General features: G+C 37.6%; 3 protein-coding genes, 3 long non-coding RNA genes and 1 pseudogene across 6 annotated transcripts; 4 read left to right on the top strand and 3 right to left on the bottom strand.

The window, feature by feature from the left end:
• The first annotated feature begins 37,920 nt into the window (after positions 1–37,920).
• LOC133868030 (uncharacterized) lies at positions 37,921–44,111 on the top strand. The gene is made up of 4 exons (XR_009900275.1): positions 37,921–38,122; positions 38,292–38,392; positions 42,632–42,691; positions 44,055–44,111. It is a non-coding gene; the product is annotated as an uncharacterized LOC133868030 (long non-coding RNA).
• A 27,403-nt stretch (positions 44,112–71,514) lies between these two features.
• LOC133869853 (cysteine-rich repeat secretory protein 38-like) lies at positions 71,515–72,410 on the bottom strand. The gene has a single exon (XM_062306951.1). The coding sequence runs from the start codon at positions 72,388–72,390 to the stop codon at positions 71,668–71,670; it is 723 nt and encodes a 240-aa protein (XP_062162935.1). The 5' UTR covers positions 72,391–72,410; the 3' UTR covers positions 71,515–71,667.
• A 2,165-nt stretch (positions 72,411–74,575) lies between these two features.
• On the top strand, positions 74,576–76,938 carry LOC133868992 (uncharacterized). Its single transcript, XM_062305980.1, has 3 exons — positions 74,576–75,928; positions 76,025–76,825; positions 76,933–76,938. The coding sequence occupies exons 1-3, from the start codon at positions 74,576–74,578 to the stop codon at positions 76,936–76,938; spliced, it is 2,160 nt and encodes a 719-aa protein (XP_062161964.1).
• Positions 76,939–77,011: 73 nt separating this feature from the next.
• LOC133867696 (uncharacterized) lies at positions 77,012–79,407 on the bottom strand. Its single transcript, XR_009900145.1, has 2 exons — positions 78,063–79,407; positions 77,012–77,204 (listed from the first exon to the last, which is right to left on the bottom strand). It is a non-coding gene; the product is annotated as an uncharacterized LOC133867696 (long non-coding RNA).
• Positions 79,408–88,584: 9,177 nt separating this feature from the next.
• LOC133868821 (cysteine-rich repeat secretory protein 38-like) lies at positions 88,585–89,485 on the bottom strand. The gene has a single exon (XM_062305837.1). The coding sequence runs from the start codon at positions 89,455–89,457 to the stop codon at positions 88,741–88,743; it is 717 nt and encodes a 238-aa protein (XP_062161821.1). The 5' UTR covers positions 89,458–89,485; the 3' UTR covers positions 88,585–88,740.
• A 15,302-nt stretch (positions 89,486–104,787) lies between these two features.
• LOC133867787 (cysteine-rich repeat secretory protein 38-like) lies at positions 104,788–105,504 on the top strand (annotated as a pseudogene).
• An 11,861-nt stretch (positions 105,505–117,365) lies between these two features.
• Positions 117,366–119,460, top strand: LOC133869481 (uncharacterized). Its single transcript, XR_009900455.1, has 3 exons — positions 117,366–117,576; positions 117,654–117,716; positions 119,170–119,460. It is a non-coding gene; the product is annotated as an uncharacterized LOC133869481 (long non-coding RNA).
• Positions 119,461–144,179: the final 24,719 nt, after the last annotated feature.

The following is a 144,179-nucleotide window of genomic DNA, read 5'->3' as shown; positions in this document are numbered from 1 at the left end:
CTAGTTGAAAGCTAAGTCTAGTTAGATTAAATGTTGGACTTTTAAGTGTGAATGCAACTTAATGTCAAAAAAGGAAGCTCCCTTTGTTGCTGATTTTCCAGCACCATATGTGGCTTTCCTTCTTCACCAAACCCCACCCTTTGGTCTTCTATAAATAGACAGCATTCTGGCCCTCTATGGATTATTTCAGAAACTTAAAAATCCATGCAAAAGAGAGATGTTTCCTAGGAGAGTCACACGGCTAACTTGAGAAAAAAGAGTGGAACTTTTCTGTTTTTTTTTTAAGCTGCTGTCCCCTTGGTTCAAGCAACTGTCCAGCACCTTTATAAGGCTTAAGATCATCCCTTTCCCTCCTATTTCACAGCCTAAGGTATAGAGAAAAATCAGAAACTCAATCGGCCCTAAAACTCCACTACTCGGCCAAGGTGAGGATTGAGTGAAACTTTTCTATTTCTCTCTTTTGTATTTCTGTCCAGCAGCCTTAGGGGAGCTAGATATACCTCTTACCTTGGTCTTTCATGGCCTAGGTTTATAGAACCAAGATCAGAAACTAAACAACACTAGCAACCCCAAAACCGGACACTTTGGGCTTAAAAGAGAACTTTTGTTTCAAAAATTGTTTGGTAAGTTTTCTATGTGTTCAAGTGTTTCATAAGTGATTTCTGAAATATATTTAATTTTAATATGTTGTCTAAAATATAGAACACAAAAGAAATAAGGTTGAAAAGAAAAGAATTCACGAAAAGGACCTAAAAGAACACATATACCTCTCTTTGATCTTATTTGATCTTATTGTGAATTCTATGAAATTGTGGATATATATGTATATTATTCTTATTTTAATTTAGCCTTGTGATGGTCTTGGATCATCATAGGTTATTTTTATTACATGTGTATTAATTATAGAGTATTCCATATTAATTGTTAAGATTCATGTTTGAGCATTATGTCACCACGTTTCGGTGCTTAACCATGAATCAAAGTAGTGATTTTAATTGATTTAATGACTTTTGTAAAATAGTGAATATATTCTTGTGTGTGTGTGTGTGTATATGTATATATTTATTTATTTATCCATTTTATCATTATTGCATTCTTGCAAGGCGGCTCTGACGTCTGATTTCCCTATCCCTTTGCATATTTATCTTAGCATTTAGCATTCCTGCAAGGTGGCTCTGCCGTCTGATTACCCTACCCCTTGCATCATAATATCATTATATATATATATAATATATATACATATACCCTGCTAGGATTCATGTTTAAGTGTTATGTCACCAAGAGCACTATGCTGTGTTTCGGTGCTTAAACATGAATCGTTGTAGTATTTATATTCTCATGTTATTGTCTTGTTTTAGTACTTACAATTCTTGTGGATAATCATAATTACTCTGAAAATACTTATGAAAGTGCTTTGACTTAAAGACTTATGTTTAAACATTATGTCACCATGTTTCGGTGTTTGAACATAAAGCTTAAACGTCAAAAGACTTATAAGTAATCATCTTTTAATTGATGACTAAAAACGATGAGTTAAGTGATGTAAAAATATACACATTTAATGTTGAAAAAAGCATTGATGAATATATTATCTTCTTTGCATATATTTGCTACAGAAAATGAGTTAAGAAACTACACCAAAGAGAGTAAGTATGGATGTAATTACTGAGGGTGATTATACATTTCATTAGGATTGTATGGTGTGTGTTCATTGCATGGGTGTTTGTTCATGCATTTCATGTTGTGTCCAATTAATAAAATGGTTGAGGAGATAGCCATCAACAAGCTGATGTAGTAGTAAGTGGAAGGAAGGCTAAATAGTGGACCCGGGGGGTTCAAAGTGACCTAGAGGTGTCCGAAGGCCTAATATATAACTAATGCTGGGACTTGTAGGATTCCAGTAAAAATAGGTAAGACTTTAAGTGTGAGGCAACGGACATGAACAGGTACAAATAGCCTAGAATGAGAGGTTTGAAGAAAGATGATCGTAAAACATAGACTAAATGGTTACTACGATGCATCTTCATACAACCTTTGCATTTGTATTCTTTATGAACTATTATTAATTTGATGGTAACTTAGTTATGAAAATGGATGACTCACTTGTTTATCTATGTAAATATGATGACGTCATATTTCCATAGTTATTGATGCATATCTGGAGAATGAAGGCATGGACCCATATGCTAGTTTTAATTTTTTTGAAACTGTTAGTTTGTAATTGGCTTCATTCTGTTAGACAAAATCACTTCTCTGTAAAGATGCTTTTTGTTAGTATTTTTACTAGCTACATTCTGGTTAAAACAAAAACACTTTTTGTAATGGTTGCATTTTAACAGGATAGTCGGTTTTCAAATTGGAATCTTCATATGTTCAGACATCTACTATTCACAAGCTTCTAGAAGTTATCCATGAAGAGTCTTGTGCAAAAATCAAGTCAATTGAACCGGTTCCTGTGCAACTGTCCGGACGGGCCTTTGAAGGCGTCCGGACGCCTTGCAGTGTCCTACAGATAAACATTGACAACATTCAGACGTCAGAGCCACACCGTCCGGACACTCGGTCAATTAGTATTCTACAAGAAGTATGTTCTCAGAAATCGACACTATTTGGGAAGTTTCAGTATTCCGTCCGGACGACTTGGCATCACGTCTGGACGATGTTCATTATTTGCGAGCCGTCCGGACGACTCGAAAACATGTCCGAACGATATACAATAATTCATATAACTCCAGAATTTCGTTCGAACGCGGAAAGGATTTCAATGAAGATTGTCTGGACGCTCGGTCAAGCCGTTTGGACGCATTCCTGATAAGGATAAGATATGCGCGGTTTCTAAAGGAACACATCCGGACGGGGTAAACTTCCGTTCGGACGGTCGACAGACAGAGTCCGTTTTTCATCAGATTTCAAGGTCTCTTGAAGCCTATAAATAGGAGGCTCTAGGTCTGTGTTTTGTACAGAAATCGACAGTGAATTCCATAGTGCTTTGAGAGGGTGTTTAGGGAGAATCGAAGATCCGCTAGCTCTCAAGCCGTTGCCGGTGTGTGCTCATTGTTTGTGTGAAGTCTATCTTAGGGGTCAACCCTAAGGTAAATGAATCCATCAAAAACCCTTTCAGGTGGAAGTTTGGAAGTGTTCTTGTTAAGCTACACGTCAAAGTTAAAGGTATGACTACTGCATAGGGTTATGTGAGTACGAGTGTCTTGTAACTAGCTTTGTTTTTGGAGAGTGGATTTCCTGGGTTTAGCTGCCCCGGAGTGGTTTTTTCTCTTCAAAGAGTTTTCACTTCGTAACAAATATTTGTCTCATTTAAATTCTGCATTTAAGATATTTGTTTGCAGACAAACACACACTTGGTTAGTTTTAGAAGTCATTAAATTATTTTCAATTGGTATCGGAGCTTGGTACACTCTGGTTAAGATTCATTTCTTGAGTGTAATTCTGTATTGACTTCTTTGTGATATGAGTAATAATACTACATCTTCGTCACATGTTATGTTTGCTCATAGAACTATGTTTACTAAGCCTGACAGGGTTACTCATGATTCATCTAGGAGAAATGGTGTTAAAAGGTACGAATCTATCCCTACTTGTTAGCATTGTAGTATTATTGGTCATACTCGTCCTAACTACTTTCAAATTCGCTCTCAAAAGCCATGGGTTAAAATGCATGTAATTAGGAATAATGAGCCTGTTATTAAAAATCAGATCAATAATCTTTGTGATTAAGTAAAACTCATCAGTGAAAAGTTTAAGAATCCTATCCTTTTTAAGAAAAACTCTGTCATGTCTAATAAAGAAAAGGATGTCGCACATAAACATGTTTGCGTTAAGAAAAATGACAATCTATGTCTAGTCACTGATATTGCTTTAAAAGTTCTAGATACTTGCTTATGGTATTTCGATAGTGCTTGCTCCAAACATATGACAGGTGACAGGGCTCTCCTCAAAGATATTCAAATGGCCAGAGGAGGAAGAATCACTTTTAGAGATGGGAGCCAGGCCAAAGTAATTGGAAATGGGCAGATTGACATTCCAGGAATCGAAGTATCGCAAAAAGCCCTATACGTAGAGGGTCTCAAAGCAAATCTTCTCAGTATCAGCCAATTGTGTGATGATGACCTGGTTGTCCAATTCTCTAAAAAGGAATGCAACATCTTTGACAGCACTGGAAAATGGCTAATGGGAGGAGAGAGGACTAGTGACAATTATATGGTATTCCAAATCTCTCTTCAGACTCTCAAACCATCTGCAATAAAGCTACCATTGGTGAAAGTGAACTATGGCATCAACAGTTGGGTCATTTAAACTTTACCAACATGTTCAAAATTGCAAGCAAGGAAGTTGTCAAAGATCTTCCTAAAATGAAAGATACTAGGAAAGGAATTTGTGGTCCATGCTAGCTGGGGAAACAGACTCGTACTGCTAACAAGAAAACATCAGCTATTCTTACTTCCAGTAATTTAGAATTGCTTCATATGGATCTCATGGGTCCCACCCGAACCTCTAGTCTCGGTGGAAAGAAATATATTCTGGTTATTGTAGATGACTATTCCCGGTACACTTGGGTCCTTCTTCTTCGGGAAAAATATGATGCTTTTGAAGTTGCTCAGCAGTTGTTCAAAAAAATTCAGATAGAACAAAATAGTCATATCATGAGGATTCGCAGTGATCATGGCAAAGAATTTGAGAATGCTTGGTTTGAAGAATATTGTCACTCATGTGGCATTCAACAGGAGTTTTCTTCTCCTATTACTCCTCAAGAAAATGGAGTTGTAGAGCGGAAAAACAGTGTTACAGGAAATGGCTCGAGTAATGATTCACTCTCAAAATCTTTTTCAACATTTTTGGGGAGAAGCGATCAATACTGCATGTCATATCATCAACAGAGTCTACCTGAGACCAGAAACTAACAAGACTCCATATGAAATTTGGCGAGGTAAGAAACCCACTGTTAAATATTTCCCAACTTTTGGTAGTATATGCTATATTCTACGAGATAGGAAAAATCTGGGAAAGTTTGATCCCAAAAATGATGAAGGCATATTCTTGGGATACTCCACCGACAATCGTGCCTACAGAGTCTATAACACCAGGACAGAAATAGTGATGGAGTCTATAAATGTGGTCATTGATGATGAAATTAGGGCACATAGTAAGGGGGAGATTTCTCAGTCCATCCTAGAGACACTTCCTTCTCTCACAGGTAATGTAAGTGAGACTTCCTCTGCAACAATAGAACCTATTTCTATTCTTCCTATTCCGTCTACAGCAACAGATGTTCTCCCTGACTAACCGGGTACTGTACCATCCGAGGACACAGATCCTATATCAGATCAAGATTCAGAGCAAATAAACCCTCCGATTGAACCCGCCTCTTAGGTCAAACTCAATCATCCTTCCAGGAGGCTTCTTGGAAATCTTAATGAAGGTAGACGATTGAGAAACAGGATAATCAACCCATCTAATGAGATTGCTAACCAGGTAACTTACAATTGTTATCTTGCTTAATCTGAACCGAAGAAAGTGGAGGAAGCCTTACAAAATGACAGCTGGGTCACTGCTATGCATGATGAGTTGCATCAGTTTTCTCGTAATGATGTCTGGACTCTGGTATCCAGACCATCTGATCAAAATATCATCGGAACAAAGTGAATTTTCAAGAACAAGTCAGACGAACATGGTACGGTGATTCGAAATAAAGCAAGGCTTGTTGCTCAAGGGTATACTCAAAATGAAGGGGTAGATTTTGACGAAACTTTTGCTCCAGCTGCCCGCCTTGAATCTATCAGAATTCTGCTCTCTATATCTTGTCATCTAGGATGTCAAGAGTGCTTTTCTGAATGGCATTCTTCAGGAAGAAGTTTATGTAGAGCAACCAAAAGGATTTCTGGATCCTCACTATCCTCAACATGTCTACAAACTGAAGAAAGCACTATATGGTCTCAAACAAGCTCCACAAGCATGGTATGAAAGATTAACCACTTATCTTCTGGATAAAGGGTTCACAAGAGGACAGGCAGATCAGACTCTCTTCATCAAAAATCAAGGAAATCACAAACTCATTGCTCAAGTCTATGTAAATGATATCATCTTCGGGGCAACATTAGATTCTCAAGCTCATGAGTTTGCTGAAGAAATGAAACAAGAATTTGAAATGAGTATGATAGGTGAGTTGACCTATTTCTGGGGTTGCAAGTCAAACAAACTTCTAAAGGGATATTTATCTCTCAAGCAAAATATGCAAAAGATCTGGTGAAACGATTCGGTCCGGATGGGAAAAGCCATGCTCGTACTCCCATGAGCACAAATGTCAAAATGAGTGTTGATCTAACAAGCAAACAAGTAGATCCTACTCTGTACAGAACTATGATTGGCAGTCTTCTCTATCTCATGGCAAGCCAACCAGATATTGCCTTCAGTGTCAGAGTTTGTACTCGATTCCAAGCTAATCCTAAGGAATCTCATCTTACTGCTGTCAAGCGCATCATCAGGTATGTAAATGCCACCGTTAACTATGGTATCTATTTTTCTAGGGAAACATATCTTGTGCTTGCAAGATACTCTGATGCAGATTTGCCTGGAAATGCTGATGATAGGAAAAGCACCTCCGGTGGATGTTTTTATGTCGGTACAAATCTAGTAGCTTGGATGAGTTGAAAACAAGCCTCAATTTCTCCGGTGGAAGTTGTTGTACCTAGCTATTATGGATGAAGAAATTACTTTGTGATTATGGCTTCACTCAAGACACTATGATCATTCACTGTGACAATACCAGTGCCATCAACATTTCAAAGAATACAGTTCAACATTCTCGGACCAAGCATATCGACATTCGGCATCATTTTATTCATGACCTTGTCGAATCCAGGGAAGTAGCCCTTATGTTTATTCCCACAGAAAATCAATTGGCTGATATCCTCACCAAACCTCTTGATGGAAGCAGGTTTGAATCTCTTCGAAAAGCCATTGGTATTTGTGACATGTCCTAGACATGTTTCATGCTCGGATAAGACTCTTCTCTTCATCTTAGTCTCGTCCATGGGTTGCATGATTTTATAAAAAAATAATAAAAAATAAAAAAATGGGGGATTTAGGTGCAAGGTTTCTGTTACAACATCTTTCAGCTATCTCATGTATATTTATCTGTTTTAACGGTTCTCTATGCTTTGATAAAATATACATTCATATGGCTCAGTTTCTAAATCTGATATGTGCTGAATTTTCCTGCTGCATCCTTACTAGATAGTTGCTTTTCTCATACGATAAAACATGTGCACTATCTAATGCTCCCCTAAGATATTTTTTTTCTCTCCTTTGACTTGTAGCTACTGAATTTTTTATGAGAGAGATTTTTTTTTTTTGCCAAGATGGTCAAATTGACCAACTCGCTAGTTGAACCTAGAACCCATAAACTCTGACATTCTTTCTAGGTTGTAGAACCAAGTGATAAAAGGTATTCAAAAATGAATAAACATGGATAAATAAAAAGATCCACTGCTTATGCTAAATCTGTTTTTGAACTTGTGCCTATAGAAATAGTCAGTGATCATTTCATTGTGGAAATAGACGATCACTAAAGGACGAAGTCAAAGAAAAAGTGTTGCAGCTTAGGGGGAGTGTATCCCATGAGGGTTACTAGGCCCTAGGATTATAAGGTTTGACTTTTGACTGATCTAACATTGATTTTCTCTTGTGTTTAGAAAATCCAAGTAGTTTCCGTCATATCAGTGCACTTCATATCTTATCGAGAAAGCCTTCGCATTGAGTCCAGTTTACTGTTTAAAAAGTTCTGTCTGCAGAAATTTTTTGCTCATAGATTATTTAACTCTTTTCTATATGCTTGCATATTTTTGACCAGCTCTCTGACTGTTTTCACAGGCTTAGCTCCATGTGTGTGCTGATTTCTCGTTGACAACCTAACCTTGCTCTTTTCTCTTTTTCCTGTTCTTGGTTATGGTTTTCATTTCATACTCTGTTTACCCTTTGTCATTGTGTGACAAAAAGGAGGAGTATTTATTGGTTTTATTTGGTGTTTAGACCGGAAATGTATTTCCAAACCGGTCAAGTGTTTTCGTCCCAGAATGGCCAAAGGGGGAGTTTGTTAGTATTTTTATTGGCTACATTCTGGTTAAAACAAAAACACTTTTTGTAATGATTGCATTTTAACAGGATAGTCGATTTTCAAATTGGAATCTTCATATATTCAAACATCTACTGTTCACAAGCTTTTAGAAGTTATCCATGAAGAGTCCTGTGCAAAAATCAAGTCAATTGAACCGGTTCCTGTGCAACCTTCCAAATGGGCCTTTGAAGGCGTCCGGACACCCCGCAGTGTCCTATAGATAAACATTGACGACGTTCGGACGTCAGAGCCACACCGTCCAGACGCTCGGTCAATCAGCATTCTACAAGAAGTCTGTTCTCAGAAATTGACACTGTTTGGGAAGTTTCAGTATTCCGTCCAGACGACTCGGCATCACGTCTGAATGATGTTCATTATCTGCAAGCCGTCCGGATGACTCGAAAACACGTCCGAACGATATACAGTAATTCAAATAACTCCAGAATTTCGTTCGAACACGGAAAGGATTTCAGTGAAGACCGTCCGGATGCTCGGTCAAGTCGTCCGGACCCACTTTTGATAAGGATAAGATATGTGTGGTTTCTGAAGGATATCACAGAAACCCGTCCGGATGGGGCAAACTTCCGTCCTGACGGTCGACAGACAGAGTCTATTTTTAAGCAGATTTCAAGGTCTCTTGAAGCCTATAAATAGAGGGCTCTAGTTCTGTGTTTTGTACAGAATTCGACAATGAATTCCATAGTGCTTTGAAAGGGTGTCTAGGGAGAATCGAAGATCTGCTAGCTCTCAAGCCGTTGCCGGTGTGTGCTCATTGTTTGTGTGAAGTCTATCTTAGGGGTCGGCCCTAAGGTAAAGGAATCTATAAAAAAACCCTTCTGGTGGAAGATCTGGTTGGGAAGTGTTCGTGTTGGGCTACACGTCAGAGTTAAAGGTATGACTATTGCATAGGGTTATGTGAGTACAAGTGTCTTGTTACTAGCTTTGTTTTTGGATAGTGGATTTCCTGGGTTTGGCTGCCTCGTAATGGTTTTTTCTCTTCATAGAGTTTCCACTTCGTAACAAATATTAGTCTCATTTAAATTCCGCATTTAAGATATTTGTTTGCATACAAACACACACTTGGTTTGTTTTAGAAGTCAATTAAATTATTTTCACTTTTTAATAGGGATTCCTCCATTCAGAGTGGTTCCAGAAGATTCTGCATTATCTACAAGTCAAAAAAACTCAGATTCCTTGCAGCCATCCGGACTAGCACAAATGGATCAGCTATCAATACTGAATGCACTAGCAGCATTGATGGAACGGCCTACAGTGAGAGCATTGACCTTTCTAGTGAGAGCATCTATTTTCATCTTTAAATCACTATCCTTCTTAACCTCATTGATGTCTTCTCTTTTGGGGATTCAGACAGATTTACCCCGACAACTCAAAAAATCCCACTGCAGTGAGTTGTCGGATAACTTATCCAAAGTCTTGTAAGCTTCATCCCCTGTCAGACTCAAGAATGCTCCCCCATTCATTGACTCGATCATACTACGGTTGGATTAGGTCAATCCTTGGTAGAAGAACTGAATGAGTCGCCACTTCTCATATCCATGTGCAGGGCATCTTATCAACAGTTCCTGAAATCTCTCCCAACTCTCTGAAAACTTCTTATCCTCCTCCTAAGTAAAAGAATTGATCTCCTTTCTATACTAATTCACTTTAGACACTGGGAAAAACTTATTATAGAACTTATTCAACAGGTTTTCCCAAGATGTAATAGACCCGGGCATGTTTGAGTCCAACCATGCCTTGGCTCTATCGTGAAGCGAGAAAGGAAATAGTCTAAGGTGAATCGACTCCTTAAAGAAGTTCTAAAACTTTGATGTGGCACAGATATCCTTGAACTTCTTCACATGGCTATAAGGATTTTCATTTTCCAAGCCATGGAATGAGGGTAGGAATTGGATGCCATGAGGTTTTAATTCAAAGTAGGTAGCATTGGTAGGTGGCAATACTATACAAGAAGCAGACTTTGTCGCAATGGGTGCGAAAAAATCCCTAAGTGATCTAGCATAATCCACGTTTTCAACTCTCGGCTGTTCATTCTCTCCCCTTAGCTGCTCCATATTCACGTTATCTCCCAACTTAACAGACTTTCTCTCAACAGGCTCTCTATGCTTTCTCCTAAAAACCCTTTGTAAGTCGGGATCTAAGGGTAACAATTCTAAATTTAATGATCTCCGACCAAGCACACACAAAATACCACAACAAAATAAACAAAATTTAGAATTGTTACCCTTAATAAACTAAATTTTAACTAAAAGAAAGTGCAAATGGGACAAATAGAATTCTCCAAGGACCCAGTTCTTTCCCAGGAAAGGGAGGGGGGCTCACAAGGACCTCTTAAGTCCCAAGACCTATCTAGTCAGAACTTGCCTACACACTTGGATAGCGGCGTAAGACTAGACTAGCAATTTTTTATTTTTTATTGTTTTTTATTTTTTTTTTTTAAGATTACACAAACAAAAATAAATAAAACAAAAATGAAAACTAACACAAAAGTATAAGACGAAACAAAGATACCAGAAAGGTAAAAAATAAAAAATAAATTAAAACTTACTGATGAGTGCAAAATATTGTATATTGGACCCTCTAATTTGCATATGCTAAACCTTTAGCTTTATTATTTTCTAATGTTTTTGGTTAGTTTTAGTATTCTAGTGTTTTACAGGACATTGAGAGAAAACGGCAACTTTAAGGTGAAAAAAATATAAAGTTTGGAAGAAAGCACACTTTGAGAAGACCTAAATGATATGATTATGTTTAACCAAATCAATGAAATGATTAAATCGGAATTTCTCTAATTGGAGTCAAAATCGGATTGGATTAAATTTCAGATTCTGCATATGCCATAGTATTTTGGCCATAACTTTCCGCTCAAATATCAGATTAAGGTGAAACCAGCAGCGTTGGAAAGTTAACTTAAAATACAATAAATTATTATTAGTAGGATTTTCCTAATTCGGATGTCTGCTATGCCAAAAATGTCGTGAAATATAAGAACGCAAATCTGGACGAATCCTATTCCAATTTGTACTAGAATTGCTTCCAAATTTGACTAGGAGATTGAAGTACGATTTTTATGAGATTTCTAGGACTTCTAGGGTTTGTTTACTTCCTATAAATAGATTGTTAAGCCTCCGGGAAAAAAAAGAAAAAAAAAAAGAGGGGAGCTAGAGACCTAATATATTTTCTTCTTTTTAGTTTAGTTTTTCTTTAGGTTAGGTTTCATTTTCAATAATCATGTGTAGCTAGATTTTCAACTAAGGTTGAGGATGAAGCATCACCATTGAAGAGCAACAATATTTTCATGTAAGTTTATACTATCCAATTTTATGAGTTTTTGATTTCTAATTATTCTATTTCAATTCAATTATTGAGATGATTCTTGAATATCTATTGTGATTTACGGATACATGTGATGATTTGAGATAGTTTCATTTAATTGATTGCTTGGGTTTTTATTTATCAAAACACTGGATATTCATTCTGTTTCGTTCTACGGATACATTTGATGATTTGCTTTAAACCAGATATCTTTTGTGATTTGTACAAAGAACGGATTCATTGAATGATTTAATGATTTTTTGAAGTATAGTAGAATATACATAAGATTTGTATGGTGAGAACTTCGGATGTGTGTGACGACCCACTATTTTCTAAAAAAAAAAAAAAAAAAAAAAATTCATAAATGGATCTTCACATTGGCACGACTACTTGTCGTTCAGCCAACATAACGTACACATTCCATAACATGTACCTGATATTCAGAGTCACATCTAATACAGCAGAATATAAATATCAATGTGCAGCGGAACACATATCAAAAGTGGAAATACATCTACTACATAATTGTTATCAACAACAAAAGCCATTACATGTCTAACTGATTAAAGTTTATAAAACATATTACCAATTACATACTAAAATACAAGCTCAACAAATACATATGCCATGTAGGACACGAGCCATAAAATAAATTACTCAAAATGCGGACTACCCATGAGTCCATGACTTATGACTGTCGCGATGTGCTCCAATCATAGCATCCCATACGCTAGGTGGACGAGTCAATATCTATATCTGCAGACCCTGCAACCAAAGCATCAATGTCTAGACGGTTGCGAGGGTTGTCGAATCCGTACAAGTGGAATTATGAGCCCACCGTGTCAGCATAAATAATTACACTAAGACCTTAGAGGTCTACTATTCACTGAGTTTTCGCAAAGAACCAAGTTCTCCTTTTTAGTCATGCGTACGCTATAACAGCCAACAATTTTATAAATTTTTGTTTGAAAGCCCCCATAGCTGATATAACAAACACCAACTAATAGAAAACATTTAAACATACTAGGTAGCTAAGATTATATATAGAAGTTCCATTATAGAAACAACTACGTACAACCTCACCTACAATAATACTTTGTGGTTTGTTTGCTTAGGTTTACATACACGCAGGATATTTGCATGCACATAACCCATAAGCTTAAAAATGGCATTAGTTCCATTATAGAAACAACTACGTACAACCTCACCTACAATAATACTTTGTGGTTTGTTTGCTTAGGTTTACATACACGCAGGATATTTGCATGCACATAACCCATAAGCTTAAAAATGGCATTTGGTTATCGGTACTAAGACATCCACATTACTAGAAATAGGCAACACTAAGCCTAAACCTCAAAGCCAATTGCCTTTGAACGTCAATGTGATCATGCGAGTATTAGAGTTAAACTCTAATATGCTAGCATGTCATAACTGAAGAACAATGACAACTCACGAGGCCTTACATAGACGTTAGCATCCCATAATACCAGGCTTAAACCTTCTATCAAATTGCCTTTGAACGTCAATGTGTTGAAGAACAATGACAACTCATGAGGTCTTACATAGACACAGGTATCTCAATGCATTTAAATCATGCAACTATAAACATATATATCATAAAAACAGCACACGCAAACACACCATGATATATGTATGCATATGCCAAGCGAACGGGGACCATATCCCAAGGAATAGGGACCGTATCCCAAAGGACAGGGACCGTATCCCAAGTTAACATAGTGTTTGTAACTCAAAGGAAATAGGGACAGTATCCCATATTAACGTCGAGTCCGTAACTCCAAAGAACAGGAACCGTATCCCAAAGTTTGTGCCATTAAGCACGCAATGCATCATGTCCCAATTTTATAACTCACACTAAAAATCCCAATCATTCACAATACAACCATAGTCTACAAAATTCCCAACCAAACATACGGTCACACAAATCATTCCAAACTCCACATATTATATTTTCTACTTCAAAGCATCATCATAATTTCAATATACTCAAAAGTACCCAAATCAACCAAAATAGATCTTAATCAATATATAGTTGGTTTAGGTTTGTAACACAATTTATATTTTGCAATTCATCATATATGAAAATAATATTTCTCAGTGAGTAGAATACTCACCATGGTTGCGCGGATATTAAGCATTAGGTCTCCTAGACACCACCATGCAAAGCATCACTGTAAAAACAATACATTGCACATTATTGACAACTTCTAATATTGGTCTCACATTTAGCTCTTAAATTGCTCAAGAGCTAACCCATGAAAAACCCATAATATTTTAAGGGTTTCAAACGCCTACCCATAAATCATAGACACTAACTAAAACTCAAACAATACCAACTCAAAGTATTTAATAAGGGTTAGATATTAAAATCACCATTTAATTATTTGCTCATAATATTAATTACTAACCCGTAATTAATTTCACAAACCCATAAATTATTTTCACTAACACTTAGAATAATATTAGCCTTAAAATTATATTCACTAATCTTTATATTATTTCACACTAACATTTTCTCAATATCATTAACCCTAAAATTATTTTCATTAACCTAGTCACATAAAACACTACCGTATTAAAATAACATTAACCCTAAAATTACGTTTACTAATCTTTTTACAATAATTACCAACTTATTAACATAATTTAACGATCTAGATTTTAATCACTTAAAAACTCTCAAATTAATTTAACCCATGAAATTAAGGTTTCTAAACTTTAAGTCATAATTTATAAAACACTACCCCAAACACAATATTATTAACCCAATAGCATTTACTAAGGGTTAATCACATAAAAACTCAATTAAAATTAAATACCAAAAAGTTAGGTTTAGGAAACTCACCAAAAATTCCACCAAATGTAAATCCAACACTTGGAGAGTGTTTAGCAAGCTCCTTACAACAAATCCTAAGGACACATAAAATCAAACTCATATATCTTTAGATTTAATCTAAAATCTCAAAGACCAAGAGTTTGTGAAAATACCTCAAACCAATCGGTAGAAACGTAGATTGGGCTTCATAGATCACGTTACCGAAGTCGGATTTGAGTTTTGGCCGTTGGATCTTCGTAGATCGAGGGTTTTCTATAAAAACCCCCTAAGAGAAAAATGAAAAGATGAGGCACTGCCTCTTCGGAAAAAGAAAAGAAAAGAAAAGGCCAAATGGCCCTCGATAAAATATAGGTCTTCCACATGTTGAGTTGGGTGATAACACATGTAGTAATCATGACTATGGGCAGATGACATGTGATAAGTGGGTTGGGTTTGTGGATAGCAACTGGAATGGGTTTGGTTAAGTTCAAAGATGGGCCTATTAATGATTAATGTGAATTTCCGTCCAGAACAAAGGTAGTATTATTCACGGGTGTTTTCTTTTTGTATTGAAGGGCCACTTGGCCCTTCATTTTTTTTTACTTTTCTTTTCCTTTTGTTTTCTTTTATTTATTTATTTTTTTTTCTATTTTAAATTCTTGAATTCTTGAATTCTTTTCTTTATTTTATTTTATTCATTAATTTCTTTTATATTTATTTTTTTCATTTCTAAATTCTTTTCTATTATTTCTATTTTTTATTTTCTTTGGACTTTAAAAATATTCATTTACATTTAATGACACTAAATTAACCTTAGTCAATTATTTACTCAATTTTTCGTATTTTAATTACTACAAAATGTCTTGGACATTACATTGTGTATTGATGAACATGAGAATATGTTGCTATGATTTGGTGGGTGTGGATTCTAAAACCTTAGTATATTTTCTTTTGTTTTATTTTACTTTATTTAGTTTATGTTTCCTTTTTTTTTTTTTATTTCAATCCTTATCATCATGTTAGTGATTGTCTAACATTTAGACAATTTTCTAATTCATCTTGTGAACAAATGAACACAAATTTCTCCAACTTGGGGTTTGATTCAAATTCTAATTTTTACAACCTGGATTGGAGCAACCATTCTGATTTTTCATGGCAAGCTCAAGCCATAGGAAATTATGCTCCCCAATACCATGAACTGCACCATCTTGAATATCCACAGTTCGATCACAAATCTTCCAATCCTTCATCCTACAATTATCCGGAACCAGAATCATCATTGGAAGACACTCTCAAAGCATTCATACAGGAAAGCAGCCAGGCTATACAAGAGCTTAAGAACGCCACTATGTACAATAGCTAGAATCTACAAGAGCTTAAGTAGTTCTCACATCAAGCTTTTGTCAAGATGGAAGGACATATCGATTATCTGGTTGCTGAACTCAACAGAATAAAGGAAGAAGAGCTTCAAAGACAGCTGATGGCTCAAGGGCACTACACGATTGATGAGGATAATGCTAGCCATTCTTGTCATGAGCATGTCCCTGACACCACCATACTCAAGAGTAAAGAAATTGTGGATAACAATGAGGAAGAAAGAGAGGAGCAAATTGAGAACAGAGAACAAGTTGAGCATAAAGAGAAATTGAGCCCCCAGCAGATACAAGTTTGTCTAATGACAAAGAATTGAGTACTAAAGCTCATTCCTTTATCATTGTCCCTCTTGAGACACATCATGAATCCAAAGCTTCAATTCTTCAATGTCGCAAAGAGCCATCGTATGCCAAGATTCTCAAGGATTTATGCAGACAAGCGCACAAATATAGGAATCATCGTCCCAATAAAATATTTCTAAGCAAGCAAGTTGGCTACCTAAGACGGCGAAACATCCTCCCGGAGTGCTATCAAATTTTAAAGAAGAAATGGTGGAAGGGATTGGTTGGACATCTAAAAATAAATATTGATTTCTAAAAGAACCAAGTGTGCGTTTGTGCGCAACAAAATATCTTAAATGCGGAATTTAAAGAATACAAGATATTTGTTGAAGAAGTGGAAATTCTGTGAAGAGAAAAACCACTCTTGGGCAGCCAAACCCAAGAAATCCACTATCCAAAGACAAAGCAAGTTACAAAGCACTCGTACTCACAAACCTATTGCAGTAGTCATACCTTTTACTATAACACAAAGCCCATTGTGAACGCTTCCCAACCAAGTCTCCTACTTTAAGGGGTCTTTGATGGAATCCTTTACCTTAGGGCTGATCCCTAAGATAGACTTCACACAAACAAGAAGCACACACCGGCAATGGCTTGAGAGCTAGCGGATCTTCAATTCTCCCTAAACACCCTCTCAAAGCTAAGATAATTCAATACCGAATTCTATACAAAATACATGCCTAAAGCCTCTATTTATAAGCTTCAGAAAACCTAATTCTACTCAAAATTGGAGTCCTCTGGGCGGCGTCTGGATGGAAAGCAAAGGGCGACCGGACGGTCAGCTGTTTTTGTGTCTGAAAGGGAATTCCAAAATTTCTCGAATTTCTGGCGGCCATCCGGAAGCTTCTCTCTTTACGTCCAAACGGTGGGCGGTCCAGACGTTTCTATTTACCTTCTGGACATTCAAGATGTAGGATTTTTTTCTTAGCTTTCCAACGACACCAATTTCATCTCAATCCAATACTCGAGCAGAGAGTTATGAAAAAAACACTGAGACATGTGCAGAAATCTTCCTAGAAACCTGAAAAGCGTCCGGACGGTGTTGCCCTTTGGTCCAGACGGTTGCTGTTTCCCAATCCGTTTCTGAACATGATATCCAATTTCTACTCAAACTCTAAATAGCTTTACCTAGTGTCCGGACGATGTAGCTCAGTCATCCAGACAGCTGCAACGGTAGAAGCTTCTAGACATTGCAGGGCATCCAGACACCTTCAAAGGCCCGTCCGGACGGTTGCACAGGAACCGGCTGTTCCGGCTTGGAAACTGCATGGAATCTTCATGGATATCTTCTAGAAACTTGTGACTAGTTACATGGCTTGAAATAAACATTGTCCATATAACATGAAGACTCTGAAAAGAACCGATCATCCTGTTAAAATGAAACCGTTACATAAAGTGTTTTTGTCAACCAGAATGTTGCCAATATAAAATACTAACAACATCCAAATGATCGGGTTAGGTATAGTAATTTTTTAGTTTTATTTTCCGCATTTAATTTTTGAGTTCTTTTTCCTTTTTCATTTTATTTCATGTCATTTTATTTTTGTTTTGACAACAATTAACCTTTTGATGTTTGTTTCTATGAGAAAATATTGCTGTTAGTTTTGTTGACAAATGTTTTAGTGTTTAAGTTTGGGGGACACCTTGGCCTTTTTCACACCTTGATGTTTCCTTACTTCTAGTAATGTATTTCTATACTACACATTGAGGGCAATGTGTAATTCAAGTTTGGGAGTATGGAAAAACACTCTGTCTATTTGTTTGTTTATTTATTTGTCTTTTTGTTCTATAATTTTTTACTTGAGTAATTAAGCCTTTATGGATGTTTCTACATCTAGTGCCCTAAAACCATTTGGTTTGGGAGTCACTGGCCCAACTCTCGTTACATAGATCAATTAGAAAACTTAAGGGAGTTAGACATTGCATAGCCGATAAAAAAAATAAAAAAAATTAAAAAAATTAAAAAAAAATTAAAAAATTAAAAAAAAAAAATCACATTTTGATTTAAGCCTTGGTTATTTTCATCTGATGAGATTTCTATGAATTTTGGGGTACACAAACTTTGAGAAAAATTGAAACCTCATGAGTTTATGTTAATCTCACTTTGCTCACATTTGAGCATGAGTTGTCTCAGTTTTCCAGCTATGAGTTAAATGATTTTTGATTTCCTAATGATGTAAATGTGATGTTCACCTTGTTAAGCTTGCTCAATGATATATGAACCATGTGTTTGTGTGGAAGTCATTGTTTGAAAATAACATAGTGCTTTAAGATGTTTGTGGGTATCATTCCTGACAAACCCTCATGAGACTTCACTAGTCCACTAGGGAGTCCCAGGGGTTTAAAAGGCTTGTTGCATACGTGAAATGCAATCGTCTCTCCCACGACAGTGGACTTATGTTTCATGCTTTGATTTTGTTTTTTATTTTGTTTTACTAAGGGACTAACAAAATGTAAGTTTGGAGGTATTTGATAAGTGCAAAATATTGTATATTTCGACCCCCTAATTTGCATATGTTAAACCTTTAGCCTTGTTATTTTTTAATGTTTTAGTTAGTTTTTGTATTCTAGTGTTTTGCAGGACATCGAGAGAAAGCAGCAGCTTTAAAGTGAAAAAAATATAAAATTTGGAAGAAAGCACACTGTGAGAAGACCTAGATGATATGGTTATATTTAACCAAATCAATGAAAGGATTAAATCGGAATTTCTCTAATTTAAGTCAAAATCGGATTGGATTAAATTTCAGATTCTGCACATTCCATAGTATTTTTGTCATAACTTTCCTCTCAAATATCGGATTAAGGTGAAACTAGGGGCGTTGGAAAGTTAACTCAAAATAATACAAGTCATTGTGGAATAGGACTTTCCTGATTCGGATGTCTGCTATGCCAAAAATGTCCTGAAATATAAGAACGCAAATATGGACGAATCCTATTCCGATTTGTACTAGGATTGCTTCCAAATTTGAGTAGGAGATTGAAGCACAATTTTTCTGGGATTTCTAGGGCTTCTAGTATTTGTTTACTCCATATAAATAGACTGCTAAACCTCAAGAAAAAAAAGAGAGGGGAGCTAGAGACCTAATATATTTTCTTCCTTTTAGTTTAGTTTTTCTTTAGGTTAGATTTTATTTTCAATAATCATGTGTAGCTAGATTTTCAACTAAGGTTGAGGAAAAAGCCTCACCATTGAAGAGTTTTTGATTTCTATTTGTTCTACTTCAATTCAATTATTGAGATGATTCTTGGATATCTACTGTGATTTACGGATACATGTGATGATTTGAGATAGTTTCATTTAATTGATTGCTTGGGTTTTTATTTATCAAAACGTTGGATAGTCATTGTGTTTCATTCTACGAATACATTTGATGATTTTATTTAAACTGGATATCTTTTGTGATTTGTGCAAAGAACGGATTCATTGAATGATTTAATGATTTTTTGAAGCATAGTAGAATATACATAAGATTTGTATGGTGAAAACTTCGGATGTATATTGATGACCATGAGAATATGTTGCTATGATTTGGTGGGTGTAGATTCTAAAACCTTAGTATCTTTTCTTTTGTTTTGTTTTACTCTATTTAGTTTATGTTTCCTTTTTTTTTTTTTTTTTTTTATCAAAAAACAATTTCTCAATCTTTTGGAACTAGGTTAAGATTTGATTAGTTTAGAAACAAAATTGTCTTTCAAAAACACAATTCCCTATGGGATCGACCTCGCACTTGCAAAACCCTTTATTGCAAATGATTTGTGCACTTGCGAGTATAATTAAAATTCACATCACTTACAAGACAAGACTAAAAATAAATTTTTGGCACAAAATTTCAGCTACTGAACTTCCACAGGTGATACCCCGTGTGTTGGTGCGCTTGAGCTTCAATGTTCTTGAATTTCTTGGCACTGGCTCGTGTCGCTTGAGCGACTGAGATTGCTGATCGATTGACTTCGGCGATTCAATACAACCTGGAACAGAAATTTAAATAAAAAACCCAAAATCCAAAAAAAAAAAAAAAAAAAAAAAAAAAAAAAAAAACTTTTTATTTATTTTTTTAAGCTTTTTTTTTAAAAAAAAAATAAAAAGAAATAAAAAGAGTAGGAAAATAATAATAATAAAAAATCTAGTAGAAAAATAAAATTAATGTAAAAAAACTTGATTTTTTTTTATTTTTTTTATTTATTTATTTATTTATTTTTTAAATCAACACTTCCCCGGCAACGGCGCCAAAAACTTCTTGTGCAAATTTTACCTGCAAGCGCACGAGTCTTATGTAGCAAAGTGCATGCAAGTGCAAGATCGTAAACAAACACAAAGAAGAAAAACACTAAGGTATCGGAATTCACCAAATCAAATCTAACACCATAGTCTTGCATTCTAATCCTAAATTCTTTTTAAAGGAGCTTGATATTCAAGTTCTCAAACAAAGCGTGAAACCATTTGATGAATCCAACTCAAAAACAAATTTCAACAATTATCCCTTAGAGTAGAAATCATCCATTGTATCCGTTTGTCATACAAATCACAATGGATATCTCAATCTCAAAGAAATCAATCGATGTATCCATTAAAGGAAATAACTTTAAATAAATTAAAGGAAATACAAAAGAAATTTAAACTTACAAAAGGAAGAACAAGACGAGAGCTAAAACAATGCTCTGAAGAAAGTTGATTATCCAAGTGGTGCGTAGCATGGGGTATTTATAGCAAAAAATTAGGTTAAAACCCAGATTTTACTAAATGGCGCCTCTACCCCTCAAAACCCTAATAGGAGAAAAGAATGCTAAGGCTTAGGACCTTTTGCCTAGAAATGTGCGTGATATTCTCTCAATCTCTCAATTTTGCCGCAGGTCACGTGTTTGGCCTGCATGGATATCGTGTCTTGGTGCCAGTTACAGAAGGAAATCTATGCATGTACGTGTCTCTTGTTCTATTGTTGTCTAGGTATCCGTGGAGAGAATAACATGTAGATTAATTAGGTGTTGCATGCCTATCATGGAAAGTGATGGGAATCACGTGTTCGGATGCCTCATTCTTTTGGAAAGAATCAAGTGTGTCGGTTCTGCTTATTGGAGAGAAGATGTGTTGCCTTGTGTGTTCGGTGCATGCTACTTTTTGGAAAGAACAAGTCGGCACTTTAGTGGATGCCCATGCATGGAAAGGAAGACGTGTGTTGTGCCAATCTTTGGAAAGAGCCAGCCTTAGGAAGTTGTTGCTCAGATAATCAACCCTAGAGGGGGGGTGAATAAGGTTGATGGTAAACTTTTCTGTTAATAAAAATTATACTGAATTTAGAAAAATATAAAATGCAGTATAATGCAGAGAATTTAAATATTGGAATAATAAAGAGATAGAGAGAGAGATTCAAACTCAGCGATTTATCATGGTTTGGTCCACCTGACCTACGTCCACTCCCCAAGCACACCACTTGAGATTTCAATCCACTAAACCAAACTCCTTGCAGGTGGAGTTAAAACCTTTACACTTCAAGAGTACACTACTCTTCTTCACAAGGTGGAAAATCTCCTTCACACCTCACAAGGGTCACACCAACCCTCTTGATACAATTGATTGTGGATCGGGTTTGAGATTTCTCTCACAATAACAATTCTCCTTTTTGAGAATGATATACAAATAAAGCTTTTACAACAATATCTCTCTCACTAGAACTCTTGTATGAATTGAACTTGAATAGCTCAAATGAACTTGAATGTTTGAAATGAAAGAATGCTTTGAGCTCTAAGCTTGTTTGTTTCTCACTTGATTGATTAATTTCAAAATGAGAACCAAGGTCACGTATTTATAGGTCTAGCAAGAATATGACCGTTGGAGAGAATTTGAATTTTGCTAGCTAATTTTCCAAGTTGCAATCACATTTTCAAAGTTAGAAATTGTTGATAGCTAACTTTTCAAATTTGTAACCAGATTTTCAAAGTCATAAATTGTTGCTAGCTAACTTTTCAAATTTGCAACCAAATTTTCAATGTCATAAATTGTTGCTAGCTAACTTTTCATATTTGCAACCAAATTTTCAAAGTCAGAAATTGTTGCTAGCTAACTTTTCAAATTTGCAACCAGATTTTCAAAGTCAGAAATTGTTCCTAGCTAACTTTTCAAATTTGCAACCAGATTTTCAAAGTCAGAAATTGTTAGCTAATTTTCCAAAGATGAAATCTGATTTTCAAAGACAAGAATTATTGTTAACTAATTTTCCAAAGATGAAATATGATTTTCAAAGACAAGGATTATTATTAGCTAATTTTCCAAAAATGAAATTAGATTTTCAAAAACTCATGTATGCAATGTATGAAGGGTCCTAAGGTCATTCTAGAGTAAAGAGCCTCAGAAGTTCAATCATATAGGAGCTTTACAAGAATACCCTAATAAAATACGGATTCTTCAATCTTGAGTTCTTCAGTGCTTAAGGGCTTCTTGCTTTGAATTCCAAATGCCTTTGATTCTTTTTGGTCCTTTGAGAATGTGTGCTCGAATGTTTCTTGCAACTATCATACTTGAAGTAAATACATTAGAGCAACAAGATATAATTTGTTATCATCAAAATATTTGCAATATAATCGGATTGACGCCATAGGGCTAACAGAAGTGCTGGATGTTTGTGCATGCATCCTCAAGACCAAAGTGTGTCTAGGTTCTCAAACACTAAAAGGTGTTGTCACTCTTACACGAGAAGAGAACAAATTATGTCACCAGGTTTTTGGCCCCGTTAGGTAAGGACAAGAAATATGCTTCCCCAAACTACCCCCGAACTTAGGTCAAGAAAAGAACATGTTGCTGCAATCCCGGAACTCTCACGTGTATCTTTCAGTCTAAAGTGCACAGGTTCTAAGGCTTCAGAATGCAATCCTAAGGATGTCCATGTAAAGAGTCGCTGCATGCCAAGCCTTGGAGAATAAGATGTATCATCTATCATGTCCTTTTCTATTCGTCCTCCACGTACAACTTAGGTCCACGCATATATTTCCTAATTTTACAAGACTGTGAAAGATAATTCCACATCTATGCAATTTCACAAAAATTCCACAATTTTTCCTCAATGACCTGCAAAACACAAAAACACTAAAATTAACAAAAAATATCAAAAATTAACGAAGCTAAAGGTTTAGCAAATGCAAATTAAGAAGCCCAAATATACAATATTTGACACTCATCAAAAACATTGTTGCTGATGCTTTGTAATGGAGGAAAGCCGAATTGGTGAAGTCAATTCATGAGTGGGTACAACTTCAAATTGCGCAGAAGAATGAAAAGTTTGCTTCCCAAGCGAATAAACGGCGAAGGCGTGTGATCTTTGAACTAGGAGACTGGGTTTGGGTTCACATGCGCAAAGAAAGATTCCCTGCCCATAGAAGGACTAAATTGCATCCTCGAGGAGATGGAACTTTCCAAATCCTTGTGAAAATTAATGATAATGCTTATAAAGTGGATCTTTCAGGTGAGTTTAATGTCTCTGCTACTTTCAATGTTTCTGATCTTTCTCTCTATGATGCAGGTGACGATTCGAGGTAAAATCCTTTTGAGGAGAGGTGGAATGATGAGCACCATGGTGGACCGAGTCTTAAAGATTCCTTCCAAGTTCTAGATGGGCCAATCACAAGGTCAAAAGCTAAGAAGATCAAGGAACCAATGCAAGGATTGGTGCAATCCACTTGGGCAAAGTTTGCAAATTTATCGAGCAAGACCCCAACATTCAAGATGAGCTTGAAAGAAGAATCAGCTTTAATCCATTTGATACAAGCTACAGAGGGGGTCAACATAGCCTGGTGGTTTAGTGTAGATTCTTTATTTCATTAAGTATAAAGGTGTGGGCCTATTTTATGTTTCTATGGTAGTAGGCATTTTGGGCCTATTTATTTCATTAAGTGGACTTCTTTTATTAGCTATAGGCATGTAGTTTAGGATGTTTTGGGCTTGAAGATGTTCAGCCCATGTCTTTTAATTGATGTAGACCTTACTAGGCCATAGGGTTTCATGGAGGGGTTTAAAAAGACTTGTAGCCGCATTTTCAAAAAAAGAATTGAATGTGTATGAAGTTTTTTCTTCATAGAAAACTTTTCAGTTTTCTCTACTTGTTCATGATTGAACTAAGAAATTATCAAAGGCAAACCCTTTGTGGCATTCCTACCGAATCTAAGTTCTTGAAACAAGATTTCAACGGGTCTAGATCTTCTTAACTTGATTCTACGTTCTTGAAAAAGATTTCAACGGGTCTAGATCTTCTTTACTTGATTCTTGGCTTTCTTGGGTAGGTTTCAATTTCATTGGGGTTCAAGGAAGTTCGATCCCTTGGGTTCACATCATGATTTGATTTTATAGTCTGTTTGGGGTTTACGTAGATTGAGTGTTTGCTCTGTGTGTGGGTGTGATTGGGAAGTTGAATAAAATCTTGCCCATCTTCGTGTTTTATGATTAGCCCACATTGGTCGGTAAATGCTCACAACAGGGTATCTCAAATATGCTCATTCTGTTTTGTTGTGCTTATGGATGGTCTTGTGTTGATTAGATGATGCTCCATTAGCACACAACAAAATCATGAGCTACATGTACTAGCCAATAACCACCTTCTTATTCTGTTTTCCCTATAAAGTTTAATATATAGTTTGATAAGTGGTAAGTGATAACACATGATAAGGGGCCGATTGTTACAGGATTCATTTTACAGGCCTTTCTTTAACTAATTGTCTTCCTTTCATGTCTTCACAATATATTTCCTCATACGAGGACTGAGGAGTAGAGCAAATGTCTTACTACAAATTAAGCGAGTTGCAATCTAAATAACTACACTATCCTAATAGACAATGCTCGAGCTCAAAAAAATAATTCAGAAAAATAATGCTTGGCCTATGTGATTTTGATTTATGTGCTGTCATTTCCTTTAATAATTATATTGTTTTGCTGGTAATACACCAAGTTGTTAACTTTATGGAAAGCTTTATCATGTGTTATAGCATAGTCATTGCTTGTCAAGCCTTTTTCTGAGTCCTCTATTGTATATATATTTAGATTTGGCCTTTGTGGAGACATTACTTCCCAAACACTTAGTAGTTCTAGTCAGTCTTTCTTTATATAGTTTGCTATCAATTACCCCAATCTCATCCTGCTAACAAAGTAGTTCTAATCAGTCTTTCTTTATATATTTTTAGGCACAAAGATCTATCCGTATTGTAAGTCATCGTAGTCATGAAAAATACCTCTAATATTGGGTTTGGTAACACAATGCCATTTTCCTATGCAATTGTTAACCGAATATATGAAATCAGTCATCCCTTTGTTCTACTTTAACAATCTATATTTAATCATTATTGAAAATTTATACCTTTTTTTTTTAATTTCTAATGAAGTTAAGCGAATAAAAAGAGTTAGATCACAATTCCTAGGTTCGATCCCAAGTATAGGAATGATGTTTAGGCTTTATTGAGTTTTCACTTGAAAACACAAAAACACCTAGGAAATTAATTTGCCCATGTAATAAGTGTTATTTTCAGAAGACACTACCTTCTAGTGATGTATACAACCATCTGATATTGGGAAAAGGGGAATTTATGCAGAGTTACACAACATGGTTCATGCATGGAGAATAACTGTCAACCGTTATTGATCAGGCGACTAACGCTCCCGTCAATATGGACCCAATTCATGAAGGCAACTATAACGCCCAGATTTTAAGCCATAAAATATAATGTCTTAAATTAGAATTTAAGATCTAATAATAAGGCAAAAGAATAAATAGGGATAAATGTGAATATCTATGAAAATAGATATTCATTAGTTCTATGAACTCCGATTTAATAAAACGAGAGTTATTATTAGACTCTAAAAATATTTCTGTGCTAATAAATAGATGGGCTTAAATAAACAGTAAATTAATTGGTATAATATTATTGATACAAAAATATTATTCAATTGGTATTATAATATTTTATTGTACAAAATATATTATTTGGTATAATATTATTTAGAAAACTTATTATTAGTGTAATAAGATTATGGAATAAATAATATTAATTATAAAACAATCTAGACCTCAACTGGATCTAAATAATAACTTTAGTGAGACATATTAAATAAAAAGGGACCCAAAGTAAAAATACTTACAAATTAAATATCTAACTCAATCTATAAGTTTAGAAAATATAGAGACTCTTAATTAACATGTGTGTGTGTGATCAATTTGTGTAAAAAAATCTAAATGCGGAATTAAGAGAAGATAGATATTTTATTAACGAAGTGGAAACTCAATTAAGAGAAAAATCATTCTGGGGAAGCCAAACCCAGGATATCCAGTATTCAAAATATAAAGCTAGTTACAAGAGAGTCGTACTCACATACCCCTGATGCAGTAGTCGTTACCTTGAACTTTGACACGTACCTATATGTGAACGCCTCCCAACCAGTTCTCCTACCTGAAGGGGTCTTCAATGGAATCTTTTAGCTTAGGGCTCTTCTCTAAGCTAGACTTTATGGGTTGATCAAATCACAAAATAAACACCCTAAGAGGACTAGCACATATCCCAATCTTTGCCTAAACACCATCTCTTAGTACAAAGGAATTCAATACCGAATTCTGTTAATAATATAAGCCTAGAGACCTCTATTTATAGGCTTTAGAATACCTATTACAACACTGATTTAGAATTCTCTAGGCGACGTCCGGACTTAGACAGAGGGCGTCTGGATGACAAGCAGCAATCGACTTCCATAACACGCTTCACGCTTTTCTTTATTAAACTTTAGTCTCCTCGTCCAGATGGTGTTGCCCTAACGTCAGATGTTTGCATGCGATCTTCAATCGTGTCTACTGAGCTGTTCAGAATCTTCTCAAACATTGAAGGGCATCCAGATGTTTCTCTAGGCCATCTGGACAGCAACTAGGGAACCGACTTTTGTTGTGTTGTAATCTACGTAGAATCTTCTTGGAATCAGAAAATTGCCTTCTTGATGCTTGTGACACTTGAAAATAAATAATGACTTCTAAATTACCAAGTATGTGTTCGTGTGCAACAAAATATCTTAAATGCGAAAAATAAAAGAGACAAGATATTTGTTGACGAAGTGGAAACTCTGTGAAGAGAAAAACAACTTCGGGGCAGTCAAACCATAGAAATCCACTATCCAAAGACAAAGTAAGTTACAAAGCACTTGTACTCACAAAACCTATTGCAGTAGTCATACCTTTAACTATAACCTGAAGCCCATCATGAACGCTTCCCAACCAAGTCTCTAACTTGAAGGGGTCTTTGATGGAATCCTTTACAGTAAGGCCGACCCCTAAGATATACTTCACACGAACTGTTAAGCACACACCAGCAACGGCTAGAGAGCTAGTAGATCTTCAAATCTCTCTAAACACCCTCTTTAAGCACTATGGAATTCTATACTGAATTCTTACAAATAACAAGCCTAGAGCCATATATTTTTAGGCTTCAGAAAACCTAATTCTAGACAAATTCAGACTCTGGCTATGGAGCATCCGAACAGCCTTCTGCGACCACCTTTCCAGAATAGTGTGATTCTTCCCATAATAGGACCACGTCCGGATGGCTTAGCCGAGCGTCTAGACGATCTTCACTGTCACTCCTTTCCTTGTCCGTAAAGGAAACCAGGAATATTCTAGAATGCTGGGTAGCATCCGAACATGTTGCCATGTCATCTAGACGTCTTGCAGAAACTTCCCAAATAGTGTCGGCTGAAATCTAACTCCGTGTAGAAATTGGAGAAGCTTGACCAAGTGTCCAGACGGTGTTACTCTGACGTCCGGATGTCTTCAACGCTAAAGCTTCTAGACACTGAGGGGCATCCGGACGCCTTTAAAGGCCGGACAGGATGGTTGCACAGGAACCGGTTGATTTGATTTGAAAATTGTATGGAATCTTCATGGACATTTTCTAGAAACTTGTGACTAGTCACATGTCTTGAAATGAACACTGTCCATATAACTTGAAGATTTTGAATGGAACTGATAAACGTGTTTAAAATGCAACCGTTACATAAAGTTTTTTTATCAACCAGAATGTTGCCAACATAAAATACTAACAAACTCTCCCTTTGGCTATTCTGGGACAAAAAACACTTGACCGTTTTGGAAATACATTCCTGGTCCAAAACAAAAAATACTCCCCCTTTTTGTCATGAAAGGACAAAGGGTAAACAGAGTAATAGAGAAAAGGCATTGGTATTTAAAAAATACACAAAGTCTCAAAAAAGAAAATTGTTCTAAAAAAACAACCAAGAACGAATTAGAGAGTAATAAAAACTCAATGCTCATCATCATCAGGCTTAGGGTGATGATACTTCAGGCACTCTCGAATGTTGATCTGACTCTGCTTGACACGCTCTCCTATAAGATTGACTTCGCACTGGAGAGCTCCCATGGAAGGCATAAGTTGTGCAAAAGCAGCTTCATTGTTGAAGGAATGAGGCACTGAGTGAGATGATGATGCAGCAGCTGAGGTGTCTACTAGAATAGGTGGAGGCTGAGGAACTTCATCTTGACCCTCATGTCGCAACTGAACATTAGACTTCGTGAGAGTCTGTTTGCCAAGAGGATCTGATATCCTTGATTTGGGCTCAGAATCAGAAATGTCTGTCACAAACACCCAAAGGGCAGACTGGTGTTCGTCTCATCACGAACCTCGAGCATAGTGTGCAAAATGTGCTTGCACAAATTGAAAGGTGTCCTCATTAGAATTGCATAAGGGTGGCCTTCTTGGGAGTAAGCGTACTCCGACGAGCTTGAGGCCAGAAATTGGTCACAACTATCTTTTCCAAAAATTAGTGCATAGGGGCAAAGGCACCAATATTGGCCTGAGAGTGGGACTTCTCCTCCCCCTGTGATCGAGTGCCAAAGAAATCCAGGAGATAGTCCACGCTGGGTGTTTCAACACCATCTGGGAAAGGAACCACTAGAATAGGAAGCACTGGAACCTCGATCACAGCATTGATGAGTTGTGGGTCAATCTGAATGGTGTGTCCTCTGACAATAGTCTGCATAATTAAGCCTCTGGCGTCATCTTGAGTGATAATCATATGACCATAGAATTCCCGCACTAGTCTAGGAAAAGCCGGGCAGGCACAGTTGTAGAGGTACTCCCACTGATTCTCCTGAATCATCTTACCAATAGGGAGTAGAACTCGATCCCTCAGATTGGCACAGAGAAGGTTCTGCTTAGATAGGACTTGCCGCTTTTCCATGCAGAGATGCCTGTCAGGTACAAATTCTTCAATTCTTTGCCTAACTCTTGGTGGAGAGTTGTCTAAAGACATTTTTCCTGAACTAAAACACAGAAGATATTCCAAAAACAAATCATTAAATTCTTTTAGATCAAAAAAAATTTGGGCACTATGACGGCTGTAAAATGGACTATTCCAAAAATTACAGACACATAAATATCCAAAATATGACATCACAATTCAGAAAATAGCAATATCTCAACCCAACAATAGAGAATATGAGCAATAAAATGCATTTTAACTCAAACAAACCCAAAAATAATTTATCCAAAAAAAAAAAACAATATTTTAAGCATAAAAACTTAAAAGAAATCAGTAAAAGGGTAGAGAAACATACCTGGGGTGGAGAAAAATCACAAAAGACAAGTGTACGTGAGAAAAACACGTGAAAAGTTCAAGGAAAACACACAACACGAAGAAAAAAAATCAAGAGAGAAAGTGAAATGTCGTGCGGCGCAGGGGGAATGTGATTTAACCCTCAAGGGTTCCCTGTCTGGACGTATGACTAATTTCGTCTGAACGTAGTGCCATGTAAGAGACCGCACTAATGCGCATGTCCGGACCTGAATCAAAAACATCCGGACAAACCTGCCTCACCGTCAAGACATACAGAACCACCGTCCAAACATTTCACACAAAAAAGTTGAAAACAGAGGAAAAAATAGCAGAAAAAATATTTCCCAATGAAAATTTTCAGAACACGCATGTATAGAAAGATGATAAAACAGTTCAATAGCATTTTAACATTGATGCTAAAATATAACAAAGAGTTAAGTAATTATCTAGCAAAAATTTCCCTGCATAATTTTTTTTTAAATAGTCTACTTAACTCATGCAATGCGTGTGTATGTGAAGACTTTCTCAATAAGGTATGATTCTTCGCTGATATGATCTAAAGCAACTAAATTTTCTAAAGAGAGAATTTTCACAGTTAGATCAGTCAAAAGTCAAACCTTATCATACTACGGCCTAGTCACCCTCATCTGATACTCTCCCCCTAAGAAGCAACACAATTTTGATTTTTACTTACACCTTGAAGGACAAGAAATATGGTTGTATCAGCACAGAAGCAGTGAAATTTATTCATGTAACAATAAGCGTAGAAGAATAATTGCTTGTTTCTTTTTTGTGCTGCAACTTAGAGAGGAAGCCATAATTTTTAGGGCTAGGTTCAACTAGTGAATTGGTCAATTTAACAATCCTAGCACATAAATAATCTCTCAAAAGAATTTTCAGAAGCAGAAAATCAGAGATAAAAAATAAAAAATAATAAAAATTGTACCTTAGAAGAGCCTTGAATAGTGCACATTTTCATTGCATGTGGAAAGCAACTATCTATCAAATAGATGCAGTAGGGAAACTTTGTAGATATCAAGCATAGACTCTCAGTTATATAAAAGTATATATAATTAATGCTCAAAGAACTGAGACATCAGGTAAAAAAACATAAGATATCTGAAAAGCTAAATAAGGGGAAAAAAAATTTACATCGTTCTCCCCCCCCTTTTTTTTTTTAGAAAATAAAAGCAGAAAAACAACAAAAACATGCTACACAGGAAAAGAAAAAAAAAATCTAGTCCAAGCTTGTAAGGTAAGGGCAAACCTGACCTCGGGGAGAGAGGTTTGACGATACCAAGATAGAAAAGCAGCCGCTTGACGGGCTTTTTCTATCATCCCTATTTAATACCTACAGAAATATCTCAAGACAAACAAGAGAGACTATAGGGATAGAAAAGATGGTTCCACAACAACATGCAAACCATTCATGAGATAAGATAATATAAAGGTACAATTGCAAGTGTACCTATCATGCTCTAGGACTTAGACACCAAAATCCTAGGCATGTGTGACCTTACCTACTAGGTAGGTCAGCTCCCCCTCGGGGAGTTGATGTCCTCTTCCTTGTCTTGTCCTCCTTTCTTTAGCTGCAACTCCAGATATCTGACCAAATCTCTCATGAAAGAACTGACAAAAGGTGTTCCTTCATAGAAGATTTCCCTTTCAGCAGTCTTCTTTTTCTCCACATAAGGCTTCTTGGGGACCCAAGTCTTATTTGCTGGAATAGGCTTTTACTGCGGCTGATACCTTGGAATTGGATTTCTAGGAGGAGGTCCATGATGCATGGATGGCTTCTTTTGAGGTGGAGGACCCCTAGGCCGGACATGATTGCTAACTCCACATTGGTGACACATGGGAGTTTTAGGAGCCTACCAATTTGTTTTCCTTTGAGCTTGCCGATGTGGGCACTTAGGTCTGATGTGCCCGAGCTCACCACAGTGATGTCATGTGGGAGGCCTTTTTCTAATAGGAGGCTTGACCTGAGACTGAGGGATAACTGGAACTTCACCTTCCATAACAGTTTTTCACTTATCCACAAATGAGGGTGGAGATTTTAGAATATATGGCTTCACAAAAATAGTTTGGGAAGTAGAAGGAGTATCAGAAGTAGAATGAGGAACATACCCAAGTTCGGTCTTGTCGGTTGGACACTTTTGAATGGAGTGCATATGAGTCAGCTTCTTGTTAGAGACTCTCTCTAGTTGCATCTGTGTCTCCAGAAGCCTCTCTTCTAGATCATTGATCTTTATCAGCATAGTGGTCTTCTCAGTCCTTAGGCTATTTAGCTCTAGCACTTGCTGTTTGTACTTCTCCCTCAGTTTTAAGAACTCAACGTATTGAAGCTGATAGGCTGCCTGCATATCTTCTTCATCACTATTCTTGGAGTAGTAGGACTGAGAATCCTCCTTTTCTTCATATAGGGCCACGAAGGCAAGAAACTTTTCTTCCTCAGGAGTTTCTTCTTCCTCAGGGTCCCCATTAAAGGCTTTCCCCTTTAGTTTCTTCAGATTTTCACATTCAGTCTTGATGTGCCTGAAGCCTGAGCATTCAAAGCACTGGGGACCCCTTGGATCCTTCTTTTCAGTTTCTTCTAGCTCATCTGTGACGGGAGCCTTCTTTAGTCTGTCAGAGAACTTCTTCTTGAACTTATTATTCTTCATGAAACACTGGAAGTTCTTGGCTAACATTGCACTGCATCTTTATAAATATCGGAGTCTTCGTCAGATGAGACTCTAGTTTTCTTTTTAGATGCCTTGGATGCCTTGAAGGCAATGGTCTTTGCCTTTCTGACCGAAGGTAAGGAACATTCAAATGTTTGAAGAGATCCTACTAGCTCTTCAATCTTCATCTCCTCCAGATCTTTACTTTCTTTTATGGTGGTCATCTTAATCCTGAAACGCTCAGGCAAAGATCTTACTATCGTTCGAATGAGTTTTACATCCGAGATTGACTTCCCAAGACTCACCATCGAGTTTCTTAGGTCGCTAATCTTGGTGTAAAACTCTCCGAAGGTCTCTTCTTCGAGCATCTTAATTTCTTCAAATTTAGAAATCAACATTTAAAGTTTGGCAGATTTAACCAGTTTCGTGACTTTATATGTTGTTTCTAGAATTTGCCATGCATCTTTAGCAATTTTACAATTTGAAATTCTTGCGAATTCAGATGGTGACAGTGCTTGACATAGAGCATGGAGGGGTTTCTCATTGGAAAGTCGTTTGAGTGATAGTAATTTCGTCTGTTTCTTCTAGTTTAACCCAACTAGTTTCAACAATTTTCTAGACATCTATTGATTTTAAGAAGAAGCGCATGCAGGCTTTCCAATAGCCATAGTCCGTCCCATCAAAGGGCGGAACTGAATTAAGATTTTGAGACATGATAACAATAAAAGAAGAGAAATAGAAATCAAGAGATCACACTCAAGAATTAAATCTTAACCAGAGTGTACCAAGCTCTGATACCTGATGAGTGCCAAAAAGTGTATATTGGACCCCTTAATTTACATTAGTTAAACCTTTAGCTTTGTTACTTTCTGATGTTTTGGTTAGTTTTAGTGTTTTTGCGTTTTTGCAGGGTAATAAAAGAAAAATGACAATTTTCAAGTCAAAATACATAGAAGCTGGATTTTCGAAAGTGCTGAAAAGCTTGATCGATCGAATTTTAAGTAGATCGATCGAATATTAAGTAGAATGATCGAAAAGTAGATCGATCAAATTTTTGCGGGACAGAAACCCTAGCTAACTCTATAAATACGTCTTTTTCTCATTTTCTCAATATGAGGAGCCGCGGCTGAGACCGTCTGGGCACCCCAAAGGGCCGATTTTGACCTAGCATAGGGTTCTTGGGTGATTTTCACCTAGAACCACCTTCCTTTGTAAGTTTATTTATGTTTTTATTGATTCTTCTTGTTCATTTACGTTTTCTTTAGTGATGTATAACTAAACTTTCGTCTTGGGTTGAGGATGAAACCTCACCATTGAATAGAAACTGAGTTTCATTGCTTGTTTATGCTATTTGAGTTTATGGGCTTTGATTTCTCATTGTTCTACTCCGATTTTTTAGATTATTATTGGATATCTCTTGTGATTTCCGGATACAAGTGATGATTTGATATGCTTTCATTAAATTGATGGCTTGGGTTTTCATGTATGTTGGATATTCATTGTGTTTCATTCTATGGATACATTTGATGATTTAGTTGAAACTAGATATCTTTTGTGATTTGTGGAAGAATGGATTCATTGAATGATTTAAACTATTTTTGAAGCAAAAGTAGAACATACCTAAGATTGGTTCGAAAGAATTCGAAATATGTGTGATGAGCATGAGATTAGGTTGTTGTGATTTGGTGAGTGTGGATTCCAAAACCCTAGACCCCTTTATTTTCATTATTTTTGTTTATGTTTTCTTTTGTTAAAAATCACTAAATTTGGAACTAGGTTAAAATAGGATTAGTTTGAATAGAAATTAATTTTCGCAACTCAATTCCCTGTGGGATCGACCTCGCACTTGCAAAACGCGAGTATATTATAATTTGCACAACAATACCAATTGAAAATAAATAATGACTTCTAAATTACCAAGTGTCTGTTTGTGTGCAACAAAATATCTTAAATGCGGAAAATAAAAGAGACAAGATATTTGTTGACGAAGTGGAAACTCTGTGAAGAGAAAAACCACTCCAGGGCAGCCAAACCCAAGTAATCCACTATCCAAAACAAAGCAAGTTACAAAGCCCTTGTACTCACAAAACCTATTGCACTAGTCATACCTTTAACTATAACACGAAGCCCATCGTGAACGCTTCCCAACCAAGTCTCCTACTTAAAGGGGTCTTTGATGGAATCCTTTATGAAAAATAAAGAGACTTCTAATTTATACAAGTGTGTGTGAACAGTGTGCAACAAAATATTAAATGCAGAAATTAAAAGAGACAAATATTTTGTTGACGAAGTGGAAACTCAATTAAGAGAAAAACCACTCTGGGGCAGCCAAACCCAGGATATCAACTATTCAGAAGACAAAGCTAGCTACAAAGTAGTAGCACTCACATACCCCTGATGCAGTGGTCATACCTTGAACTCTAACATGTAACCCAACACGAACGCCTCCCTACCAGGTCTCCTACTTGAAAGGGTCTTCAATGGAATCCGTTACCTTAGGGCCAATCCCTAAGATAGACTTCACAGCTGATCAAATCACACACTGGCAAAGCTAGAGTGCTAGCAAATCTTCAATATCTCCCTAAACATCCTCTCTAAGTTGTATGGAATTCACTATTGAATTCTGTTTTGAATGCATGCCTAGAACCTCTTATTTATAGGCTTAGGAAGCTCTAAATTAGGTCAAAAATGGAGTCTCTGGCACGCGCGACCGGAGGGGAGCCTTGGCCGTCCGGACGGGCAACTTTTTCCTTGTCCGAAAAGCAATTCTAGAATTTTCATAGGGCCGTCCGGACGCAAGATATTTCCACTCGGACGGGGGCAGTCCCCATGAGTATAATGGCCGTCCAGATGTTCAATTTACATACATTTTCGTTGGCTTTCCAACAACGCCAATTTCGTCCCAATGCGATATTTTAGTAAAAAGTTATGATCAAAATATCCGAGGGTGTCCAGACGGCTTGATTGACCGCCAGGATGGTCAACTGCAACCGCCTTTCCAAAATAGCACTGAAAGCTTCCATAACAAGGCCGCATCCAGATGATGTTACCCTAGCGTCCAGACGGTTGCACTTCAGCTGTACGTAATTACCATAATAAGGCTTTGAGCGTCCGGACCCTGAAGGCTGATGTCCGGACGGTTGAACTGGTGCACGCAATTTCCATATATGATGCTTGATCATCCGGACCATGAAGGCTGACGTCCGAACGGTTGAACTTTGTATGCACGACTTGCCTTATAGAGGACATCGTCTGGACGGGATCACACATCGTCCGGACGGTAGCAGCCGTCTTCCCATAATTGTGTCTTGAGGCAAAAACCCTAATACTTGTCAAACACTGAATGGCGTCCGGACGGTATAGCCACATCGTCCGGACGGATGCACTGGAACACTGGGATCTTCTTGAACTCTGAAGAGCGTCCGGATGATTTGCCATTACGTCAGGACGGATGCAAACTTGAACTGTTCGAAGCTTCTAGACATTGATGGACGTCTGGATGGAAAGTTCTCGTCATCCGGACGGATGTTGCTAACTGATGAGCGTCTGGACGGAATACCACGTCGTCCGGACGGCTTACAGGGAACCGAATAAACTTCCTTGAAAACTTCACAGAATCTTCTTGAAGAACATAGCTAAAGAGTAGACTCTGGATAAAGCAGCATCCCTGTGAAAGCAACAACATTACATAGAAGTAATTTTGTCCAACAGAATGCAGCCAACACAAAAACTAAAACTTTACTGAAAAATAAATGGACTTCTAATTTTAACAAGTGTGTGTGAACAGTGTGCAACAAAATATTAAATGCGGAATTTAAAGGAGACAAATATTTTGTTGACAAAGTGGAAACTCAATTAAGAGAAAAACCACTCCGGGGCAGCCAAACCCAGGATATCCACTATTCAGAAGACAAGACTAGATACAAAGTAGTAACACTCACACACCCCTGATGCAGTGGTCTTACCTTGCTCTCAAATGTGTAACCCAACACGAACGCCTCCCAACCAGGTCTCCTACCTGAAGGGGTCTTCAATGGAATCATTTACCTTATGGCCAACCCTTAAGATAGACTTCACAGCTGATCAAATCGCACACTGGCAAAGCTAGAGAGCTAACAGATCTTCAATATCTCCCAAAACACCATCCCTAAGCTATAGAGAATTCACCACCAAATTTTTATGTTGAAAGCATGCCTAGAGCCTCTTATTTATAGGCTTAGGAAACCCTATTTTGAGTCAAAAATGGAGTCTGAGGCACGCGCGTCCGGACGGGAGCTAGGACCGTCCGGACGGGCCAAGTTTTTCTTGTCCGGAAAGTAATTCTGGAATTTTCTTCAGGGCCGTCCGGACGAAGGCTGTCCAAACGCTTCTAGGGGCCGTCTGGACGCTTCTAGGGGCCGTCCGGACGCTTCTAGGATGATGTCTGGACAAATGCAACCTTGAACTGTTCAGAAGCTTCTTAACATTGATGGGCATCCGAACGGCAACGAAGGATTCTACTTCTCTGAGTTGGATCTACATAGAATCTTCCTTGAAGACTGAAATTGCCTTTCTCTAAATGCTTTAAAGATTCTGAAATACGGCATCCTTGTTTATGGCAGCAACATTACATGGTAGTGATTTTGTCAACAGAATGCAACCAACAAAACAAACAGCTATCTTTGCATTTCTTTCTTGTCATCCCCATAAAATACCTGCAAAAATTTTCTCAAGATAACAAGAAAAAAAATATAGGGATAGAAAATATGATTCCTCAAACGGAATGCAAGGCATGAATAAGATATGACATGATAAATAATGCAATGAAAACATTCCTAACATGCGCTAGGATTTAGGAACCAAAACCTAGGCATGGTGTGACAAGCCCCTCAAGGGGTGAATGGTCTCATCTTTCCTTGCACATACATTATTTACCTAAGAGGTAGGGTTGTAAGCCATATCCAATTTGTCCAAACTGATTATGACATTCTTCATCACGTAGACAAGCCCTTCATAGATCTAAATTTTCTTGGGCTTTTGAGGTTTCAATCTGAAGCATTGGCCTTTGTGTGACCATTCTTGCCACTGTGACGGCATGAGGGAGAACCCCTTTTAGGGTATTGCCGCTTTTGCCGAGAAGCATGATGAGGCTTAGAAGGTTTAGAGCTACACTTACTTGTCTTCGGCTCTTGTTTCTAGGTCTGAGGCTTTTAGAAGCGGATCTTAGGATAGTGTTTCCTGATGTGCCCAGAGACACCACAACTGTAAAAACCAAGAAAATAAATATGGAGTTTAGCATTTAATAAATTATATTTATTAAATAGATGAGACTAATAATTATATTCTAGGTGATAATATTTATATTATGTAAGTAAAATGAGTTTAAGACAAAATAATGGAAGTTGTAATAATAAAATATTATTAATGGGTTTCTAAGATTAAATAAAAATAAGTCTAATTAGTGTGGTAAAATAAACAAAGTGTTTATTTTTATCGTATGGGCTTGTAAATGATAGCCCAAGAAAAGAGAAAAAGGATTATGTCTTTTAGGCCTAAACCAGCAATTTCCATTAAAGCCATCAAAAATCACTTAAGTGGAAGGGCATTTCCAAAATTTTACATTTAAAAACACCTTATCCCTCATGTGTGGCTCACGACACACTCCCTCCCCATTTAGATTTTTCCTCTCCTCTCCACACACACACATACTCAGTCTCTTCCACCGAAACAGCAGCCCCCAACCTCCATTTCTCTTCTTTTCTCCTTCTTTGCTCTCTCTTCTCTTCCCATCTTCATGGTGAAAGCTTGGTTTGGTATAGGTATGGACTAGAATTTCGTGGAGAAGGCATAGAATATGGGTTTGAAGGGCTGAAATTTTAGGTAAGGATCTCAAACTCTCTTTGCTCTCATTCTCTTTCACTTGGGTTGGAATTTGAGAATGGATTGCACACCTTAAATTCACCATGGCAGCACCTATTAGTGAGCTTTAGGGCTTTAATTTTTGGATTTCCAGCCGTCATTCTTACACCCATTCATGTGTAAATCATAGGTGTGGCTTGGGCTTTACTTCAAATCAAGTCCTCCATCATTTGTGAGCTTTGGGTAGCAATTTTTGGGTGTTAGGACCTCCAATCTACCGATTATTCAAAGGTAATTTCGAAACCCTAACATTTCTTAAAGTTAGGTTAATTTTGGGAAAGTAATGAAATTCTTGGAATTGGCCTGGGGACTTTATTTGCAATAAATTCCTAAATGATATTCAAGCTTTCGGTTTATTTATTGTTGGACTAAACTTCAAGTTTAGGGTTGTTGAAGTGTAGATAAGAAACCCTGTAACGACCCGCTTTTTACAAAAAAAATTAAGTAATTATATCTGGATAATTACGTGTCATTAAACATTCAGAGACAATAAATCTGGCAGCGGAAAATACGAATATCTTTTTTTTTTTTCTTTACAACCATCAAGGACAACTCCCTTACTATACATTTAGAGCTTTAACTGACATCCACTAGAAATACATTAAAAGTCTTTCACACTAATTACAAAGAAACAGGTGTCACAAATGACACCACAACATACATGGAAAGTTTACTAAATACAAATAAATCCTTAAACATGTTACATACAAGAGTACAAACATTGATAAGTATAAAGCACTAGATCCTAACTACAATAGCTTTAAATCTCTTAAAATAGCAGTTAATCCAATCCATAATCTTCATAACCTGTGCAAACATCTATGAGAAGGTGGTTACAGTCACAATCCCATAGTTCCATAAGTGAGTTAACTATCTTTCAACAACATCATGATTTATGCGTTATTTAAGGAACATAGATATGACAAATGATGTAGTGATAGTTTTGTATGCAAAGTTTAACAGTTGAATATAGTCATTGTACTCCTCTCTTGTAAGGGCCGTCTCCCCGGTCAGCGTCTTTCTCGAGGCCATCCCCTCTACATTACATTTTGATTAACTTATTTTCGCACTATCAGAGACCTCCCTCCTCTAGTACTTGAAAGGCATTCCAATCAATATGATTATTATTGTTTCCAGTTCCAGGCACATTTCCCATCCTGAACCTTTGGGAGACGTCGCACCCAATATTAATAAGTTGATTATTAACAGTATGCAATAATCAGTCACACGCATCCAATTAAAATAAAACATAAACACAACGCTATTGAAATCCAGTACTACCCTCAGTAAGTAATTCATACTTACAGCCCTTTTGTGCAGTCATAGTTCATCATCTGCATCAAATACATATATATATGCATAGAAGGTTAACATCATTTCTTTTAGAAATTCATGCCTAAACATGAACCCTAAAGTCACATATATGCATACATAGAAGCAATCATCTTTTCAATTGCAAAGTCATTTACATATATTAACACTTAACATCACATGGTTCATTCTCAATATTATTTTTCAACAATAGCACCTAAACCTATTTTCTGTAAAAATAATAACACTTCTAACAAGACCTTGTCATTTCTAGGGAACATCAATCATATTACCAAACCAATTAACAAAACATCTATTTTAAAACATATTAACTCTAACAATTATTTCAACTAACATATATTAAAGAAATCACAGTAAAACAGCATGCTCAATTTTCCATAACACTCAATCTCTAAAACAATGCATTACATGATTAAACTCATAAAATCATTCTTTAATTCTAGAGTTTTACAACTAATCAAGCACTTAGTTTAGTCAACATCACTCATTAATTATCAATAATCAAACATAATCAATATCCTAAAATATTATACAATTCTAGGTTTCAATAATACATACCAATCATCAATAATAAGACACAAGCCCATTTAATTACAATAGGGAATTCTTAATAAAAATTAGTTTAAACCAAACATGACAAGGCACAACAATTCATGCTTTACATAGATCAGGTCAACACATGATATATGACTTAACCTCAAATGGCCAAATTATAATAATAATACATATAACCAAGCACACACCTCATATCATAATTGATCAACAACAAAAGTCACCTAGGGTCTTAAATTCAGTTACCAATCCATTAGGACTACATTTAACCCATTCCAATTTAACTAAAATACATCACACATAAAATATCTAGCCAATACCTCCAAATAACATTCCAATACCTATCCAATTTAAACAACCTAAAATATATATCCAAAACACCATATGGCCAACATAGGAAACCTATCTTTTCAAATCGATTTCTGACTTAGTTACTAATATACCAATATACTCAAATATTCATTCAACAATAATTCTAGCTTCTAAAATTATCACAAGCCATCTAACCAAAACACTGCCAACTGGGAACAACAGAGAATAATCCCCCAAAATCAATAGACCCCAAACTGGCCAGCAAGACCTAATCCCAAATAATTCCAACAACTAAAATCAACATAAAATACCACAAGGCCAAACCTAGCACAGCTTACACCAAATCAGAACATCAATTATCATGAATAATAACCAAAACTCAAATCCACAACACCCAATTCAATACCCTAAGCCACTGCCGACACATAACCGGCCAGAACAGGAACACAAAACAGGGAATTCAACATCCAAAAATGCCCCATCATTAATCCATAAAAATCCCTTAACCAATCAATAGAAAACCCCCAAAATCATAAAACCCTAATTTCACAATAATCTAATCAATCCACAAAATAAAACATCATAGGTTGTAAGAATTTACCCCAAAATAAATCCACCGGAAAAGCCACTGATTCCTCCGGAAAACGCACAGGAAGAACCGGGTCTTCCTCTCGGGTCTTCGGGTCACAGGTTCGGGTTCTGGGTCACGGGGCTTTGGGGTTCGGCTGGGTTGCACACACAGGTCACGAGCTCACCGGAAACCGCTACTGAGACCGCCGGACATGGAGGGTCGGACCTCCGGAAGGATCGGGTCACACGGGTTCTCCCGGATTCGTCGAGTTTGGCTCGCGGGTCGCGGGTCCAAGCTCCTGGGTTCGTTGGTTTCCGCATCCTAGGCACCACCGGAGTCGACCCACCGGTAGCATCGGCCGGAAATCGAGTCACCGTCGTTCCTTAGGTTCCAGGTTCGGCTCCCTCTCTCCCGAGCTCTGACTCTCCCTCTCCCGATCTCTCGGTCTCTCTGTCTCTCTTGACATCTCTCTCTCTCTATCCCTCAAGTCTCTCCCTCAATCTCCGGCTCTCACTCTCTCTGTCTCACTGTGTTCGTGCGAGAAGAAAGAAAGAAGAAGAAAGAAGATAAGAAAGAAAAGGAATAAGATAAGAAGGAAAAGGAATAGGAACCGAGTGTGAGAATTTCTGAAAGAGAGGTGTCGATTTTATAATATAATTAGGATATTATTTTTCTTGTAATCATTAAGTTTATAAAATATCCCTTTCATAATAATATCTCTTATAAAAATATCTCTAGATATTTTATCGGTTGATATTTTTACACTGGTCTTTACCATTATGTATAATTCATTAAAATTATAATCTATATCCATTTTGAGTCAAATTTGTTTCATTGATAATATTGTTATCTCAATAATATTTTAACATCATAAAATATGTACTAAATATATATTGCACAATAATATTACACACAGTGAATATTACACATTAAATATTGTTTATCAATATTATTATGCCAATTAGTCCACTGAATAATTCAGTCATTTTATTAAATAGCCTTGTAATATTATTAAACTTTATCTGAGTTTAATAATATTATTCTTTATTTATAAAATCATGGTTTATAAATAATAAGATCAATGAATATTTATTTTCATAAATATCCATGTATTCCTCATTATTTATCGAGGATTAAAATACTGTGTTTAAAGCCACGTATTTTATTAACTGATGGATGTGAATATTGTTTCCAACAATATTAAGTCGTTCGAGCGTCGAGTCTTGAGAATCGAACGTCAATTCTTGACTTGTCTATTTTATTCAGTTTTAGATTTTAATTTAAGACATTATTTTATTTCTTAAAATCTGGGGTGCTACAAACCCTAAATTTGATGGGTTGAATTAAATTTGAGATTTTTAGATGCTTAAACCCTAGATTGTTAATTTGTGGAATAATTGCATTTAGAGTGTTGATTAATCTCAAATTATCTATGGCTTTCATAAAAAAGAAATAGGAATTTATGGGGTTAGGTCCTAATGTTAATAATTTGTATAAATTGGAAACCTAAAAATATTTCTATGTATAGGTTTTGTTGATTAATGAGTGATAAAGTAAACCCTATAATTTTATGGGTTAGTAATTGTAGATAATAAAATGTTGAATGGAACCTTAAAACTTTAAGTGCTCAACTTTTAAACATGTATAAAGGGAAGCATGAGTTTAGGAGTATGAGTGCTAATGTAAGGTGCAATCTAATGCAGCTATTCATTGCGCAACCTTGGGTGAGAATAATCCCACAAAGCCACGGATCTTGCAAGAAGGTGAGTATTCTACTCATTGAGGAACCCTAGGAACTTAGATTTACATTTTGATAGTATTTGGTTGTGTTTATAATTATGGAATTGTTGATAAAAAATATATGTGACTGGGTTGTGATATATTTGGATTGAGAAATGTGATGATAAATGGATGTTGATGATATTGGATTGTATTTATGGTTATAAAATTGTTGGTAAAAATATGTGAATGAGTTGTGGTATATTTGGATTGAGAATTGTGATGATAAATGGATGTTGATGGTATTAGATTGTATTTATGAGTATGAAAATTGTTGATAAAAATATATGTGATTGTGATGTGAGATATTGGTTGGAGAATTTGCGATGATAAGATGATGTTGATGATATTTGGTTGTATATATTTGATTATGGAAATTGTATAAAGTATATGTGATTGAGATGAGAAATATTGAATTGAGAAGTGTGATGATATAATTATATTGATATGCTTGAAATTGCTTGGGATCAAATAATATGATGTTGGATGGATGATTTGAGTAGCATGAGATTATATTATAAATGTGATTGTGTTGTGGAATGTGGTATTGTTGAAAGAAAGATGTTTGTGAATACATGTGTAATAATATGTATATAGTGTGGATACTTTGGTATTGTGAGAGCCCAGTAGTTGATAGATAGTAAGTCCAGTGTTGTAGCATCTGGCATAGTGGTAGACTATAGGGTTGTAGCTTTTGGTTGAATGGTGTGCCCTGCGGGTTGTAGCCTTATGGGTGTAGCAAGGTAAGTCTAGAGTTGTAGCTCCTAGCACTTGTGAATTGGTAGGCCAAAGGGTAGTAGCTCTTGGTTGAGATGTGTGCCCTGCGAGTCGTAGCTTTACGGGAGGTATTGAGGTAAGTCTAGAGTCATAGCTCTAGCACTCGTGAGATGTGTGTCCTGCGGGTCGTAGCTTTACAAGCAGTATTGAGGTAAGTCTAGAGTCGTAGCTTTAGCACTCGTGAGATGTGTGCCCTGCGGGTTGTAGCTTCACAGGCGGTGTTCTGGTAAGCCTGGAGTCGTAGCTCAAGCACATGTGAGTTGATATTCTTGAGTTCTATGTGTAAGTCTAGGGTTGTAGCTCCTAGCTACGGAGTTGGTAAGTCTGAGGTATTGCTTATGGCACGTGTGGTATATTGTTTTGGAAACTATGAAAAGATATAACAGTGTGATGAATGGTGTGACTTGTACTTGATGATGTGTTGTTGTGTGGACTTAATGATTTGAGTGTAACATTATGGAATCTTGCATGTGTATATGTTTGTGTGCATTGTTTATTTAGTGAGTCTTATACCACTGTGGCCTCAGTACTTCTTATCCAAGCGGTGAACTCACACTTTCACCTATACAGATGTGGCTAACAGGTACAGGTGATGCGGAGGATGACTTTGTTGCAAACTACTTGGAGTACTACGACTAAAGCTTGTCGCTTGAGTCGTAGGGGTGTCGGACTTCGATAATCCCTTTTGATGTATATTTTGTATATGGCTAGTGTGACTTGTAATACTTTGATGATAGCCATTCTTTTGTTATGTATAACTTATGCTTAAGCCTTAAACAGATAAACGTTAACTGGCTCTTTTGTGTAACGAACAATTTATATTTATGATGTTGACTTCCGTAGTTAGATTTTGTATTCCGCTGCTTGAATTCTATTACTCTGATATATCAGGTACATGTTAAGGAATGTGTACTATGAGTTGGCTTAATGACACGTAGTCATACCACTGTGATGACTCATTTGTATGTTTTCAAAAAAAAAAAAAAATGGGTTGTCACAGAAAATGGTATCAGAGCGGTTAGCTCTAGGGACATAGGGAAAGTGGAAGTTTAGATTGGTACTCAAGTCTAAGTGAAACAAAAGAGCCTTAGGATTATAAAAACTTATAACCAAGACTTGACCTTTCAACAAGATTTATTTGTGTGTATTGCATGTTTATTTTGATGCATTTGTTATGACCTGCATTTGTTTGTGTGGTAATATTTATATACTCACATGGTAGGTTAACTTTAATGTTGTTGCACAGAACCATGCGACCTATACAATGACCTCTTCCTTGTTCAGAAGTGTCGCATGCGTCTCAACAAATTCGAGTGCAACACATTCATTTGTCTCATCCACATATGTGGAGTTGTGCAGGTAGAGTACAAACCCTTAGGTGAAAACATATGCGTGGCCACACTTGTTGGTGACACTTTAATGGGTAGGTCTAAGTGTTGAGCCTCTTAGTCTTTTAAAAAAGTCTAGCAAGGATGAGTTAAGCTGTGAGCGATGTAAAAGAGTTTCTCGTGTGGGTAGACTAATGATCACTCCTTTGAAAGGTGACGACGTATTCTTAGGACGCATTGAAGGAAGCTCGAATCTTGAAGAGCGCGATCAACTAGCAGAATAGGGATCAGAAACTTCATGGGTGTTGTACCTACCTCAGAGGAGATGACGAAATAGCTAGAAGATCATATGTTCGATAGTTACACAAGTCCCTTCGGAACGAGAAGTAAACATCATCGTCTATGCGCCAACGGGAGAAGTACGGGACCAAATCAAAGAAGCGGCCTAACTGCAACTACGAGAGTGACACCATAGCGAGGAGACAACCATCAACCAAGACAACTACTCAACGACGAGAGACGTTTCCTCTAAGAATTTGACTAATAGGTACGAGTTAAGTAACTAAAAATGGTAAATTTCAAGATATCTTATTTTGATAAACCATGATTTAAAGAATGATTTAAAAATAGGTAGTTAAGTTAAATATGACTATTTAATAAAATTTATGGGCTAAGCCAAAATACTTTTAAAACATGATTTCCCATAAGAATTAACTTAAAAGTTAGTAGTTCAGACATGCTTTATGTGTAAAGTATAGAGTTTAACACAAATGATCATTAAAGTAAAAGTGATAGTTCAAATATGAACTTTCAATATATAGTTGTACGTGTTAGAGAATGCTGTTTGAATTAGGTTCAAGTGTTAAAAAAGAGTTAATTGCTAGTTGGCTATTAATGAAATAATAATATCATAGCATATTTTCGGTTGTAGAACCAATATTTAAGGAAAAATTTATGTTTTGAAGATATTGATGACGGTAGAATAGCAAGAAATTAGCCATCAATCATGAGTAAGGAGCAAGTTAAGGTATAGTGATGTTAGGCTAAGTGTGAAAATCTTGTTAGAATTTTATGCTGGCTACATTCTGGATGACAAAAAATACTTTATGTAATGGTTGCAAATTAACAGGATCATCGGTTCTTATTCAGAGTCTTCATGTATTCAGCCAGTGTTCATTTCAAAGCATGTGACTGATCAAAAGCTTCTAGAAGATGTCCATGAAGATTCCTTACAAATTCCAAGCCAAATCTACCGGTTCCTATGCAACCGTCCGGACTCCCCGTAGTGTCCAGTAGATTGAGTTAAAGACGTCTGGATGAAAGAGCAACACCGTTCGGACGCTAGGTCAATCATAATTCTACACTTAGTTGGATTTCAGAAGTCGACACTATTAAGGAAGTCTCTGCAGGTCGTCCGGACGACGTGGCAACACGTTCGGACGCTATCCAGCATTTCAGAATATTCCAGTGTTCCCTTTCAAATGCGGAAAGGAGTTATAGCGAAGACTGTCCAGACGTTCGGCCAAGCCATCCGGATATGGACCTGATAAGGATAGAAATGCACTGTTTCTGAATGGCGATCGCAGAAGACCGTCCAGACGTGGCTAGCTTCCTTCCAGACGCTCGACTGCCAGAGTCCGAATCTCAGTAGATTTAGGTTTTCTATAAGCCTATAAATAAAGGGCCTTAGGCTTGTCAATTGTATGAATTCTGTATCGAATTCCATAGTGCTTAGAGAGGGTGTTTAGGGAGAATCAAAGATCCGCTAGCTCTCAAGCCATTGCCGGTGTGTGCTTAACAATTCGTGTGAAGTCTATCTTAGGGATTATCCCTAAGGTAAAGGAATCCATTGAAGACCCTTTCAAGTACGAGACTTGGTTGGAAAGCGTTCATGATGGGCTTCGTGTCAGAGTTAAAGTTATGACTACTGTATAAAGGTATGTGAGTACGAGTGTCTAATAACTAGCTTTGTTTTCAGTATAGTGGATATCTTGGGTTTGGCAGTCCCGGAGTGGTTTTTCTCTTCACTGAGTTTCCATTTTGAAAATTGACTTCTAAAATAAACAACAAGTGTGTGTGCACAAAGTGTCAACAAAAATAAGCACAGCGGAAAGTAAATGACACAGAGATTTTTGTTGACGAAGTGGAAACTCAATCAAGAGAAAAACCACTCCGGGGCAGCCAAACCCAGAAATTCCACTATTTAGAAGACAAAGCTAGATACAAGACAGTAACACTCACATATACCCGATGCAGTGTTCGTATCTTGATCTCTGACGTGTAACCCAACACGAACACTTCCCAACCAGGTTCTCCTACTTGATGGGGTCTTCAATGGAACTCCTTACCTTAGAGACGACCTCTGAGATAGACTTCAGTTGTAGCACAGCAACATCACACTTGTAAAACGGCTTCAAAGGAAATATCACGTCTCTGAGCAGTTGTGGAATTCAATACCGAATTCTTGCAGTTCTCAGTGCCTAGAGGCCTCTATTTATAGGCTGGGGGCTGAAATGAGCGTCGGGCAAAAATATACCTGGGCGCCGTCCGGACGGACAACTGTACGACAAGATTTTCAGAAAATTTTGCGAAGGAATCTTTCCTGTTTAAGAGCCTCGTCCGGACGGGATGGCACATCGTCCGGACGGTCGCACGTCCGCTGCAAATAATTTCCTTATAAGGCTTTAGAGCGTCCAGACCATGGGGGATGAGCGTCCGGACGGCTATTCTTCAACACGCAATTTCCATATCTGTAATGCGCGTGTTCGGACCATAATAGGCAGTCGTCCGGACGGTTGAAGTCAAATCGGCAATTTCCTTCTTTAATGCACGCGCGTCCGAACCATAGCTGTCAGACGTCCGGATGGTCATATTTGAATTGTGATTCTTACCTTAAGGAGACGCGCGTCCGGACGGGATACCACGTCATCCGGACGGTTGATTGATCTTCCCTTTCTTGGAACTTGGAAAGAAATCAGAATCTGATCGAGTACTAGGTGGCGTCAGGACGTGCTGCTGAAATGTCCGGACGGATGCAAACTGGCACAGAAACTTCTCGATACAGTATGGGGTCCGGACGGAATGAACACTTCGTCCGGATGGATGATACTGGTCTGTCTAGGAGGTCCAGACGGTAGACACGTCGTCCGGACGGATGGAACAGTGGACAGATGGGAGTCCGGACGGGATGGTTCGATCGTCCGGACGGCTGATAGGGAACTTGAATTCTTCTGACTTGAAGACTCTGAATAATGGAATCCCTGTTTACAACATCTTTACACTTAAGTAATTTTGTCCAAACACAGAATGAGGCCAAAATACTAACACACTTCGTTAAGAAATATCTTGTCTTCTTTATATTCCGCATTTAAGATATTTTGTTGCACACAAACACACACACTTGGTTGTTAGAAGTCAATATTTATTTTCAATTGGTATTAGAGCTTGGTACACTCTGTTTTAGATTTATTTCTTGAGTGTAATCTCTTGACTTCTATTTGGTTTATTTTTATAATGTCTCAAAATCTTAATTCAATTTCGCCCTTTGATGAGATGAACTATGGCTATTGGAAAGCCCGCATACGCTTCTTTTTAAAATCAATTGACGTCTGGAAAATTGTTGAAACTGGTTGGATTAAACTTGAAGAAACAGACGAAATTACTATTACTAAAACAAGCACGCAACTCTCTAATGATAAAGCCCTCTATACACTATGTCAAGCACTTTCACCATCTGAATTCGTAAGAATTTCAAATTGTGAAATTGCTAAAGATGCATGGCAAATTCTAGAAACAACATATGAATGCACAAAATTGGTAAAATCTGCCAAGCTTCAAATGTTGATTTCTAAATTTGAAGAAATTAAGAAGCTAGAAGAAGAGACTTTCGGAGAGATTTACACCAAGAAACTTGATGGTGAGTCTTGGGAAGCAAATCTCGGATGTAAAACTCATCCGAAAAATACTAAGATCTTTGCTTGAGCGTTTCAGGATTAAGGTGACAACTATAGAAGAAAGCAAATATCTGAAGGAGATGAAGATTAAAGAGCTGGTAGGATCTCTCCAGACATATGAATACTTCTTACCTCAAGTCAGAAAGGTAAAGATAATTGCCCTCAAGGCATCTAAGGCATCCAAGAAGAAATCCAGAGTCTCATCTGGCGAAGACTCTGAATTGATGAAGATGCAGTGGCAATGTTAGCCAAGAACTTTGAGCGGTTCATGAAAAATAATAAATTCAAGAAGAAGTTCTCTGACAAACTAAGAAAGGCTCCCCACACAGTTGAGTCAGAAGAAGCAGAGAAGAAAGATCCAAGGGGTCCCCAATGCTTTGAATGTTCAACCTTCGGGCACATCAGAACAGAATGTGCAAATCTGAAGAAACTAAAAGGGAAAGCTTTTAATGCTACTCTCAGCGATGAGTCTGAGAAGGAAGAAGAAACTCCTGAGGAAGAAATATTTATGGCCTTCATGGCCCCACATGAAGAAAATGAGGATTCTCAATCCTACTACTCTGAGAATAGTGAAGAAGAAGATATGCACTCAGCTTATCAATTTCAATATGTAGAGTTCTTAAAGCTGAGGGAGAAATACAAGTAGCAGGTACTAGAGCTAAACAGGCTCAGGACTGAGAAGGCCACTATGCTAATAAAGATCAATGATTTATAAGAGAGGCTTCTGGAGACACAGTTGCAACTTGAGAGAGTCTCAGACGAGAAGCTAATTCACATGCTCTCCATTCAGAAGTGCCCAACCGACAAGACCGGACTCGGGTATGTTCCTCCTTCTACTTCTGATATTCCTTCTACCTCCCAGACTATTTTTGTGAAGCCGGTTATTCCCGAGCCTCTACCCTTAAGCGTGGATAAGGGAAAAATTGTTATGAATGGGGAGGTACCAGTCATCCCTCAGCCTCTGGCTAAGCTTCCTATCAGAAGAAAGCCTCCTACATGCCATCACTGTGGCGAGCCAGGGCATATCAGACCTAAATGCCAACATCGGCAAGTTCAGAAGAAGAAAAAGTGGCAGGCTCTTAAAACTCCCATGTGTCACCAATGTGGAGTTAGCAATCATATCAGACCTAGGTGTCCTCCACCTAAGCCACCCAGGCATCATAGATCTCAACCCATAAATCATGTTTCAAGACATCAGCCGCTGCAGAAGCCTACTCAAGCAAAAAAGACTTGGATCCCCAAGAAGCTGTATATAGAGGAACAGAAGACTGCAGAAAGGGAAATATTCTATGAAGAAACATCTTCCATCAGTTCGTTCATGCAAGATCTGGTCAGATATCTGACACTACAGCTAAAGAAGGAAGGACAGGACAAGAAAGAGGACACCCTCCCCCCAAGGGGGAGCGGACCTACCCAGTAGGTGAGGTCACACATGCCTAGGATTTTGGTTCCTAAATCCTAGAGCATGATAGGTACACTTGCATAGCATTTTTATATCATCTTATGAAATCTTTGCATGTTGTTATGGAACCATCTTTTCTATCCCTATATTCCCTCTTGTTTGTCTTGAGGAAATTCTGCAGGCATTAAATAGGGATGATAGAAAAAGCATGTCGAGTAGCTATTTTTCTATCTTGGTACTGTCAAACCTTTCTCCCTGAGGTCAGGTTTGCTTTTACCTTATATGCTTGGACTATGCTCTTCTATTTACTGAGAAGCATGTCTTTATTTTTTTTTTGCTTCTATTTATTCAAAAATAAAATAAAAAGGGTGGGGGAGGGGGGGGGGGGGGGGAACGATGCAGACATTTATTTCAATTTTTAGCTTTTTAGATATCTTATCTATTTTTACCTAATGTCTCAGTTTTTGATGCATTAATTATTTTTTCCTTTATATAAATGAGAGTTTTTCTTGATATCTGCAAAGTTTCCCAGTTGCATCCATACTAGATAGTTGCTTTTCTCATGCGATGAAATTATGCACTATCCAAGGCTCCCCTAAGGTACATTTTTTCTTTCTGACTTTTAGCCTCTGGAAATTCTATTGAGAGAGATTTTTTTTGCTAAGATGGTCAAAATGACCAACTCATTAATTGAACCTAGAACCCATAAATTGTAACATTCTTTCTAAGTTGCAGCACTAAGTGATAAAAATCATTCAAAACTGAATAGATATATAAAAAGATCCATTGCTTTTATGCTAAATTTGTTCTTGAACTTGTCCCTATAAAAACAGTTAGTGACTAAATCATTGTAGAAATAGACGGTCACTAAAGGACGATGTAAAAGAAAAAAGTGATGCAACTTAGGGGGAATGTATCATATGAGGGTGGCTAGGCCCTAGTAAAATAATGTTTGACTTTTGTCTGATCTAACATTAATTTTCTCTCTTATTTAGAAAATCTGGGTGATTTAGGTCATATCAATGAACTTCATACCTTATTGAGAAAACCTTCACACACACACACACGCATTGCTTAAGTTAAGTTTACTATTGAAAAATGTCTTTCTGCGGGGAAATTTTTGTGCTTATTGACTCTTAACTCTCAATTATATCTTGGTTTTTTTTTTTTTTAATGAAATTGAACTGGATATCAGCTTTTCATACATGCGTGTTCTGGAAATTATTTGGGAAATATTTTTCTGCTATTTTTCCTCTCTTTTTCAGATTTCTTTGTGAGAAGCGTCCAGACGGTAAGGTTGCTTCGTCCAGACGTCCCTTCTCCTTGTTCGGACGAGCGTGTTTGTGCGATCTCTTGCATGGCACTACATCCTGACGTCACTTAAGTTCCATCCGGATGGTGAACCTGTAGGGTTAAATTGCTTTCCCACTGGCGCCGCACATCACTCTTCTCCTTCTCTTTGTTCTTTTTGTCATCTTGTGCGTTTTCCCTGTGATTTTTATGCGTATTTCTCATGTGCACGTGTCCTTTTTACGATTTCTCTCCCCCCCAGGTATGATTTTTTCCCTTTTTACTGTTTTATTATCAGTTTTATGCTTGTAATAGTTATTTCTAAGGGATTAATTATTTTTGGGTCGATGTGGTTTAAACATGTGAATTTTATGCACATATTCTCTGTTATTGGGTTAAGATATTTTCGTTATCTGAGTTTGGGAGTACCTGTACAACTGTGCCTGCCTGGCCTTTCCCAGACTGGTACGGGAATTCTATGGGAACATGATCATCATCCAAGATGATGACAGAGGACTGGTTATGCAGACCATGGTTAGAGGACAGCCGATTCAAATTGATCCACAGCTCATCAGTGCTGTGATCGGAGTACCTGTTTTACCAGTCTCAGGAGTTCCTTTCCCTCCTGGTGATAATACTCCCAGCATTTACTTTCTGCATGATTTCTTTGGCACGAGACCATAGAGAGAGGAAAAGTCACATTCACAGATTAATATTGGTGCTTTTGCTCCTATGCACCGATTCTTAGCAAAGGTTGTTGTCACAAACCTTTGGCCTCAAGCTCGTCGGAGTGAGCTTACTCTCAAGAAGGCCACCCTTCTCTATGCCATTGTGATGCAGACTCCTTTTTGCTTGTGCAAGCATATCTTACACACTATGCTCGAGGTTCACGATGAGAAGAACAGGAGTCTGTCTTTTGGGTGTTTAATCACTCAAATCTGTCTTCAGGTCGTGACAGATATTCCAGACTCTGAGCCTAGATCACGGATTCCAGATCCTCTTGGCATACAGACACTCATAAAGTCTAATGTACAGTTGCGGCATGAGGCTCAAGGCGGTGTTCCTTAGCCTCCACCGATTCCCCCACCAGTAGTTGCATCATCACCACAGGCTATGCCTCCTTCCTTTGACATAGAAACTGCGTTTACTTAGCTTATGTCATCTATGGGAGCTCTCCAGAGGGAAGTTAATCTTATCGTAAAGCGTGTTGAACAGTGTCAGATTGATATAAAGGACAGTCTGCAATATCATCACCCCAAGCCTGATGATGAGGATTGATTATTTTTCTTTTTATTGTTTTTTTCTTAGAATAATTTTAATTTGTGATGACACATTGTGTATTTCTTAATCACTTATGGTTTTTCTGAATACTCTATTTACCCTTTGTCCTTGTGTGACAAAAAGGGGGAGTATTTTTTGTTTATTGGACCAGGAATGTACTTCCAAATCGGTCAAGTGTTTTTGTCCCAGAATGGCAAAATGGGGAGTTTGTTAGTATTTTATGTTGGATACATTTTGGATGACAAAAAACACTTTATGTAATGGTTGCAAATTAACAGGATGATCGGTTCTTATTCAGAGTCTTCATGTATTCAGACAGTGTTCATTTCAAAGCATGTGACTGATCACAAGCTTCTAGAAGATGACCATGAAGATTCCTTACAAATTCAAAGCCAAATCAATCAGTTCCTGTGCAGCCGTCTGGACGAGTCTTTGAAGGCGTCCGGACGCCCCGCAGTGTCCAGCAGATTGAGTTGAAAACGTCAGGACGACAGAGCAACACTGTCCGGATGCTAGGTCAATCATAATTCTCCACTGAGTTGGATTTCAAAAGTTGATACTATTAAGGAAGTCTTTGCAAGTCTTCCGGACGACGTGCCAACACGTCTGGACGCTGTCTAGCATTTCAGAATATTCCAGTGTTTCGTTGGAATGCGGAAAGGAGTTTAGAGAAGACCATTCAGACGCTCGGCCAAGCCGTCTGGACGTGGACCTGATAAGGATAGAATTGCGCTATTTCTAAAAGGCAATCGCAGAAGACCGTCCGGACATGGCTAACTTCCGTCCAGACGCTCGACAGCCAAAGTCCGAATCTCAGCAGATTTAGGTTTTAGTAAGCCTATAAATAGAGGGCCCTAGGCTTGTCAATTGTATGAATTCTGTATCGAATTCCATATTGCTTAGAGAGGGTCTTTAGGGAGAATCGAAGATCCGCTAGCTCTCAAGCCGTTGTTAGTGTGTGCTCAACAGTTCGTGTGAAGTCTATCTTAGGGATTAGCCCTAAGGTAAAGTAATCCTTTGAAGACCCCTTCAAGTAGGAGACTTGGTTGGGAGGCATTCACAATGGGCTTCATTTTAGAGTTAAAGATATGACTACTGCATAAGGGTATGTGAGTATGAGTGTCTTGTAACTAGCTTTGTTTTCAGTATAGTGGATATCCTGGGTTTGGCTGCCCCAGAATGGTTTTTCTCGTCACTAAGTTTCCACTTCGTAAACAAATATCTTGTCTTCTTATGTTCTGCATTTAAGATATTTTGTTGCACACAAACACACACACATGGTTGTTAGAAGTCAATATTTATTTTCAAATCTCAATGGTTTACCTATTTAAGGATGGTAGTACCTATGATTAAATGAGAAATATATCATAATATCATACGAGGAAAAGTGAATTTGTGAATATTGGAGACATTTAGTGAGCCCACTTCAGATCTTTGATAATTTAAAGGTCACAATTGAGGACAATTGGAGCTATTCCATTCTGATTTTTGGAGTTGATAAGGTAAATGATAGAGGAGATTTACATGGAACGATCAAATCATACAAATTGAGGGAAGTTACTCTCTATAGTGATGCAATAATACGATCAAATTTTATTAAGGTTGCTTAAGGAATAAATTTCATGGCTAAAAGTTTTGAGGATAGTCTACCACAATTACAAAGAGTTTGAGGCACTAAAGATAAGTTAAAGAATATGGTATAGAGGAATATGTATGATTCCCCTTAAGTCATAGTTTGGATAATAAGTTTGGAACGAAGGAGGGGAGACTTAGTGAAATGACTTGGACTTGTGATGAATATATACATAGAAGAGACAAATTGTAATAACCCCAACCTTCTTACCAAGGTAAAATGGTCAATTACTACCTATGAGATTGGACGCCATATGATTTAAATATTAGACATGATTATATATATATTAATTTATTTTAAATAAAATATCCGCTTTTATTTTTATAAACGCTTTTATATTTTATTAAATACCTACTCCTTATTTTTAATGAGGTATATTTGTAGCGCCCCAGATTTTAAGACACTAATATAATGTCTTAAATTAGATTTAAAGCGAAAGAATAATTATGAATATTCATGAACATAAATATTCATTGATTAAAAAACATTTATAGTTTCAATTCAATAAAAGTTCAAATGGACCTCAAACTTTTGAACAATGGAAACAGAGTCAAACGAACTCCGTTTTGATCGATTCAAAAACTGGGAAGCTTGTTTTGAAATCCTCTAGCTACCCTCTAAATTTAATAATTTTTGAACTCTGTTTAGGGCATGAAAACACCCATGAAAAATACTACCTCTGTTTTGGATGGAAATTCACATTAATCATTAATAGGCCCATCTTTGAACTTAACCCAACCCATTCCAATTGCTATCCACAAACCCAACCCACTTATCACATATCATCTGCCCATAGTCATGATTACTACATGTGTTATCACCCAACTCAACATGTGGAAGACCTATATTTTATGCTTTAAGAATGCCATTAAATAAATCATTATAGTTAGATGTGATTAAATAGGATAGTGGAATATATGATGATTCAACACCTAGTACAACCCCCACTATATTTATTCCCTCCTCCTCTCATGATGAAAGAATAAAATATGTCAAGAATAGAATCTAGAGTAATCATGAAAAGAAAGTAGTCTAAAGATATTTTGGTTTAACTTGTCAAAGGAAGGGTGAAACTTTGACTGGACCGGACTTGAGTCATAACGAACTCGGATTGAGTTGAACCAAAAGAGAAAGTGTTCGTCTTGAAGTCATCTATCTACCCTCAAAATTTCACGTCAATCATAGTAGATTTGACCATCAAAAAGTTGCTCAGAGTAAGCTGCCCTCCATTTGGACGGAAATCCTAATTCAAATAGATAGTAAAGTAAGGACTAGTTTGCAAGAGATATTCTAAAAAGTTAATACTTTTATTACATTTTGCACCTTATACCCCTACTTGCCTTCTATAAATAAGCGTGCAATGGTCCTTGTTTTCCACAAAAATCATAGATAACTTTCATAAAAGCTTTTGCTTTGGTTTTCTCTCCTTCTACCACAAGACCAATTTGGTGTTCTTGAAGTCTTTTCTCTCCAAATCAGATTAGTAAGTAATCTTGATGCATAGGGTGACTTCTTAGATACTCTTAAGAAAGTGTTTAATTCACTTCCGCTATATCGAGTTTAAAAAACTCAAAAGATATAGTTTGAACGTAAAACTTTCAAAGGAATATCTTATGAACCACTTAGCATCTCTTTCTTACTATTTGATTTCATTACTTGCTTTATAAGCTGTTTAAAGACCCAATAAGCTTAAGAGATAAAGAATTAAAGTAAAAAGTAATATAAATTGCTTTTATATGCCAATATCCTCATGACTTTCATGTGTTGATTGTATTTATATTTTCTTTTATATTTCATTGTTCTCGTGATTTCATGAGTTGATCATATTTATACTTTCTTTTATATTTCATTGTCCTCATGACTTCATGAGTTGATCGTATTTATATTTTCTTTTATATTTCATTGTCCTCATGACTTCATGAGTTGATCGTATTTACTCTTATTGTCCGTATGATATATTTTAAACCTTTCAAGTTCATATTTGATGGTATTGGTCATATAGCCTCGTCATCAAATCATGAACCAAGGTTTTAAGATTATTGTAAGTAATCGTCTCAAACATAATGAAGTGATGGATAATAAATGAATATAAAGAGATGAGGGTCTATAAACAATGATTTGTTTGATAAATAATTGATATATATATATATATATATATATATATATATATATATATATATATATATATATATATATATATATATATATATATATATATATATTATTGTGTGGATGGATTTATATGCAGAGAAGAAGTCTAAGGAACTACACGAAGAAGAGAGTAAGTATGGATGTACTTACTAAGGAATGATTCTACTTTTCATTAGGACTGTGTGATGTGTGTTCATTGCATGTGGTTGTTCATGCATTGTATGTTGTGTCCAATTAATATAACGGCTGATGAGATAGCCATCAACAAGCTATGTAGTAGCAAGTGGAAGAAAGACTAGTTAGTGGACCCAGGGGGTTCATAGTGACCCAGGGGTGTCCGAAGTTCTAATATATAACTAATTCTGGGACCTGTAGGATTTTAGTAAAAATAGGTAAGACTTTAAGTGGGAGGCAAAGGATGTGAATGGGTTTAGATAACCTAGAACGAGAGGTCTGAAGAAAGATGATCATAAAACACAAACTAAATGGTTACTACGATGCATATTCATACAACCTTTGCATCTGCATCCTTTATGAACTGTTTTTAGTTTGATGGTAACTTAGATATGAAAATGGATGACTCACTTGTTTGTCTATGTAAATATGATAACGTCATATTTGCATAGTTACTGATGCAGATCCGGAAAATGAAGGGATGGACCCATATGCCAGTTTTAATGGTTTTTGAAACCATTACCGAAGTAATATGTGCTATCTTAGAAATTGCTAGTCATATTTATGTGTGTTTTATTTCATGGCTTGTAATAATTATAACGATGTTATGTTTGGCATATTTTTATGTTGTATGTTTATGTGCCGTTTTTGGCACTTATTTTTAATGCACCTAGTGTGCAAATGGCGTGTAATGATAACCTAAGCAACTTTTAATTAATGTATTGAGGTATTCCAGTCAGCTCTAACGTGTTATGCTATCAATTCCTAAGTCTTTAGAAGAAAAAATAATATTCCGTTGCAAGAGTTATCTCTAATGTAGTAATGTCATGGAGAAATTGGAGGTTTCTGCTTACGAATTTGCTGGCTCAAATTCGGGGCGTTACAATATTAACATTAAAGGCAGTTGTTATATTTAATAAGTTACATCATTTTATTTTTTTTGTAAAACCCTAATATTCAAAACCCTAGCCGTTACCATGCAAAAGAACGAAACCCTCAGCTTATAAATGCACCTTCTAGCAGTCACCCTTTTCTCTTATCTCAAAAATATTACGACCATCTCTCTCACCTGCATACACAAATTGTGGTTCTCTCTACTATTACCACTAAGCTGAAGGTATATTTTAATATTCTCTCTTCCCTTCCTTTCTAGTGTACAGATATGACCTCTTTGTACGTTCTCTTGTTTTCTTTTCTCGACTGACTTTTTTTCAGGCCTTTTAACCACTCTGACTAAGAAGAATGCTCATTTCACCTGGAGCGACGAATGTGAAGAGTGTTTCCAAGAGCTAAAGCAGAGACTAGTGTCTACACCTATCCTTACACTTCCCAAGGAGTCAGAGAAATTTGTTATTTATAGTGATGCCTCTCTCCAAGGACTAGGTTGTGTGCTTATGCAGCAAGGCATGGTAATTGCCTACGCATCTAGACAATTGAAGGACCATGAAAAGAACTACCCCATGCATGATTTAGAACTTTCAACGATCGTCTACACCTTGAAAATATGGAGGCATAACTTATTCCGAGAAATAATTGAAATCTACACTGATCACAAGAGCCTCAAGTATATTTTCATGCAGAAGGAGCTGAACATGAGACAACGTAGGTGGCTAGAGCTTATTAAGGATTATAATTGTTATATCCTATACCATTCAGGTAAGGCGAATGTTGTAGCAGATGCATTAAGCAGGAAATCGCGAAGTGAAGATTTAAATTCTATGATCACCCTAGATTAACTTACTCAGCAAATGGGGATGATCCAGCTGAGCGTTACACTGACAGAGGAACAAGCGGCTTTAGCAACTTTAGTTATTCGCCCTTTGATTTCTGATAGAATCAAAATGGCCCAAGAAAATGTTCTCGAGCTACAAGAACTGATCGAGAAGGCTAACCGCGGCGATACTCCTGGATTTCACTTCACAGATGAAGATTTACTATGGATAGGTGATGCCAGAACTATCATACCAAATGATACGGAGCTAAGAAGAAAAATTCTTGATGAAGCTCACAAATCACGATATACGATTCATCCCGGAAGCACTAAGATGTACCAAGATTTGAAGAAGAATTTCTGGTGGCATGGCATGGAGAGAGATGTTACTGAATACGTGGCCCAATGTCATATTTGTCAACAAGTAAAAGCTAAACACCAAAGACCTACAGGAACCCTTCAACCTCTAAATATTCCCGAGTGGAAGTGGGATCAGATTGCCATGGACTTTGTGGTAGGTTTGCCAAAAGCACCTGGAGGCCAAGATTCCGTTTGGGTCGAAATTGACAGACTCACCAAAAGTGCTCATTTCATTCCATTCCACATCACTGATTCTGTGCCTAAGCTAATAGAGATGTACATTAGAGACATCGTCAGACTACATGGAGTGCCTGCTTCCATTGTGTCTGACAGAGACTCTTGTTTCACATCAAGATTCTAGAAATGTTTACAAGAAGCTTTGGGGACAAATTTGAACATTAGCGCTGTGTACCATCCTCAAACTGACGGCCAATCGGAGAGAACGATTCAGATTTTAGAAGATATGCTGAGATTATGCATACTCGACTTTAAAGGTAAGTGGATTAAATATCTACCTGATGAGTCACAAATATTGTATATTTGGACCCCTTAATTTGCATTTGTTAAACCTTTAGTTTTGTTAATTTCTAATATCTTTTGCAAATTTTAGTGTTTTAGTGTTTTAGTGTTTATCGGGTCATTGGAAGAAAATAGCATGCAATCACGTTTGCTAGGCGAATTAATGGTTTTATTCTGAGAAAGCTGGACCGATTCCCTCCAAGAGCAAGGCAGCACTTGGTCTTCACTTGGACAGATTTTTCTCCACAACAATGCAGCACACGTGAGGCACCAAACCTGCAGCAAAAGCTGCTGGACAGCAGCTCACAAAAGCTGAACAGCAGCTTGCAAAGTTGATGGGCAGCACCTCTCCCTCTTGTCTCCCCTTGCGTGTCCCCCCTTTCAAAAGCTAGCAAAAGTAGGCCTGCAGCAAAAAGCTGCTGGACAGCAGCTCACAAAAGCTGGACAGCAGCTCATCCACGCCTGGCAGCACCTCTCCAACCACTTGGACAGCTCCTGCAGCTCCTACAAACAACAAACCACACGGCACCTTCTCTCTATGCAGCAGTCCACGCCTGGCAGCACCATCTCCACACGACAGCTCCTGCAGCTCCTGCAAGGGACAGCAGCCCCCATCCTCACTCCACCACACGGCAAGTTCTCCTTGGACAGCAAAGCAGCATGGGCTGCACCATTCTCCAAGCTGCTGGACAGCAGCTCCCATCTCCACGCCACCTGCAGCACCTCCCAAAGCTGCTGGACAGCAGCATCCACTCACTCCCTTTTCAGCAAATCCAAGGCACACATCTCTCTATATCTTGCCCATGCTGGAACACATGGGGGAGAGTCCAAAAAACGGTTTGAGGACTGAACCAAGAAGCACCTAGGTTCCTACAAATAGAGGGACAAAGCTCGGATTCAAGGGGGGGAACCACAACAGAAAAAAGACTCGAAAAAAAATGTAGATTAGTTAGGAGTTTTTAGTTTTTTAGGTAGCTTAGTTTTAGGAAGCTCTTCATGTACAGTGAAGAGCTTCCCCTTTCTTTCTTTTTTTAGTTTTCTTTCCTTTTTAGTTTTTAGTTTTGTTTGTAGATAACAAGCTTGTGAATGGGGAATTGTTCTTCAAGTCCAAATTATCAACGGATCTCCATGCGTAGATAAGCCCTTCCTAGGGTTTTGATAAACCCTATCCAAGTATCAATGGCTTAATTGTGTTTTATTTTGGGATATTTATTGTGGGCATTGATGATTGTATAACTATGAGAATTACATTTTTGTAATTGGTTTTAAAGTTAAATGCAATCATGATGAAATGTTTATCTAGAAAGCTTATCATTTTGATTGTGCTCAAATTATGTTTATTGTTCAAAAGATGGTAAATGTAATGGTTATGCAATGGTATTCTTTGAACATGCAACAAGAGGTTTTGATAGTTCATGCCTAGGATAGACAAATGATGCTGCACCCTAGCTTAGGTAGATGATTTGTACTAATCTTAGGATGGGCTACACTTAATCATTGTTTGTTTATAACTAAGTTAACAAGTTTGATAGTCCATGCCTTGGATAGACGGATGGTGCTGCACCCTAGCTTAGGTAGACGATCCGTACTAATCTTAGGATGGGTTATGCTTATTTTTAATGATGGTATTTTCTTGACACTTTGTTGTGTGATTGACAACCACACACGGGTAATATCATGACTAGAATGAACATCCCATGTTAACATGATAGCCATTGGTACAAGGTTAGCAGTAAAATCAAACCCCTATTTATTTCATTAAGTTCAACTTTAATTTACTTTCTATCATTTAATTTCTGTCATTAGTTTACAAATTGAAAATCACAAAAACATCATTTCTCTGAAGGGATAAATTAGGACCGATTTTATTAAAGCTTGATGCATGCAACCAATACATTCCCTGTGGATCGACACCCTCGATATAGACACCATCCTACAACGATTCGTTCTATTACGGGTGGTATTATTATTGAAGTAACAAAAAACCACATCACTACCTTTAGTCGAATTTGCTTATAACAATAGTTTTCAGGCAACGATTGGTATGACACCATATGAAGCACTATATGGACGCAAATGTAGATCTCCTTTATATTGGGATGAAGTTGGTGAAAAACACCTCATCGGGCTAGAAATGATACAAGACATGAGGAACAAAATCTCTATTATCCGAAAAAAGATGTTGACAGCTCAAAGTCGACAAAAGAGCTATGCAAACAAACACTACCACCAACTGGAATTTAGTGTTGGTGACCTTGTGTATTTAAAAGTATCACCAATGAAAGGAGTGGTGCGGTTTGGCAAGACAGGGAAGCTGAGCCCAAGGTTTGTAGGTCCTTTTGAAGTGAAAGAAGTTGTTGGCCCTATAACGTACAAAGTCAAACTACCACCAGCCTTATCTGGAATACACAATGTCTTCCGTGTATCAACACTAAGGAAACATGTCCATGACCCGCTACATATTGTAGATTTTAAACCATTACAAGTACAAGACGACCCCAGATATGAGGAACCGCTAGTTCAAATCCTTGATCGCAAGGAACAACAATTAAGGACAAAGACTGACCCTTTAGTTAAGGTCCTCTGGCAGAATCATGATGTAGAGGAAGTATCTTGGGAACTTGAGCATGACATGAGAAACAAATACCCACATTTTTTTTAAGGCATGGACCCGCAGGGGAATCCATTGCCACCAGACTTTCCTTTGGTGCCACTAGTACCAGTTGATATTCCTATGGATCCACCAGTTCCACAACCGGTGATGCTTGGTCCCTTTCCTATGGGGCAGAACAACCCTGTGGGAGAGTATTTGTTTCTTGAGTAGACATTGGTAAATAATCTAGCCATTAATGATTTGATAATTCAGAGGATGGCACAGATCTATCTGGACATGGGATCGGATATACCACTAGAGGATTTTGCTCCCGCGCAGCCTAATGTTCCGAATATGGAACAACCAGTGATCTTGGCCCCCGTTGAGCATTGGGAGGAAATTCCTGCATCGCCACTAGAGAGTGTCCTTAGTAATACTAAAGACAAATAGGTAACAAGAAAGGAAATTTTATTTCTTAATTGTTATTCGTTAGTAACATGCTTATTAGGATTGCAAATTTTGAGAACGAAATTTCAGTAAGGGGGGTGGAATCATCATTTTTCCATTGATAATTTTTTAGTTTATGTGGGGACTCATCGGACGTAGCTCGTATATATTATAAGCTAAAATTAAAAAATTCTAAAATAGAAAAACTAGTTTTTTAAAGGAGTTATTTTGATCTTTGTTCATTTGTTTGAGACACACGAACCAAGGCTAATTAACATTATGGTTTTTACACACTTTTATGCCTAGCCCAGTCCACTCTAGATGTAGATCAATAGCTTGATTTTCTTCCACTGCTCTGTATGTACGAAAGCCCAATCCAATAGCAACCAAAGTAAGACAAAACAAAACTTAGTTAGTAAGAGAATTAGAGTTGTGTTAGACTGTAAAAAACTAGTTAGATAGTGATAAGGATTTGTTGATTCAGCAAGATTTTATTCCAATGTATGATACTTTGAATCAGGTCATTGAACACCCGTGAACGCCTCAGCCATTGATCAGAAGACTTTTGGTTAAATCCAAACCTTGATAATCCTATAAATGTGGAGCTTGCACCAAAGTTTGCTTTAAAATAAAATAAAATAAAATAAAAAAATGGGGAAAATTTGCAATTTTCTTCTCACAATGAGTTCTGTGAAATCCTTGTTTTCCCATTTCTGTTTCCAGCAGTAGAAGATACTAATTCTTTCTCGATAGAACCGAAAATAGGAGAAGAAATACCTTTCTTCTCTCCTTTTTTTGCATCACCGAAAAACAGGGAATTATTCTGCTGTGTTTAAAAAAAAAAAAAAAAAAAAAAAAAAAAAAAAAAAAAACAGAGCATGTGTAAATCAGACAACACAAGGATTAATTTTAGAAAATATCTTCTCTTGGCTCACACATCCTTCACGGTAGCAGCTTATCCTTCATAGTAGCAGTGGACCTGTGTCCCTCACTTCTTTTTTGGTGAGTCTCTATAGCAGTATCTCCTTCTTTTTTGGGGGGGTAATCGACTAGTGTGTAGAAGAGAGGAAGTTTTTGGGAAGAAGGGAGGTAGCACTGGTTTTCCTAAGAGAGCAAAGAGAATTCTAGATTAAAAAAAAAAAAAAAAAAATCCATCTCTTTTGTCTCTAGGAATAATTGTTGCTCCTTTATAGAAAGACAAAAAGTCTCACTTATTTCTTTGTTGATTTCTTTTGGTCAACAGGTTTGTCTTTTGGTTTTGGCCTCTTCTAGACTTCTTCTACCGGTGGAGGACAAGAATCCTCTAGGTGCTTCTAACATTTTCGGTAAAAAAGAAAAGAAAAGAGAATTGATATATATTTTATATTCTTAAGTCATTTAAGTTAATATATATATGTTTGTGTGTGTGTTGAATGATAAATAATCTATACTTATAAATTGATATGTGTACTGAGTGATGATATATATAGGTGTAAAATATATTTTTAAGGGGAGTATGTTTAGTGGGGAAAATGAATATTTTTGATAGCGCTGTTACGCTACCCAAATAATTTAAAATGCTAATAGGCGTTTGATTTTATAATACTGTTATTCTGTTCAATTTAAAAGTACAAAATATTAAGATTTAAGTCGTTGTACCGTCTATTTATATTTAAATATGTAATAGACGTAAATGGAATTATTCTACCTATTTTTGTTTGTAAACAAATATAAAGACAGTTGTAACATCTATATTTAAATATATAGCCGTTGTAATGCCCAAATAATTAATGATGTCTTTAATAAATAAAATTAATGACGGTAATAAAGAATTAATAATAGCAATAATAATAATATTCTATTAATACCTTATGCTAATTTATTATGTGCAATCTGTATTTTCCTTTGGACATCATTTGGAACAAAAACAGTAAGTATCTCTATACTTACTGAGGACGAAGCTGGTAGATTTTTTTATAATATTGTGTTTACTGCATTATTTAATTTGTTTGTGCATGCGAATTTACATGTTTTATATTTTAATTAAACTAATTAATAACAAAATTGGTGAATGCAGTGGGGGGCGAAGGTATTGCCAGTGGGACCTTAGGTTCCCGTAAAAGTTAATAAATTAACAACTAAAACTGTAGGTTTTCGGTCAGCTGGAACCTTAGGTTTCCAGTAACAGATAATTAAGCTTTAAGTGAGGAGACCGTAAGTTCTCGAGACCGTAGGTTCCCACAACATGCTAAGACGGACCGTAGATTCCATTATGAGAGGAGTGCAAAAGAAGATAATTAAAATATTGCACGTAAAACTATCATATTATTGCTTTATGGTTATGTTTATATTCAATTTATGTCTATGATTCGCGACCGTAGACTATGTATTGTATATACATGTGATTATGAAGCCATATTTGTATTATGTTGCATTCATAAATAAATTAGCATTCATAATATTATTGGAAACAATGGACTCAGTTAGGTATTTTTCTATTATTGTTTCAATTTATATTATATATTAATACATGAGATGAGGAGGAAGAATATCAGGATTACCCAGAATCTTAGGTGGATCCTGATGGTAGTGGTTGAGGCTAACTTGCCTCTCATTTTGTGGACTATTATGTTTTAGTCCATTATGATATTATCTTGAGAACGATATTTATATTTCTGTTGGTGTGTTTTAGCTGTGCTCTAGATATTTTGGCTTGTAAATTATATATGTGTTTTTTGCGGCACAAATACTACCTTATGTGTAATTATTCAGTTACATTTTATATATCTATTTTGAGGTATTTCTGTTAGAAGCTCTGATGTGTTATTTAAATCCAAGTTTGTTGGATAAATATACATTTCGCTACCAATTTATAACTCTGATGATGTTGTAACGTCACATGGAAATAAAATAAAATAAAAAAAAAAAGATTCACTTACACTTTTTGTAAAAGCGGGGCGTTACAATAATCCCACAACGCCGCAGATCTTGCAAGAATGTTAGTATTCTACTCATTGAGGAACCCTAGGAACTTAGATTTACATTTTGATAATATTTTGTTGTGTTTATGATTATGGAATTGTTGATGAAAAATATATGTGATTGGGTTGTAATATATTTGGATTGAGAATTGTGATGATAAATGGATGTTGATGATATTGGATTGTATTTATGATTATGGAATTGTTGGTAAAAATATGTGATTGAGTTGTGATATATTTGGATTGAGAATTGTGATGATAAATGGATGTTGATGACATTGGATTGTATTTATGAATATAGAAATTGCTGATAAAAATATATGTGATTGTGTTATGAGATATTGGTTGGAGAATTTGCGATGATAAGATGATGTTGATGATATTTGGTTGTATATATTTGATTATGGAAATTGTATAAAGTATATGTAAGTGAGATGAGAAATACTGAATTGAGAAGTATGATGATATACTTATATTGATATGCTTGGAATTGCTTGGGGTCAAATAATATGATGTTGGATGGATGATTTGAATAGCATGAGATTATATTATAAATATGATTGTGTTGTGGAATGTGGTATTGTTGAAAGAAAGATGTTTGTGAATACATGTGTAATAATATGTATATAGTGTGAATACTTTGGTATTATGAAAACCCGGTAGTTGATAGATGAGTCTAGTGTTGTAGCATCTGGTACAGTGGTAGACCATAGGGTTGAAGCTTTTGCTTGAGTGGTGTGCCCTGCGGCCGATTGTAGCCTTATGGGTGTAGCAAGGTAAGTCTAGAGTTGTAACTCCTAGCACTTGTGAGTTGGTAGGCTAGAGGGTAGTACCTCTTGGCTGAAATGTATGCCCTGCGGGTCGTAACTTTACGAGCGGTATTAAGGTAAGTGATGAGGGCCAAATATTGAATATTTGACCTCTTAATTCGTTATTTTAATTTATCGCTTTAATTTATTCGAAGTTATTTAGTTTCTGTTCTTCTTTCTTTCTTCGTTATTTTAATTTGTTTCTTTACGTTTTCAGTTGAAGCTAGCATGTTGTTTTTAGTCATGAAAGGCTAAAATCTTCAACTAAGGTTGAAGATGAAACCTCGTCATTAATAACGCATGTTCTAGTTATTTTATTTATATAATCTCGTTTTTCTTCTTATCAAAATATTGTTCAAGTCCAAATTCAATTGATTGATGTATGTCTTTTGATTGAATAATTACTTATTTAAAATTGGATATTCGATGTATTTCAACCGATGGATACATCGAATCATTCATTGAAAGAGGATATCCATTGTGATTTGTTTGTCAAAACGGATACATTGGATGATTTAATTTCAATTGGGTAATCGTAGTGATTTATTTAATGGTTGAATTCATTAAATGATTTAATATGCATTTTTTTGGGACTTTGAACAATCAATAAGGCATAATTGTTTATCGGGTGTATGAATAAAATACAAGAATGTGTTGTTTGACATGGCGAGGTAGATTCTAAAACCTTGGTGTTCTTTTTTTAATTGTTCTTATTAAATTTTAATGTAGTTTATTATTTTGCTTTATAAAAATCTCAAAAATTCGGCACTAAGTTAAAACAAAATTAATTTAAATAGAAATGGATTTTCTTTTCTTGACATACACTTTCCTATAGATACGATCTTGCACTTGCATGTACTATACTACATATGACTCGTGCGCTTGCGAGTAAAATTTGCACATCAGTAAGTCTAGAGTCGTAGCTCTAGCACTCGTGAGATGTGTGCCCTGCGGGTTATAGCTTTACGGGCGGTACTGAGGTAAGTGTAGAGTCGTAGCTCTAGCACTTGTAAGATGTGTGCCCTACGGGTTGTAGCTTCACGGGCGGTGTTTTGGTAACCCTAGAGTCGTAGCTCTAGCACATGTGAGTCGATATTCTTGAGTTCTATGTGTAAGTCTAGGGTTGTAGCTCCTAGCTACGGAGTTGGTAAGTCCGAGGTATTGCTTATGGCATGTGTGGTATATTGTATTGGAAAATGTGATAAGATATAAAAGTGTGATGAACGGTGTGACTTGTACTTGATGATGTGTTGTTGTGTGGACTTAATGATTTGAGAATAACATTATGGAATCTTGCATGTATATATGTTTGTGCGCATTGTTTATTTAGTGAGTCTTATACCACTAAGGCTTCGGTACTTCTTATCAAGGCGGTGAACTCACACTTTTACCTATACGGATGTGGCTAACACCACAATCGTATAAATGGAGCTTCTTTGGATGCAAGTACATGTGATGCGGAGGATGACTCTGTTGCAAACTACTTGGAGTACTACGACTAAAGCTTGTCTCTTGAGTCATAGGGGTGTCGAACTTGGATAGTCCCTTTTGATGGATATTTTGTATATAGCTAGTGTGACTTGTAATACTTTGATGATAGTCATTCTTTTGTTATGTATAACTTATGCTTAAGCCTAAAACATATAGACGTTAATTGGTTCTTTGTGTAACGAACAGTTTATATTTATGATGTTGACTTCCGTAGTTAGATTTTGTATTCCGCTGCTTGAATTCTATTACTCTGATATATCAGTTACACCTTAAGGAATGTGTACTATGAGTTGGCTTAGTGACACGTAGTCATACCACTATGATGACTCATTTGTATGTTTTCAAAGAAAAAAAAAGGGGGGGTCGTCACAACAATGATGGCAGGTAGTCTAACTTCGTTTGCTGAAATGCTTTTTGATAGGCTCTGCAGATTTAGGGTTAGCATTCTCACACAAAACAAAATCCTTACTTGTTTGAGATATATGTCTCCTATAGGGTGGGACATATTTATCTGAAGAGGGTCTCTCAACATTGCCCTTTTTGGAAGCATCCTGCTTATTCCAAGGTCTGAGGAATTTCGAAAGATAACATTTTGGTCTAATATGACCAACTTTAACACAATAATGACAAGTAGGCACAAACTTACCTTGTATTCCTGATTCTTCGGACTTAGGCTTCACATAGTCATTTAAGTAAGAATTTTCAGAATTATCTAAACAAGTTGTATCTACTATTACAGGTTTAATAACAAGAGAATTTATTCTAGAATTAGAAGCATATGAAGTAAAAGCACCCAAATCATTAACAACTATGCCAAGCTTGTTAGAATCATTTGTATGAATACAAAATATACTTTTTAAATTATTACTTGAGAATTTTTTCAAGAGATCTTTAAATTCTTTTAATTTATTCTCAAGTGTATCAATAGTGTTAAATAGCACGATATTCTCGGATTTCAAAGAGTCAATCAAAGCATGTGATTCGGACAATTGAATGATTAAAGACTATTTTTCTTGCTTAACCTTTTTGAGCTTTTTATTGGAATTTTTTTTAATTTTTACTCAATTTAAGAAAATCCTTGAAGAGCTCATTATCAAAATTCTCTTCGGATAGCTGAGAAGAATTCATGATAAAAGGAGTCAACAAAAATATGGATCACACTCAAGAAATTAATCCAAACACGTGTACCTGCTCTGATTCCAATTGAAAATATAGAGACTCCTAATTAACGTGTGATCAATTTGCGTAACAAAATATCTAAATGCGGAATTAAAAGAAGATATATATTTTGTTAATGAAGTGAAAACTCAATTAAGAGAAAAACCACTTCGGGGTAGCCAAAAGGATATCGACTATCAGAGTTGTTTGGCCGACGTCCGGACTTAGACAGAGGGCATCTGGACGGCAAGCAGCAACCAACTTCCAAAATCCCCTTCACACGTTTCTTCATTAAACTTCAGTCTTCGCGTCCGGATGACGTTACCCTAGTGTCAGGATGGTTGCATGCTGTCTTCACCAACAGTGTCTGCTGAGCTGTTCAGAATCTTCTCGAATACTGAAGGGCGTCCGAACATTTCTTTGGGCCGCCTGGACGGCAACTAGGGAACCGACTTTTGCTGAGTTGTAAACAACACAGAATCTTCTTGTAATCCAAAAATTGTCTTCTTAATGCTTGTGACATTGATACATGTCATATTAAGGCATTTCCATAGTTGAGAAAATATGTTCTGAATATTTTGAAGACCGAATAATTACGGTGTCCCTATTTCAGCAGTAAACTAATATGGTAGTGATTTTGTCATGAGAAAGTAACCAATAAAATTAATAAGTTTCATAAACTTAAACCGTAAGTTTTATTGAAAACTTAATCAATTAGTTCCTACAACTTGCTGAACAAGTTTAAGCATTCTATTTAACTAATCGTTAAGTTTTGCAAACCCGCACCCACCTTCCTTCTTTTCTCTTCTTTCTTTCCTTCTTTCCTTTCTTTCTTCTTTGTTCTTTTTCTCTTCTCCTTAGCCGAAACACACACTAAGCAAAGATGGAGAGATCGAGCGATAGAGGGATATCGCTGGAGAAGAGGGACCTATGCCCGACTTTCGGTGAGTCGACGGTGGCTTGTAGGAGAGTGCGAATTTTATCCGTTTAAGTGGCAATTTCTAGTGGTTTGAGAGATGATTTTCGGTGGATTTTCTGTTCCGGGCAGTGATTGTGTGTTTGTGTCTTGGTGTTTCGGCCAGTGGGTGTGTGTGTTTGGGTCTTGAAAAACTTGGATCAAATACCTCGTGCTTGACCGAGTACCCTCTGTTTTTTGTTGATTATTGATAGAATTTGGAGCTTGTTCCCCTGTTTTGACTGAACCCATGTAGTTCTAGAAACAGAATTTCCTTTATTTTCAATCCTCTTCTTTCTGTTTGGCCGAAGGCTTGTGATCTGATTTTGGGTTGTGTTGGCCGATTGTGGGTGGAGTTTTTTGATGAATTTAGAGTGAGTTCTCAGTGGTTTTTCTGGTTAAACCGATTGTGGGTATATGTTAAATGTAGAGCTTTTGGGTTTTGAGTTGTGTTCAATTGTTGATAATTTTATGGTGTTGAAGTTTTTAATTCCCTGTTTCTTGTTTATCGGTGTCCCTTGTTTCAGTTATGTAGTTTTATAGCCGAGTAATTTGTGATAGTTATTGAGCTGAGTTTTTAAATGATTGAACATGTTTATTTGGAGCTTGACGAACTACGACTAATACTGCAGAGAATTGGTAATTTTAAAGGTTGAAGTCCCTGTTTTGGCCATCTTATGTTTTAAGTATTGGTATTTAGTTCTGTAATTGAATCAGGTTGGGAAATTTATTAGTGGTCGGTTAGTTTTATTAAAGGATAGATAAATAAGTTTTTTTAAATGGAACTTTACTGACAAGCTTTGGAAACTGGATAAGTTGGAGGTTTTTAAAATAACGTAGTGTTAATTTTATGGTAGTAGGTTTGTGTTTTAAATTACTTTCTATTATTAGATTAAGAGGAAATAATTGGGTGTTAATTAGAGAGTTTTTATACCCTGCCTTTTATTATAAATTAAATGCCTTTGGTATTTTCAAAACAACCCTTTTAAGATAAAAAGGTTTGAATATTGTTTAACGAGTTTTAAGGTTTTATGAAAAAATTAATGGTTCCTTCGGTTTAAAATCATGACAAAAAGTATTAAGTTCCTTAAATTAATAAATGTGAATGATGTTATGAATAAAATAATATTTATTTCTATGTATTTATATATAAGAAATTAAGATTAATGTTTAGGTGTGAATTCTATGAGTGATGATAATATTAATATCCTATGTTCGTAAATGCATTTATTGCAGATGATGAACTGAGAGATTGTCCAAAAAGACTAAGTATTTCTTACACACTGGGAATGATACATGGTGGTCTTTGATGATATTTTGATTTTTACTTTATTTAATTGTATACGAGTTGTATGGCATTTTACATATTTTACATGTTTTTGTTGGAACTATGAATATGTTTCAATCATGACTAATGAAAGGATTTATAAAAGAAGGGAAAGTTGTCGCTGCCCATGATCAGTTTTGTCCATATGAAAAACTTGGTGAGTGATTTTCTATCCTTTTTGTCTTGGGTTTTTGATAGAATGTTGATTTGACAAGAGTTGTGATTCTATTAATGTTGTAAATTATTGCAAATCCACTACCCCACCCTGCATCACTTAATTAATTAAGCTGGTTCATTTGCCCTTTTGTAATCATTGCCAATATTATTTGTTTTTCTGCTATTTGTTTTGTTTTGCTTTTTTAATCATGTGACAAAAATATAGGCCTAAACATGATCCTTCAATAATGTGTTCAACTAATGAAAGTATTCTTACAGTAAATCCTCCTAGCAAACAAAAGGAATTTTTATTCGACGTCATGCATGTTTTTCATGGTGGAAATATGAAACAAATACAAACACTGCATTCCTCCAAAAATTGAGAACAATAAATATAGCTGTACGTTAATCCTACAAACTCTTTATTTTTCTTTATAATATATGCATAGTCATTCAAAATTCTAGAACACTTATATATATATAATCTAAGCAGTACTGACGAAGGGGTAAATCTCATATCTTATGTTGCAACTCCCACCGACAACTCTTCCTCCTTCTTTCCCGTCACAGCAACGAGGAAGTTCACCAATTATTCCGTCAAGACACTCGAAACAGTCACTGCTAGAAAGGTCCCACGTGCATTGGGCCAAGCCGTAGAGCTTCCTTGATTCCCCGAGCTCTAGCTCTCCATCTGCATACAGTTTTGGAGTTGCAGATGCTTCTTTTGCTAGTAGGCTCAACAACTCACTTGTCTTTTGGTTAAAGCTTGTGGGCTCGCTAACATTTCTCAATTTCAACAGATAGAACTTGTTTTGATTATCAATTTGGCCTAGGAAATCAGTGTTGAGGTACTTCAAAAGACAATTATCGTACCATATAATCGCACCTTTATTATATGGGCAGCGTTTGTGAATTTCGGCGCTGGCCTGATTAACGCAAGTCCTGCAGTCTGTGGCTTCCACGCCACCACGACAAAGAGCAAGCCCGTAAGTTTGGTACGGATAGTGACCCACTAAACCAAGACCAAAACCCACGGGAGGGGTTTGGTAGTAAAGATTGCCCATGAGCTTTCTTAGGTTTGATTCATAAGGGTCATTGGTGGTGAAGTTCTCAAACCCTGAACAGACATGGTTGAGATATGAGCTGGCTCCATAATTGGTTTGTAGAAGGAGAGCTAGTGTTAGTAGGTAGATCGAGAAGGAAGACATTTTCGGTGGGAAATTATGAGGATGTCGGATGAAGCTATGGAGAAGCACTACAAACGCAGCACTTATTTATAGTAGAAAAGGGGATAAAATTTTGAAAAGTTGACAAGAAATTGTCAAAAGTGAGCTGCTTAACCTAGCTAGATAAAACTGCAGTTTAATTATATAATGAAAGATGACAAAATATTGAAAAAGAAAGCTCCTAATCCTAAGGGTTTTGATCGTTTCAACGGAAATCGCTGTCAATGAAGTTGAAAATGTAGAAATGGACCTCACTATGCCTGAGTTTGGAACCCACGCGCGCGCCCTTCTAGATTTGGTTGGGTCTCCTCTGGCGCTCATATTTTTAAGGGATAACTACACTTCACCCCCCTGATTTATCCACGATGTGGCGATTTACCCCCCAATGTACAAAAATCGGTACATGACCCCCCCGAACTTGCCAGCGTGTAACGAAATGGACCTTCCGTCCAGTCGCCTGTTATTTTGGATGGCAAGTCGGTCACGTGCAAGTCACGTGACCGTTTCAGACTGAAATGCTACCCAAAATACCCCCGCCTCACCTATCGTTTGGATTTAGACATTTCATGCGTGAGGTCCCCACTTCCACTTAGCACGGACGGCTTTCGAAGGTTCTACACGAACTGACCCACCCACAACCTGTCGCCGAAATCCATACCGAAATCCATACCGCTCAAGTCGTTCATAATCGTTGTTAAATAAAGGTTAGTGGTTTTTTAATGGAGAAAGTTTTTTTTTTTGGTAGGCGATTTGGGGGGGTTTTGTTAATCTAGGGTTTCGGATTTGGGGGTTTTTGTTAATTTAGGGTGGTCGGCTTTGGGGTTTTTGTTAATGTTGTTTGTTTAGTCTCATTTTTAATGTAGAAATTGACTGCAATTTGGGTATAAAAAAATGTTAGGGTTTGTCGGGATTTGGGGGTTTCGCTTACAGTATGTGTTTTTTAATCATTTGTGGTCCCGATTTGTATCATTTTGCTTTGTTTGTTGTCTGCCGAAAACGTAATTGGTTTGTTAAAGTGCATTGGGTTTGATTTGTTAAAGTGCATTGGGTCCCGATTTGTATCCTTTTTGTTGTTTTTTACTAATTTATATGCAGTGGGGTCCCGATTTGTATCATTTTTTGATTTGTTTGTTGTCTGCCGAGAACCTAATTGGTTTGTTTTGTTTATATGCATTGGGTTTGGTTTATATGCATTGGGTCCCATGTGGTTTGTTTTGTTTACACCACATGGGACCCAATACATGGAACTTAAAAATATTGCCAGATACATGGATGTCTAAATTATGAAAGTAGGAACTGTTTCTTTTTTTCACAGTTCATAATATCCTCATCACTTACCGGATACCGTGCATGTAGTGGAAGCTCTATGTTGATGTCAAGTCCATTCTTATAATATATGCAGTGGGGTCCCAATGCACTATTTTTTTGCAATTGATTTTGGAGCATTATTGGTCCTTATTTAATATGTCTCTGCATTGGTTAATATGTATGTGTACCTATCAAATATATTTTTTTGCATATTAGTTGCACTATTTTTTTGGAGCACTATTTGTTTTGCATGTTACTACTTTATATGCAGTGGGGTCCCGATTGCAGTTGTGCTTTGCATATTAGTTGCAGTGCCTTATTATTGTGGTCCCCTTGTCCCATGCATAATATATTTTTTTGTTTGCATGTGTAGAATGAAGCTAGTCTTTGAGATTTATTATTGTGGTCCCCTTGTCCCATGCATAATATATATTTTTTTGTTTGCATGTGTAGAATGAAGCTAGTCTTTGAGATTTATTATTGTGGTCCCCTTGTCCCATGCATAATATATATTTTTTTGTTTGCATGTGTAGAATGAAGCTAGTATTTGAGATTTATTATTGTGGTCCCCTTGTCCCATGCATAATATATTTTTTTTGTTTGCATGTGTAGAATGAAGCTAGTCTTTGAGATAAACTATGGGGGTAGGTTTGACAGAAAATATGGATGTATTTATGTGGGGGGTCAAGTGGATGTCCATCCGGATAACGTTGATAGTGATGATGTGTCATTTGTCCTGATAGAGTCTATAGTGGGACAATATGGGTATAGTCCAGGTGATTTGATTTACTTTAGGGACCCTACCAAAGATCTAGTGGATGGTCTACAACTAGTATCCTCGGATTATGATGTAGCTTATATGGTTGCCAAACATGTGGATACTCCTAATGTAGTCCTTTATATTGTTTCTTTCCAAAATGATAGAGGTGGGGATGGGGAAGATTTGGAAAATAATGAAGAGGGAGATGATGGAGGTAGGGTTGATTTAAATGATCCATGGTGGGATGATAAAATCAGTGATGATGACGATGTTTTTGAAGATTATCTGGTGGATAGTGCTGGCCCCTCAAAAATGCCAGAAACTGATGAGGGCGTGGAGGGTGATGGGGAGGATGGGGATGGGGATGGAGATGGTGGTGATGGTACTGAGGTTGAGGGTGGGGGTGAGAGTGGGGGTGAGAGTGGGGGTACTTTGGGTGATGATGATGGCCAGAGTAGGCAATCTAGTATAAAAATGTCATCGTTTGAAGATGTTGAGGTGGATGAGAATGACTCTGAACTTGGTAGAAGTGACATCCTATTGTCACCAGTACCTGTCAGTGATGAAGAGGATGGTGGGACTTCATGTGGGACTTCATCTCACCCTGATGTGGAGTTCCATGAAGTTGACATTGTCAATCCAAACCTGAAGCTTAGAATGAAGTTCGCTAACATTCAACTATTTAGAGAAGCTGTTAAGCAATACAATGTGAGAAGGGGAAAGGACATAAGGTTTGAGAAAAATGAAAGAGCCAAGTGTGTAGCTGTGTGTAGAGATCCAGGTTGTGGTTATAGAGTGTATGGTAGACAGATGGCGACTGAGGCCTCATTTGAAATAAGGTCCTTAAGACCTACACATTCTTGTACTCGAGTATACAAGAGCTCAATTGTCAATTCGAGGTGGATAGCAGATAAACTTTATGATAAGTTTAAGGTTCAACCAGACATGCCACTGCGAGTGATACAAGATGAAGTCAAGAGAAAATGGAATGTTGAAGTCAGCAGGAGTCAAATGTATAGGGGTAGGAAGAAGGCAGAAAAGAAGATATACGGTTGTCTAGGTGAACAGTATGGCAGGCTGTGGGATTACTGTGAGACTTTAAGGCGTACTAACCCGGGTAGCTGTGTAGTGATGAAGGTTGAAAGACCAAACCCTAATTTGCCTGCTAAGTTTCAGAGACTCTACTTGTCCCTTGCAGCCATGAAGAATGGGTTCTTGGAAGGTTGTAGGCCTGTCATAGGCCTAGACGGGTGCTTTCTAAAAGGACCTTACAAGGGAATGCTACTGGCTGCGATTGGTCGAGATGCCAACAACAACATGTACCCAATTGCAATCGCCGTTGTAGAATCTGAGACAAAAGACAGTTGGACCTGGTTCCTGGAGTGCCTTGTTTCAGATCTTGGTCATCATGAGAGGCACACTGCTCCTACATTCATTTCTGATCGGCAAAAGGTTAGTTATATTACTTGCATAATTTTACATCTTACTTTTAGCTATTTTTTTTTTCTACATATAAACTTACCCATTTTGCACATTGGACTGATGTAGGGTCTTGTGCCAAGTTTTGATGTTGTTATGCCAATGGCGGATCACCGAATCTGTGTAAGGCATTTATATGCCAACTTTCGAGATAAAGGATTTCGGGGGGTGGCCTTGAAGGAATTGTTGTGGAAGGCAGCATCGGCATATACTGAGGTCGAGTTCAGATTTCAGATGGAAGAGATGAAGAAAGTCAGTCCTGATGCCTTTGACTACCTAGACAAGATTGACCCCAGCGGATGGTCGAGAGCATGGTTCAGTGACTATCCTAAATGTGACCTCCTTGTCAACAATATATGCGAGTGTTTCAACTCATACATCCTGAAGGCACGTGACAAGCCAATTCTGACGATGCTTGAGATGATTAGGAAGCAGCTCATGAGAAGGTACCAACTTAAAAGAGATGGCATCAACAAATTGAAGGGCAAGTTGTGCCCTAGAATTGTTGAGAAGCTTGAGGCCATTGGTGAGGCTGCATCGGACTGCCTATCCCGTTTTGCTGGTGATGGCATATTTGAAGTAGAGCAGGGAAGAAGGCAATATGCTGTGGATTTGAGGAGGAGGACATGTGGTTGCAGACAGTGGGAGGTGACTGGGATCCCATGTGCACATGCACATTCTGCCATAACATTTCATGGGCATAAACCGGAGGATTATGTAGATTCATGTTATAGCATTGAGATGTACAAGAAGGCTTATGCTCCCATCATATATCCAATGCCTAGTGAGGAACAGTGGGTAAAGACTGCGCATGATGTATTGGATCCGCCTAGATCAAGAAAGATGCCAGGCAGACCTCGAAAGGCCAGGGTAAGAGGTCCTGATGAGTCGAGAGTTCCTCAGAATCCTTATAGAATGAGAAAGTTTGGATTGAAGGGTAGATGTGGGATTTGCAAGCTGGTTGGACACAACAACAGGTGTAACGCCCCCAAACCGCTATGGGTTAGGTTCGTCACTTTTCTCTTTAAACTGCAAAGATTCGTAAGGTCTGCCAAATATCTTAACTAGTATGCTGATTTAAATAAATAAAAATAATAATGGTTTCAAAATCTCAGAGTTTTTAATAAATGCGGAAACGGTCATTTAATTGTAAAAATACAATAACTGAAAATTATGGGGTAATATAAATGAAATGTCCTAATGCATTCCTAGATCCCATCCCGGCCACCTACGTCTCTCTGTTCATAACCTGAAAACAAAAACAAAATAAGGGGTGAGCACAAAAAAACATGCTCAGTAAGGAATCCTCAACCATAAAACAGTTGAGTTAAATTCTTTTGAAAATCTTCAAACAATTGTCAAAAACTTCTTTTAAATATCTCCAAAACATTTGTGTAAAAACTCCCTTTTATAAATCTCCAAAACATTTGTCAAAAACTCCCTTTTTATACACAAGATAATATATATATATATATATTTGAAATAATCATTACTCATAATATATGCCAATACACTGTTACGCCCTGTGTACGTAGGGTTGCGCGGTCGTTGCTGTGACCTTGGGTGAGTAACGCGGTTTACCTGTGGCCACAGGCCCCACCCCCATCAGCTAATTAATTGAAGTGCACTTAGACTGACATAGAGACAGATACCGCTGTCACTAAGCGAACCAGCGGGTGCGCTTCCATCTCGAGCTACGGTACCGAGCTAAATCTTGAAGGGTCTCGAATCTCTGCGGGTCTAGGCCTCAAAATATAATCTCCTCCACACACGTGCCCTTTTCAAAAATATTTCTCCTTTATATATAACTCAAAGAGTTTTCTCCCAAAACTTTCTCATTCTTTTCTTGTATAACTTCTCACAAAACTTTCTCATTCTTTACTAGTATATATAGGGCAACGTGTTGGAGGGTTTTTACTTAAAATCACGATTTCAAGAATATCATTTTTATACTCAAAAATTTTATATCAAAACCAACAAATCCTTTATATATAATAATTTAATAATTTGAAATACCAAATCAAAATAATCAATTCAAAATTTTGCAAATAAAGGAATATACTTAAAATAATATAATAATTTGAGAAGGGGCAAAGGGTTCCCTTACTTGGATTTCCCATAATATCGGGATCGAGCTTTAATCCTCTTTGTATATTTTTTTTGTTTATTAACTAAGAATTTTCACTAGAAAATTCCGTGAAAACGATGAGTTCGGTCTCGGGAATTCGCCGGAAAAATTCACCGGAAGTCGCCGGAAAAGTCACCGGAAAAGTCGCCGGAGATGGGTCACCGGCGGGTCGGGTTCCGGGTCATTGGTTTGGATCCGGGTCGGGTCTTCGGGTTATGGGTTGTCCGGGTTGCACAACCAAAAGGGTTGGATCCGGGTTTGGGCTTCGGGCTTTGGGTTTTGCTTCAAGGGTTGGGCTCAATGAATCTGGGCTGTACACATGGTCTGCCAGATTGGTTTTGGGCTGTGGTTCAAATAAATGGGCTGAAATCAGGTCCACAGTGTCATGGTCTTCATAGGTTGATGGCCTACCGGGTTGGACTACGGGTTTTGGGCCTCGGGTTGGGCTTGCAGGTCAGAACTGGGTCACCTCTATGCTGGATCTCCTATATCTGGTCAGCTCTTCACAAATTCTCACTTTTGAATCATTGTTCTGATTCGGCCAGATAAGGAGAAACAAAGAAGAATCACAGAAAAATAAAAAAGGAAAGAAGGCTCGGGTCGTGTGGGTTGCTGGAAATCTGGTGCGGCACGGTTCACTGCCAGAACTTCGTCGGAGAAGCCTCTGGGTTGACGCCGGAGGGTCGGGCTTGGCGAATCTAGGCTGGATGGCTCACGGGTTCGTCGGGTTGTGGTCTGCAGGGTCAGGGTCACGGCTTTGCTGCTACGGTTTGTTGTTTGGGCTGGATTGGAGTCCACGGATTCTGGGTCAGCTGGGTTACGGCTCCACGGTCAGAGCTGCACGCCGGGGTTTCATTGAGTGGTTCAGTTCACGGTTCTGGATCGGGTTGGCTGGGTTGGAGGATGTGGCTGGGCATGCCGGGTTCTGGGTTGCCGTGGGCTGATATTGCTGGGTTTGGCAGGTTCGGTTGGCTAGGTTGAAGTCCATGGTAGAGGACCGGCCACGGGTTGCTGGGTGGGCTGGACTACACACGGTTTGCTGGGTTCGCCGAAGTCTGGGCTGGGTCAGATTGGGTTCCTGTTGATCGGGTTGCCGGGATGCTGTTACGGTTCTTCACTGCCGGCCTGTTTACTGATCCACGGACGTGGGTCTGGGTTCATCACCCGGGTTTCCCTCCTTCTTGATCTGCTTTTGGGCCACTTTCTCTCGATCTCTCAATTCTGCCTCTCTCTTATTATTCTCTCAATTTCTCTTTTTCCCTCTGACTCCAAACTCTCTCTCTCGGTTTCACTGACTTCCTTCCCAACTCAGCTCTCTGTTTGCTTGATCTTCTGTGTGTGATTTGCATAAGGAGAAATGTCCAGTTTTATAGAAGGAACAGTCGAGTGCTGTGGTTTATTGGAGAGGGCACTGAGAATTTGTTTATGCAGAGTGGGTTGAGTTGGTCGATCAGTGGAGAAAGCACTGAAATTGATTTACACAGAGTGGATTTTAGTGCGTAGGTTGAAGAGGTTGTTTTTCATGTTCAGTGGAGAATTTTGGTGAACACTACGCAGAGTGGGATTTGCAGTGGTCGATTAGAGAACGTTGAGTGTGGATTAACAAATGAAAATGGTGGAATTGGTTTGGTGAAGTGGAGCAGTGGAGGATTTGTTTAAGTGCAGTGGAGAAATGGTGGAGTTTGGTGCGAGAAATTCTGCTTAGTGCAGAGTTTATTTCAGTGCAGAAGAAGAACGAATAGGCAGAAGATGTTGTAAATAAAATTTATTATTAAAACAATATAGTATAATTTTTATAAAATAGGTAAATAAATTTCATGGTTAATTATTCTTCAGATTTATTAACTTAGTAAATATTGTGATAAAATAATTATCAGTTTAAAAAATACCGGTTCATTAAAATCAAATTGAAAATATTTATAAAACAGTTTATAAATCGAATGATTATTTATTCAAATAATTTTATTATAAAAATATGTCTTAAAAATCTGGGGCATTACAACAGGACCTGTCCAATGAAGAAGGACCAGCCCTCGACAGAAGTTGATTTGCCTACTCCACCACCAGCTAGTTTGCCCACTCCACCCTCAACAAGTGTAAGTCTCACTAACCAATATAGTTGTATAGTAGTTGATGTGCTATTAATGTATTATTTGATGTGTTATTAATGTTGGCCTTCAGACCCAAAGCGTTGGATGTAGCAGTAGTACAAGGGGAGGTGCACAACCAGCCTCCAACAGTCGAAGGGGGGGTGCACAACCATCCCCCAACAGTCGAAGGGGGGGTGCACAACCAGCCCCCAACAGTCGAAGGGGGGGGTGCACAACCATCCCCCAACAGTCGAAGGGGGGGTGCACAACCAGCCCCCAACAGTCGAAGGGGGGTGCACAACCATCCCCCAACAGTCGAAGGGGGGGTGCACAACCAGCCCCCAACAGTCGAAGGGGGGGTGCACAACCAGCCCTCAAAAGGACAATTACTGGTGCTACACAGCAACCCACTGCCACTGCCCCACCTATTGCAACAGCTGAGAAAAATTTGGTACTTACTTTAGTTTAGTCTTTAAAATGCATCATACTGTTTATTTGTCAATATCTCATATTTGAAATTTATGGCAGCAAAATCCTGTTGGACTTAAAGTGCCCAGCTGGAACAGGCAACCGCCAGCACCCAAACCATGCATACCAGTTAGAAGAGTGTCTAATCGAATCAGGGCCATGGTGCAGAGTGTTCCAATTCAAAAGGGTCCACCTGTTTTGATTGACCTCACAGCTAGGACTGGTACTGATGGAGGAGGGAGAGTATTTGGGTTGACCCCAAGAACCCCACAAGTTGCAGAACACGGTGCGGCGACAACATCCTCAACACCTGCGAAAGGAAAAAGGATCGCCCATACCATTGAAAAAGGATTACAGATTATGGAGTCAAAGCCGAAAAGGAAAAGACCAGAATGGAAGCATTGAAGTTTTTGTTTTCTTGAATATAATGGCATTTTGTATATAGGAAAGGGTTGGACATGTAGTTTATGTAAGTAGTTTGAATTGCATGCTGATTTCTTTTGGACAGATTTCAGTGTCTTTAAAAAACCTATGGTGTAGTGAATGCATGCTTTTGATATGTTTGTACAGATTTCAGTGTCTTTAAAAAACCTATGGTGTAGTGAATGCATGGTATGTGCATGGTATTGGACAGGTTTGGTTTGGTGAATGCATGGTATGGGTGAATTATGTTTGGACAGGTTTTGTTAAATGGGTATTGGACAGGTTTGGTTTGGTGAATGCATGGTATGGGTGAATTATGTTTGGACAGGTTTTGTTAAATGGGTTTGGACAGGTTTGGTTTGGTGAATGCATGGTATGGGTGAATTATGTTTGGACAGGTTTTGTTAAATGGGTTTGGACAGGTTTGGTTTGGTGAATGCATGTTATGGGTGAATTATGTTTGGACAGGTTTTGTTAAATGGGTTTGGACAGGTTTGGTTTGGTGAATGCATGGTATGGGTGAATTATGTTTGGACAGGTTTTGTTAAATGGGTTTGGACAGGTTTTGTAAAATGGGTTTGGTGAATGCATGGTATGTGCATGGTATTGGTGAATGCATGCTTTAACACAAAATTAGAGTGGACATGCATGCTTTAACACAACTGGACTCAAATAAGTTCAGGTTCAACACACATACATTTTTCATTTCCAAAACATCATCCATTACGTACCAATAATGGTTTACATAAAGCAACCATAAACACATCACCATAAACCCTGCCCAAAACATCACCCTAAACCCTAAACATCATCACCCTAAATCTTCATGGTAACAACATACGATCATGTTTGGAATCGAATACACCCTTTGATTCTGATCCAGCCATAAGCAGATACACAATCATCAATATCCATGTACATACAATTATTGTCTTATAAATCTTCTTCATTGTTTGGTAATTGATCCCCTGAATCTCGATTTCTTTACGGAGGGCAGCATTTTCAATCTCCATATTTGCCCTCAACTTTGCAACTTCAGCTTCAACTATAAGTCGGCATCGTTCGGCTTCCTCTATCCCCATATTCGCCTTCAACTTTGCAACTTCAGTTTCAACCATTGTACGACATCGTTCAGCGTCTTGAATCAAACTTCCATGCCACTCACGCAAACGACCTACCACCCTCTCTCCATGTGAACACATTTTGGGATCAACTCATTGCCAGAAACCACAAGCTCGATTTATCTGGAAAACGATAACAAAAATAAATCAAAAAATAAATAAAATAAAACAGACAGAAACAAAGGTTATTTCTGGCTTATGTTATTTGAAAATTAATCGTTGTAGGCTATTTATGCACTTTTCCATATCATTTCAAAACTCATTAATCTTCAGAGAAAATTAATGAGTTTAATACATGTATTGAATTTGATGTTGAATGATTATGTAAAGCAGGAACGAGCTGTGAATATGAAACTGAACAAAAGGTTTGATAGAAAAATGATTCTCTGATTTAGTATTGAATAGCATAATCAACTGTACATGACTCGCAGTATATATATACCGAGTTACATGACTTGCTATAATCTAATAGTCTAACTAACTAACAAAACAAAAGTCACGTGTCTATACAGAATTAATCACATGTGTAAAAATGTAATCTAATAACATGCTCCAAAAAAAAAACTACTAAATAAAAATCAACCCAGTTCATTTTTTTTAAAAAAATATTTATATAAGTACAGTAAGAGGTAAGCAGCATTGCTCTTCATAAAAATTGCTGAAGATTTTCGGTTAAATTACCTTGTAATTTTGGCATTTCACAAACCTTCTACCGAAATTTTTTTCGGTGTAGGAGGTTAACATACAAGCCGGACGCTCGCAATAACAAATCGGCATTACTGCAGAAGTTGCCCCACTCGTTGTCGACTCCGACTCCGTAGAAGCAGTGCCTGATGGTTGCATCTTCGGGAAATGGTGCGAAACTGGTCAGAGATGTCGAAAATTGGAAGCCCACTTCGAAAACCCTAGTTCCTAGTTCTTGCAAAGAGCCGTTGGTGAAGGAGATGAGAAATATGTGCGAGCACAGGGGTGTATAAAGATGAGGTGAGGCGGGGGTATTTTGGGTAGCATTTCAGTCTGAAACGGTCACGTGACTTGCACGTGACCGACTTGCCATCCAAAATAACGGGCGACTGGACGGAAGGTCCATTTCGTTACACGCTGGCAAGTTCGGGGGGGTCATGTACCGATTTTTGTACATTGGGGGGTAAATCGCCACACCGTGGATAAATCAGGGGGGTAAAGTGTAGTTATCCCTTTTTTTAATTATATCCCTTCCTTGATCTAAAAATATATTTTTAATATTTTTAACTGAAAACGACCTAACCACGTCCTTTAATTTACTGTCTAAATCATGTTTCCAGACAAAGGATGTCAAGAGATGCTCAATGTGAAAGATGACAAAGTAGCCCAAAAAATTTGCATAATACAATAAATTTGATCATTAGCGACGAGCGCATTATGGCTGCTAATAGTACATTATTAGCCGCCACATTTACAAGTGGCCCCTAATAATACCAAATGAGCGGCGAGAAATATCTCGCCACTAATATTGGCCGCTAATCATGCACTATTAGCGGCAACATCAATATTGTGGCCGTTAATAATGGACGCTAATACACAAAAACATTAATATTACCGTTGAATTTCACGTCGCCGCTAACACTTTGGTGGGAATTTTCGGAAGCTATTATCGGCCACATTGATCGCTGCTAATAATAAAGACATTAGCGGCGACAGAAATTCACAGCTAATAATGTCTCATTAGCGGCCACTTTATGAGGTGGCTGCTAATAGTTAACGAAAAAAAAAAGAGAAAGAAATAAAAGTAGATATTATCGATGTTTGTGGAAAGTTATTAGCGGTGGCCCAAAGGTTGCCGCTAATAATGTTCATTAGTGGCCACTTTTATAAGTGGCTGCTAATAGTTAACGAAAATAAATAAATAAATTAATTAATAATAAAAGTGGTATTGGATCGAATATCCGATCGATCCTAATGCATTAGTCCAATCAATCGTGGTAGAGTTCGATCGATCAAATTCAACATAGTGAAGGTTCGATCGAACATCTTATCGATCCTATGTTACTAGTCTGAAAGATCATGATAGGATAATATGATCGAAAGAAGATCCGATTGATCCTAATGCATTACTTTGATGGATTAATTAACATTAAATCAATCCTAGTTTATTAGTCCGATCAATCATGATAGAGTTTGATCGATCAAATTAGTAGCAATACATCTTATCAATCCTAATACATTAGTCCGATCAGTCGTGGTGAAGTTCGATTGATCAAATTCGAACCTTCACTATAGTGAAGGTTCGATCAAATATCAGGTCGATCCTATTGTACTAGTCCAATCGATCCTAGAATGATAATATGATCAATAGGGGATCCAATCGACCTTAGTGCATTACTTCGATAGATCGAACATCAGATCGATCCTAGTGCGTTAGTCTGATCAATAATGATAGAGTTCGATCGATGAAATTTGACATAGTGAAGGTTCAATCGAACGTCTAATCGATCATAGTGTACTAGTCCGATCAATCACGATAGGATAATATGATCGATAGAAGATCGGATCGATCTCAATGCCATTAGCAGCGGCACAATGTGGCTGCTACTTACTTGACCATTAGCGGCCACCTAGGGTCGCCGCTATTTTTCAAGTAATTAGCGGCCACTCTTGGTTTCGGTTAGATATTTTTTGTGGCGTGCAAAAATATTATTTGCGGCCACACATCTCGCTACTATTAAGCCGATTATTAGCGGCGAGCCCAAAATGTGGCCGCTAAAAGTTTTTTGCGTCTGACTATCGCCAACGAGCAATTAGCGGCCATGCCCCGCCGCTATTGACCAATAACGGCCAAAAAATGGTCATTAGCGGCCACTTTGTCTCGCCGCTGATGACCAAATTTCTTGTAGTGTTGGGAAAGCAAGTTCTAAAACATTATGATGGATTATGGAATGATATAGTACATTTAGCTGGCTCAAACCACTTCGTCTAATTGTAGTTTACTGTGAAGTTGATGTTAAATCAACGTCCTAGTCCCTAGAAGCGGTCACAAACCATCATGTTCAAATGCTTTAAAACGTTACCGCATTGTCTTAGTGTACGGAGTACAGATGCCCTTCCTATACTATATGTATGAAACTCATCGTGTATATATATGTGTGTGTGTGTGTGTGTGTGTGTGTGTGTGTGGGGGGGGGGGGGGGGGGGGGGTAAGCCTCGTGCACTCTTAAGATTGATTTGATGAAGGCGTATGACTCTCTTAGTTGGGATTATATTTTTTTACTGCTTGCATTGCCTTGGTGCTTCCCCTAACTATGTTTATTGGTTCCAGAGTGTATTACTAATCCTAGTTTCATCCTTGCACTCAATGGTACCTTGGTGGGGTACTTTAAGGGTAGGAAAGGCCTTCATCAAGGAGACCCTATCTCCCCTTATCTTTTTGTGATTGCTATGGAGGGTTTATCCTTCCTGTTGGAGGAGGCTACTAGCCATAATTCCCTGTTTGCTTTTGATCAGAAGTGTAGCTCTCTTAAGCTTACACACTTATGTTTTGTGGATGACCTCCTTATTTTTTCTGCTGCTTCTAGTGATTCCATTAAAGTCATTAAAGGGGTGCTTGATGATTTGAAGATCTTGTTGGTTTGAGAGGAAATCTGTCTAAGAGCTATTTGTTCTTTGGTGGAGTGTCCTCGGGTAGTAAAAAAGAAATTCTGGATCTTATGCAGATGCAAGAAGGAAAGCTGACTATCAGGTATCTTGGTGTTCCCCTAATTTCTAAGAGATTGTTAGTAGCTGATTGTGATTCTTTGGTTTCGAAGATTGCTGGCCAAATTGATTCCTGGTTAGTCAGAAACTTGTCTTTTGCAAGGAGGCTTCAACTTGTTTCATCTGTTTTACTTAGCTTGCAAGTCAACTGGGCTAAAGTTTTTATTCTTCCAAAAAGAGTTATGTTCCTTATTCAGCAGAAATGCAACCAATTTCTTTGGGGGGGAGGGGGGGGAATACTCTAAGGCTCATGCTATAGTCTCTTGGGACAAAATTTGTGCTCCTAAAACAGAAGGAGGGTTAGGCATTAAAAATCTAGAAGTTTGGAATATTGCCTCTATGCTAAACCAAATATGGACTCTTTTCACTAAGGTTGGACCTCTTTGGGTGGCTTGGATAAAAATGAACTGGTTGAAAGGAAAGAGTCTTTGGCAGGTTTCTATTCCCAAATATTGCTCTTGGAGTTAGAAGAAGCTGTTGAAACTTCGTAATGATGCTAAAAAATTTATGAGCTTCAAAGTCGGGGATGGTTCTAGTATTTTTTTTTTTTTTGGCATGATAAGTGGCATCCTACCGGCTGTCTTTTGAATTGCTATGGTCCTCGGGCAGTACATGATTCTGGCATTCAGCTAGATGCTTAAGTTGTCTACTATCATTAAGGGTGGGGATTGATACTGGCCCTTTGCTTGGTCTAATTCTATTGTGGAAGTTCAATGTAAGCTACCTGAGATACCTCTTGAGGGTGCTGATTAGCCTATTTGGCTTTCTCCAAATGGTGTTTATTCTTGTACCGTTACATGGGATCATTTGAGAGTTAAACAGTCTATTGTTATGTGGTGGAAGCTGGTTTGACACTCTCTGGCCAGTCCTAGATACTTTTTCTTTCTTTGTTTGGTGTTTAAGAAGGCCATTGTAACTAAACACTGGATGAGCAGTTGGGGGTATCCTGGAAACTTGAGTTGTATGTTCTGCCATGCTTGTCATGAGAGTCAGGAGCATTTATTTTTCTAGTGCAACTTTATTATGAGAATTTGGAGAATTCTTATGGATGCTCGTTCCTTCTCTGATGTTCCTACTGATTGGGATACTGTCATTAGTTGGAGTATTTTTAAGATGGAAGAGCTTGCAAGCTTGTTTGGGCAAACTTTGCTTAGGAGCTTGTATTTATCACCGTTGGCAGCAAATGAATGCTTTGGTGCATAACAATTTGAGGACTGAGGAGGATATTGTCAAGTAGATCAAATGGGAAGTGCGTGCTCGGGTTCTTGCTACAGAAACCTTTAAAAACCTTGAAAAAGATATACGACTTGTTCTTAGATGGAATTTACAGAAATTGCTGTAAGGATGTAGCTGTTGGTTTGTTTGTAGTAGATTTGTATAGCTGTTCTGTTTTGTACAGATTGGATGTTGTTCCCTTGTTGTTGAGGGTTCTTAGGCCAGATTTTTTTATTTTTTTATTTTTCCTGTCATGTGTTGTTGGTTTGTAGCTGCTGGTTTTGGTGTAGCAGTTTTGAGTTGTAGTTCTTTTTGCACAGTTTGGATGTACGTCGTTCCCCTGTTGAGGTGAATTTAGGCCAGTTTTTCTGGCGTGTGTAGTTGGTTTGAGCTTTATAAAATTTTTTGATCCATCAAAAAAAAAAAAAAAATGATATATTTATGAAGTGTGAAGTTCCTGCCCAAGAATTTTGATAATTTCTTGATTCACAGAATGTGATTATCACGGTCTAACTTTTCTTGTATGACCAATATTTACCAAAAAAAAAAAATAAATCTGTTGCTTTAGTTGCTTGCTTCCTATAGAATATATAAGCATCTTTTCTGATGGTAGATTAGTAGAAAAGGAAAGCTTCAAAGCATGTTCGTAAAAAATGATAGAGAAAGTACAAATAGGAATCACCAACCAATACACGACCTTATCTCGAATAATTAATACCTCTATGATCCAAAATCTTTCTCTAAAACCAAGAGGAATCCCCTAGAATCTTGACATCCCATAACCTTCATTTCTAAGAAGATTTGAATTATTTCAGTTTGACCAGAGAGATCGATCTACCACTATATATTGGAGCAAAATCGTACATGTTTTAACATTACGTACTCCTTTATTCTACAACTTCAACTTTTTGACACCCACGCCTTCTTCTTTAATTTCTTCGGCAGGCAAACAGAATCCCAACCACTTTAGGCCCTGAATTATTAAGTTCACCTCCCTTTTCATAAGAAAATCTTAATTAAGAGTCTTCCCCAGTTGATTGATATATCTTTTAGAACGAATAAAAAGGGCAGACCAAATAAGTTGCGTGGAAAAGAGAAATGAATTAACATTGCTGTTGCTTTTCTTACTTAAAAAGCAGGCAAATGTACCTTCCTTGTGAATGCGTGATATTGAGTTTTGGCTTTTCTCAGACTTCTGTAATTATCTGTTTTCGAATTGCTTTTTCTTTTTGGAAAAATTACACTTACCCCTCATGAATTGACACCTCATTCGCACTTACCCCTGAAACTATCATTTGTGACAAATCATTCATTTCAACTACCAATCGGTTGCAAAAGGACCCCTTAGTTAGCTTGTGGCGTTAAAATGGATGAAATTTGTAACATGTGCCATACACATGCATATTTTGAACTTGAAATGCCCCTAAACTATCATTTACAAAAACACCCACAAACTACCAAACCTTGATATATATATATATATGATACTGCATCCCTCCAAAGGGGAGAATATCATAAATGTGTTCTTACAAAGACTTTATTTTTGTTTATAATGTATAGACAATCTAGAACACTTATTCATAAAAAACGAAACTGTAGAATACTTAGAATTTAAGCAGTGACGAAGCGGTAAATCTCATATCTTATGTTGCAACTCCCACCAACAACTCTTCCTCCTTCTTTCCCGTCACAGCAACGAGGAAGTTCACCAATTATACCGTCAAGACACTTGAAACAGTCACTTGTAGAAAGGTCCCTTGTGCATTGGGCCAAACCATAGAGCTTCTTTGATTCTTCGAGCTCTAGCTCTCCCACTGCATACAGTGTTGGAGTCGCAGATGCATCTTTGGCTAGTAGGCTCAACAACTCCCTTGTCTTTTGGTTAAAGCTTGTGGGCTCGCTAACATTTCTCAAGTTCCACATATAGAACTTGTTCTGGTTATCAATTTTGCCAAGGAAATCAGTGTTGACGTACTTCAAAAGACAATTATCGTACCATATCATCGCACCTTTATTATACGGGCAGCGTTTGTGAATTTCGGCGGTGGCCTCATTAACGCAAGTCCTACAGTCTGTGGCTTCAACGTCACCACGACAAAGAGCAAGCCCGTAAGTTTTGTAGGGATCCTGACCGACTGAACCAAGAGCAAAGCCCTGGGGAGGGGTTTGGTAGTAAAGATTGCCCAAGAGCTTTCTGAGGTTTGAATCATAAAGGTCATTGGTGGTGAAGTTCTCAGAGCTTGAGCAGAAATGGAAGAGAGGGCTGGCTCCATAAATGGTTTGGAGAAGGAGAGCAAATGTTAGCAGATAGATCGAGAAGGAAGACATTTTCGGATGTACTACTCTGGATATTGAAGCTATGGAGAAGAAGTACGTAGCACTTATATATTTATAGTAGACCCTCAGCTTCGGTAATTGGCTATTTCCTTGCATACTAATAACTTGACAAGAAATTGTCAAAAAGTGTGCTGCGTTCTTTGAAAAAGTAAAAAAATGTGTTAGCTCAAAATCCACTTCAAGAACTTATTATCGAAAAAAAAATAAAAATGAAAACGTGAAGTGCACAATGTCAACCGTCGTATTCGACTGCAACGAATGGAAGATGACATAATCACCAGAATATCTATATTATGATATAGAAAGTTCTAAATCCTTTTGATGGAACATTATATATTATTCTGAACGAGGAAGTTCATACCCATCGAAGAGTTTCTTAGGAAAAGCGGCCAATATTAATCAAGCCGAAATTATGGAAATGGCCCTCACCATCCCTGACCTGAGTTTAGAACCCACTCGCTCTTCTAGATTAATTTGGTTGCATTGGGATATTTCTATGACCCCTTACTCTTGTATTACATCTCCACGTATAGATGGAAGTCGCAAATTAAATGAATGTTCATTGTGTTTGTTTCTAGAAACATTAATATATATGGTGGATCTAACATGCAAAAATGAAATGAATGAGAGATAATATAAGCCTTTAGCTTGTCTTCTCTACAATCATGAACGAATATAGGGGCGGAGGATGGTGGCCAGAGAAATGCTAGAAGGAAAAGTGAGTCCAATTTAAGCTCCCCTAGACTAAAATCCTAAGTACTTTCATTCCTGCGTGCCTACAATCATCCACCTACTGAAAATCTGGGTGTTTTGTACATAGGTGCACAAAAAGGGCAGACCCAGATTACGGTAGAAGAATTCCGAGCAAGCCGTTCATTTTACAACCCATGTACGTATATAAATGGATGAATGTTAATTAATTTTCTTCATATCGCTCATTTTACAACCCATGAATTTTGACAATATGTCCAACTGTATCATGGGAAGAAAAGGAATAATTGAGAAAGAAAATTCAACTGGATTATCACAACGACCATTCTAGCTATCAATGGCTGACCAAATGGTTTGCTGCCATATTTTCAGAGGAGTTGAACTTAACGTGTATATTTCTGTTCAGTAACGTTTTTAGGCGAATATGCATATCCGATCCTATGACTAATCATAATCACCTGCTTAATTGACTTCTTTGGCTTTGTTATGAAAATTAATTGAATTTTATGCTGAGCAAATATTAATTTTTTGGGTTTTTTGGGTTCATATATATTTATTTTTATTATCACCTCTATGGTTGTAATATTTTCTATTTAAGCATGATGAAATAATGAGAAGGTATAAAGAAAATTAATTTCAAACCATGTGTTTGAAATGGTTTAGGTTCGTTTAACGAATCTAAAGGATCTAAGTTCCCTCAAAACCTAAAAAATTATTACGTTATCTGTTTCTAAAATCATTCACATAACAATTGGTAACAGAGCCAAGCGCGATGGTAGACCAAAGAATGAAGCGTTTGGAGCAACAAGCTTGTGGAATGTATGATAAAGAAGATGGACGAAATTAATGCCAAATTGGATGGGGTCCTCAATGAGCAGCCACAAAAGGTGCTATTACCGTATCTTCTATGACCACAAACATCACATGACCAACTTCACCACATTGCAGCCCCGCTATGATGTAGGACGGAATTTAATAATATTTTCGGTGCAAACGAAAATAGAAGAGTTGCCAAAAATAATATTGAAGCAGAGCCGTTTGATTAGAAGTTTACCTGTTTGCAGACAATGGAAGCACAAAAGGAAAGACTTGATATTCAAACCAAGAGTTTGTTTTATTTTATTTCCTTATTAGAATTAAGACTTTATTTCCTTTACTCATTAGGACTAGATTTGCTTTATGTATTTCTTTTCCTTTTAGAATAAGTTTTACTTTTACTACTAGAATAAGGTTTACTATTGGTATTAGGAAAGGTTTACCTTTACTACTAGGGATAGGTTTACTTTTTCTACAAGTATTTCTCTTCTATAAATAGGCTTGCTTATTATGTAAAACTAAGAATCAATTGAATTATTATAAAATCAGAGAATTCTCTCTCAAATACTCTGCGGAGTTTTATCTTTCTTTTAGCCTGCGGGCTTGTTTTATCTTTTGGGGTAGAAGACGAAGACGCTTCTCCTTGCAGAATCAAAGACGCTGTTCTTTGATTAGTTACCTTAGTCTTCCGCTACGTCAGTTGGTATCAGAGCAGGCTTTATCCTGATCATGGCCAATTAGCGCAACGGTGACAAACTTCTCCAACAACGCCGCTTGTAGGGGACGGGCTCTTTTAAGAGCCAAATTCATGGGGTATCCGAGCCGGCGTTATCCGGGTTCAATGGCCAACTCATATCACAGTAATAACTTCTATAATGATGCCATTTCCAACAATGAGAATCCCTTTAACGACACTGCTCGTGACAGGGAAGCTTTTTGGAGAGCTGAATTCCAAGAATTCCAACCGATCATGCAAACGATGCTACAGGAGATGCGACAGATGCGAAAGATGATGGAGCGCATGCTCATGGGTCCTGTTCATAATCACACGTACAATGATACCCATGTTGACTATGGGATCCGAGTGAGGCATACTCGTCACCAACGACTTGCACCCATAAACCAACCACCGGTCTATGAAGATCTTAGCGATGATGATGTAAGTTGCGTTCAACCCGTTTCTAACCATATTTATGAATTTCCAAATAGGAAACCCATATATGAAGATAATTTTAGTTACGGTGAAAAAGTGGAGTTGTCATCAGAGAAACAATATGTGCAACCACAACCATTGGTTCCAGCTACTGTACCAGTGGAAGAATATCCACCACAAGCGCAGCTCATCACGATCACCACAGAAATAAATGACAATCGTGATTCGTTTGACGAAGAAAATCAAATTGAAGATGACATCAAAAAAAAAATATTTGGAGAAATTATTATGAAAGAAGATGAAAAGGAAAAGTCATGTCTTAGTGCTATCTATGTAGATTTCTCCAAGTATCTTTCTCCAGAAGAGACTCGTGTGACTTATCGCAAAGAAAACTCGAGGACGAGTTTTTTTTCAAGTGGGGGTGTCTGATGTAGGACGGAATTTAATAATATTTTCGGTGCAAACGAAAATAGAAGAGTTGCCAAAAATAATATTGAAGCAGAGCCGTTTGATTAGAAGTTTACCTGTTTGCAGACAATGGAAGTACAAAAGGAAAGACTTGATATTCAAACCAAGAGTTTGTTTTATTTTATTTCCTTATTAGAATTAAGACTTTATTTCCTTTACTCATTAGGACTAGATTTGCTTTATGTATTTCTTTTCCTTTTAGAATAAGTTTTACTTTTACTACTAGAATAAGGTTTACTATTGGTATTAGGAAAGGTTTACTTTTACTACTAGGGATAGGTTTACTTTTTCTACAAGTATTTCTTTTCTATAAATAGGCTTGCTTATTATGTAAAACTAAGAATCAATTGAATTATTATAAAATCAGAGAATTCTCTCTCAAATACTCTGCGGAGTTTTATCTTTCTTTTAGCCTGCGGGCTTGTTTTATCTTTTGGGATAGAAGACGAAGACGCTTCTCCTTGCAGAATCGAAGACGCTGTTCTTTGATTAGTTACCTTAGTCTTCCGCTACGTCACGCTACCACAACACCTTCATAACGTTGCACTACTGATAAAGAAGCTACCTGTAGCGCACCACTTTTACAAAAAGCGTAAGTAAAATTATTTTAGATTTTCACGTGACATTACGACATCATTAGCGTTATAAATTGGTAGCGCAATGTATAGTTATGCAACAGACTTAGAATTAAATAACACATCAGAGCTTCTAATTGAAATACTATAACGCCCCGCCTTTTACAAAAAGACGTAAGTGAAAATTTTAAATTTCCACGTGATATTACGACATCATCAGAGTTAAGATTTGGCAGCGGAATATAATATATATCCAACAAACTTGGAATCAAATAACACATCAGAGCTTCTAATTAAAATACTTCTAGACATCCATAAAGAAAATACTTAACTCATGTAGTGCACACACAATCAATTGAATCTGCACAAGGGGATCCTTGCTGGGTATTCTAAAAATCTACCGAAACAAGGAGCATCACAGCTCATCAAAGAACAGGGGATTTGGCTAAACCACCGAGAGCTCAACCGAAAAATACCCAGCCTAGCAACCGGTCGAACACCACACACGGCCACCAGAAAAACACCTAAAATCAATTCCAAATCCATCCCCATCAGAATACCCAAACTGATCAACACCATACTGCCCAGAACAATAATAAACCAATAAATCAAACTAAACCCATAACAATTCAGAGTAGAATTACAAAAATTCATCAGAAATTACCTAGCGAATTTCTGTTTAAAGCTAAGGAAAAACCACAGGAAAATTGCACTCTTGGCTCATCGGAAAATCGCCACTGGAAGTCGCCTGATTTCCGACCAGAACCGCCGAAAGTCACCCCTAGCTCAATCGGCCAACGATCCACCGGAAGTCGCGCCTCTGCTCGCTGGAAATCGGGTCTGGGTCCGTCAGGTGCTCTGGCTCCACCAAAGACGACCCAACAAAGATCGGGTCTCCGATCGTCACTGGGTTCATTCGGGTTATCTCTCTCTCGGCGATCTCTCTCTCTGTTTCTCTCTCTCTAGCTCTCCCCTGGTGTCTCTCTCCCTCAGTCGGCTTCTCTCTCTGTTCTCTCTTCATTTCTCTCACTCGATCTCCCTTCCTCTTACGATCGTCTCATTATCTGAGACTCGAATTGAAGAGGGAAAAGAAAGAGTAAAAGAAGAAAAGAGGATGGAGAAAAGAAGAGGAGTTTGAAAAGGTGTGTGATTTGCTTGAAGGAGGGGTTTAATTCATAGAAGTTACTAAACTGTGGTTAGTTTTTACCTCAGTTAAAATTAACATGAGCTAAAAGTAAAATATCGGATTAACTCATGATTAAATTTTACCTTAGTTAGACTAACCTTAGTTAACCTTAAAAATATCTAGTTAACCCATGGTTAACTTTTATCTAGTTAGGTTAACTAGAGTTAATCTTTAATAATATATATATATATATATATATATATATATATAGTTAACCCATGGTTAACTTTTATCTAGTTAAATTAACTATAGTTAGTTTTTAATAAAACAAATCATTATTAATCATGATTATTTTTATATAAAATCTTTTTCATTAATGACTCACTAGGGTGTAATTTTAAATCCATTTTAAGTCTAGTTCGTTTTATAAATAATGTTAATTTTTGAATAACATTATTAAATTAATAATATTATTATACCAAATAATATTAGGCCAAAATAATATCATGTACAATATTTCAAAATAATATTATATATCAATAATATTATTCCACAAAATATTTTCATATAATAATATTAGGAATATTATTATTCCAACTAATTCGCCAAATATTTAGGTTTGTCTATTATCCAATAAGAACAGGTGACGCATAAATATGCAATTATCAAAATAATGTGGATCGAGGGACTATACAGTCGATCGAGCGATTATCAACCGACAGGTCGATCGAGCGACAGGTAATGTCAATTGAGTGATGGTCGATCGATCGGCAGAAGTGCTCGACCGAGCAATTGGAAGTGTGAATTAATCACTACGGGTCTTAAATTCTATTTAAGGCGCTCTGTCTTAAAATCTGGGTTATTACAAATACCTCAAAATAGATATATAAAGTGTAACTGAATAATTACACATAAGATAGTATTTGTGGCACACAAGGCACATATAATTTACAAGCCAAAATAACTAGAGTATAGCTAATACACACCAACAGAAATAGAAATATCTTCTCAAGATACTGTAATAAAGGATTGGGACATAGCAGTCCACAATATGGAGGCATGCTAGCCTCAAGTACTGTCAACAGGATCCACCTAAGGATTTGGGTAATCCTAGTACTCCTCCTCCTAATATCCTGTAATAATATATAATATAAAGAGGAAAACAGTAATACAAAATACCTAAGTGAGTTCGATGTTTCCAATAACATAATGAATGTTGATTTATTTAATAAATGCAACACAATGTAAATATGGTTTCATAATCACATGTACATGCAATAAATAGTCTATGGTCGCGAATCATAGACTTAGATTGAATACATACACAATTATAATGTAATAATATGACCGTTTTATATGCAATGTCTTAATTATTTTCTTTTGCACTCCTCTCATAATGGAACCTACGGTCCGGATTCGCGTGTTATGGGATCCTAAGGTCCCGAGAACCCACTGTCTCCTCACTTAAAGCTAAAAGTTCTAGCTGGCCTGTAAACCTACGGTTACAATATTGATTATTATTATTATGGGAACCTACGGTCCCACTGGCAATACCTTCGCCTCACGCTGGATTCACCAACTTTGTCATAAATCAATTTTAATTAAATTATAAAACATGTAAATTCACATGCACAAACAAATTAAATAAAGCAGTAAACACAATATTGTGGAAAGAGTCGACTAGCATCACCCTCATGAAGTATAAAAATACTTACAGTTTCTGCTTCAAAAGATGTCCACTAGAAATAAAGATTGCATATAATAAATTAGCATGAGGTGCTAATATTATTATTATTGTTACTATTAATTCTTTATTATTGTTCTTAATTTTATTTACTAAGGATACCATTAATCACTTGGGTATTACAAATGTCATAACTTTTGTTTACAGACGAAAATAAGTAGAATAATTCCATTTATGTTGATTATATAATTAAGTATAAATGAATGATACTACGGCATTGACATTAATATTTCATATTTTAAATCGGGTAGAATAATAGTATTAATATTTTAAATGCCTAATATTATTTTAACATAGTTGAACGGCATAACAGTACTTTGGGAATATTTTTATTTCGTTATTTTGACTTACCGAATGTCAGTTATTTATAAATATATACATTATATATATTGTGTGTGTACAGCAATATATAAATAGTATTATGTGTATATATAAATGGTATTATATCAAAACACTAACCGGTTAGCAATATATAAATAACATTATATATATATATATATGGACAGCAAAATAAATAATATTGTAGTAATATATAGCTTCTGGTTATCAATATATATATCAGTGTACTGTTACTATTTAGAAAGTCACTTTTCTGATTCTAGAAGGCCCGATTCTTGACCAATGGAAAACAAAAAGAGAGTTTAAATGCTTATTTGTCCTTTCTATATATATTGAAGTTTCCAGAGAGTACTCAAAACATAAGAGTTGGCCCTTCTTTTTATCTTTTTGTATCAGACCAAATAATATATATATATATATATATATATATATATATATACCCATTTGATCTTCTAGTTATGTCTTTTTCAAATGAAATGCTTTAAAAAACAAGGAAAGAGAGGGGGGACTTACAAAGATGGGCGTGAGAGAGAAATGAGGTGTTCTAGAGGTTTCCTCTTGTAATACAGCCTCCAATCTCTACGTATACTAGTTGAAAGCTACTACAAAGAAGAAGGAAATGCTTGCATCTACAACTATGGAGAATGGGTATGACAAAAAGGGATAGGTATAACTACTAAAATTTGGTCCTTGATCATTTTGGTTTGTGTTTTCTTGGTTCTGGTTGGAGGAAAAAGGAGATTATCTTACTTGTTTTTCTAGCACTATGAGGGAGGATTTGAAGAAAGCTTCTGCACTAGACTAGGACGATTACTTGAAAGACAAGTTTGGGGTAGTCTTGATTTTTTATGGTGAAAGGCAATGGGGTGAGATCCACTATTTACATAATTATGAACGGTCCGATCAAATCCTTTTTGTACCAAGGTTCTAGAATCATAACAACATACTCTATGTCTACCAATATTAATCCAAAGTTCTCACAATTAAAATCCTAGGTACGTTTTACTATGCTTCAAATATTTAATTAAAATCATCCCATGTATCTATTCTTTACACAAATCATAAAAGAAATCCAATTTAAATTAAATCATCAAGTGTATCCATAAATCACAACAAGATATTCAATTTAAATGAAACATCAATTGTATCCGTATAATAAATCACAAAGGATATACAATTGTTTTATAAATAAAAACCAAGCAATCAATTATGTGAAATTATCTCAAATCATCAAATGTATTCTTGAATCACAAAAGATATCCAAGAATCATTCCACACAATTAAAAGAAGTAAAACATTGGAAAAATTAAACCAAATAAAATCGGATAATAAAGACTTACATGGAAGTATTGTTGTTCTTCAATGATGAGGCTTCATCCTCAACCTTAGTTGAGAAATTTTTTGGAACATATAAACATATTATGCTCAACTAACATGCGCAGCGAAAAATAAAAGATAAGGATCTAGGCTTACCTCTAGTCATCTTTGTCCAAGCGTTTTCACGAAGTTCTGAAGAACTAAAAAAATCTTATTTCTGGGATCTTCTAACCTATACCTTACTATATTGCCTTACTGATGATGTACACAGGCTGTATATTTATAAGCTAGGTTAGAGACCCTCAAATATGGTAAACACCATATTGTTCCTCACATCAAGGAAACAATATTATTAATTGATTTTAAAATCAATTAAACAATTTCATAACGATAATTTAAATTAATAGAAATTACCGTAATCGTAATACCGTATATTATATTTATTTATTAAATATAATAAATACTCTATATGTGGTATATAGGCCATATATGGAGATAATATCTTACATTCTTCCACTTGCCATTTATGACACATGACCTTATGGTATTAGGTTCTTTAGTTTGGCCAATCACTTATGGAATGCTCCCACTCAAATAAGAAATGTTTCACATGAATCATAGCGATAAAACCATTATAAAATTAGGTCGTCCCTTCCATGTATCATAATATAAAACACTCCTTACATGAGTACTTTATGGATAGTAAAGCTTTATGAATAAACTTCCTATAAGTCATTCGGGTCCAACTTTATTTATCCCTATGATAAAATAACAAATGTGCACAAAATCTTTATTATAATAATTTCATGTCTATAGAACAAAAAGAGTCAAACGAACTTAACCAAGCAAAAAATGAATTAATGAGTTTCATATACTCTGCATGACTTTATACTTTTTTTACCGGTAAACTTTTAGTCATGGGATTCGCAATCATTAATTCAGTACTTATATGCTCAATAGACCATTTATGTCTCTTAATGTTATCTCTCGTACTAAAATACTTGATGTCGATTTACTTCTGCTTCTACACTTTATTCTTATAAAAGAAAGCTATAGTTGAATTACCGCAGAGTATCTTTATGGTCTAACTATAAAATCAACAATATTGAGACTTTTAACAAAATGTCTCATCCATCATGCATGTGTACTAAATTCATAGCACACAAGAATTTTAGCTTTCTTGGTAGACATAGCAATTATAGTCTGCTTACTACATCTCTAGGATATATCCCTCAATAAGAAATACATACCATAAAGTAGATTTTCAACTATCTACACAATCAACAAAACTTAAATCTGAACAACTGACCACCTCCAAATAGGAATTGTATCTTTAGGTTAAGTTGTACTTTTCGGTTCCTTGCGTATACCGCAAGACTTTATTTGCAGCACTTTATTAACCCAGTGTTTTTACTGTCAGTCCAATGGTTAAGTCTAATGCAAGCATTAGGTTGCATAATGCAGATGCTTAGAAATGAAATTTTCATCTGCCCTTGTTCCAATGCATTTTGGGACATTAATCTGTATTGAATTGGTTCATCTTAATTGCTACTGAAGGTGCAAAATCCATTATTCTAAATCTTCCCAAAACTTTTTCAATGTAGGGCTTCTAAAACAATTATTTAATGTTCTTTATGTCTCAGTGAATCTCTATGTCAAAAGACATAAGAGGTTTCACCCAAATCCTTCATTTCAAAGTTTTTGTGAAAGGAACTTCATGTAACGAACCTAAATCACCACTTGCAAAAATAATATCTACATATGGGTTTAGAAAGATTACTTTACTCCCAGTGACCTTGAGGTATATATACTAATTAATAAGGTTTTCACTAAACAATGAAGCAATAACCTTGTAAAAAGTATATCACCGATGAGAGATCTGTCATAGCCCATAAATAGAATTATTTAAGTTGCAAGCATTCTGACTATAATTTATAAAACATTTTGGTTGTTTCATGTAACCCTTACTTAAGATCCCCATTCAGGAAAGTTGTTCTTACATCTATTTGATGTAGCTCTAGGTCAAAATGAGCTACTATATCACAATGTGGAATTATCTCTACTCATGGCTTGTGAAAGCATTTTTAAGTCCAACATCAAAATTAGACTCCTGAGGTATACAACATAATCAATAGAGATTGTTGATCTCCTTATTTTATAGGATTTTCTTAATTCTACTTTGGATTTTGCAAAGTCTAAGTAGATTCAAACTGAAACCATTCTTCATAAGTTGACAATTCTAAAACTGATTGTAGCTCAAGGTAATCAATTTGATTTTCCATAAGTACTATCAAACATCCTTCATATGAAGGAGATTCAATTAACCGGATGCTATCCTTGATAAGGCAAGTTGTGCAGAAGACGTTCAATCGTCCGGACGTCAGTCTCCACTATCCGGACGCTCAGAACTTATTTTGGAAATTGCGTGCAGCAGAAGTGAAATCGTCCAGACGCTAGGGTAACACCGTCTAGACGCGGCCTTATTTAGGAAAGAATATCAGCAAATTTGGAAAGCCGATTGTACAGTTGTCCGTCCGAACGCCCCCAGCTGCAACCGCCTGGACGCTGCTTAGAGAAAACTGAATCAGTGTCGATTTAGGTCTTCTCTAGCCTATAAATAGAAGCCTCTAGGCATGTAATTTGTAAGAATTCGATATTGAATTCCTTAGAGCTTAGAGAGTATATTTTAGGAGTTGTTATGCTGATCCACTTACTCTCAAGTTGTTGCCATTGTGTGCTGTTGCTATGCTGAAATTAAAGTCTATCCTAGGGAGGAGCCCTAAGGTAAAGGATTTCATTGAAGACGCCTTCAAGTAGGTGACTTAGTTGGGAGGCGTTCGTGTTGGGTTACACGTCAGAGTTCAAGGTACAACCACTGCATAAGGGTATGTGGGTGCTACTGCTTTGTAACTATCTTTGTCTTCTGAATAGTAGATTTCTTGGGTTTGGCTGCCTCGAAGTGGTTTTTCTCTTCATAGATTTCTTGTGTCATTTAAATATCGCTTTTACATTATTTTGTTAACACATTGTGCGCACACACATGGTTAAATAAAAGTCATCTATTTTTCATGCTGCATATTGATTATTGTATTTCCCTGTTAGATGTAACTCTAATTATCAGGTACATGTTATGGGGTGTGTATCATATTATGGCTGAGTGACAAGCGGTCGTGCCACTGTGATGACTCATTTGTATGTTTTCAAAAAAAGAAAAAAAGGTTGTCACATAAGTGGTCGATTGTGAGGCCCTTGGTGAAGAGGTCTGCAACTTGATCAAGTGTGGAGAGGTAGGGAAACTGGATATCCTTGTTGAGAAATTTTTCCCTGAAGAAGTGAACATCCACCTTGATGTGTTTTGTGTGGGCTTGTGATACGGGGTAGGTTACCAATGCGAGGGCACTGGAATTATGACACCAAATAGTTGGTGGAGAAGGTAGGGAGAGCTGTAATTCATAGAAGAGCATGTAGAGCCAGTATAGATTGGCAGTGGCAAGAGACATGGCGTAGTACTCGACTTCGATGCTTGATGGAGATGCTACATGTTGCTTCTTGGCAGACCAATATATGAGGTTGGGGTCGAAGAAGATGCCATACCCAGTGGTGGAGCGGCAATCGTTGGGGTTACCGGCCTAGTCTGAGTTACAAAAGCATGGTTGCCACATGAAGTAGGTGAGGGGCCCATGGTCCTTCATGGCAAAGTCATCTTGTAGTTTGGCAATAAAGGACTACACGATTGCCGCATTGTTAACTGTGACAATGATATTATCGACGTAGACTAAGAGAAAAATGTGGGAACTGTTAGTATGATAAACAAATAATGAAGGATCAACTTGAGAGCTAGAAAAGCCAAGTTCAAGTAAAAAGTGAGAGAGTCATGTGAACAAGGCCCGAGGGGCCTGTTTTAAACCAAAAAGAACCTTGTGCAATTTGCACACATAGGTAGGGAAGTTAGGGTCCACGAAGCCTTGTGGTTGTTCCATGTAGACGTCTTCATCAAGGAAACCGTGAAGAAATGCATTGGAGACGTCTAATTGCTTGATGCTCCAGTTAAAGTGAATGGTCAAAGCTAGAAGTAAGCAGATTGTAGTCGGTTTAATGACAGGGTTGAAAGTGTCATGATAATCGATCCCACAAAGTTAGTCAAAGCCTTTGGTGACTAAACGAGCTTTGTATCGCTCAATACTTCCATCTGGGTTTTGTTTAATTTTGAAAGCCAATTTGTTGCATACAACAATATGGTTGAACGGATGGGGGAAAAGGGACTAGGTTTGGTTGGATGAGAGATCTTGGTATTCGGTTGTCATGTCAGCAATACATTCGGGTTTGGAGGTTGCTTGGCAATAGGGGGAGGAGGGGAGGCTTGTTGGTCAGGAAGGTGGTGAAACCAAGGAATGATCGTGGCTTGGAGAAGCCGGTTTGTGAACGGGTGATAGGACGGTTGCTGAGGGCGTTGTGTAGAAATAAATGAGGGTATGGAAGGAAGGCTTTGAGAGCTAAGACTAAGTTGGTCAAGAAAGACAGGCAAAGGGAGGTCTTAAGTGAGTGAAGGAGAGACATTAGGTGATGGGGGTGTAGTTTTAGGAGGCAGTGGAGGTGAGATAGAGGGGATAGGTTAGGGAACTTGGTGCTGGGATGAAGGAGAACGAGAGAGGCTACTGCAGGACCCATGTGAGATGGTGGGACTTTTGGAAGGAAATTTAGCTTCATCGAAAAACCACGTTGCAAGAGAGGTAAACTTTTTGAGAGATAGGTTCCAAACAATGGTAGCCTTGTTGATTCACACCATAGCCGAGAAATATGTAAGGTTTGCTGCAGAAAGTTAACTTGTAAGTAGCATAGGGACGCAGAAGGGGATAGCAAAGGCAGCCAAAGGTTCGGAGCAGGGTGTAGTCAGGGGCTTTTTCGAATAATTTTAAAAAGGGTTAATGATTGTCTATAACAAGAGAGGGCATACGGTTGATAAAGAAAATAGAGGTGAGAAAGGCATCAACCCAATAGTTGGGGGGTAGACCGGATTGGGCAAGGAGGGTGAGGTCGGTTTCTAGGATGTGGCGGTGCTTCCTCTCAGCAATGCCATTTTGATGAGAGGTGTGAAGGCATGTGAGGATCACTACTTGTCCTAAAAGCTTAAGCTGATAAGAAGAGATAAATTTAATCACTTAATCAATATTTTAACACTCCCCCTAACCTGTGGGCTAAGACTTTCCTCTTAATAGTTGAGACCCAACACATGGAATATTTAATTGAAATAGAAGGTAAATGACAGAGTCAAAGTGCGAACTCAAGACCTTTGACTTTTATACCATGTAAACTAAAAGGAGAAATTGAGGAAAATGCCTTTAGCACTTGATAAAGACAAGTCACTTACAATACAGTTTACTTCCTGAGAGGAGCTCCTTTGTCTGCCCAAACAACCCGTAACCCCATGATGGATTACACCACACTAGAAGCAAAACTTGGGGAGTCTTTCATACTAAAATCCGATCCAACTAGGCTCACCATTGAGTTTAAGGACTCTTCCTCGCGCTAGAGGCTTGGAGAGGTCCAACCTTATCCGGACTCTGAGGTACTCACTCCAGCCTATCCCGTCTTCTTCTATCTCAACCTCTTCAACCAATACCATCGAACTTCCAATTTGTACCCCCATGGTTTCACTCATACAATCCAGGGGTAGGTGAAACATGTGGATCCAAAATGACACATTCTCAAACTCCATTTTCATAGGTGTGATAGTGCCATTAAAGTCCTCAATAGAGAACAAATTCCCTTCAAAGACCCAATGTCGGCCTTCAAGCACTCGAGACTTCCCACACATGTTTAAATTCCACCAAAAAAGGTTGTCGCCCAATACCTTAAAAACAGTCATCCTAGTTGGTTTCCATCCCCGAATCAGGGTGGATTTGATGGCATCTTTTCTGATAATTCTATCTGCAACCAGCTTCCCCACCAGACATGACCTTCCACAGTTTGCAATACCAATCGTCCCCTGGTTTGTCTCCTCCAACTCCAAACTCTCCTCCTCTAAGAGTGAGAAATTTTGCCATAGGTTTGATCAGAGGTCCTCCGCCATTACACACCAAAAGATTGGATCACCAATGAATAATACCAGCAAAATAGACAGATCTCTTCTTCTCAATCCCAACCAAACACAGGACCAGAAAAAACTTCTTTCTCCTCTAGAGTTTCAGAGTCGCCCTAGAGATAAAAGTTTTCCATTTTTATTAAAATTACTGAGTGTTTTTAGTTTTCCATTTTTTTTTTTTTTTATTGTATTTCTAAATAAGAAGGATAGTATTTTTACATTCTTTTTTGTATAGGTTTTTTTTTCATGTACACGTAATCTCTATGGGTAATTAATGAAATATATCTAGTTACCATATATATTAATTTTTAATCTAAAATTATAGATAGATTTAATGAGAGATTTACAGGAGTAATACACAGAAAATATGTAAATATATATGACCTGATTGTGAGGGATCGATAATGAGGGCCATTTCTATATTTTCGGCTCGATTGGCTGCTTGATCCACTAAAAATTTATCATACTTTGAGGCAGTTTTTTCCGTTGAAATCATCAAAATTCTTCAGAATAATAATTTGGAAAATGATAGATTTACAACACCACCACAACAACTGCACAACACCCCCTCACATGGGGGTGGGGCCCAGTGTGTTGGACCTACTCCCATGTGAGGGAGTGTTGTGCCATTGTTGTGGTGGTGTTGTGTAGGAATCAAATCCCTAATAGTTTTCCATCATAATTATTTAGAACTTTCTTTATCAATATTCTGGCGATTATGTCATCTTCCATTCGTTGCAGACTTGCAGTCGAATACGATTATACGAAGGTTGACGACGGGGGCACTTCTATCTGTCTTTCTGTTTTGGATAAGTTGTTGAGTTTTTGACTTTTCAAAAGAACGTAGCTCACTTTCGACAATTTCTGGTCAACTTGAACAATATGCAAGGAAAAATAGCCAATTACCAAAGCTGAGGGCTACTACAAATAAGTGCTGTGTGGTAATTCTCCATAGCTTCATCCAAAGAACATCCTCACTTCCTACCGAAAATGTCTTCATTCTCCATCTATTTGCTAACATTTGCTCTTCTCCAATCCATTTATGGAGCCAGACCTCTCAAACATATCTGTTCAAACCCTGAGAACTTCACCACCAATGACCCTTACGATTCAAACCTAAGAAAGCTCATGGGTAATCTTTACTACCAAACCCCTCCCCAGGGCTTTGCTCTTGGTTTAGTCGGTCAGGATCCCTACAAAACTTATAGGCTTGCTCTTTGTCGTGGTGACGTTTAAGCCACAGATTGCAGGACTTGTGTTAACGAGGCCAGCAGCGAAATTCACAAACGCTGCCTATATAATAAAGGTGCAATTATATGGTACGGTCATTGTCTTTTAAAGTACCTCAACACTGATTTCCTCGGCCAAATTGATAATCAGAACAAGTTCTACTTGTGGAACGTCCAAAAGGTCAGCAAACCCACAACCTTTAACCAAAAGACAAGGGAGTTGTTGAGCCTACTGGCCAAAGAAGCATCTGTGACTCCAAAACTGTATGCAGTTGGAGAGCTAGAACTCGAAGAATCAAGGAAGCTCTATGGTTTGGTCCAATGCACAAGCAGGGACCTTTCTACAAGTGACTGTTTCAAGTGTCTTGACGGTATAATTGGTGAACTTCCTCGTTGCTGTGACGGGAAAAAAGGAGGAAGAGTTGTCGGTGGGGGTTGCAACATGACATATGAGATTTACCCCTTCGTCTCTGCTTAGATTCTAAGTATTCTATAGTTTCGTCTTTTGATGAATAAGTGTTCTAGATCGTCTATACACTATAAACAATAAGGGGTAATTACCTTTTCCCCCCATGAACTACCAAAAAATGCGCGATGCCCCCATAAACTACCAACTCGACCAAAATAGAGCATTCAACTACCAAAGACAACCATTTTCCCCCCTTCCGTCAGTTAAAGAGGTTAAAAGAAATAGTCAACGGGTCATGTGCCGTTTTACGTGGGGGCATGTTGGAAGATGGTGGTAGTTCATGGGGGGAAAAAAGGAAGAAAATGACGGTAAAACGGCATGTGACGATCACGTGATGCGTTGACCATTTGTTTTAACCCCTTTGACTGACGGAAGGGGGGAAAATGATTGTTTTTTGTAGTTGGATGCTCTATTTTGGTCGAGTTGGTAGTTTGTGGGGGCTTTGCGCAAAAATTGGTAGTTCATGGGGGAAAAGGTAATTACCCAAAACAATAATAAAGTCTTTGTAAGAACACATTTATGATTCTCCCCTTTGGAGGGATGCAGTATCACCATTCACCTCCTTTGTCTATGTAGCATGTTTGATGTTTTGATCATCAACATATGTTGTTGAATAAAAATTCCTTTTGTTTCTTAATGGGATTAACTTTGGAATTCATTCATCAGTTTCACCAATTATTGAGAGATTATGTTTAGGCCTTTACTCTTTTCAGAAGATGTAAAATTAAAAAAAGAAAAAATAAAAAAGAAGAACACTTATTCCAATGAACTGACACTTCATTAGCAGTTACACCCAAACACAGATAGTCCCCCCAAGCCTCGAAATGTTTCTCAAATTTTTTTTAGGGGTAATTACATTTTCCCCCCATGAACTATCAATATTTGGGCAAAGCCCCCACAAACTACCAACTCGACCAAAATAGAGCATCCAACTATAAAAAACAACCATTTTCCCTCCTTTTGTCAGTCAAAGGGTTTAAAACAAACGGTCAACGGGTCACGTGACCGTCACATGCCGTTTTACCGTCATTTTCTTCCTCTTTTCCCCCATGAACTACCACCATCTTCCTCTTTTTCCCCCATGAACTACCACCATCTTCCAACATGCCCCCACGTAAAACGGCACATGACCCGTTGACTATTTCTTTTAACCCTTCTAACTGACGGAATGGGGGAAAATGGTTGTCTTTGATAGTTGAATGCTCTATTTTGGTCGAGTTGGTAGTTCATGAGGGCATCGCGCATTTTTTGGTAGTTCATGGGGGGAAAAGGTAATTACCCTTTTTTTAAAATACCTCTATAATTCTTTTAAAATCAAATTTTATTTTTTTTATTTTTTATTTTTTATTTTTTTACGTCACCCCACATCTAAAATCCTAGTTCTGCCCGTGCCCCAAACTAGCATTTGTCATACTTGACCTCCTTAAACTACTATTTTGTTGCAAAATGACTCCTTCATTTGGTTGCGATTTCGTCCATTTGTAAGATGTTAGGTTAAAATGGATAGAAAATGGCATATGTGACTTTTATGTACATATTTCATATTTGAACTGCCTAAATTGCTCTCATATTTGAAATGAGAATTGCACTCATCTCTTTTCTTTTTTTTTCTTCCTAATTTTTTTTCTTCAAATTCGAGACAATTTGGGTGTTTCAAGTCTAAAATATACATGTTTGTCATGTGTGCCATTTTCTATACATTTTAATGCCAACATCTAATGGATACGCCAAATGGGAACGAAATATTTTGAGGGGGCAAAGTATCACAAAATGGTAGTTTGAGGATATTTTGCAAATGATAGTTTAGGGGCATTTCAAGTTCAAAATAGGCATGTGTATGGAACGTGTTACAAATTTCAACTATTTTAATGCCACGGGCTAATGAAATGGTCCTTTTGCAACCGATTGGTAGTTGAAGGAGATTATGTGTTACAAATTAAATAGGAGTGTAAACAAGTTAAACTACCCGCAAGTTTAGTTGAGATCAGCTAGACTTATGTTTGAACCAATTATTAAATGACTCGTTCATGAACATGAAACTAAGCTCGATTATTAAACGATACAAATTCGTATAAATTTGACTCAAATCGGTTAATATGAGTGAACCCGCTCATATGAAGATCGACTCGATTATTAAGCTTGACTCGTCTATATATATATATATTAAAATAAGTTGTATGGTATATTATTTATTAAGTACCAAATCACAATAACCAATAATATACCATATAAGGTACTATTTATTAAGTAACAAATCCCAAAAATAAATAATATATCATTTAATTTATATATATAAGCATAAATTAAGTAACAAATAACAATAATTAGCATATATTAAATAACAATAAATAATTGGTTATATGTATATTAAATAGTAAAAGTGAAAAAAAAAAAAACAATACTAAATCTGTCAATCCTATTATTCTTGTAATATAATAGGACTATATATTCATATAATAATATAACAGTATGCCATATGATATATAATCACTATATCAAATGAATATGATTATATCCGATCTAAAAGACGGATCTGAGTGTTTGGAATTATTCAAGTCAAATATTTCATCAAATCATTTTAGATAATGTATACCAATGACTAGTCAATCACTTACTAAGAGATCCAATAGATATAATTGAAAGTGAGAGCAACATATATTTTCTTTCTTTCAATAATTGTAACTATCATGTGATGCCACCTGATTTGAATACAAGTTCCCAGCTAGGCAAGTGAAACTAAGACAAAATTATTGTTCCAACTAAGATTAAAAAATTTGTTAGTATTTTATATTGGCAACATTCTAGTTGGCAAAAACACTTTATGTAACGGTTGCTTTTTAACAAGATTATTGGTTCTATTCAGAGTCTTCAAGTAATATGAACAGTGTCTCATTTCATACCATATATATGGTCACAAGTTTCTAAGAAGATGTCCATGAAGATTCCATGCAATTTCCAAGTCAGAACAGTCGGTTCCTGTGCAACCGTCCGAACGGGCCTTTGAAGGCATCCAGACGCCACGCAGTGTCTAGGAGCTTCAGCGTTGAAGAACATCTGAACGTCAGAGCAACACCGTCTAGATGCTAGGTCAAGCTATTCATAATCCGAGTAGAAATTGGATTTCATGTTCAAACACGGATCGGGAAACAGCAACCTTCCAAACTCTTTTTCAGGTTTCCAGGATGATTTCTGCACAAGTTTCAGTGTTTTTATCATAACTCTTTGCTCGAGTAATGGATTGAGACGAAATTTGTGTCGTTGGAAAACTAAGAAAAATCCTACAACTTGAATTTCCGGATGGTAAATAGAAACGTCCGAATGGCCCACTGTAACGCCCCGCCTTTTACAAAAAGACGTAAGTGAAAATTTCGATTTTCACGTGACATTACGACATCATCAGAGTTATAAATTAGCAGCGGAATATATATTTTTTTTTTCTTAACATTAACACATCAGAGCTTCTAACAAAATACCTCAAAATATAATATAAAGAGTGCAATTGAATAGTTGCACATTAAAATAGTATTTGTGCCATATATGACACATATAATTTACAAACATTATATACATACTAACAGAAATATAAATATTATTCTCCGAATATAATAATAATAATGGACTAGACATGGTAGTCCACAAAAATGGGAGGCATCCCAACCTCAGATACTGCTACCAAGATCACCTAAAGGTCTGGACAATCCTGATACTCTTCTTCTTCATAACCTGTATTAATATATAATACAGAGAGAAACAATAATACAAAAATACCTAGTGAGTCAACTGTTTTTAATAATGATATGATTGCTGATTTATTAGAAATAAAGAACACAATGCAATGACATAATAAAATGACAGTTTTATATGCAGAGTCTTATTTATTTAAATAACCATTTTCTTCTTGCCTTCATCACATGAAGACGTAACTCCAGCATATAAAATTTAGGAAACGTAATTCTTGTCTAACATGTTATAGGAGACCTCACTCCCGTATAGCGAATGATAGGAGACGTCACTCCCGTTTAGCGAGTTCTAAGGAGACGTCACTCCTCTAACAATTTATCTAAGGAGACGTCACTCCTCTAATAATTTATTATCTTTTTGGCACAGGCAGACATCACTCCCTGGTCCGTAGGCAGACGTCACTCCTTACTTTGTTCTTTATTAATATTTTTGGCTCAGGCAGACGTCACTCCCTGATCCGTTGGCAGTTGTCACTCCCAACTTTGCTATAATTAAATTCATTAATTAAAATAACAAAATATGCAAATTCCACATGCGCAACCAATTAAATAAAGCAGAAATCATAATATTATGGAAATTCAGCATCACCCTCAGTGAGTAAGAAATACTCACAGTTCTTTGCTACAAAGAGAGATCCACAGGAATAATGACTGCACAGTTATATACATTTGATAATATATTAGTATAAAATACTAAGAACCTATTTTAACATTTTATCACTTTCGACTAATAAATCACTTATCCTAATTTCTAATATCGCTTAGATATTATAACGGCATAAAATGGGTTAATTATATTACCACGTATTTCGTATGGGCATTATTACAGCATTTATTAATTAAGAACTAAAATACCCTTTAATAAAATGAGTATTACCACGGCATTAGCATTAAAAGCTTATATATTTTTGTACCAAATCGACATAGTGACTCCATTAATATAATTAATGGGTTCTATGCTTTAAAAATACACAAGTGATACAGTATAAATAATTGTTATTTTAATCTTATTAAAAAATTTGGGTAGAATAACGGCATTAGTGTTACTAATGCCTAAAAATACTTCTAAAATTTTTGGCGGCATAACAACGCTTTTGTAAAATATTAATTTTTATTCGGGTATTACAATGACGTATTTAATAAATCATTTGTGCCACATAAAAAGCCCCGTTTAAAAACACAACATTAAAATATTAGTACTCATTAAAACTCATAAAATCATAAATTTTAAAACAAAGCTTTATATGTCACTAAATATCCTTTTTCTCTATTTCTTTTCACGAGCTTCCTTCTTCTTCCTATTTCTTTACTTTTCTTTTCTTCACCGAAACATACACAACAGGTACTCGAGAGAGACAGAGAGAGAAGAGAAGAGAAACTAGAATCCAAAAGAGAGGATTCTTACCTGCAGTTGCTGTTCCAAGATGGAGAAGAAGAAGAGATCTGCTGCTGGTCGAGTGGGGAGAAAAAGAGAGCTCTTTATGCTCTGTTTTTTCGGTGCAAACAGGGACAGTTTCTGGTGTTATTCTCTGCTGGGTTTGTGGGGATATGAGAGATGATTCAAGGCTCCATTCTTGGTTTCTATGTGCTGGAAGCTTAGAGGAAACAAGAGAAATCTATAGCAAAGTTTCTGCACTTTAAAGAAAAAGAAACAGGGAGTTGCACGTAAAAGAATGTGCTGGAATTGGTTTGTTGATGAAAGCTGATTCACCCATGCTCTCCTTATATAGAGGGCTTGAACGGACGAGATTCACCTAGCACAAACTATCCTCCACTGCTGGATGAACAACAGGTGGTTTAGAGAAATGATTACCAAGATAAAATCTCTTATTTGTGAATGAAGGGGGATGCATATTCCTTGGACGATTGGGATGGCTTAAATGGTTGAGATTTCTTTGGTTTCATCTCATCTAATGGTTGGAAACTACAACTTGGGCAGCAAGTAGAAGAACTCAAGGATGAGTCATCAGACTTTGAAAATATCTGCTCTAACCAGAAATAGTTTCTAACTTTAGGAAACTAAGTTTTCTAACTAAGTGTTTAAACCGATATTTATCAATGTGCATGGGCTGGACGCTGATCGTGTGGACTGAGTCTATCATTCCATATGAGCTAGGTTTTATGGGCTGGGCCCATTTTAGTTAAATTTTCGTCCAAAATAAAGCTAGTATTTTTCATGGGTGTTTTCTTACCCTTAAGGAAGTCCAAAAATTATAAAATTTGGAGCGTAGCTAGAGAACTTTGAGACCAATGTTCTGGCTTTTGAATCGACCAAAACAGAGTTTGTTTGACCATATTTACCTTATTCCAAAATTTAAGGTCCGTTTAAACTTTTTATCAAATTAAAACTATAAACGCTTCTTAATAAATGAATATTTATTTTCATAATTATTCATATTTATTCTTTTACCTTATTACTAGGTCTTAAATCATATTTTAAGATATTTTATTCAATATCTTAAAATACGGGGTGTTACACCCACCGTCCGGACGGAAAGAGAATAGCGTCCGGACGGCAGCCAGAAATTCGAGAAATTTCGGAATTCCTTTTCAGACATGGAAACAGTTGACCGTCCGGACGCTGCCCAATGGACTCCGATTTTGAGTAGAAAAAGGATTTGCAAAGCCTATATAAAGAGGGCTCTAGGCATGTATTATGTACAGAATTCAGTATTGAATTCTCTTAGCTTTGAGAGGGTGTTTTGGGAGAATTGAAGATCCGCTAGTTTTCAAGCCGTTGCCGGTGTGTGCTCCTTGTTCGTGTGAAGTCTATCTTAGGGATCGGCCCTAAGGTAAATGAATCCATCAAAGACCCCTTCAAGTAGGAGACTTGGTTGAAAAGCGTCCACGATGGGCTTCGTGTTATAGTTAAAGGTATGACTACTACAATAGGTTTTGTGAGTACGAGTGTTGGTTAGAAAAGCGGATAAGCGGAAAACCTAGGGTTGCGTTAAAGTTTAAGGGTAACGAAAGAGCCTTAGGATCCAAAAAAAAAAAAAAAATTTAACACAGATAAAAGAAAATTTTAGGATTTTTGTGTGCATTTTATGGATATTATGATGTGTTTAATATTCCTTGCGCGATGTTGTTTATGTGGCATTTCATTGTGCATACAAGAAATGCCGCCTAGGCAACGTAAGCCTCCACATCGCTATAGAGATGAGGAATCGATACATGGAAGTGGCGGTGAAGCACCTCCACCTCCTCCACCTCCTCCTCCACCACCACCTCCATTTTTTCCTCCACCCATGCCGGATTTGGGGCAATTCATGGCAGCTTTGATAGCCGCCATACCGAGGCAAGTAGAGAATGTTGATGCCATTGGTTGTTCCTCCATCGCTTTCTGTAAACACAATCCCCCTGTGTTTAATGGGAGTGAGGGACCACTTGAAGCTGATGAATGGATCACAACTTTTGAAGACCTAGCTGATATACTCAGTTGAACGGAAGATCAAAAGGTCAATTATGCAAGGCTGTCACTTAAGGTGAAGCCCGTCACTATTGGAAGGCCACAAAGACTCTGCTCACAGAAGAGTTGGGTCATGGAGTTCCTATCACATGGGAACGCTTCAAGAAGGAGTTTAATGATCGCTTTTTCCCTCGAGCACAGCGACAACAATGTGCGCGAGAATTTCAAGATCTGAAGCAAGGGGCTATATCAGTTGAACAGTATTCGGCTGAGTTCCTTAAACTCTCGAGGTATGCTCCACGCCTAATCCCCGATGAAGAGACCAAGATTGAGAGTTTTCGTGACGGCTTGTCACCGCGAATCCTTGATAGGGTCATCTGTTTCAAGGTCACCGAGTATGCCGAGATGGTGCACCTTGCCACCATGGCTGAGAAGGGAATTAAAAATGCGGTTGCTGATTTTGTAAATAGGAAGCGGTCAATGTCTTCAGGGGCACCTCCCCCACCTCCATCCAAAAGACATGCTACGAGTAGCAGTGCTGGGTCTATTGGGAGTAGGGGCACCTCTGGTAGTCAGGGTAGTGGAAATTATCCACAGTGTAGCAAATGTGGAAGGCCGCATAGAGGAGAATGCAAACTAGGAATGAATGTGTGCTTCAGGTGTGGCAAGACTGGCCACTTTGCTAGAGAGTGTCAGCAAGCAAGTATGGGAAGAGGACAAGGGTCGCAGACAAGTGGCAATCAGCCAAAGCAGACACCTCCAGCAAGGGTGTTTGCACTCACACCAAACAATGTCTTTGCTGAGGAGAATACTACCGACGTAGTCACAGGTACAATTCCTTTGTTTGGTAGTGTTGCTTGTGTGTTGTTTGATTCGGGTGCTACGCACTCGTTTATCTCCTTATCATATGTGAAGTTGTGTAGAATGAGTACTGAGCCATTAGAACATAATATATGTGTGGCCACCCCTGTTGGTGACACCATTACTTGTAAAAAATGTGTGGACAAATGTCCTATTGTAATTGAAGGGAGAACCTTGCCAGCAAAGCTAGCAGTATTTAGCATGTTGGGCTTCGATGTCATTCTTGGCATGGATTGGCTATCGAAGTACAAAGCTAACATTGACTGCCGTAGGAAAGAAGTCACATTTCGACCTCATGGTAGGGAAGAGTTCAAGTTCCAAGGGTCTAGAGTGCAAGCGACTCCACCACTTCTCTCTGCGGTCCAAGCAATCAAGAGTGTCAAAGAGGGTGCACAAGCTTATTTGGCTTATGTTCAAGCCAAGCCTGAAGTCAGTGTGAAATTGGAAGACATTCCGGTGGTATGCAACTATCCGGATGTTTTTTCTGAAATCATGGGACTGCCTCCTGACCGAGAAGTTGAGTTCTCTATCGACCTGATACCGGGAACTCAGCCCATCCACAAGGCACCCTAACGTATGGCTCCGACTGAGTTGAGAGAATTGAAAGAACAGCTTCAAGAGTTGCTTGATCGGGGTTTCATTCGGCCTAGTGTATCTCCATGGGGAGCGCCGGTTTTGTTTGTGAAGAAGAAGGATGGGTCTATATGGATGTGCATAGATTACTGTGAGTTGAATAGGGCGACAGTTAAAAATAAATATCCCTTACCAAGGATCGATGACTTGTTCGATCAACTCAAGGGAGCTTCGGTATTCTCGAAGATAGATTTGCTTTCGGGTTACCATCAGCTCAGGGTACGAGAAGAAGACATTCCAAAGACAGCAATCCGAACACGGTATGGTCATTACGAGTTCTTGGTGATGCCATTTGGATTAACAAATGCACCGTCAGTGTTTATGGACTTGATGAATCGTGTATTCCATGAGTACTTGGATTCTTTTGTGGTAGTTTTCATTGATGACATATTAGTCTACTCGACTAATCATGTTGAACATGAGGTACACTTGAAGACAGTGATGGAGAAGCTAAGAGAAAAGAAGTTGTTTGCTAAATTAAAGAAGTGCGAGTTCTGGCTTGAAGAAGTGTCATTCTTGGGTCATGTTGTGAGCAAGAATGGACTTGCAGTGGATCCAGCAAAAGTGCAAGCTGTGCTTGAGTGGGAGCGGCCTACGAGCGTGCGAGAGATCCGTAGCTTCTTGGGTTTAGCAGGTTATTACAGGAGACTTATTGAGGGGTTCTCTTCATTGTCAGGGCCACTCACTGCCCTCACAAGGAAGAATGCTCCATTTGTTTGGAGTGATAAATGCGAAGCAAGCTTCCAAGAACTGAAGCGCAGACTAGTTACAGCACCTGTGCTTACACTGCCCATGGAGTATGTTGGGTATGTCGTGTATACAGATGCGTCCAAGAAGGGATTGGGATGCGTGCTTATGCAACAGGGTCGAGTGGTAGCCTATGCCTCAAGACAACTGAAAGAACATGAGAAGAACTACCCTACTCATGACTTGGAGTTAGCAGCAGTTGTCTATGCACTGAAAATATGGAGGCACTATCTCTATGGTGAAGAGTGCGAAATTCACACTGATCACCAGAGTCTCAAGTACATTTTACTCAAAGGGACTTAAACATGAGGCAGCGCAGATGGCTTGAAGTGTTGAAAGACTACGATAGCAAGATGTTTTATCATCCTGCTAAAGCCAATGTAGTTGCAGACGCGTTGAGTAGAAAGTCTCGTGATGATGAGACTAATCCTGAAGAGCTTATGGACCGACTGTCACAACAGTTCGTCATGGTGCAGATTGATAAGGTAATGACAGGTGGTCCTCCTATTCTGGCAGCACTTGTAGTACAACCGCATAATTTGGACAGAATTAGACTCGCGCAAGAAGATGATCTTGAGCTGTAGGATCTCGTTGATAGGGCCCGTCGTGATGAAGCAATGGGGTTCCATCTCACAGATTAGGGAATGTTAAAGACAAGTAATGGGAGGATTGTTATCCCTAATGATGCTAAGTTGAAAAGAAACGTCCTTGATGAAGCTCATCAGACACGATATACTGTTCACCAAGGCAATAACAAGATGTACCAAGATCTAAAAAACAAGTTTTGGTGGTGTGGCATGAAAAGGGATATTGCTGAGTATGTTGCACAGTGTCATTCCTGCCAGCTTGTGAAAGCTGAACATCAAAGACCTGCAGGGTTACTTAAGCCACTCGAAGTGCCTACGTGGAAATGGGACCAAATTGCTATGGATTTTGTCGTTGGTCTTCCAAAAGCACCAAGCGGACAAGACGCTATATGGGTTATTGTTGATAGATTGACGAAGTGTGCCCATTTCCTCCCCATCAAAGTTACAGACTCAATGGACAAGCTAGCAGAGTTATATGTGCGGGAGATTGTCAGGCTGCAAGGAGTGCCTACCTCCATTGTGTCGGATCGTGATCCACGGTTCACATCAAGATTTTGGGAGAAATTGCAGAGTGCTATGGGGATGAAGTTGAACTTTAGCACGGCTTATCATCCGCAAACCAGCGGCCAATCTGAGAGAACCATTCAGACTCTCGAGGATATGCTTAGGTTGTGTGTGTTGGATTTTAAAGGGAGTTGGATACGCTATTTGTCATTAGTTGAATTTGCTTATAATAACAGTTTCCAGGCAACTATTGGCATGGCACTGTACGAAGCATTGTATGGGTGCAAATGTTGATCACCTTTGTATTGGGATGAAGTCGGTGAGAGACAGTTATTGGGGCCTGAGTTGGTGCAAGAAACGAAGGAAAAGGTTGCCCTCATTCGAAAGTGAATGCTCACCGCTCAAAGTCGACAGAAAAGCTATGCGGATAAGCGTCGCCGCGAGCTCAAGTTCGCAGTTGGGGACCTTGTATACCTCAAGGTATCGCCAATGCGGAATGTGTATCGTTTTGGCAACAAAGGGAAGCTTAGTCCAAGGTATGTTGGACCGTTCCAAGTGGTGAAACAAGTAAGCCCGCTAGCGTACAAGATCGAAATGCCTCCTAATTTGGCTGGTGTTCACGATGTTTTTCACGTCTCTCAGTTGCGGAAATGTGTTCACAATCCATCACAGGTGATTAGTCACGAACCTCTTGATATTCAACCCAATTTGACATATGAAGAGATGCCAGTGCAAATTCTGGATCGCAAGGAGCAACAGTTAAGAACTAGAACCATTCCTCTTGTGAAGATTTTGTGGAGAAATCATGGGATTGAGGAGGCATCATGGGAACTGGAGCAGCAGATGCGGGATAAGTATCCCCACCTATTCGAGTAAGCCTAGGTATGCTTCTTGATTCATACCAAAGTCTAATAATTTGATGAGAAATGCAAGTATGGATGTAGTATAGCGATTTATGTTCAAATTTCGAGGACGAAATTTTTATAAGGAGGGAGGGATGTAATGTCCCGAATATTATTTGTCATTTTAAGAATAAATTTAATGGGATAAATGATTAAAATTAATTTTACGACTGAAAAATACAATAAAACGTGCATAGAATATTTTATGGTCTAGAGAAATAAATTATATAAAAGGAAAATTGTAGAAAAGAAATTAAAAAGAAAATTTACTAGAAAAGAAAATAAAAGAAAATAAGATATATATATATATATATATATATATATATATATATTTATGAAATATGAGGAACGTGGGGCGCAGGTCTGCGCACCACATTCAAAGAAAATTTGTGAAGGGCAAATGCCCTTCACCAAATAAGGTCATGTGGCCATTTAAAACTAAAGGGGGCCACTTCAATTTTAAAACAAGGGAAAAGACCGGGTGGTCCTTTTAGAAGAAAACTGGACAGCAAGGTTAAGGAGGCAGTGACTCTTTTACGTCAGTTCCGAAAATCAGCAGCAGGGGGTTTTCTTCATTTCCTCTTAGTGATTTTCATAGAAAAACCATGATCTACGAAGATCTAACGGTTCAATCTTAGATCCGACTTCGGTAATGAAATCCTAGAAGCCCGATCTATGTTATAACCGATTGTGTTGAGGTAAATCGCTAAACTTGCATTTTTGGAGATTTTCGATAAATCTTGTAGAAATGAGTTTAACTTGATGTTTTCTATAGATTTTGTGGTTTGGAGTTGCTAGGAGCTTCCCGAGCATTTGGTCTTTGCTTGGCGAATTTTTGGTAAGTTTTCTATGGACCTTAGTTTTTGGGTATTTTATTTAAGTGTTGTTTTATGAGTTTAACCATAAGTTAACATTATTGTGGTTAGGTAGCACTATTATGTAATGAGTTAGTGGAAATATAACTTGAGGATTAGTGTAATTATTTAGGGTGTGATTTTTAATACCTAACCCTAAGCAAATATTTTGGATTAGTATTATTTTGGTTTAGTTAGTGTCTAACCCTAGACTAGTGTTTTGGGTTAGTAGGGTTGAAGTTAAATTAGTAAATAAGGTTTATGGGTGTGTGTTTGGAACCCTAGGAAATTCTATGGGTTTCCATAGGTTAGCTCTTGGGACAACTTAAGAGCTAAAAATGAGTTCAATATTAGAAAAAATGTTAATAATGTGCAATATGTAATTTTACAGTGGCACATTGCAAGGGATAATTTAGGAAACCTAGTTGAGCCAAATCCGTGTAGCCAAGGTGAGTATTCTACTCACTGAGAAACTACTATTTTCATATATTATAGAATTGCAAAATATATGTGGTTTATAAATCCGAACCGACTGTATGTTGACAATATGTTTTGGATGTTTTGAGTTGTTTCAATTATGTTGATGTATCAATGATGTTTATGAGAAATGATGTGTGACTGAAAAGTGATTTAAACTGATTTGAAGGATTTGAATGTGACATGTTGTAGGGATTTAAATTACGGAAATATTGGTAGAAGAATTGATTTGTTGAATTGTTTATGTATTTACATTGGAAGCATGAGTTTAAAGCATGTTCATGAAATTAGAAAGTATATGTATATTGTTTTGAGGCATGAGCATATGAACGCTAAACGTGCATCGAAGTGAGGTTTATAGCCCACGGGAAACTACACTTGGGTTAATTCCCATGAGGCTTGGATTAATTTCCATGAGGCTTGGATTAATTTCCATGAGGAACTTGGGTTAATTCCCATGAGGCATGGATTAATTTCCATGAGGCATGGATTAATTTCCATGAGGCATGGATTCATTTCCATGAGGAAACTTGCATAAGCATGTATAGCATTGTTTTTATGAGTGTGGTGTTTTTACATTATGAGTAGTTTTGCTAGACGTATTATTATACATAAGAGTCTTAATGAAAAAGAGCTTATGTATATTTTTTTCGGATGGTTGCATGATTCAAATGCCAATGTTTTCTATAACAGAACTTCTACGTATAATCTTAGCTGTCAAGTATGTTCAGATGTTTTCTGTTAGCCGGTGTGTGCTATATCAGCTATGGGGGTTTTCAAACAAAAGTTTATAAAATTGGTAGCTGTTATAGTGTACGCATGACTAAAAAGGAAAAGTTGGTTCTTTGCGAAAACTCAGTGAATAGTATACCTCTGAGGTCTTAGTGTAATTATTTATGCTAAGATGGTGGGCTCATGATTCCACCTATACGGATGTGGCAAACCCCCACAACCATATAGAGGATGTCCCTTTGGTTGCAGGTACTCCGGAGTTAGATGACGATCTAGTAGCGTTATATATGGGATATTACGATTGAGGCACACCGCGACAGTCGTAATGGGTTGGACTATGGTGTCCACTCTTTTGGTATATTTTGTATATGGCTTGTGACGTGGGTGTCACGTATTCTTTTGTATAAGCCATTCTTTTGTTATATGATGTAATGATGTTAAGCCTTAAACAGATAAACATGTGTATGGCTCTTTTGTAAAATCAGCAGGTCATGTTTTAGTTGTACTTTTCCGCTGAAATTATGATGGTATTATTATGCTTTCCGCTGTTAGATATAACTCTGATTATCAGGTACATGTTATGGGGCATGTGCCATACGTTGGCTGAGCGACAAATAGTCGTGCCACTGTGACAACTTGTTTTATGTTTATATATATATATAAAAAATAAATAAATAAATAAATAAATAAAAAATGGGTCGTCACAATGAGTGCTTTGTAACTTGCTTTGTTTTTGGATAGTGGAGTTCTTGGGTTTGGCTGCCCCAGAGTGGTTTTTCTCTTCACAGAGTTTCCACTTCGTCAACAAATATCTTGTCTTTTTTAAATTCCGCATTTAAGATATTTTGTTGCACACAAACACACACTTGGTTCTTTTAGAGATATGTTATTTCGCATTCTGCCAGCATACGTGGCATGCATAATCCACCATTGATTTTTTTATTTTTTTTTTATTTTTTTATTTTTAATTAAGATTGATCTAAAGATGGATTGAGGATGCCACGTCAGCTTCGTATGCTAGGAAAATGTAAAATAGCATTTTTCTTATATATATTTTTAGAGAAATGCTTTCTTGTATTCTCCAACCCTTTTCCCATTCTCCCATTTTTAAAACCAACCATTTGATCTGTAGGACTAAGCATATTCCTATGTCGGTCCTTTTCATTAATGGTTGATTTTCAAAGTGAGAGGATGGGAGAAGGACCCCAAGTATACTAAATAGTAGGTCTCATACTTTTATCATATGTTAGTATTTTGGCCTCATTCTGTGTTTGAACAAAATCACTTTAGTGTAAAGATGCTGTAAATAGGGATTCCACTATTCAGAGTCTGCAAGTCAGAAGAATTCAAGTTCCCTTTCAACCGTCCGGACGATCGAGCCATCCCGTCCGGACGCCCATCTGTCCACTGTTCCATCCGTCTGGATGACGTGTCTTACCGTCCGAACCTCCAAGACAGATTAGCATCATCCGTTCGGACGCTATACTGTATCAAGAAGGTTCCATCCAGCTTGCATTCGTCCGAACGTTTCAGCAGCATGTCCGGATGCCTCTCAATACTCGATCAGTTTCTGATTTCTTTCCAAGTTCCAAGAAAGGGAAGATCAATCAACCATCCGGACGATGTGGTATCCCGTTCGGATGCGCGTCTCCTTAAGGCAAGAATCGTAATTCAGATATTACCGTCCGGACGTCTGACAGCTATGGTCTGGACGCGCATTCATCAAAGAAGGAAATTGCCGATTCGACTTCAACTGTCCGGAAGACTGCCTATTGATGTGGTCTTTTGTTTACCAAAATATATCAATAATAAATAACCACTCGCAATAGGACGAATCCTTGTAGGATAAGGCTATAAAGAGGGTGTCGAACCTCAAGGACTGCGTAGGAATTGCTATCAAGTTTTTCAAGATTAAAAATAACTTAATTTAAAAGATATTTGATTTTTGTTTTCTTAAAATAAATACATAAAAGTAAAAGACATAAAATTAAAGATAATATGGATGAGATAAAGAATAAGGGATTGATTTCACCACTCACCGCATAACAATGGTCAATCGTAAATTAATAAGGAAAATTCATACTATGCATGATAAAGGGCTCGTCTCACTCGAGTAGTCAAGAAATTACCTCTAAAGAATAAGTATAATCTATCTTCGGTTGGCACGGACCGTCCACCAAACCACTAAGATGCGGTACGACCCGTCTTCCCTAGGCATGGACTAGCTACGTCTTTAATAGGATATACACACAATCAATGGAATAGTATAACCCATCTTCGGTTGGCACGGACTGTCTACCTAAATTACACTAAACTAGGGTGTAGTACAATCCGTCTTCCCTAGGCATGGTCTATCTAATCCTCTTGATCATATATCAATTAAAATCGTTGTATAACAATCATTCACATAATCACAGAAAATATGAAGGATTGAGTTCAATCAATATAAAAGACTTTCTAAGACAAGATAAGAAATTCACAATGATTGAATATAAACATTAAAATCAATTCTCACAGTTATAAAACCATCATGCATAGAGAAAATCCCAAACTAAAATACAATTAAACCATTGTTACTTGGAAAAGGGCTACATCAACACCCTATTAGGAATTTATCCGCTCATCATAGTGCTGGGATGGCCTCCTGCTATGTTCTTCTCCTCTTCAACTTGTCAAGCCTCCGAGAAGAATTTTCTGTCTAAATCTAAGCACAAGCCCAAGCACCAAGCACCAAGCACCAAGCACCCTTCTCTTGAAGCTTAAAGGTTTATTTATAGGGAGCACACAAGTCCTAGAAGCCCTTGGAATTCCATGAAAATCGTTCTTGAGTCTTCTTGTCCAAGTAGGAGATTGAAACTTTAATCCAAGAAGGAAAAGGATTCCAAAGTCGGCCAGAATTGCGGTCTTTTATTGTGAGGAGATTTTGGCATAGTAAACGTCCGAATTTAGGAAATGCTATTTCTGATATATTTGTTTAATTGTTTATTATCTTTCCAATGCTACCAATTTTATTGCAATCCAATATCTGACGCAAAAGTTATGATCCAAACACTGAGACATGTGCAGAATCCAAATTTGAATCCAATCCGATTTTGACTCTTAGTGGAGAAATTCCGATTTAATCCTTCACTTCATTTGATTAAACTTAACCACATCATATAGGTCTTTTATTATGATTGGTTAAACTTAAACATATCTTCCAAGTCTTCTCAAAGTGTGCTTTAAGCCCAAAATTAATGGAATTAATTATATCTTTTTTTAAAACCTGAAAATATTAAAACAACACAAAATCAAACAAATAACAATGCTAAGGAATTAACATATATAAGTTAAGGGGCTTGAATGTGCAACATTCGACACTTATCACACCCCCAAACTTACATATTGCTAGTCCCTTAGCAATACAAAACAAGAAATAAAAATGGAAAACAAGATAAATCCTTCTTTCGTGGGATGTACGATTGCATTTAGTGTATGCAACAAGCCTTTTAAACCCCTAGGACTCCCTAGTGGACGAGTGAAGTCTCGTGAGTGTTTGCCAGAATTGATACCCACAAACAATTTTCCTACCATGTTATCCCCAAGAATGCAGCATCATAAAAATAATGGTTCTCATTCATTAGAAAGCTTAACAAAATAAACTCTATCTTCACAATTTCAGGGAACTAAAAATTAAGCTACTAACATGGTATTATGAGATATCACAAGATTCAACTAGTGTAAAGTGAACTTAACACAAAGTCATGAGGTTTCAAAATTAATCTCAATCATGAATGGTTCAATACTCAAAATTCTCTGGACTCCCCATTAGATAAAACAACCAAGGCATATATATATTTATTATTATTTTTATATATGCAGGCTGTGTAATGCTTAGCTCCCTTAAGCTTTCTAATTGACCCATGTAACAAGTGTTAGGTCAATGACTCCCAAACCAGATGGTTTTAGGGCACTAGGTGTAAAACACCCTTAAGACTTACTAACTCGAGTAAAAAAGGCTACGAAGCCAAACTTAGCCATTTTATCAATCAAAACAAACTTACACCTTTTGATGCGAATATTCAATGCTTAATGAGGCAAGCGATCCGGTTACTCAATGAAAAGCTCAAAGTGATCAATATTATTCTCTTTTTTTTTCTTTTTTTTTCTTTTTTTTCTTTTTTTTTTTAATGGCAAGGTTATTCCTCCAACAAGTTACCCAACTGCATCCAAGATATTGATAACAGACATAACCGATTTCAAATTTTATACCCCACAAAATACGTGCTAATGTGCTTGTGAAAATCAAATTGAAACAAGTAATATCTCATGCTGCCAAAGAAAATAACACTTCTTAATTCCTTAGTCAAGTGATCATGTGTTCATCATGTTAATCTCACCAATGAAATACGAATCAAAATTCAAAATCAACAGCATGCTCAAGAATAACATAACAAAATATTGAACAGTGTTTCGTTCTTCCATACCCCCAAACTTGAATCACACATTGTCCCCAATGTGTGTATAAAACTAAACATAACAATAAGAGGATAGGAATACCTGAATGAGCAAATGCGGGGCATATCATACCCCCAAACTTGATTGTAAAAACACATGTCCTGAAAAAGATAGTGATACTCCAACCAAATACTAGTAAAGTGCAACACATTGTTGTAAAAATATAAACTAAGAATGAAGCAACAATGGAGAAGATAAACCTGGACAGAGATCATGTACCCTGACTTGACAGAGGACTCGAGCGTACAGGGCCTCTGCTCGAACCAATGAAGCTGACTCATTTAGTCAAAATATGTGGGATCCGTCAAGCCAACGGAATCCACATCCTTGATGAGCTCAGTGCTCTTTGACCCTTAAGTTTAAATTTGAAGCACCAATCTTTTCTTCTTTTAGACCAAAGAGAATAAATTTTACCTACAGAAAGGTAATTCCAAATGTCCGCATATCGAGGTAGATCCTTCTGAGTATTCTTAAGTAGTTTCTCATCCAGAAGGGAATCATGAACTGGAATAGAATGAGGAGAATACACAAGGAAGTTTTCTACCTTGATGGTCTCTTTTTGCTCTTCCAATATCCCCAACAAACTACTCTCCTGACCTCTTGGTAAATCACAAGCAATAAGGGCTCGGGGTTCATATGGCGTATCGAGAATAAGAGTGGATGATATATGAGCCTCAGTGCTCACTTCCTCGCCTTTTTCCCGATGTAGAGCTTGTGGGGCCTCAATCTGCTCCTCCTTCTTCTCTTCCCCTTGAATCTCGACCACTTCTCCATTATTCATTGTGGTGATGGTTTGCTCATGATAAGAAGTACTCTCATCCATCACATAGTATCTATCAAGATCAGCCTCTGATTGTCTTTGAAACTCTTCTTCTTCTATTTGCTTTGCCATCTGCTCCATCTGAAGCTCTAACTTGGCAATGGCTTGGGAGTGAGAGTTCAATGTCTGACCCTGAGATTTCAAATTCTGATTGATCTCACCCATAAGTTTCAACATCTGAACTTGAACGTCAGAATCTGACTGAGTAAATGGTGTAGCCTGAGACTGCTGTTGTGGAGGCCAGTAGATGGGAGATGGCTCCTCTTCGTGAGCATCCATCTTGCTCATAAATTTCAACAGCTAATCTTGAGAATCTGAATCCAACCGAGGTGGTGGTTCGGCATGGTATTGTTGTTGTGGAGACCAGTCAATGGGAGATGGCTCCTCTTCGTCAGCATCTATCTTAACAATGGATTCAGAGTGAGAGTTCCATGTCTGACTGACAGAGGTCACTATCTGATCCATCTTGTTCATAAATTTCAACAACTGATCTTGAAAATCCGAATCAAACCGAGGCGGTGGTGTGGCCTGAGAAGAAGGTTGCCAGTTATCCTCAAAGTTAGCACAATATGGAGATGATTGCCATTGCTGGTGGGGAGGATGGAAGTTAGATGGTGGATAGGTCGCTTGATCATTGAACTGCGGATATGTCTGATGGTACAATTCATGAAATTGTGGAGCATAACTTTCACGAGCTTGAGCTTGCCATGGGATATCAGACTGGTTACTCCATGCCGGGTCATAGGAATCACAGTACGGCTCATTCCTCGGTCTAGAGAACTATGTGTTCATATGCTCGTAAGAATAATTAGAAAATTGTCCTGCAGTAGGACAATCTTTAACATGATGATAAGGACTATAGTAATATGAATGGTTCATGGGGTGTTGGAATGCCTCCCCACATGAACTAAATTGAAAAAAATAAAACAAAATAACAAAACAAAATAACAAAACAAAATAAAAACAAAATTGAAACCAAAAAATAAAAAATAAAAAAAATAAAATAAAATAATAATAATAATAAAGAAACCAAAATTAAAATAAAATAAAATAAAAACAAAAAAGAGAATTAAGTTAAATTCAATTTTTAAAACTTAATAACATAACCGTTTGCAGTCCCCGGCAACAGCGCCAAAAATTGATGTGGTCTTTTGTTTACCAAAATATATCAATAATAAATAACCACTCGCAATAGGACGAATCCTTGTAGGATAAGGCTATAGAGAGGGTGTCGAACCTCAAGGACTGCATAGGAATTGCTATCAAGTTTTTCAAGATTAAAAATAACTTAATTTAAAAGATATTTGATTTTTGTTTTCTTAAAATAAATACATAAAAGTAAAAGACATAAAAATTAAAGATAATATGGATGAGATAAAGAATAAGGAATTGATTTCACCACTCACCGCATAACAATGGTTAATCGTAAATTAATAAGGAAAATTCATACTATGCATGATAAAGGGCTCGTCTCACTCGAGTAGTCAAGAAATTACCTCTAAAGAATAAGTATAATCCATCTTCGGTTGGCACGGACCGTCCTCCTAACCACTAAGATGCGGTATGACCCGTCTTCCCTAGGCATGGACTAGCTACGTCTTTAATAGGATATACACACAATCAATGGAATAGTATAACCCATCTTTGGTTGGCACGGACTGTCTACCTAAATTACACTAACCTAGGGTGTAGTACAATCCGTCTTCCCAAGGCATGGTCTATCTAATCCTCTTGATCATATATCAATTAAAATCGTTGTATAACAATCATTCACATAATCACAGAAAATATGAAGGATTGAGTTCAATCAATATAAAAGACTTTCTAAGACAAGATAAGAAATTCACAATGATTGAATATAAACATTAAAATCAATTCTCACAGTTATACAACCATCACGCATAGAGAAAATCCCAAACTAAAATACAATTAAACGATTGTTACTTGGAAAAGGGCTACATCAACACCCTATTAGGAATTTATCCACTCATCGTAGTGCTGGGATGGCCTCCTGCCATGTTCTTCTCCTCTTCAAATTGTCAAGCCTCCGAGAAGAATTTTCTGTCTAAATCTAAGCACAAGCCCAAGCACCAAGCACCAAGCACCAAGCACCAAGCACCAAGCACCCTTCTCTTGAAGGTTAAGGGTCTATTTATAGGGAGCACACAAGTCCTAGAAGCCCTTGGAATTCCATAAAAATCGTTCTTGAGTCTTCTTGTCCAAGTAGGAGATTGAAACTTTAATCCAAGTAGGAAAAGGATTCCAAATTCGGCCAGAATTGCTGTCTTTTATTATGAGGCGATTTTGGCATAGTAAACGTCCGAATTTAGGAAAAGCTATTTCTGACATATTTGTTTAATTGTTTATTATCTTTCCAACGCCACCAATTTTATTGCAATCCAATATCTGACGCAAAAGTTATAATCCAAACACTGAGACATGTGCAAAATTCAAATTTGAATCCAATCCGATTTTGATTCTTAGTGGAGAAATTCCGATTTAATCCTTCACTTGATTTGATTAAACTTAACCACATCATATAGGTCTTTTATTATGATTGGTTGAACTTAAACATATCTTCCAAGTCTTCTCAAAGTGTGCTTTAAGCCCAAAATTAATGGAATTAATTGTATCTTTATTTAAAACCTGAAAACATTAAAACAACACAAAATCAAACAAATAACAATGCTAAGGAATTAACATATATAAGTTAAGGGGCTTGAATGTGCAACATTCGACACTTATCACCTATCATGGTCCGGATGCGAGAAGCCTTATAAGGAAATTACTTGCAACGGACGTGCGACCGTCCGGACGATGTGCCATCCCGTCCGGACAAAGCTATTAAACAGGAAAGATTTTCTCATGAAATTTTCAAAAAATCTTGTCGCACAGTTGTTCGTCTGGACGGCCCATGTCCACCGTCCGGACGGTGCCCAGGTATATTTTGCCTGACGCTCATTTGAGCCCCCAGCCTATAAATAGAGGCCCCTGGGCATTGAGAAATGCAAGAATTTGGTGGGAATTCCATTAAAGCTCAGAGAAGTCATCAATCCCTCTGAAGCCATTTTACAAGTGTGCTGTGCTATAAATCGAAGTCTATCTTAGAGGTTGGCTCTAAGATAAAGGATTCCATTGAAGACCCCTTCAGGTAGGTGACCTGGTTGGGAAGCGTTCGTGTTGGGTTACACGTCAGAGATCAAGTTACGACCACTGCATCGGTACATGTGAGTGTTACTATCTTGTATCTAGCTTTGTCTTCTGAATAGAGGAATTCCTGGGTTTGGCTGCCCCGGAGTGGTTTTTCTCTTGATTGAGTTTCCACTTCGTCAACAAAAATCTGTGTGTCATTTATTTTCCGATGTGCTTTATTTTTTGTTGACAATTATGCAAACACTTTATTTTTGAAGTCAATTTCATTTTTCAATTGGTATTAAACCTTTGTACACTCTGAGAAGATTAATTTCTTAAGTGTTATTTTTGACTTCTATATTTTGATATGTCTCAAACTCTTAATTCTATTCCTACCTTCGATGGTTCGAACTATGGCTATTGGAATGCTCGGATGCGATTCTTTTTAAAATCTATTGACTGTTGGAATATTGTTGACTCTGGTTGGACTAAACCAAAGGATGCAACTCCCAAAACAGTCCCTCTGAAAAATGCCCGACTTTCCAATGATAAAGCCATCTATGCTCTATGCCAAGCACTTTCTCCCTCTAAATTAGCCAAAATTTCAAACTGCGAATCAACCAAAGAAGCATGGCAAATCTTGGAAACAACATATGAAGGCACGAAATTAGTTAAATCTGCCAAACTTCAAATGTTGACTTCAAGATTTGAAGAAATTAAGATGTTAGAAGAAGAGACTTTTGGAGAGTTTTACTCCAAGATAAGTGACCTTAGAAACTCCATGGTGAGTCTTGGGAAACCTATCTCGAATGTAAAACTCATCCGAAAAATTCTAAGATCTTTGCCTGAGCGTTTCAGAATTAAAGTAACCACATTTGAAGAAAGCAAGGATCTTGAGGAGATGAAGATTGAAGAGCTGGTAGGATCTCTTCAAACATATGAGCTGTCCCTGCCCCCGGTCAAGAAGTTAAGGACCATTGCTCTAAAGGCTTCCAAGAAGAAGGTAGAAGCATCATCTGAAGATGACTCTGAGGATGAAGATAAGGCTGTGGCTATGTTAGCCAAAAATTTCAGAAGACTAATGAAAAACGATCGGTTCAAGAAGAAGTTTTTTAAAAGAATGAAGAAATCTCCTAGAGAAGCTGAACCTGAGGAAGAAGATAAGAAAGATCCCAGAGGACCCCGATGTTTTGAATACTCAGGCTTTGGGCATATCTGGGCCGATTGCGGGAATCTTAAAAAGGGCAAGGAGAAGGCATACAATGTGACTCTCAGTGATGAGTCAGAAGAAGAAGCTCTAGAGTCTGAAAAATTTCTGGCCTTTGAGCTCCACATGTTGAAGAAGAAGACTCATATTACTCGAAGCATAGTGATAATGAGGAAGAGCTCAAGGAGGCCTACAAGACACTCTACATAGAGTATGAGAAGCTGAGGGAAGGCCGAAAGTTGCACCTGAATGATCTTAATAGTTTGCAGACCGAAAAGAGTTCATTGCTGCTCAAAGTACAAGAGCTCGAGGAAAAGCTACTAGAGACACAGCTCCAGCTAGAGAGAGTCACTGATGAGAAGTTGACTCGTTTGCTGTCCATCCAGAAGAGCTCAAATGACAAGACTGGTCTCGGGTATGTAGCTTCCTCTTCTGATGTTCCTTCTTCCTCAAAGACTGTATTTGTGAAGCCTACAGTCCCAGAGCTTCCTCTCGCTGTTGAAGATAAACAGTAGGAAAAGGTCAATGATGATGTTCCAGGCACTCAGCAGCCTCATTCCATCAGAAGACCTCCTATTTGCCATCACTGTGGTCTAAGTGGGCATGCTCGGCCTCAGTGCTCCCTCTTGAAAGCTCAAAAGGCCAAAGCCAAGAAAGAAGCGCCCAGACAAGCTCATTATGGCGCTAGACCTGCGGCTCAGCATCAGACTCCTTGGCATCAGGCATCCTATCAAGTACCATGGGGACAAGCATCAAGGCATCAGTATCAAGCCCCTTGGTCTCATGCTCCTCAGCATCAGTTGCCTCAGCAGCGGTTTGTACCAGCCAATCACAGTGGCGCCTACAAGAGCAAACCCAAGCAAGTGAGAGGGCCTCAGAAGATGCAACACTCCAGTGAGCCTCCTATCTGGATGCAAAATATGATGGAGTGGATGGTGCAATCTTGCCAGCAACCACCCACTGGAAGGCAGACTTGGATTGAGAAGAACAGTTACCCCATGAGGGGGAACCGACACACCTAGCAGGTTCAAGTGTTTATGCCTAGGATTTGGTTCCTAATCCTATGGCATCAGGTTAGATTGCTTATTTTACTTGATATATCTTTATATGCAATCTAGGAACCAGGTATGTTTGCCCCCTATGTTCTTTAGAGAATTTTGCAGGTATCTATTGGGGAAGACAGAAAAAGCAGGTCGAGCGACTGTTTTTCTGTGTTGGCATCATCGAGCGTACAACAGGTATGATCTTATCTTTGCATATAATGTCATTTCCATATTGCATGTTTTGTTTGTTTAAAAAAAAATAAAAATAAATAAATAAATTGGGGAGAATTTGTAGGATTTATTTCTTGGCTGTTTAGATATTGTATGTATCTTTACTTGATATCTCAATTCTGTGAGCATTAATTTACTTTGCTTAGATATATTTGAGAGTTTATGACTATTTTGGCCAAGTTATTTTTCTTGGTTGTGCAAAAGTAAGATAGCTCCTTTCCTCATGCGATGAAAAAATGCACTATCCGAGACTCCCAAAAGGTACATCTTTCCTTCTCTGACTATTTGCTTCTAGAATTTCTGAATAAGAGAAGATGTTTGTGATAAGATGGTCAAATTGACCATAGGCTAGTTGAACCTAGGATCTAAAAACTCTGGCATTTCCTCTAGCTTGCAGCACCATAAGAATTGAGCAGTTATTCGTATGAACTTTGTGCTCTAAAATTGTCTATTCACTGCTTCTGTACTGAATTTGTAATATGCCTTGCCCTCTATGAGCAAGTAAAAATTTATCTTGTCCTTCATGGTACAAGTAAAACAATTTGGTGTTGTATCTCAGGGGGAGTGTATCAGATGAGGATGGCTAGGCCCTAGTAAAAGTAAGGTTCGACTTTTGGCTAATCTGCCACGGATTCTCTCTCTTCTTTAGGAAATTCGGTTGCTCTTGTAATGATTTTTTTTTTTTTTTCAAACTGTTAGTATTTTGGCCTCATTCTGTGTTTGGACAGAATAGCTTAAGTGTAAAGATGTTGTAAACAGGGATTCCACTATTCAGAGTCTGCAAGTCAGAAGAATTCAAGTTCCCTGTCAGTCGTCCGGACGATCGATCCATCCCGTCCGGACGCCCATCTGTCCACTATTCCGTCCAGACCTCCAAGACAGATCAGCATCATCCGTCCGGAAGAAGTGTTCATCCCGTCCGGACCCCATACAATATCGAGAAGTTTCTGTACCAGCTTGCATCCGTCCAGACATTTCAGCAGCACGTCCGGACGCCTCTCAGTACTCGATCAGTTTCTGATTTCTATCCAAGTTCCAAGAAAGGGAAGATCAATCAACTGTCCAGACGATGTGGTATCCCGTCCAGACGGGCGTCTCCTTAAGACAAGAATCGCAATTCAAATATGACCGTCCGGACGTCTGACAGCTATGGTCCGGACACGCGTGCATCAAAGAAGGAAATTGCCGATTCGACTTCAATCGTCCGGACGATTGCCTATCAGGGTCCGGACGCGCGCAATGCAGATATTGAAATTGCGTGTTGAAGAATTACCGTCCGGACGCTCATCCCCCATGGTCCGGACGCTCTAAAGCCTTATAAGGAAATTACTTGCAGCGGGCGTACGTCTGTCCGGATGATGTGCCATCTCGTCAGGACGAGGCTCTTAAACAAGAAAGATTTCCCCGCGAAATTTTCAGAAAATCTTGTCGCACAATTGTCCGTCCGGATGGCCTATGTCCAACGTCCGGACGGCGCCCAGGTATATTTTTGCCTGACGCTCATTTGAGCCGCTATCCTATAAATAGAGGCCCCTGGGCACTGAGAAATGCAAGAATTCGGTATTGAATTCCACAACTACTCAGAAATGTGATATTTCCTCCGAAGCCCTTTTTCAAGTGTGATGTTGTTGTGCTACAACTGAAGTCTATCTTAGAGGTCGGCTCTAAGGTAAGGAGTTCCATTGAAGACCCCTTCAGGTTGGAGAACCTAGTTGGGAAGCGTTCGTGTTGGGTTACACGTCAGAGATCAAGATACGACCACTGCATCGGGTACATGTGAGTGTTACTGTCTTGTATCTTGCTATGTCTTCTGATTAGTGGAAATCCTGGGTCTAGCTGCCCCGGAGTGGTTTTTCTCTTAACTGAGTTTCCACTTCGTCAACAAAAATCTGTGTGTCATTTACTTTCCGCTGTGCTTTAATTTTTGTTGACACTTTGCACACACTTGTTGTTTATCTTTAGAAGTCAATTTCATTTTTCACAAACTTTGTGGCTTCAGTCTTCACACACACACACGCATTGCATGAGTTGAGTTGCCTATTTGAATTTTCTATGATCAGGAAAATTATTTGTGCTAATTGAAATCTCAACTCTCATTTACATCTCTGTTTAGTTTTTGACATGCTCTCTGATTGTGTTATCAGTTGATTATACATGCGTGTTCTGACACTGACTTGAGGAAATTTGATCTCTGTAAATTTTTCTTAGTTTTTCTGGTGTTTCAGTGTGGAGCGTCCGGACGGTCTCCATTGACGTCCGGACGGATTATTGGTCCGGACAGCACTCTCTTTTAGTCCAGACAGGTATGGAGCCCAATCGTCCAGACAGGACCTGATTGAGTCCAGATGCTGCGGCAACCACCGGGCAGACGGTTAGTTAAACAGTCCGGACGCGCGCAACCTATCCGCATGTTCCCACTGCAACGCACATCCGGACGACGTAAATGCACCGTCTGGACGGGGACCCCACAGTGTCTATAAATACCCCTACTCGCCACACTCTCTTCATACCCCACAAAATCTGAACTTTTGGCTGTGTGTGAGTTATTTGTCTTTGAGTTCTTTGGCATTTTGCATATTCCTCTCCATTTCCAGGTATTTTTCTCGTCTTTTTCTCTTCAGTTTTTTTTAAAAACTGTTAGAATGTTATTTTTTTGGGAATATGAGATGCATATATCTGCCATGTTGGAATTTCTTGTGATATTACTATGTCTTTATTTTTACACAAGTCCTTTTACTGCTGTTATTCTGCCAAATTTTTGTTATCCTAACAATAATATTTTTGGAATTTCCTTTTTGCAAAATTCTTGTTGGATCCTTTGCAGAATCATGTCTGCAGGCAGTCCACCCCGTAGGGTCCGTCAGAGGATTGTGAAAGATTGGGCTACAATTCAAGCCAAGATTATGGACTGCACTGTCATTGCTGAGCAGAACGTCCTTCGGGCTGATATCATGGTGCCCCCGCTGGACAACATACTTGCCATTATCCAGACGTACAATTGGGGATATCTCCACAGTTGTGCTTGTGTGGTGTACACCAGATTGGTCAAGCTGTTCTACGACAACTTGGAAGTGGTGCAGAACGATGATCATGGAGTGGTGCTTCAGTCCTTCGTTGCAGACCATCTCATCACTGTTGATCCTCAGGTCATCAGTCACATCATCCGAGTCCCCGTGCTCGAGATTTCAGCCAGCCCATACAATGAGGTGGTGCTTCCTCCATCCCTGGATGATCTCAGGGAATTCTTCCAAGCCATCCCTCACGGAGAGGAGCGCTCTACTGCCATCAGGATTGGTGCTTTATCTTCCTCCCACCGCATGCTGACCAAGATCATTCAGCAAAACATCTGGCCTGTTGCTCGGCGCAGTGATTTGATCCTGAAACGGGCCCAGTTTGTCTGTGCAGTCCACCTTCGCTTGCCTTTTTGCCTGTGCAAGTATATTTTGGGTGTTATGTTAGAGGCCCGTGATGAGGGAAATGCTGGTCTTCCGTTTGGCTGCCTGTTCACTCAGATCATTCTTCAGTCGGGAGTCAATGTCAATGGCGAACCAAAGATGAAAATCCAGCAGCCAATCAGCAAGCAGACATTGATGAAGTCCAATGCGTAGCTACGGAGAGATGATTCCGATGATGAGGTGCCCCCACCTGCTGCTATGCCAGTCGACTTTCCGGATATGGCTTCATCCTCACAGACTGTTCTGCCATCTGAGCCGGAGGTCAACTATGCTCAGATTATGGAGGCTCTTGCTACTCTTCAGGGGGGATGAGCAATATGCAGGTGTCTATGTCCACCATGCAGCAGTCCATCACTTCCATGCAGCTAGAAGTGCACTCCATCAACAAGCGCGTGGAGCAGAACCAGCTGGACCTCAAGGAGTGCTTGAAGTATCATCATCCCAGCAGCAGTGATGATGAGGCTAATGCAGACAGGACTTTACATCTGCCTGAGGATATTTGATTCCCTCTTGTTTTTGTTGTCTTTTGTTATTTTGGAACATTTTATTACTTTTCTGTTGTTATAACACTTGGATTTATATTACTCTGTTTCCCGGGTCCTTATGAGACCGTTAGAGGGAGTAATTTTTATTTCAGTTGGTTATTTTATTACTCTGTTTTGCCCTTTGTCCCTTTGTGACAAAAAGGGGGAGTAATTTTATCCCAGAATGGCCAAAGGGGGAGTTTGTTAGTATTTTGGCCTCATTTTGTGTTTCGACAAAATCACTTAAGCGTAAAGATGCTGTAAATAGGGATTCCACTATTTAGAGTTTGCAAGTCAGAAGAATTCAAGTTCCCTGTCAGCCGTCCGGACGATCGAGCCATCCTGTTAGAACGCCCATCTGTCCACTATTCCATCCGTCTGGATAACGTGTCTTACCGTCCGGACCGCCAAGACAGATCAGCATCATCCATCCGGACGACGTGATCATTCCGTCCGGACACTATACTGTATCGAGACGGTTCTATCCAGCTTGCATCCGTCCAAACGTTTCAGCCGCACGTCCGGACGCCTCTCAGTACTCGATCAGTTTCTGATTTCTTTTGAAGTTCCAAGAAAGGGAAGATCAATCAACCGTCTGGACGCGCATCTCCTTAAGGTAAGAATCGCAATTCAAATTTCACTGTCCGGACGTCTGACAGCTATGGTCCGGACGCACGTTCATCAAATAAGGAAATTGCCTATTCGACTTCAACCGTCCGGACGACTGCCTATCATGGTCCGGATGCGCGCATTGCAAATATGGAAATTGTGTGTTGAAGAATAGCCGTCCAGACGCTCATCCCCCACGGTCCGGACGCGCCAAGCCTTATAAGGAAATTACTTGCAGCGGACATGCGACCGTCCGGACGATGTGCCATCCCGTCCGGACAAAGCTCTTAAACAAGAAAGATTTTCTCGCGAAATTTTCGGAAAATCTTGTCGCACAGTTGTCCATCCGGACGGCCCATGTCCACATTGCGAACGGCGCCCAGGTATATTTTGCCTGACGCTCATTTGAGCCCCCAGCCTATAAATAGAGGCCCCTGGGCATTGAGAACTGCAAGAATTCGGTGTGAATTCCGTTAGAGCTCAGAGAAGTCATCAATCCCTCTGAAGTCATTTTACAAGTGTGCTGTGCTATAAACCGAAGTCTATCTTAGAGGTCGGCTCTAAGATAAAGGATTTTGTCATACCCCAGATTTTAAGACAGGACGCCTTAAATAGAATTTAAGACCTGAGGTGATCAATCGCTCGATCGACCACTTCTGCCGATCGACTTATTTCTCTATCATCACTCGATCGACAATATTTATCGCTTGATCGACTTGTCAATTGATAATCGCTCGATCGACATTATTCTGATAATTGTATCTTTATGTGCCATTTGTTCCAAAACCTAAATATTTGGTATATTAATTGGAATAATAACATTCCTAATATTATTATATTTTGTAATAATATTATTGACATATAATATTATTTTAGCCTAATATTATTTAGTATAATAATATCATTAGTGTAATAATGTTATTCAAAAATTAACATTATTTATGAAATGAACTGGAGTCAAAACGGATTTAAAATTACAACCTAGTGAGTCATTAATGGAAAAGATTTTATATAAAGATACTCATGATTATTAATGATTAGTTTTTATTAAAAAGTAACTCTAGTTAATTTAACTAGATAAAAGTTAACCATAGGTTAACTAGATTTTTTAAGGTTAACTAAAGTTAGTCTAACTAAGGTAAATTTAACCATGAGTTAAATCCGATATTTTACTTTTAACTCGTGTTAATTTAACTGAGGTAAAAATTAACCATAGTTTATTACTTCTATAAATTAAACCCCTCCTTCAAGCAAATTTCATACCCTTTTCAAACTTCTCTTCTTTCTCCATTCTCTCTTCTTTCTTTTCCCTCTTCCATCCGAGTCTCAGATAATGAGACGATCGTGGGAGGAAGGGAGATCGAGTGAGAGAAATAAAGAAAGAACATAGAAGAAAATTCCCTTCCTTTTCTCTTCTCTTTTAATTTCTTCTTCTTTCCTCTTCTATCTGAAACAGAGAGAGACAGAGACGGTGAGAGTGAGAGAGATAATCTTAGAGGAGAGAGACCCAATCCTTTTTCCCCTTTCTCTTCTTTCTTCTACTTTGGTTCTTCTTTTCTGTTTCTCACCTATAGAGATTAAGAGACAGAGGGAGAAAGAGAATGAGAGAGAGAGAGAAAGAGAAGAGACGCCGATCGTGAAAGGGAGAGAGACCGGAACTGAGAGTGAAACCGAGAGAAGCCTGGAGAAGACCCGACCGGAGGCCAAGCTTCCGGTGGAGCTAGAACCGAAACCCGTCAAACCTCGCAGAAACCCGACCCTCTGACGAACCCAGACCCGATTTCTGGCAGGCAGAGGCGCGACTCCCGGTGGATCCTTGGCCGGTTGTGCTAGGGGCGATTTCCGGCGGTTCTGTCCAGAAATCCGGCGACTCCCAGTGGCGATTTTCCGGTGAAATTTCTGGTGAAGCCCAGAGATGTTTTCCAGTGAATTCCTCCTACCTTAAACAGAAATTTCTGATGATTTCTTGTGCTTTTGTATGGGATCATTGTTAAGATGATTGTGTATTTTAGATTGTTAATTTTAGAGTATTCTTGTGTTGTTGTTCGATTGTTCTTCACTGATTTGGAATGGGTTTGTTAAAGCTTGATCTCTAACCCCTGTTTTGACCGATTATAGTTGTAAGTGTGAGTATATATTGATTTTGATTCACTCTAGTTCTCATCTTTTCCAATTGAATTAATGTGTCCCCTGTTTTGGCTATGTGTTGGTATTTTGGGGCGTTGATAGTTTTACGGTGCTCTAACCGAATGTCTGGTTGTTCTTGAAGTCTTGATGTGTGTTGTTGACCGATTTCTTGTGGATTCTCTATATGAATATGTTTGGGTTGGATTAATGTTATTTTTGGTGTATACCGTTCATGTGTTTAGTTGTGGGGATTATGAGTTGTGATTTAGGAGTTAACTAAGTTGAGTTGTGGCTCTTGTGAGTATCATATTTATGTTGGTTTGATGATTTTTAGCCAATTGTGTTAGATGAGGTTGGACCAATTTCTATATGCGTATGTTTTAGCTATTAGGTGTTATTTTAGTTAGGGGTGTGCAGATTAACCGATTACCGCCTACCGACCGCCTACCGAACCGCGACCGAACCGAAATTGACCGCCTACCGACTTAACCAACAAAATTTGGTTCGGTAGTCGGAATAGATTTTTTTTACCGAAACTGGTCGGTTCGGTAGGCGGTCGGTTAAGCGGTTAACCGACTTTCCGAACCGGCCCGAACCGGTTTTTGACCGTTTTTTGACCGACCGGTTAACCGGTCGTTTAACCGACCGACTAATCATAAACGACGTCGTTTTAATGATAAAAAACGACGTCGTACGTTTCAATTCATTTTAAAAAAATATAAATTCAAAACGGCGTCGTTTTGTTACAGATGAAACGACGCCGTTTTGGGCTTACTATATAACCATCGCATTCTTTCTTCTTCTTCATCAGACCTCTTCTCTTCACTCTTCAGTTTCGTGAACGCACTGAACGGTGAACCACAGCCACTGAACCCACCTGGGATTTGAAATCTTGGATCTGGGATTTTCTTTGCTGCCGCCTTTCGAGTGCCGGCTGCTGCGGGCCTGCGGTGCCTCCCCGACCCCGAGTCCCCACGACCCCACCTGGCCACCTATGAGTCGGTGACCTCTCTAGTAACTATAAGCAGAGTGAAGCATTCGGTTAAGAGAGAAAGACCCAATCCATCATCCCCTCCTCACAGTAGGTAATTCCTTCAACTTCTCTAGTTTCATGTTTATCTCTGTTCTCCTTCTCTCTTTTTCGGTAGATTAGCTCATTGCTGGATGCCTGGATTTCATTTTCACAAATTGATGACCCATTCAATAAAGTTGATACCCATATGTATATAAATCTTTTTAAGCAAAACCATTAGCTGCCCAACTAATTTATGATGCTTTCTAGTTTACCCATTGAAGGTTTGGTATAGAATCTGAGTGGGTTTCATTTATTTGATGAGCTTGGGTTGAAAATTTGAAGAAAAACAGTAATATCTCTCCCTTTCAAAACTCACGTGTAAGATGAAATTTTGGTTCAAAAAAAAAAATTACTTTTCTGTTGTACCCATAAGATTTATGATGCTTTTTAGGTTGACCCATTAAACCCTCTTGCATAAAATCTGTCTGGGTTGGAAGAATTGTTATTCAAAAGTTGAAAATTTCCCTCTTCCTTTTGTATCACGTGTATGTGGGTAATTCTGTATTTGAGTTTGTCTTTATGAGGCTCGGTTATGTTGCTTATTAACTAGAAAAATTGTACTTAAAATTTTTGATATACCCACTTGATGGTTTGACAACATTGTGGACAGAAGCTTTAAAAGACCAAAACTGGTTTGAATTGCTTGGAGTATTGTTATGAAACAGTGATTCATTCTTATTGTGGACAGAAACTTTAAAAGACCAAAACTGGTTTGAATTGCTTGGAGTATTGTTAGGGAGCAGTGCTATACATTCTCATGATTTCATGGTAGTATGAAAAGTTTGATCATTATTATTATTTTTTTTTTATAATTTAGATGGTCAGATGGATACACCTACACCTACACCTATGGTTATTGGTACCTCTACACCTGCACCTGCACCTGCACCTACACCTGCATCATCAGTAGCTGCATCTTGTTATCCGTCTCCTCCTATTGATAGTTCAGTAGGTATTGAAGAAAGCATTGATGTTGACAGTGATTCTGATGAGTTAGAGGCAGATACACAGGGGATTAGATGTGCTGGTCGTGGTGGACGACCACCACTCCCTAAGAACAAAAGAAAACGAAATGTTAGGAAAACATCCATAGCGTGGCAACATTTTACTAAGGATCCAGAAAGTCCTGCAGATAAACCTGTGGCGCGTTGTAATTATTGTGGGGCTGAGTATAAATGTCACGGAAAGAGCAATGGAACCTCTAACATGTTGTACCATATCAAAGCATGCCAACAGTACAAAGCATTATTAGCTAGTCAAGATGTATCTCAATCGAAGTTCACTTTTGAGTCTGTGCCAAGTGAGGGTGATGGTGGTACTAGTAGTTGTAAGAACCTAATGATTGTGAAGTACTCTGAAAAAATCATTAGGGAGGCGCTTTGTGAGATGATTATTGTGGATGAAATGCCTTTTTCAACTGTGGATAAGATGGGGTTTAAGAAATTGTTCAAGGTTCTTGAGCCACGATTTAAGCTTCCTTCTCGCTATACATTGATGAGGGATTGTATCAAGTTGTATATGCGGACTAAGGAAACAATGAGGACCAAGTTTTTGAAAACTAGTCAAAGGGTTTGTTTAACCACTGACACATGGACTTCGATTCAAAATATGAATTACATGTGCATCACTGGACATTTCATTGATCCTAGTTGGAAATATCAAAAAAGAATATTGGCATTTCGCCAAGTGTCGGATCACAAGGGGTTAACGATTGCGAAAGAATTGGAGCAATGTTTGGAGGAATGGGGGATTTCAGGGTTATTGACAATATCACTTGACAATGCAAGTGCAAATGATACTGCGATTGATTGTTTTAAAAAGCGAACTATGGCCAATAATAGAGTTATTTGTCGCCATGAGTTTATTCATGTAAGGTGTTGTGCACATATTATCAATTTAATTGTGCATGAAGGATTGAAAGATGTAGATGATTCAATCGTAAAGATCCGAAATATGGTGAAATATGTAAAGGGATCCCCTCAAAGATTGGCCATCTTCAAGTCTTGTGCGGAAAGGAAGATAGTTGGGTATCATGCTTCATTGGTTCTTGATGTTCCAACTCGATGGAACTCCACTTATATGATGTTGGATGTGGCAGAAAAGTATGAAAGTGCATTTGAACTAATGTTAGATGAAGATGTTAGTTTTGGGAACTACTTGTGTGAGGATGGTGGAGGGAGAAGGGGGTTGGGGGTTCCGATTGATGAAGATTGGAAAAATGTTAGGAACTTTGCTAAATTTTTGCAAGTGTTTTATGAGGTGACAATTGAGATATCGGGTTCCTCATACTCAACTTCTAACAATTATTTCAATGTACTCCAAAATGTTTATAATGCTTTGATTGAGTATTGTGAGAGTGATGATGATTTGTTGAGTTCTATGGCGATCAGGATGAAAATAAAATACAACAAGTATTGGGGAGACTTTGAGAAAATTAACCCTTTGTTGTTTGTTGCTACTGTGCTTGATCCGCGTTACAAGATAATTATTTTAGAATTTTGGTTTAGAAGTAACGTAGGTGAAGAAAAATCAGAGAGGATTATCACCAAATTGAAGAATACATTGGAGCAGTTGTATAATCACTATGCTAAGAATGTAACGAACGTTGGAGGAAGTGCAAACAAGTCAAATGAAGAGCAGAGTTGCGGAAATTCAACCTCAGTGGGTGGCATGGGTGCGGGTGCTTCTACTACTTCTAGAAGTAAAAAAAATGCTTTAACAGACTTCCATTCATTTCGAGCATCCAAAAATTTAGCATTGTGTCGGACAGAGATAGAAAGATATTTTGCGGAAGATGTTGAGCCACCAAATAAAAGTTTCCGGTTCTAGCTGATGTTGCACGAGATGTCTTGGCAATTCCGATCACCACTGTTGCTTCCGAGTCCGCATTTAGCACTGGGGGTCGTGTCATAGATCCTTTTCGGAGTTCTTTAGCTCCGAAAACAGTGGAGGCTCTTATATGTACTCAGAGTTGGTTGAGATCTTCTTATGTCAGTGCGAATGATGAGTTACATCTTCTTTCTTTTGAAGATGAAGATAGCTATAAGCTTGACTCAGGTAATATTTGTGAATCATATTTGTTCATTGTTCTAATTATTCGATTGAATTGATTTTTATTAATTCTTTTAAAATTTTCTTGTGGTAGAAATTATGTCTGACTCCATTACATTTGACAATGAGGCTTGAAGGATGTACTTTGTCACGTTGAAAGTAAGTGGTATGCTTTTTCATCTTATTATTTTCTTCAATTTCTTGACATTTACTTATTTGTGATCTAATGGTCTTTTACTCTTTTTTATTGATCACTATATAGTCTATATTTATAACTTATGTTTTTTTATTTGTTTGATCATTGAAGGATCAACTGATCAAGGAAGCAAATTGAAAGTCATCAAACTCATCACATGTCTGTTGGAGGAAGTTTTTATTTCCCTTCTCTTTTGGAGTTTTTGTTGGAGACTTAGAACTGTAATTTTTAGCTTGTTACTATTAAATTATGGTTTTGTAACTTTTGTTTGAAATTCTGGAGCTTTTGGAACTGGTAATGTTTGGAATTCTGGAGCTTTTAGGATTTATTCATTGATTGATTGCATTATCTATCAAATCTTGCTTGTGTTTAGGATTTTTTTCAGCTATTAGGTTTTATTAATTTATTCTAATGTATATAATTGTGTCAATGTCCTATAAAAGTCCATGTAGGTCACTGGAGTAGGGCTCTTTATGCTTTTATTGATGCTTGATGCTTTCCTTGTTCAGGATTTTGATTCCTTGAGCCTCTGGGCAGAACTTTTAGGTGAAGTACTTATGCAGTACCTTCAATTCCCCCATTGAAAATAAACCATTTTGCTGAATGAATTTATAAGCCTGCAAGACCATTTTGCTGTGGCCTGTGTGAACTGTGAAAATAGGACCACTGGTCCATTTTCGGTTTTCCCATTTTTCACTTGCAGGCTTGCAGCTCTAAAGCCTCTAATACAGCCACAGGGAATGCTAAGACCAATGCTAAGACCATTCTTAATTTCTTAATCATTTAAGCACATATATGATATATCATTTTCTGTCATAATTTAGAAATGATCCACAAAACGTAAAAAGAAAAACCACTGACAGTGACAGACCAATATTTCAATTTGGAAACAAATCAACAAGACAACAAATCTGAAATTTGAATGATTGAATTCAGAATCAATTTGGAAACAAATCAAGCTTCAAGCATAATTGCATAAAGATTAAAGGCTTAAAGGCTTTAAATTGATTTTGATTTTTTTTTTAGTCTTTTTGAATTTTGGCCCATAAAACAAATGAGGCCCAAAAAAAAAATGAGGCCCAAAACCGATTAACCGACCGCCTTAACCGAATGTTAACCGAAACCGTAACCGACCGTATACCGACCGCCAACCGACCGCCCTAACCGCCTAAACCGCCTTAACCGAAAATTTCGGAAAATTTTCTTGTCGGTTAAATGTCGGGTAATTAACCGACTTAACCGACTTGGTCGGTTAACCGAACCGACTTGACCGATTAACCGACTTCCGAACCGCTGAACAGCCCTAATTTTAGTTGCTATTATGCTTTGATATTGGAAAGTTTCGACAGTATTGAAGATTCGGCCAAAATGAATGCATGTTACACAATTGGGAGTGATTTGGTTAGGTTTAGAATCGGGTATTTTGGTAATTGTCTTATTAAAGTATATTATGTTAAGTGGTTTTCCAAACTAAAATGATTAAGTGTACCTAAGCGTATAATCACAAGTAACGATGTTAACACTTTGTGTATATATATATATATATATATTTATATATTTATTGTAGAAAATAAGCTATTATGAGAACTGCACCAAAAGGCTGTAAGTATCTCTATACTTACTGAGGACGAAGCTGGTTGACTTTTCTTATAATATTATGTTTACTGTTTTATTTACTTGTTTGCGCATGTGGCTTTCCATATTTTATTATTTTAATAATCTGTCTAATAACAAGCTGTTGGATCTAGATCCACAGTGGGTACGCGAGGCTTCACGTGAGTTCCTAGGTTCTCAGTGAATGAGGAGGTACCTGAAAAGAGAATAATAAATACGAAAACTAGTGTACCTAGGTCACCAGGGATTCCGAGGTTTTCAGGAGCCTAGGCTCCAAAAGAAAATAATTAAAAGTTAAAGGGAGGAAGCCCAGGCTTCAAATAACACGTTAACTGTGCCTAGGCCAACAGAGGACTGGAAAAAGGGAAATACCTAAAACTCTACACTTAAAATTGTCATACCATTACTTTATTATTATATTTATATTCACTTCATGACTGCAGAACATGAATTGCGTATACTTATGACCATGAAGCTATATTGCATTGTGTTGCATTCCATAAATAAATCAACACTCGTATTATTATTGGAAACAGTGGACTCACTTTAGTGTTTTGTGTTTTGTTTCTATATATATGTATACTGGTGCAGGTTTATAGACAAGGAATAGAGCTCAATAGGTCTTAAGGCTAAGGGCGCACAGTTTGCATTTTGTTTATAGTTTTCTATGTTTATAATGTTTTATGTTGACAAGATTGCTAATAATTTCCATGTATTCCCTTGTGTCACTGCTGACACATGTTTACATGTATTTGTCTAAACATTTTCTTTATGAACGTCTAGAAGTATTTTAGTTAGAAGCTCTGTCGTGTTATTCATTCCAAACCGATTGGATACCTTTTTATTCCGCTGCCAAATCTTAACTCTGAAGAGGTTGTAGTAATGTCACGTGAAAATTTTTCAAATTTTCACTTACACCTTCTTGTAAAAGGTGGGGCGTTACAGATTCCATTGAAGACCCCTTCAGGTAGGTGACCTAGTTGGGAAGCGTTCGTATTGGGTTACACGTCAGAGATCAAGGTACAACCACTGCATCGGTACATGTGAGTGTTACTATCTTGTATCTAGCTTTGTCTTCTGAATAGTGGAATTTCTGGGTTTGGCTGCCCCGGAGTGGTTTTTCTCTTGATTGAGTTTCCACTTCGTCAACAAAAATCTGTGTGTCATTTATTTTCCGCTGTGCTTTATTTTTTGTTGACACTTATGCACAAACTTTATTTTTGAAGTCAATTTCATTTTTTATCATGAAATTGACTAACAATGTTGACGTGGCACTCCCAATAAACCATTGAATCTTTTATTATTATTATTATTATTTAACAAAGACTAATCCAAATGTTAGTTGAGAGTGACATGTCAACATTGTTGAACAATTGCAAGACAAAAATATAGTATCTAGCATTCATACTGTATTTTTTGTTGACAAAAAATTAATATGAATTACCCGATGGTAATCTTCATAGAGATATCAAACTAACCTTCTAATCTTCTGTACATAATTTATGCTTCTTCTTTTTTTAATAGTAATGTGAAGAAAATTTCTTTTCTTAATTTTATTATTATTTACTCCCAAAAAAAAAACAAAAAAACAAAAAAAAAAAGAAGAAGAAGAAGAAAGAAAGAAAGAATAGTCAAATGTTAATTAGGCTCTTTGGTG

This window comes from Alnus glutinosa, chromosome 5, assembly GCF_958979055.1.
Source record: "Alnus glutinosa chromosome 5, dhAlnGlut1.1, whole genome shotgun sequence".
NCBI classification, from domain to species: domain Eukaryota; kingdom Viridiplantae; phylum Streptophyta; class Magnoliopsida; order Fagales; family Betulaceae; genus Alnus; species Alnus glutinosa.
Note: the sequence above shows the minus strand (reverse complement) of the source record. Positions and strands in the feature narration are given on the sequence as shown.

What these genes read in the sequence shown, in the direction of transcription:
- LOC133869853 (XM_062306951.1), bottom strand. Translation starts at nt 72,390, where the DNA reads ATGTCTTCCTTCTCGATCTACCTACTAACACTAGCTCTCCTTCTACAA.
- LOC133868821 (XM_062305837.1), bottom strand. Translation starts at nt 89,457, where the DNA reads ATGTCTTCCTTCTCGATCTATCTGCTAACATTTGCTCTCCTTCTCCAA.
- LOC133868992 (XM_062305980.1), top strand. Translation starts at nt 74,576, where the DNA reads ATGGTTGCCAAACATGTGGATACTCCTAATGTAGTCCTTTATATTGTT. An exon ending in TCATTTCTGATCGGCAAAAG is followed by an intron (nt 75,929 to 76,024) that starts GTTAGTTATATT and finishes GGACTGATGTAG; the next exon opens with GGTCTTGTGCCAAGTTTTGA.